Raw genomic sequence first — 128,978 nt, 5'->3', positions numbered from 1 at the left:
TGTTCAACATAAGGTAGTTAAGACGTGTTTTGTTGAGTGTCCATTAGTTTATCAGAGGTCTCATGCATTTCGTCAGTGCTGTCACAAGCCAGGGCCTGCCTGAAGATGATCCCTGCCCCGGGGACCAATGCGGGAGATGCCCAAGAAGACCACACTGCAGTTCACTGGGCTTGCCCTTAGGGAGTTGCTAACCCTGCCCTGGAGATCTGAGGTCATCACAGGCCCTCGGGGCTGGTCCTGGTGTCCTGGGCACCACTGTGGCTGCCCATCCTAAGAGGGAATGGAATTGCCACCAGTATAACTGGAATCCAGTAACTGCTCAGGCAAAAGATTGTGGCCCCAGTCAAGGAAAGCAGGACCATCTCCTGGGCAAAAACATGAGCTCACAGCAAAAAGACAAGCTAGGGAGGAAAAGAATAATTTGGTTGACAGTGACCTCCGCAGTGTCATCAAAGCCTGGCTGAGCCTGTGAGATTAGCACTAAGTACCGCCACTTAAACTATTCTGGGCAACTGTTTCTATTTCTGTGACGGTTTACATCTTTTTTCACAAAATCAAAGAATGTTAAGCAGCTGAGGGAGCCTCAGTGATGATCTGCACCTGAAGTTCTAAAGACCTTGAGCTCATGGGCTGCTGAGAATCTGATGGGCTTATGGACCCACTACCCACAAGAGTGGCTGTGTCTCAGCTTCTGTGCACAATTTCTAGGGTATGACATGCTCCCAGGCCACATTCTTCACTCCCTTTGTCCTTGATGATGGCCTGCACCGTGCCTGTGTCCAGCCTTCTGGCAGCAGTGGGGCACGGGCATGTGCCCCAGCCCCTAGGCAATGAGATGAAAAGAGAGGACTATTGGGAACAATGGAGAAAAGTTTTCCTCCCTGGAAAAGGATGAGGGGGTAACTCTCCTTTCCTGCCTCTGGATGGTGGTGCTAGGTGTCCAATTGCCATCTGGCAACCATGAAAAGAAAAGCCAAGAGAAACAGAGAAGCAAAATTAACCAACCCTGCAAGGGTCAATTAAAAAAAAAATTTTATTAAAAAAAAAATTGAGACAGAGTCTCACTCTGTCACCTCACCCAGGCTGGAGCACAGTGGCTCACTGGAACCTCTGCCTCCTGGGTTCAAGCGATTCTCCCACTTCAGCCTCTTAAGTAGCTGGGACTACAGGTGCGTACCACCATGCCTGGCTAAATTTTTGTATTTTTAGTAGAGGTGGGGTTTCATTATGTTGGCCAGGCTGGTCTCGAACTTCTGACCTCAGGTGATCCTCCCACTTCAGCCTCCTGAAGTGCTGGAATTACAGGCGTGAGCCACCACACCCGGCCTTGTTCGTTTTTTAGAGTCAGGTTTTGCTCTGTCACCCAGACTGGTGCAGCGATGTGATCACAGCTCACTGCAGGCCAGAACTTCTGGGCTCAAGTGATTGCGATCCTCCCACCACAGCCTCCCTAGCAGCTGGGACTACAGGCACACGCCACCATGCCTGGCTAAGTTTTTCAATTTTTGTAGAGACAGGGTTTCATTATGTTGCTGGGCTGGTCTTAAACTCCTGGCCTCTGGCGATCCTCCTGCCTTGGCCTTCCAAAGTGTTAGGATTACAAGTGTGAGCCACAGTGCCTGGCTCCCACTTCTTTTTTTTTTTTTTTTTTTTTTTTTTTGAGACGGAGTCTCACTCTGTTGCCCAGGCTGGAGTGCAGTGGCCGGATCTCAGCTCACTGCAAGCTCCGCCTCCCGGGTTTAGGCCATTCTCCTGCCTCAGCCTCCCGAGTAGCTGGGACTACAGGTGCCCGCCACCTTGCCCGGCTAGTTTTTTTGTATTTTTTAGTAGAGACGGGGTTTCACTGTATTAGCCAGGATGGTCTCGATCTCCTGACCTCGTGATCCGCCCGTCTCGGCCTTCCAAAGTGCTGGGATTACAGGCTTGAGCCACCGTGCCCGGCCGGCTCCCACTTCTTGAAAAGTGAATGACATATCCTTACTGTTTAAACAGTTACTTTGGCTTTCCTTTTATTTTTTTTTAAGCGGAAAGCAGCTCAACTGACAAATAGATTCCCCAAAGACCACCCAAACCATCTTTTAAGACTTCATGGACCCAGTTTAGGAAGCATGACTAGTCTGGTCTCCTCATTCTACTGTCTTCTCTGGCCACTTCTCCAAGCCACTTTGTGTTGTCCCTGAACTCTTTGGGAGAACTGGGATGAAAGGCAGTCTTCACATATGAAGAATAATGAGGAAGAAACCTCACAAGGGAAAAGACATGTTAACCTGGCTGTCTCAGCCTCTGTTGGGACCTCTTACATCTCTGAGCCTGTTTCCACATCTGCCTGCTTCACATTAGGTTCACGAGGGACTGCACATGAAAGTGCCAAAGTAGGTTCTTGCTGGCATCTGGCTGATTTCTTCCCGACCACAGTCGTTCCACAGCATGAAGATGTAGCCTGCCACCCGCGAGTGGTTCAGAGGATGTTCCAGGAGGCTGAGTTGGCTGCTGCCTTCTTTCACTTTGGCCAGGGGAGCAGTGAGAGCACAGTGCACCCAGGATACTGAGACCCTGCCACCCGCCTCTCATCAGGGAGAAGAGGCAGGAGTTGGTGCCACCATCTGCTTCTTACCACCCTCCATCAACACCCTGCTGGCTTGACTGCCTGCTGGCTCCATAGCTGGGGTTCTTGTTGGTTCACAGAAACAAATCCTTTAAAATTGTATTTCTGGAATCTTATAAAGTGCTAGGCAGACACAGAGATCACAACTCCAAACTCTGTCATTGGCTCTAAACCAAAGTTGTACATTGGCTTATTCAAATCTAAAAAGCCCAGCCTGGTCCCTGGGTATCACATGGCTAAAATTAGCCTGGCCATCTGCTGAGACAGCAGCTGGGCTATTCTGAGCCCCAGCAGGCCTGCCTGAAGTGGAGCTGGGCCTGGGAGTAAGTGCTGGAGAGGCTGGACACTTCACAGTTAAGGGGACCACAGGGAGGGCCATGGCGGATGAGGCCACACTGAGAGGGAAGGCCAGTGTCATGGTGATGGTTTCACAGCATAGAAAAAGCACAGGATGGTCTGTGTCTTGTTCTCTAGTTTCTCCTCTTACCTGGAGTTTCGTTTTTGGATTCAGACTTAAGCAAAACCACTCCGGGATTTTAGCAACAATGGCTAAGATTTATGGAGCACTTATTAGAGGTCAGGAACAACACGAAGTCCTTCCGGGGAATCAGCACACACACTCTCAAGACAATTCTAAGAGGGAGGTACAAGATCTGGGGGATTCAGAATGGCCTGTTCCTTTTACAGAGTCCATGAGAAAGAGGTTTGGTTGAAAGCACCAGACAGGCATGAGCCCTGGCTCAGACAACCCCAAGAATATAGGGATTCCCTCCTGTAGGCCCTGACCCCTTACTTCATCTCTGGAAAGGACCAAGAGTATCCCCAGAATCCAGAATCCATTGAACTAAAGGGCAAGACATTTAGCGGTACAAATGTGGCGTACACATTTATAGGTACCCTATAAGAAAGAACTCAATTTGAGTGTACGTAGAGCCATTGTAACTCATCATCAGAAGCCCTACACTCTGGCTAGACTTGTTCTGTGGCTTAAAACTGCAGCGTCTCGGTTGGGGGGAGTGGCTCATGCCTATAATTCCAGCACTTTGAGAGGCCGAGGTGGGCGGATCACTTGAGGCCTGGAGTCTGAGACCAGCCTGGCCAACATGGTGAAATCCCACTTCTACGAAAAATATGAAAATTTGCCGGGCGTGGTGGAGCGTGCCTGTAATCTCAGCTACTAGTGAGGCTGAGGCGGGAGAATTCCCTGAACCGGGGAGACAAAGGTTGCAGTGAGCCGAGATTGCACCACTGTACTCCAATTTGGCCTGGGCAACAGAGTGAAACTCTGTCTCAACCCCAAAAAACCAAAAAACAAAAACCAAAACAAAAACAAAAAAGCAAAATCCAAAACCTGCAATGTTTCTGCCCCTCTAACTGGCTGCTTTGGTCTTTTTTTTTTCTGTAATTGGTCATGAAGCCATAGTTGACATCTGTGACTTTCCTTTTGGTACCCATTCCTTATTTCCTTTGCCCTCAGCCAGAACCTCAGTTGACTAAAGTGACCCAAGCCTTCGTTCCTAAAGGGTCTGAATTTTCCACAGTGCTGTCATTTTTTGGAGTTGCAGTGTTTTTAGTTGCTGTACTTCCCCTTGCCTTTACCAATGGACATGGTGGCACTAAAGACCTCCTGAGAATCTACTGGACTCTAGACATAGTCCTGCTTGTCTCCCTGTGTAGCATCCCACTTTCCCCTTGGTAATGAGGATCAGTCACTCCTGCCAGTAAGGTCACCCCCCTCCTCCGCACATTGCTTCAGTGGTACGAGGAGCCCCAAACAGCCAAGTGGTAGCCTCATCTTCTAAGTCAATGAAACCATAATTGTGTCCCCTAGAAGCATCTCTCCCTTATGGACTAAGACCTCCAAACACAAGCCCTGTGAGTGGGGTATCAGATGTGGTAACAGCAAGAGGAACTACTTCCACTTCACCGACTGGTTCCCAGACCCATGTGCTTTGGCTAGGGGGAGACACCAGGTTGGTCTCTGATTTCAACACTCTACTGCATCCGTAAGATCAAACCCTATCCTTTCAGGATGTTGTCTCACAACTGGCACCATCACAAGCCATTCTACTCTTCATTTAGGCCATTTCTGGGTGACGGGGCATGTGGCAAAACCAGTTAATTCCTAAGTACAAGCCTGACGCTGAACTCTGCTGCAGAATGAGGTCGCTGATCAGAAGCAAAGCTACACAGAATGCCACAGTGGTGGGTGGCATTGAGTGCTGTGAGTCCACATGACCCACAGGACACACACCAGCTGTCTCTATCACCAGCACTGTTCCCTAGTCCAGCGGGCAACGTTTTTCACATACGGGTTCATTTCGCTGAGGAGGAAGATGTTTACAGGCCACATTTTCTTTACTTTTGAAGTCTCTAAAATATATCTTCTTATAACCTAGATGACCTACTCTAGGGAAAAGTAAAGAGAAATCAGAAAACCAACACTGACCTCTTAAACCACACAAATGGGCATATTTGGCACATGCCAAAGGGAAGCTTCCGTCTAACCTTCCACGCCGAGGCTGAATGGCAGAAGTGAGGGGCAGCGGGATGCTGCTAAGCACTGTACCAGACCTCCCTAAACCCCCATGGCCCCAAATTAGACTCAGTTTGGAAGGCCCTGCCTTATGAAATGGTGGAAACACTATGCCTCAAAAAAAAGCAACCACCAATCTCTGAGGAGTCAAAACAGAATTTAAGGGAAAGGCAATGACACCATTGAGAAATGTGAACTCCTAAGGCACCTGGGTGTACTTTATAGAGTGGAATAAAACCAGCCCAACAGGTCAGAGGTGAATGATTCCCAATGTGCAGATCTTAACAGTTAAGATACAAGGTTTCTGAAGGCCAAAGGACAAAGGGCAACTTCCAGGCTTTTGGTGTAAACAGTTAAGCTGAGTACATACTATGCACGCACCAGGGGCAAGGCTACCAATTAGATTTCATTCCTAAAAGCAGTACTTGAGGTTTGCCCTAAGGCAAAGTGCCAGGCAAATCATTCTACAGCAGCTTTGCCTTAGTGCTCTGGGATGCTGAAGGAATGGTTCTCTATCTCTTGTGTAGCAAGAGATAACCACCGATGCAGAATTCATTGGCTAGCACATTGGCTAAAACACTACTGTGTACGTAGTGCATCTTTTATAGATGTATGCATGCACCGCCGTGGAACAGTGTGCTCTGAAATGTCAGCCCAGTAATGCCTTGGGCAACTACTGCTGGCCAAGGGCACTTCCAGGCACAAAGGCAGGTGGAGGGCAGCTCATCAGGAGGGGCAGAGGGCAGTTCCTCTCGCTTCTCTCATGGAGCACCCTGAGTTTCTATGCAAGGTTGGCTTTAATTTTTAAATTAAATTCTCACATTTTAGCTGCTACCCTGAGATAGGACTTGAATTTTTTCTTTTTTTTTTTTGAGTCGGAGTCTTGCTGTCACCACACGTGATCTCAGCTCATTGCAACCTCTGACTCCTGGGTTCAAACGATTCTCCTGTCTCAGCCTCCTGTGTAGCTGGGATTACAGGTGGACACCATGTCCAGCTAATTTTTGTATTTTTAGTGGAGATGGAATTTCATCATGTTGGCCAAGACGGTCTCCATCTCCTGACCTCGTGATCGGCCCACCTTGGCCTCCCAAAGTGTTGGGATTACAGGCATGAGCCACTGCACCTGGCCAGGACTTGAATTTTTTAAAAGCGAACAGAGAAAAGCAGAATGTGTAAACTAAAACATAAAATGCTAATTTCTCTCTTTTGAAAGGAAAATAGATTGAGAAATGTGAAATCTTCCTTAAAAAAAGAAACCAGTTTTGATTACAGGGAACCCATTAAGTAATCACTCCAACCTAAAAATACTTTGTTTAATCAGGTACTGTGAGGGTAATTGCCTTTCTCTGTGCTGATACAAAAAAAAAAAAAAAAAAGGTAGAGTGCAGAATACTCAGAAGCCCAGGAGCCCAAGAGCCTGGATTGCTGGATAATCAGGAGAGAGGGTCTCCAGGTCAAAGGTGCTGGTCTTGAACTCCTGGCCTCAAATGATCCTCCCACCTCAGCCTCCCAAAGCACTGGGATTACAGGTGTGAGCTACTACCTCACTTGTCCCCTTCTGTAAAAGGTCAGAAGTGACATAAGACACTGGCCCTGGCTTTCAGGCAATTGAAATGTAAACCTTTAAGTATGATTCTCAAATGTAGAGTAGTTGTATGAGGCAATGTGGTGTATGAAAGGCAGTCCTCCGGAGAGCAGGATGAGTTGATCACCACAATGCAGCTGATAAGTTGGAAAAAAAAAAAAAAAAAAAGTGTCTTCCTATGCCTGGTGCTTGTTTTTCTGCCCCTTAGGTGGGGCATTCCCATTGAGTAATGCTGTTTGTTGCCTGGCATGTTCTGGGGTTTCACAGATATGGGTAGAAACAATCCCCTCAAAGTCTCTTGGGACCTTGCACTGTGAAGATTAACCATATCTGTAGTCAGAATGAGAGCAGACACGCAATACACAAATAGAGAAGGCATCTGCATTTTTAATCGAGTATTACTATTAGCCCTTGGATAAGTATATTGGCAGTAGAGTTTTAATTTGGAAGACAAAAGTGCCCATAAGAAAGTCAAGAATTTCAAATGCAACTTTTAATACTACATATTTCAAGAGCTCCCATGTTCAAGTATTCCTAGAGAAGGAAAGCTCTTTTTGTTTCTAAGTATGAGCAATTGTTAGCGTTCCTTCCTTTGGTCTTCCCACACCCCTCACAAAGAGGCAAACAACATAAAAAGCGGACAATAAGTGCAAGATAAAAAAGAAAATCTAAATAGTATGAAATTAGTTTTTATTTTTAACTAAAAATAAAATGCTTAACATCTTTCCAAAATCGAAACTAAAGACGAACACTTAGAAAAAAGGGTGGAAACGTATTTTTCCTTCCCTGGGGAAACCAGTAAGGCAGACGTTCTAACGAAGCTTGGTTTTTTCCACAGGACTAGTCTATGCAAACAGAATCTCTCTCCAGCCTTTTCTCTATGTCAGTTTTATCTACCTGGCAAGAAAAAACAAAAACAACCCCCAAACAACCCCTCCCCACAAACACAACACAAAACAAGGGACTTGAAAAGTTGGAGAAAACCTTTAACGCGTTTCTGTAAAATCCTTTCTGAGGTGGTTTAGTACAGGCACTATCCACGCGCAACTTAGTTGGCCAGGTGAGTTGGTGCAGAAGCGCTTCAGGTGAATTCATACCAGAGCCACCGGGTGTGAGTCGGCCACCTCTCCCAATTACCACAGGGAGGTCTTAAAATTGAATTTCAGTTTCAGCAGATACTTCAGATTTACCTGAGCAATATCGTAGACAATGTACCTGAGGGGAAGCTTGTTAAGGAGCCAACGGCCATACAACAGAGGGTACATGTGCCTCATCTCCCCCAGGCTGGCAGGACGCTCAGTGCCAGCCTGAAAGTCACTCTAAGTCTTCTTCAGGCAGACTGAGGAGAGGAGATCATCCTCTGGAAACTGGGGGAAGGCTCATACCTTGTTAGCCAGGCTATGCACAGGGAGGGACCACGGAAGGGAAACAGTCACCATGGGACAGACTACAGGACAGCCTCTAATCCTTGTCTGCCCTGGGTAATCTGACAGCATGTAAGTGACTCTGTAGCTCGAGAACATCCCTTTGTGCTCACACAGCATACTCAAGAAAGGATACTCGTTATATAGTAGACAGGTGTCATTCACACCAGATGAAATCCCGGTCCCAAGAGGAACCTCTACACCATCCAGACTAATACTGGCTGAAGGGTCAGGGGTAGTTTTGCCCAAACCTGAAAAACAGAAGTCACAAGTGACATGAACTGTGAGAGCAGATGTGGCAAAGGTTCCAGGGAGATGAGCTCTATTTGATGTTGAGTCCATGTGGCCTTTTTTTTCCCCTTTTTGAGAGGGAGTCTCACTCTGTCGCCCAGGCTGGAATGCAACAGCATGATCTCAGCTCACTGCAACCTCCGCCTCCCGGATTCAAGCAATTCTCGTGCCTCAGCCTCCTGAGTAGCTGGGATTACAGGCACCTGCCACCATACCCAGCTAATTTTTTTGTATTTTAGTAGAGACAGGGTTTCACTACGTTGGCCAGGATGGTTTCGAACTCCTGACCTCAGGTGATCCACCGCACCCAGTCTCATGTGCTCATTTTAAAGACATGCTCTGCTCTATCTTTCTTCAGATATAAAACTAAGGCAATAAATCAAGGTTTCCAGGGCATCAACCTTCACTGAGTTTCATGAGAACAGTGGCAGTACCCTCCATACAGGGTCACATTTTGGCTTAACAGAATTCCAAAGCAGCCACTTCAACCAGGCAGTGGGAAGTTCTAAATCATACGCTGCAAATTCTAGCAATGCAAGATGCTCCAGGCTACAAGATGCTGTAGCTACAAGTTAGGTTAAAGCCCAAACCCATGCACCTGGTTACTGGTGCCTGCACCAAGATTCTCCTGGGGCATCTGTGATACCAGCTGCAGCCACAGAGAGAGAACTGTTTTTAAAAATGAACCTCCTGCTATAGAGCTTGCCTTTTTTTTTTTTTTTTTTTACAAAAATAAATAAAACGAACCTCCAATCATGGTCAGCTGCAGCATATTAACCACCACTACCACCCCCAAAAAACAACAACCACACACACACCCCAAAAGGATAAAATGAATCTCCAGCTGTTTGACAGCCAGCCACAAGGCAGCCTTCTCAGGACAGCAAGCCCCCCGTTCTGTGCTGTCCAGGGTGCCTTGGGCTGTAGCAGCAGCTTTGGAAACACTTTACCTTTGACACTGTGCTTGCCCTTGGGTAACTTGCTGATATGTGAAGCGTGCTTCAGTTCATACCTATTCAAAAGAGGATGGGCTCAGAAGAGGCTTTCACACTGTGCTCTCAAAACCAACAGTTTGATTAGGAGAATAAGATCAGATATAGAGATGAGATAAAAGCCCACAAAATCCAGACCATCTTAACTGCTCAGGCTTCCTCCCGAGTTTCTGGAACTGCTCCAGAACCTGAAGCTGCGGTTGCGGCTGAACATAGTCTGTGCCCAGCGATCACTGCTATGGGGCCATTTTCAAGGAAAGGCCCTATATGGAGTGGTGAATGGCAGCTCTGGGTTTCCGTCCACATTCCACAGTCCCCAGACCCCTGGCCGTTTACATGACCCTGTGCTTTTGGTTACAGGTCACAGGACTAGGGTGGATGTCCAAATCAAGCTGGACTAATCACATCTTTCTCTGTGGAGAATCTGGAAGTGGGATTAAGATTCCAGTTCTATTTGGGTTGGTCTAAGAGAACTGAAACACTGCTGAGTGGAGGAGGAGGCCATGGGGGATCATCCTTTGTGCAACTCAATCTCTCTGCTTCCCAGTCCGTGGAGAGAAGACACCGCCAGCTCTGGAGGCCTGGCTGCGTTCCTGCCCTTGCATTTCCTGAAGTATCCTTGTATCTCCCTTGTTCCGTTAACTTGAATTGGATTCTGTTATTTACAAGAAAAGAATCCTAATTGGCAGGTCCAGTAACTGTAGTGGGGAATTTCCACTCTCCCAGCCAAAGGGAGTTCTGCCTATAGCCCATTCCATCTGTCCCCATGAAATGCCATCGGTCCCAGAGCCAGGTTTACTCACATGTTTCCAAGGGCAACTTCTCCCAACACGATTAAGCCTATTGGGTCTCCCTGAGACGTATGGCAGTAGTTGGCACTCTTGGAGACCATGTCAGCGAAATAGATCCCTTTACCAAACATGTAGCCTGTCTGGAAGGTTGGAGAAGGGACAGCTGAGAATCTTTTGATGGGAAATTAGGAGCAGCTGTACACTGAGTGCCACCATGAGCAAGCTACCCAGCTAAGTGCTGCAATCCATCACTTCTAATTCTCACAATGCCCATGCTGAGGAAACACCAAAGTTTTAGCTCACAAGCCAGGCTGCTCAGATCCTAGCTCTGCCAGGTGCCAAGGAGCTGCAAGAAGCTACGTAACCTTTCTGGACTCTACTTGCCTCTTTTAAGTGGGGAACATAATCTCATCGAGCTACTGTGAGGATGGAATGAGCTCATCAATGTTACTTAAACTAGTGCCTGTCAACACCCAAGGAACGCAGGCTGGTATTTTTATTCCCTTTTGTAAGTGAAACACAAGGTTCACAAAGGGTAGGCCATTTGCCCGTTATACACTACTGCACAGCACCAGAGAGAATCATTTAAACCACTCTCCTCCTCGTTCTACAACTGTGAAACTAGAGGCTTGGAAGGCCCTGTCCAGCTGGACCCATCTAGAATCCAGAGGTGGCATCACCACCCCTCGTGTCTGGGTAAAGCCTTACTTATTTATCACTACGTTTTCCTGCTGAAGACACTGACACTCAAGAGGTGGCCCGGCTGGGAAGTGGTAGAGGTAGACCTGGACTCAGCTTGGCCTGTAGCCACGTGTCTGTTCTTTGCTCGTCAACACACCCGATTAGCATTTGCAGCAGGCCCTGGCCTGGATGCTCTATCTCCTTTGTTCCAGAAACTGTGTTTGAAACTCCTGACAGGATCAGGGTCAGGAGGATAAAAGGGTGAAGGCCTAAAGAAAGGATGTCTGGCAGAATCCCCCTAAGCCAACTAGGCCTCTTACTCAAAGTTCTTTATGGAGACACCTGCAGAGACAGGTATTGCCCACCCCTCACTAGGCCAGGCACATACCACAGGTGCTTCAGGCGGGGCTATCCGAAGACCCTGGGACAGGATCCCGGCAAAGTTGGTGGTCCTGGACCCGTGCCACAGCAATCTTCGGTTATGAAGCTGCTTAAAGGGCTTGTAGCGCTGGCATTCGCCTTCACGTTCTATCTTAAAGATCTGGTTGTAGTAGTAAACAAAGGGAGGGACAAAAGAAGCCATTTGTTACTCTGGTTGACTGAAAGACAGGACTGGATACAGGAGAAATGACTGGCTGTCCCTAAGGCTAGAAGACTTAAGGTCTGCTGCAATGCAGAAAATGTTTTCCACAAGGCTGGGATGGAAGGTCAAGGTCCGGCCCAGCAGAGCCCAGCCACTGCTAGTTAGTATTACTGTGCAGCAGATGTGCACTTGAGGCACTTTATCTTAGACCTCTGATAATTGTACGTTCTGAGACCAGGTTTGGGGATGGGAAATGTCCTTTAAAACATAATAAAAAGCCATCCCCAAACTACTGTATAAGATGCTAATTTTATAATCTCAGCACTTTGGGAGGCCAAGGCAGGCAGATCACCTGAGGTCAGGAGTTCAAGACCAGCCTGGCCAACATGGTGAATCCCTGCCTCTACTAAAAATACAAAAATTAGCCGGGTGTGGTGGCGCATGCCTGTAATCCCAGCTACTCTGGAGGCTGAGACAGGAGAATCACTTGAACCCGGGAGGCAAAGGCTGCAGTGGGCTGGGATTGCACCACTGCACTCCAGCCTGGGTGACAGAGTGAGACTTCCATGCCAAAAAAAAAAAAAAAGACTACTAATTTTTCTGCTGAACAAATGAGTCACTTCTTTGGATTATTTAAAGTAAGTAAACTGCTCTTTTCTACCCAGGCCCAGGTTGGAGGAGTGGGCAGGGAAAAGCTGGCAGGACACAGAAGAAAGTGGGGGAAGAAGGGATTCTTACATCGATGACTTCCAAGTCATACGCATTGTGTGTGGTTGCATGAGTGTTCTTAACATACTTCCTGATGATCTCGGCTTCTTCAGAATCTCTGCCAACCACCTGGGTAAACAGAATCTTGGGATTAGCACAAAGGAGACCCCAGGAGAGCTACAGAGGAGGGATGCTCAGGCTCAGTCGATGCACAGCTCAACACCACACTCCTCAAAGGAAGCCAGGCATGACCGAGAGCCTGTGTCCCAGGCCCGTGGGCTGGGCAGATCCTGGGCCAGTGGCTCCACTTTCCTGAACCTCCACTTCTTCATCTACTTGGGCTCAGGGTTCCTTTTTGTCTTAAAATTCTATGTTTTGGGATATCAGGGAAGCTAGAATATGGGGCTCACTGTCAGTGAGCAGGGCATTTCCAGAACAAGCAACTGGTTCCTGGAAGAGTCCAGCTCAGCATGAGTTAAAACACAATGGGCCAGAGGAAGTCACAGCTATGATGTGCAATTAAAATTATCCCTGGCTCAGTGCACAAGCCTAACAAGCAGCTGTCACATAGCTGACGTAATCTATGCTAAGTAAACCTGAGTATTATAGATGAGACTAGTTATGTTTTATTTTCATATTTATATTCAAAGTTCAGAAAACCTAGGAATGCTGGTCTACCTCACTGTCTTTTAATTAAAAGTCTTCAGAATTGTAAACAGAGAATAAGAATCCCTTCACAAAGAACCACTCCCACAGTTTTCCCATCAGGAAGGTGCTCCAGGGGCAAAACAAGTGACATGTGGCGTCTTACCTGCTTGGACTCACAGATCTACACTTTGTCCTAGGAAAGGAGCAAAGGCTCTTTCTTTAGTGATGTAAACACCTGGTACCAGACTCAACACACTCTAGCCCACCTGAACCCCTGCAACACTGCAGGGAATGGGCTGAGGACAATGGGGCACACGAGCGTGGAGATAGGCTCAAGGACAGGGCCATCTAGAAGCTGAGGCAAAAATCCCTCCTCTGTTGGTCTAAGAGGGTGTTCAGAGACTGTGTGTGCCAACACAGGCCACTTTAGCTCCAGAGAAAAATGAACCCAAGCACTGTGTTTTTATTAGAGCTGCCATCAAGCATTTCCACTTCTGAAATGGACATCGGTAATAAGCCTTCTAAAAGTTCGCACCACAAGGGTTTAGAAAAACAGAGCTCCTCTCTAGATTAAGGAGGGGGGAAAAAAAAGAACTTTTGGTAAGACCCTCAAAAATCAATTTGTATGCCAAGCTGAGGTGCTGGCTTGGAAGGCTGCCTTGCAAGCAAGGTGCATTATCTACATGTGAAATGCCCAGAGGTTCTCAAAGGACCACCAGCAGCAATGTCCGGGAACTTGTCAGAAAAGTAAATTACTGGGCACCAGCCATCTGTGTTTTAACAAGCTTTCCAGGAGATCCTAACACACATGCAAGTATGGGACCGCTGCTCTCAGGATGAGGTTAAATGTTTGAGGAAGGCCTGACCCTGTTACCTTAATGTCAGTTTTGAGCTTCTCATAGTTGACATCGATGGGGTCCTTGCTGCTATCATCAGACCCTCCCCTGAGCAGACTGTAGGCCACCTCGATGTCCAGCAGGTTGTCAAGCATTTCCACCTTGGCCTGGAGGAGCAAAAGAAAGCCTCTGACTTAGGTATCATGGTGAGTGAGACAGACTCACCCAGGTGGCAGAGAAAACCTACATAAAGAGAACGTTCAACACAGTGAAGGGCAAACCTTCCTGCTGGTCAGGGCCAGCCTGTTACCTGCTGCACAGAGTGAGCTCTCCTAAGGACTTCCTGGAATGCTAACAAGGCCTTGTGGCCTGGGGGAGTTGAGAGGTGGAAGAACTGTCTTTCCTCTCATACAAGCTGACATTTGGGACCTATAATGAAGGTACTTCAGACAAATGTTTCCTGAGCCAGGAGCTCTCTTAAAAGGCAGAGAGGGAAAATGGGGAGGAAGACGCTGTTATGAGGGAGAGGCTCTCCCTCTCCAACAGCTCTTTCCCCAATGGATTTGGTGGTACAGAGGCAGGAAAAATGGCTCTGCCTCCATCAGTGTGGGTAGAAACCCAACTTCAAAACAAGGGCAAGGAGGTGGCCCTCCCAGCATCGGTGCTGCCCTCAGGGATCATGACAGGGAGGGACGGTTGCAAGGGAGTCACACCCTCGCCCAGCAGACCTGTAGTCCCTTCTGAACCCTTGCGTACCTGCACACTGTCTGCACTGTTCAGGAGCGGAGGCTTCTTCATCCCAAAGTCGTGGGGGATCAGGGTGTAAAAGCGATTTGAGAGATCCAGGATCTGAGAGTCGCTGCTGCCCTGAGACACTGCCTGGAGACAAGGGGACAGAAGGAACACAAGACTGACGAAGCAGCTCCGAGCCTCCGGCCAGGCTTTCTATTCTAGCAGGTGGGTGCTGCAGCAGGTCCAGAAGTAGCGTGGTATGTGCACATGCCAGGATGCATGGGAAATGACCAGAAGACCACCTTCCTGTTAAAGCTATGCCACTGAGCAGCACAGGACCCCCATCCTCTAAAAGCACTGCTCAACACGATGGGCTTCTCCCATGAACTTTCATTTGTACAAAGAACTGTGCAGTTACAGACATCTGAAACCCCGCCACAACTATGCAAAATGTTAACTGTAAAATCTAGGTGGTGGGCTCATGACTACTGCTGTAAAACTTCTTCAACTTTTTGTATGTTTGAAACATTTTCATAATAAAATGTTGGGAGGAAGTTGCCCATTGCTATAAAATTCAGTCAGGCTCCTTGTCTCCACTGACCTTCATTGGAATTAGTTTTTACTGTACCTGGAGGTTGAAGTGGCCAGGTACAGAAAGGCTAAGCAACCCTTACACTTACTGCCAGTGTCACTTGGTGCTCTATATGTAAAGGGTGTGCAAAAAATGCACAGAGATGAAGAGTGGGGCCACTGGGATTCCAGGAATTTGGCAGACAGCCTAGGTGACCACAAGAAGGTCAAGGGGCTATCAAGTGGCACCCAGCAGGTCTGAAGCCCCACGCCTGCTTCTTGCTGTAACATGGACTTCACCAAGTCGTACAACTTCCATCTGTGCTGCCCAGGTGGCTCTGAAAATGGGCAAGGATGCTATTCCAGCTCTTCTACCTGAAGACTATGGCATGGGAAGAAGCAGGGGCTGAGGAAAGCCTTGCAAGTTCTCAGTGAGGAATAAGGAGAGACGTTCACTGCTCAGAGCCAGCTGTAACTGGAGTTGACAGATCCGGTTCAGGGCCTTTTCTCCAGCACCAGCCAGAAAGCCCGCTGCCTAGGCCCACTTCTGTTTCCCGTGTGCTTTCCTTCTTTCTATAGGCCAAGACTGTATCCACCCACAAACATAAGCGGAACCCTCCAGCTTCTCCGGGGTGTAGCTGGAAGTTTCCAGGACTGGGAGACCTTGAAAGATGCTCGAAGAATGTTGAAATAACATGAATGAAAGAGGTTTCCATCTGATGACTTCCTAGTAACTACAAAATAAACTCTGCCTAACTCTTAAGGACACATAAAATAAAAACCACAACGCAGGTGACCCTTGAACAATCGATTTGAGGTGTGCAGGTCCACTTATACACAGATGTTTTCAATAAATACAGTTAGCTCTCTACACCTGTGGGCTCTGCAGTTGAGAATTCAACCAAACTCAGATCAAAAATATATTATTCTCAGGCCAGGTGCGGTGGCTCATGCCTGTAATCCCAGCACTTTGGGAGGCTGAGGTGGGCGGATCACTTGAACCCAGGAGTTCGAGACCAGTCTGGCCAACATAGTGAAACCTCACCTCTACTAAAAACACAAAAAATTAGCTGGGCGTGGTGGTGCACGCTTGTAACCTCAGCTACTCGGCATGAGAATCGCTTGAACCTGGGGGCGGAGGTTGCAGTGAGCTGAGATTGTGCCACTGCACTCCAGCCTGGGGGACACAGCGAGACTCTGTCTCAAAAAAGAAAAAGAAAAAGAAAAGAAAAATCCCCCCTCCCACAAAAAAATCTCAAGATGTGCAGGGCCAACTTTCTCCTCCATGGGTTCTGCAGGGTGGACTGTAGGACTTGAGCATGAGTGAATTTTAGTGACCACAAGGGAGTCCTGGAACCAATCCTCGAGGATACAGAGGGATGCCTTTACTTTTAAGAGAGAGGGTAACCAACGTCTTCAAGTTTATAGGCAGTTTACTATGTATCTGACAACTGAAAATGTTGCCATTCATTAGTTTTACGATAAACTTTTGTAAGTGGCAGGCACTTGCCATTTATTGAACTAAAAAAAATCTAAACCCTCGTGATATGCAGTTCAGTACTTCCAGTTTCTTAACCTTGAATAAATGTTACCCCTGGCCACCCCCAGGTCTCGGCCCCTAAGTCAGCCAGGGGAGGTTCCAGGAGGCCCCTGGTGGCCCCGTGCTTACCTGCTGTACCTCACTGAGGATGGAGTACGCGGCCTGGATCTGCCTTTTGCTCAGCTTCCCCAAGGGCATCTTCTGAAGGTCGATCTGAGGAGACAGGGGATTTCGCTCTGAAAGCTGGGGACTGTGCAGTGTGATAGCAGGAGAGCTGGACCGAGCAGCCCACCCTCAGGCCCCCAACAGAAGCAGTCAGGAGCCTGCTGGGATTTCCTGAGGACACCAGTGACCCAAATCCAGAGTTTGTAGCCCCACTCCCCCAATGAGAGATGGTGGTGTGTCTGAAGATTCTTGCTCACTTCCTTGACGGCTGGGCTTAGCCAAGCCATAAGTCATGCTGACCCCCCCCGCCCAGTGGCCTTCCCTGGGGTCCCAGAGCCAAGGCGGTTAAGTGCACCCCTCCCTGGGTTCCCAGCTGGAAAAGAACCAAGAGTTTTCAAGTGTTGAACACTATTTTTAAAAAGGACACACTCCTGAACTTATGGACTTACATTCAAATCAATGCTGTCCCTTTCAGATCAGTCACCTCCAACAAATATTGCTACTGCTCATATCTTGGGAACTGCCTGACATCAAGAGAAGCTGCAGCGGAAGAAGCATGAGATCTGCAGCCTTCGTTTTCCATTTGTGAAGTGGGGCCATTTCCTTAAAAGGCACTCACTCCCTTTTGCGAGCAGCCCTGCCTATTTGGCTCAGCCCCTGCGTGGAGACACCTGTGTACCAATGGGCCCCACACTGTATCCTGAGACATCGTCTCTGGGGCTTTGCCAATAGACCCTTCTGAGATCCCCGGGGGCTGCGACTGCGCCTTTCCATTTCTGCACGTCCAGCACTTCCTGCAGTGCTTGGAACAAAGAACTGAACAAGAATCTTAGAAATGGAACTGCTATGGTGATAAAATTAAATAAAAGGATGTGAAAAGTACTCACAGCTCATCAGGCACTGACCAAAAGCCAGCAGCAACAGCTTCTAATAAAATCCACAAGCCCTGACATGGGCTTCCCTGTACACTCAATACTTCAGACTCCATCCTAAGGGAAGATCTGATTACTGGCAAGAATTAAGTAGCCACAGCCACATCTGGGGAAGAAGGTGGATAATCTATTTCAAGCCAAGAACAAGGTATAATAAAAGAACAGAGTGACTTTGGTATGGACTCTCAATCAGCTCTGAAAGCAATTCTCAAGAAGGATTCCCAAAAGAAGTTCTGATGGCACAGCATGGCCACAGTGAGGGCAGAACTTTGAAGGGCACATTTTCCAAGCTGTATAATTCTGGTGTTTATGTAAAAAAAAGAAAATACCTAGTTTCCCTAATTGTATGCCCCTCAAAACATACGCACAGACTAAAAATAAGAGGTGGGCTCCATCCACACAGGCTGCCCTCGCTACTGGAAAAGAAACTCAGGCACAGCGCTGGATGGTGGGCTGGGAGCAGTGGCTCCACAGCTGCCCAGTTTAGAGAGAAAGAGAAAAGTGGGAGAAATACCTTGGCACTGGGGACCCAGGAGCCCCAGCTGCAGCCAGAAGGGGACTCCTAGGGCTGCAGCCTGGAACCCTGCCCTCTGCTATGTGTCCTGACTACCTGGAGCCCATTCCCTTCTGGACTCAGGATGTGCCCTCCTCACAGGGAGAGTCAGGTTCCCCTGGTGCTAAGGATGAAGCCCTGAGGGCCACTGTGTCTCCTTCTCTACATGGTTACTCCAATTCCACGTGGACCCCGCTGAGGTCAGGAGCGGGCATCCTGCTTTCCACACACTTCCAGCTAGCTGCCTTCTAGCTTGTTTCAGCAAGCAGCGCCCATGTCCCTTTTCTTCCTGGTAAACTAGTTACCTGTCCAGTGAAAAACATTAAAATGTCATTTCAGGCTGTGTGCCATGGCTCATGCCTATAATCCCAGCACTTTGGGAGGCTGAGGCAGGTGGATCACCTGAGATCAGGAGTTCAAGACCAACCTGGCCAAAATGGTGAAACCCCATCTCTACTAAAAATAAAAAAAAATTAGCCAGGCATAGTGGTGCATGCCTGTAGTCCCAGCTACTCGAGAGGCTGAGGCTGGAGAATTGCTTGAACCCAGGAGGTGGAGGTTACAGTGAGCTGAGATCGTGCCATTGCACTCCAGCCTGGGCAAAAAGAGTGAAACTCCATCTCAAACCAAACAAAACACAAAACAACAACAAAAACAACATTTCACAGGAAAGGACTTGGGTTTGAAAATAGCTGAGAACTTCTAAGAATCACATACAGACCAAGGTGTGGGAGACTGGAAATGATGCGCAGGACTTCAAAACGTGAATGAAACGAGCCCCTCTTCTCCCTTACCGTGGCACCTCTCAACCTTTCCCTCCCCCTGTCCCTCATTCTCAGTGAGCCCACCCATAAGCTGTTCACACTAGTAGACCTCATAAACAAGTCAGATGACACAGCGATTTGAACAAGCACAGCGAACAAGCCCTGGCCATTTTTTAAACCCGTTAGAGGATGTAACTCAACACTCCACTCTACAACAGCACAGGCGTGAGCATTCCTGCCAGGCTGAGCTCTTGGCTGGGAGATACTGGGTTGGCCCTGATGTCCATGGGGCTTATACTGCCCAGTTTTGACCCCCTGTCCTCCCAGCTCTAAGGCAGGCCAGGAGGCTCTAGGAGGAAGGACTTGGGAAGACAGCAGAACGTGAGCGTGAAGGGAGCAACCCCATGGAGAAGGGTGGAATGCTTTAAGGCTGATCTGAGACTCTCAACCTCCACTAGTTCCTAGGAGCCCAGGACAAAGGGAATAACCACATGCATCGCAGCTGCTTGTTTTTCAGAGCAGCCTGAAGCTTCTGGGTTCATTGGCTAGGGAAGAGGAGAGGGTGTTTGCTGGCCAGGTGGGACCATCTCTGCTCTGAAGGCCCCCAGGGTCAGTACTTAAGACCTCTGATGCTAGGAGCAGCAAGAACAAGGGGTCGGCCCTTTTGCACTCATCTCCCAGAGGGAGAGCAGAGATGAGAAGGAGAACAGACAGGAAACACAGAGCCTCTGGCTGCAGTTTCTGCCATTCTGCCCTGGACAGAAGCATGACTAATCCAACAACCATCACCCCCACCCCACTGCCAACCTTTTAGAAACTGGTATGAATTTTATCTTATGAATAAGTGTCACAGCAATTTTCTTTTACTCTAAGTGGGCTGTCTTGCACTTCCCATGGTAACTCCAGTTGGTTGGTTTGGTTGGGCCACAAAAGAAGCAAGACTAATACACCCTGCCGCAGCATGAAGAAGGGGAAAAATACAAAGGGTGGGCTGGTCACAGTGGCTCACACTGTATTCCTAGCATTTAGGGAGACCGAGGTGGGTGGATCACTTGAGCTCAGCAGTTGGAGACCAGCTGCTTGGGCAACAACATGGTGAGACTCCATCTCAAAAATAAAAAAAAAAAGTACAAAGGGGACTAGGGACCAGGGAACAGCTCTCTCCAACACATCACATGCTTCACTGCAAATCAAACAACCCTCTGCAAAAGTGCAACCACTCCAGGCCCCAGCACTCACACAATTTAAGATTGAAGGACAGGTACGAGAAGCTGACAGCCAATGTATTCTGTTTTTGAAACAGAAACAAGAACAGGCAGAGCTCTTCACTAGCTCAGCAAATCATCATCCACAGCAAATGCTCACAGATAAAAATGATAAAGCGCAATAACCTCATATTCCACCATGGCTTTCTTCATACTTTCCACATCAAAGATCAGCTTGATGAGGTCCTGAACTGGCTTGGGGAGCTTGGACTTGGTGCCAGGATTTACTGTCAGCTTCTTCACTGCCTCTTCATCCTTCAGGAAAAAAGCACGTTACCAAGAGACCCAAATCAACAACTCAACCAAGGTATCTGTGTCTGTGGGGCCGGGCTGCAGACAAAGGACACAGGCTACAGTGCCACCAGCAAAAAAAGCTGAGTATTAATCAAAAAGGTGTGGAAACAGCAGCCAGGATGAAGGTGCCTGATGCTGTACACGGGTCAGACTCTTCCTGTGCCCGCCCCTGAAGTTTTCTTGGCGGATTCTTATTCTTGTTGCCACTGCAGCATCTGCATGGGCTGACCCACCCTGGGGTTGCTGGTCCCTGCCTGGGAACCTGCCTAGTGCCCACTCATGCCCAACCTGGAAGTGCTGGGCAACTGTAGAGGCAAACCTTGGGGCAATAGGACATGAAACTGAAGGACAAATTATTTCTCTTTTTTTCTTACACTTCCTCACACAAGGGCCAGTTGCAAGACTAAGTTTATATAGCCTTCTCTAAATTCCCAAAGGACCAAGCAACCAGTCCCATGCGCTGCCAGCCAGCCTGACAGTGTTAAAGCACATCGTAGCATTAACTGTCCGTCCTCCTCCTACATTGCCTAATAAACTATTGAGGCTCCACCCCCACTGTCTGAAGAACCCAGGTTATGTCAAGATCACACTGTACTGAAACTGCTTTAACTCTTTAGACTTGAACTGTATGAGGGCATAGACTGTGCTCTGTCCAGCACAGTGTCCCTAGCAACTAAAACGGAGTTTGGTATTTGGAGTGAAAGGAACTGACATTGGGCTCTGAACCTGGAATCAGACTGGCTTACCCAAGCAGCAGAGAGCTAACTTGTGTTGTTAGTGTTCATGGCTACTGCTCTCACCTTCATAGTAGACCTACTCTCAGTGTTGAAACACCATCTTAAACGTACTCTGTTATCTTCTGGGTATAACTTCATTGGAGGGCAAAGTATCTATGTGTGCAAAACCCTTATTTAAGTGCATATACCTTATGACCCAGTAACTACTTGTAATGACAACAATCACAGAGGCACACAAATATTTATATGTATATCAGCATCATTACAGCAAACGCCCAGAATCAATCTAAATGACTAACAGGAGGCAGGAAGTTATTCTGATTAATGATGAATTCTTGCCACACACAGGATGGGATTCAATGCAGTCTTAAATAATGCTCTGGATTGGTGCAGCCAGTGGCCACTATAGTAGCCACTGGCCAAACTGAGGTGTGCTGTAGGCACAAAATACACACCAGATTTCAAACACTTAGTAGAGAAAAAGCCAAAAGGGAAATTTTCTCATTAATAATTGTTGGTGCTGATCAGGTGTTAAAATTAGAATATTTTGGATATATGGGGTTAAATAATACCAAGATTAATTTCATTGGCTTCTTGCGTTTTAAAATGTGGCTACAAAAAATTTTTAATGTATTGAAATGGCTTGAATTATAATTCTATTGGACAGCACTGCTCTAGAAGACATAAGGAAATGTTCCTGGTACATTAGGGCAAAAAGCAGATGGTTGCAACACGGTACATATGGTGGTGGAAAAGGTACATATGCAGTGAAAGCTGACTGAAAGAGATATCTACCATTATTTTAACTGTGGTTAATTCCAGGCAATCTTAATTTTTTGTGCCTTAGTAAATTCTCAAAACATTTTAAAACAAATATTTAACTCAGTAAGGGGCGCTACCGAGTCAGGCCAAATCTGTCCTGAAAGTCTGCTGTCTGAGCCTCATCATTGTATAAGCAAGATGTAAATCCTATTTTTAATATAGCGAGTTCATGAGGCCCTCTGTAAACTAAAAAATTCCCCCTTTCAGACATACTAGGCCTCAAAGATTTGGAATTAAAATCTCTACCCACCTACAGGTCTCTCTTTTTGTAAATAAATGTGTTTTCTTTTCCCTGATTAAAAAAGTGATAAATTCCCATTTTCATAAAGGCAAGCATTTTGCAAAGAAAAAAGACAAAACAGAAAAGTTAAAAATGTCAACCAACAGACAAATGAATGCTGTGTGCTAACAGATATAAGGAGACGCCCAAAACTACAGATAGAGACAGCACTAGGAAATAATTTGGGACTAATAAAGTGTGACCTAGCAGAGCAGGTCAAGTTACTATAATCCTGTTGAGAGACCAGGTCACATGATGGAGGGTCACCATGGGTTCAGATGAAAAGCCTTATCTGGAATCTGTGAATTATGCCCTATTGTTTCAGGAGTAACTGAAAAGACTGTTCCTCCTTGATATCTCAAAGATGCTACCACAGTTCTCATGTAAGCTCTATCTCATACTTAAAGGTGTTGACTGTGTAGAATGGTTTTTCTGCTGTCTACTGAGATGATCATGTGGTTTTTGTCCTTCACTCTATTCATAAATTACATCGATTTTTAAATGTTGAATCAACCTTACATTCCTGGGATAAATCCCACTTGGGAGTGGTGTATAGATCCTCCTATGCTGCTGGATTCGGTTTGTGAGGATTTTGTATCTCTATTCATAGGGTTTCTGCATGTCTATTCACAGGAAATTGCTCTGTAGTTCTCCTGTGCTGCTTTGGCTCTGGTATCAGGGTGGTACTGGCCTTCATGCAGTGAGTCGGGAGGTATTTTCTTCTATTTTTGGGGGAGAATTTGTGAAGGACTAGTATTCTCCTTTCAACATTTGGTAGTATGTTTACTATGATGCCATCTGATCCACAATGTGGATTTTCTAGAATAAGGTGTCCCTTCCTACTCCTAGAAACAGACAGTGTAAGGGCATTACATGGTTACCTGGCCGTAGTCAATTTCCAGGGGGTAGAACTTTTTGGGATACTTTGTGAAATTTTTGGAGTGCCAAGCGTTCCCGGTTTTTTCTTCATATAATTTCATGAAGTGCTCAATGGCATCCTCCTTGGACGGCATCTGTTCCAGTTTGTTGCTACCGATCACCGTCCCCACACGGCCCCAGGACCTGAATATCCAATACCTGTGGTGGGAAGGAGGGTGTCAGACGCACAAGTGTGGGTCAGCTGTCCCATTTCAGGAGAAGTTCCCCTTTCTTGCCATTACATTCAGGTGTGGAAGAATTTTACACACCCCAAAAGGATAGTGATTAACACAGAACAAAAGGAACTGCTATAACAATAAAGGGTCTTTATCTTACCTCTCATTAAACTTTCAAATCATATTGACTATAAAAAAAATGCCACATAATAGTTTAAACTTGGTTCTGGCAGCCAAGCCTGAGGAGTGAATCCTGGAGTCTGTAGACCTTTGCATAAAAACGATTCTACTCCTCTCCCCAAAGAAATACAAAGTACTATCTGGAAGTCACGTGTTCAAGGAGACAACCCTTAAAGCTGTACCCTAAAAATAATTAACTTTCAACTCAGATCCGAGGCTAAGATACGATGAAATGAGGGGCGCAGTGGCAATGGCTCCTCAGGTCCAGTGACCTAGAGATGCAGGCTGTCATGTTCAAATTCCATCTCAATTGAGGGTGCACATCACACATATCCAGCTGCTGTGCTGCTTAGCTTTGGATGAGCTAATTTTTCATTAACTCAAAGCAGAGTTAATTTTTTAAATTAACTTTAAATTAAATTAACGATGTCCACCAGGCCGAGGGTGGCATTGAAGACCTTCCAACTCTGCTTAATTTAAAAGTTTTAAACTCAAAACTTAATTTTCATAAGAAATACAGATGTATCATAAACCCACATACAAGATTTGTGTACATTTTAAAGACAGAACTATAGACTTCAAAGAAAATTTGGGACTCCCTGGCCATTCTCTGGGCTACTGCACAGGGGTATAACAATTCATTCTCTGCTTGGTTTTTCCTGTGAAAATTTTTGGGAAGCACTACTTTGATCTATGTTGAAAATTTTTTCTGACCCTAACAGCCCACACCACCCTTTCACTTAACACCAGCAAATCTAAGCCACCAGAAAAATGTACACATCCAAAATCAACGTTAGAATTTAATAAGAGTTCCTTCCATACGCCTTTCCACTGACACATAAATCCTGTTTTGTGTTGGCTGTACCACAGGGCAATGAACTCACTAGCTAAGGACCACTCTGCCTAGATACATAAGGACAAAAGCCAGCCCACCCTCTCATCACCTCCCAGCTGCTGTACCCCACAATCCAGAATACACCCTTGCCTGTCTCATCATGTTAATTTAAAAAAAGGCAAATCCAAACCTCTTTAGTTACTAGTGAGTTTGAACATTAAAAAGTAAGTTCAATGCTTGCCAACCTTTATTTGCTTCAAAGTTTTAAAACATATGTAAAATTAGAAAATCTTGATTCAAGCAGCTGAAAGAAAAGCCAGCTGGGGCTGGGTGCAGTGGCTCATGCCTGTAATCCCAGCAGTTTGGGAGGCTGAGGCGGGAGGATCACTTGAGTCCAGGAGTTTGAGACCAGCCTGGGCAACACAGTGAGGCCCCTGTCTCCATAAAAAATAAGGCATGGTGGTGTGCACCTATGGTCCCAGTTACTTGGGAGGCTGAGGTGAGAGGATTGCTTGAGCCTGGGAGGTCCAGGCTCCACTGAGCTGTGATTACACCACTGCACTCCAGCCTGGGTAACAGAGTGAGACTGTTTCAAAAAACACAACAAATAGTTGGAAAAACAAACAAACAAAAAAACCCCCACCAAACAAAAAGAAAAGCCAGTGGGAGAATACGTGAAACCATACCTTAGGACAACTGTACAAGGACAGCAATGCTACTGGTTAGTAAGTGGCTTCTTTCTCCCCTTTAAACAAAGGCCTCATGGTTCGTTTTTGATCTCTGTGATTAGATTTCATTCCCTAGGCACTGGGCCTAACGGGTTTCACAAGGCTGATGGCAGAGCATTGACTGATGCAGGACGGGCCCATGTCTCTGCACAACCAGGCTACATCTGCAAACTCACCTGCTTTCCTTGTCGTCCTCCAGAAGCTGCAGCTTGTAATAGGAGTTGGTTCCTTTAACAATGTCCACCAGGCCGAGGGTGGCACTGAAGACCTTCCCACCTTTCTCCAGGACATGCGCAGAGTGTTCCAGTCCTGTCCCAGAGGCAAAGCACCTACAGTTTTCTCTCCCCTTGAGGGGCTAGCGCTCTCAGGGAGAAGGGGTTTGCAGGCCTAAGGTTCATGCCTTTTGGATAGACTAACACCACCTTCAGGAGGTTCCCCTGAAATGTGTGTTCTCAGGACTGGGGGAGCTGGTGAAAGAGGCCTGAGGGGAAAGCCACGACCACACTGCCCCAGGTGTGCTGCGGGCATTCGGATGTGTGCTCCTAGTCAGCTGGTGGGGGGTGGGGCACGTGGCCCACTCAGCTGGCAGTCCTGTTTGCTTACCAGAATCAGGATCCACAGCTGCTCCTCCTTTAAGAGTTAATTTCATTCTCTTTTCAGATTTGTTGATACCTTGGAAGGGAACAGAAAAATGTCAACATGAAGTTAAACGTAACTAAAAAGTAAGGGGAAGGTAGAAGGCAAATGAGTCGTTCTCATTCACATGATCTGTCAACTCGGCATCTATATACACACTCCTCCCACCACCCCAAAGCGCCTTCCATTCTGTTTCCTGCTCTGCAGCACTCAACAGGCCATGTCTGGGACACAAAGGGACAGGTTCTGTGCAGGCCAACCTGGCCACCAATGTCCCCCGGCTTTTGGCCCTGGAGGGAGCAGCTTGGGGCCCTCACCTTCCTCCTTGACCTGGCCCTTGCTTTTTTTGGAGAGTGCAGCCCCTGACTTCCCTTTTGGGGCCACAACTTCGACAGGCTCTGCCTTCACCTCTGCCCCCCAAGGGGACAAGATGTGTGCTAAGAACAACTCCTGAAGGCTCTTGGTGGAGGCGGAGATGTCCTGGAGGAAGTCCTCAGACACAACTCGGATGTTGGCTTCCTTTACTTCCTCCATCTTCTTATTCATCTTTTCCACCTCCTCTGTTCAAATTGAAAGGGAAAAAAAATGAAATATAAGTTTAAAACAAAACTGAAACCTCAAATTACTATAGTTACATTTACTGTGTAATTCCAAACCCTCAACATCCACAGCTCTCCTTTGCTTCCAAGTCTAATACTCCCAAGAGCGTTTTTCATTCAAATGATCATCTTGATCAGCAATATTCCCCCTTTTCTAAGGTATGATGAGCCAGGGCAGCCTTCTCCAAGCCATTCTACAGCATGATGTTAACAGACACTCCAAGGAAAAAACACCCTGATGTCAAATATGTATGGGAAATCCTGTGTTGTATTTCTCTGGTTCCTGAAGACCTACAGTGGTAGTCGGCATAATAAACCCACACAGAAACCTGTTTACCTTTTGTTTCACCCTACCTTTTCCAAACATACTTGAACCACGAACTTCTGTTTTGGCAGAGATCTACGCACATCTTACAGAGCAGTGCGAAGTGATGAGAATACAGGTTGAGCAGTTTCCCTTATCCAAGATGCTTCAGACCAGAAACTTTTCAGACCTTAAAATACTTGCTTCATATTTACTGACTGAGCATCCCTAATCCAAAACTCTGAAATCTGAAATGCTCCAATGAGCATTTCCTTTGAGCATTATGTTACCACTCAAAAAGTGTTGACTTTTGAGGCAATTTGTTTGGATTTCGGGACTAGGGAGACCCAACCTGTAGTAGCTTACCGTCTTTAGTTGGGAACATGCAACACATGTGAATCTATAGTACAAAGCAGCGACATTGAGGGCAAATACTCGTTTCCCTTCATAAAGAACCAGAGCGATGATGATGTTAAGATCCAGTTTTTGAGTGCTGTGATCGACTCTTCCTCACTGACTCGTCATCACAATCATAAGATACAGAAGCATTACCCCTGTTGCACAAATTCAGATTCAACTCACTTTTGGTGCTGATGCACAGGGAAGCCTTATTGGCTGTCCCTGTCAACTTCCCCCCGAGTTTCTCAATCATAGCCTTCACTTCATCCTTGTTCCGGGAGAGCTTCCCAAGAGTCAGGATCTTCATGTTGGATAATGGCTTATCTGGGATGAAAGGAGAGAATCATTCAGCAAGGCCAACTCTGGTGCTGCTCCCCAGTAAGGGGAGGTAGAGGAGCAGGCGAGCCAAGCAGGGAGCTCCTGGGGAAAAGCCTATGAAAATACACTTGCGAGAAAACAGGACGGGACAGCAAGCTGCCACCTGAGCACCTACAGATGTTCCTTAACACAGAAAGGACTGGGCAGGGAGCAAGCCACAAAATGCCACTCCATGGCCAGGCCAGCCTTGCTGGTGTGAGCCGGGCAGTTGGGGGTTACCCCAGGTCCGCTCCATGGTCAGGCTAGGAAGGCTGCATCTGCGGATGAGGGACCAGGATGGGAAGAGGGGTAAGGTCACATGAACCCCCAATTCCTTCTGTTATTCTCCCAAACTGCAATTCTTATTAATTAATCCCATTTTAAAATGAGACATGTCCATGATAGTCCCTCAAAGGAGTGGCCAGCACAATCACACTGAGCTGAGCTAACCAATTCTAGGCGAAAAGCGGCTGCCTGGTGTGCACTGACCCAGGCCAGAAAGGCCTGGACAGGGGTGTGCCTTCTGTTCACAGCAAACACCACAGTGCTGGCGACACGTTTCCAGAACTGGAGATGCTGCAAGGAAAAGTCCTTACTGCCTTCCCTGTGAGGGCAAACAACTAGGAAACACTGACAGTTTAACTGAGACTGGTGAGGTCTCCAGAGAACACAATTATTGATTTATGCTGAACTGCAAGTCAGGGGAAAGCAGAGGAGGGAACCCTCCATGGAGGGGCCAGAATGCCAGCCCCCACCTGGCCCTTCATGTGGGCACCTGGACCCAGGCTGCCAGCAGCACAGTGGACTCGGGATGACCACCCACACACACTGCAGTGACCACTGGTCCCCTCTCAGGATATGAAAAGGAGGTCAATAACAGGTTTATATACAAGGATGGAACCTTCATCCTCCACCCACCAAACTGTGACCTTTGCCATCCGACTATACCACATGTCTCTGAGTAAATAAGCAGCAGGTCACTTCTCCTGCCAAAAAATACATTGCTCTCACTGTCTTGGTTGGCTTGGGGCATTTCTCACTAGTGCTGATCAGTAACTCCCTCTGCATACAACAGAGACTCGAGCATCACACCAGGGTCACGATGACTGGTGGGTGCAGGGCGGCCTGGAGAGTGAGGCCTGGGATGCTGTTCTGCAGTGAGGTCAGGCAGGAGACCCTGCGTGGTACTCCAGGTAAGGCTGTCGACCTAGCCTTTCTTAGGAGCCCCTCTCCTAGCCTCCCAGAATAAGAGTCACTTGTTCTTTTACAATGTTTATTTTATTTTTAGAGAGAGGGTATCACTCTGTCGCCCAGGCTGGAGTGCAATGGTGTGATCATAGCTCAGTGCAGCCTTGACCTCCCAGGCTCAAGGGATCCTCCACCTCAGCCTCCTGAGTATCTAGGGCTAAAGGCACATGCTGCTACACCTGGATAATTTTAAACATTTTTGTAGAGATAGGGGTTTCGCTACATTGCCCAGGCTGGTCTCGAACTCCTGGCCTCAGCAATTCTTTTGCCTCAGCCTCCCAACGTGCTGGGATTACAGATGTGAGTCACTGCTCCCAGCCGATACTATGTTCTTAATACCCTCCCACCTTGCTGTGGTTGGGGGTGTAACAAGCCAAGGGAAGAGGCCTATCCCCTGCAGGACAAGGCTTCCCCATGGTGGGGTCAGCAAAGAGAGGCCCTTGATGGATACTTTCTTCACCAGCTCCACACCACCAGCAAGTAGTAGGCAAACAATTCCTGCAAAGCAGTTCTAAGACTTGGGCCCTAAGAGCTGTACCTGCTGAAGCAGAGGAGTTCCCAGCAGCAGGCGCCGAAGCTGTGGAGGGTGGGGGCGTGGCCACCGCCGGGGCGCTGGTTTCTGGGGGGAATATACGGTCCTGCTTTTTAACCTTCAATTTCTTGAGGTAAGAGATTTCTCGGAATTCCTAAAAAATATTAAGTTTTAGTTAAGAAGCTAGCTCTCCCTTGAAGTAACCACCTCATAGACCAAAAAGGATTTGGCTTGTCCAAATTAAAGAATCTCTTTTTTTCTTCTTATGATAAAGAGTAACAAAAAATAGAAAAATGTGAGGCTTCCAGAATGAAAGAGTATTATTGCTGCTACAGTACTTATTTCTGGTACTTTTACATTTATGATAGGGGTGGTATTGTGGCTGCTTTAAGAGAAAAATCTTTCCCAGAAAAAACAAAAACACAAACCAGCGGCCAATTTGGTCAGGAACTACCGCTGGAACTGCTGTATGACTATAGCCTCCCTAGCCTCATTCTTGAGTTGTTCCCTTTGAGAGTTAATAGGCCTCTGTGGGATCACACGCCTACTCCAGAACTTCAAGATCCCCAATACCATACACACTGTGAGATTATTACCCAAAAGGAAATCACAGTATTTGCTTTCCTTTTTAGAAGAAGGAAAAATGAATGCAGAGAGCCCTACGGTATTCACTATAAATTCTTCCATCAGCACAATTCACTCTTCACTCTGAGTGATTTACAAGCGGCCTTGCTCTAAATGGTCACTCAATAAGTATCAAATACATGAAGCTCAGGGAAAGAGCCTGTGCTCCCAGGTCTTCGTCCAATCAAGAAACTGCTCTTTCCGTCTATGCCTGTGTTCAGGGAGTCAGCTGGATACAAGAAGTCACAGACTGCTTCCAACACACACTGACCACCTAATATGTGCTACCAACCATAGTTTGGTTAAAAAGACAGTTTCTGCCCTTGAGAAAGTATCTCATTTGTGACTGAGCATCAGCTATAGGAAGGTGAACTTTAACACAGGAGCTAAGCTATGCCAGAGGTGTGCTAAGGGGATGTGAGACAGGGAATGCTAGCATGCACCTGGAGGCAGTGATCTGCTAAGCCCACTGGGAGCTGAAAACACAGGGGACTGCCTAAGCACAGCCATCTGAGTAGCACATGTGCCCTATTGCTAGGTACTCCTAAAAAGAATGAGCAAGACTGGCGGTGGGGTGGGGAGAGGGGTATGTGAGAAGGAGGAAAAGGGTGGCAGAAAGAGGCTGCAGATGGCCAGCAGAGCCGCATCACAGAGGGCTCTGAGGACAAGCTACGGAGCTGGCCTTGATTCTGTGGGACAAGTGCCTGGAGGCAACAGTGTCACTGCATGGGCAGCAAGTAGTGCCAGACTGAAAACTTGTCTCACACATGCACATAACCTTTAAAAATGTATAGAGATGCTCAAAAATTGATATATAAAATACAAGGGATAGCACATTGCTTACTGCCATCTTACTATTTCCCCATCGAAGATAGTAAAAGAAATACAAATACCACATAAGGGTCTGGAAGATTTGCATACCCAGAAAAATCGGGGAATCAGTATAAAATTTTAAGGGTGGGGAAGTGCTAAGCTCAGATTTATTTTACAGGAAGCACTCAAGTAAAGGAATAGAGAGAAAATTAGGGAGGATCATGCAATCATGGCAGTGAACAAGTGAGTCAGGGGCTGGTGGAAATGGAGTTCAGTTGTAGGTGTAGAGCAAGTAATGTCGACTGTTACTCGGGTAACGATTCCTGAGGGTGTACTGTGTGCCGCTGTTCCAAGTGCTCCACCCAGGAGCAGGCAACAGCGAGGGAAGCAGCTTGGTGAGTGGCAGAGCTCTGCACCTACCCAGGCTCCTGGGCCTGGATCCTGCTGAGTCTGAGCGGGCACAGGCGAGGTCCTTGGAGCGGCCAGCCCCACAAAGATACTGCCAGAACCCCACCAGCATGGCTCCAAAGGGGGTTCCCCATGGAGGTATTTTGCGTTGAGAATTCCATAAGCAGTTCCATTAAAAAAAGAGAGAACGTGCAATACTAGGAGATATGTGAACTCTGGATCCAATTCTTCTGCTGGCACTAGGCAAGGAGACGTCCTTGAAAAAAACTTGTATCAGAAAGCAAGAATTACTATCCATTTCTTCACCATATGTCCCTCAAGCCTAGAACTGTGCCTGGCACATAGGAGGCATTCAATAAATAAAAATTATTCATGGTCTTTGCAAGGAACATTTTACACCAAATGGACAATTCATACTTAGAGGAGCTTTGGTTCTACATTTGTGTAGTTTGCAAACATATAATTTTATATCTGGTTAACAGGATGACATAGCCGTAAAGAAGTCTGAGGAACAGGGCCCTGCAATCTCAGGGACCTGAAGTATGAACAAGCGCAGAAAGTGGGGCCAGGTTTTTCTCCCAACAGATCCCAGGATCTTCCCCCACCCCTTACCTTTGGGGTTACCCACTCCTTCCGGTTGGGTGTCTGTGTCTTGACCATACACTTGGTCCAGGCAGTGACGTCCCCAGTGCAGTAATAAGCATCACTCTTGAAGACCAGCTGACCCGAGCATTCCTTGCAGGGAAGGAGGGCACCGAACGCCATGCCATCGGCTACTCGGTCCAAGATCTGCAGCCAGTGGAGAAACACATCAGAGGGCAAATGCGGGACTACAGAAAGGGACACTTACTAACGTGGGATGGAGGAACTTGCACAGATTTCACTCTCTACAAAGAGACTTCTTGCTGTGGGCTTGCTGTGGGGCTCTTAACACCCCACCCCACCCTTCGTTTACAAAGGAGCTTGGATTCTTGTAATGTAGGAGACCTTATTTCCAAGTGTTCCTGCAGCTCCCCCATCCCTCAGTGATTGAGAAATGAAGGGAGAGCCCAGAGCATCCACTGGCATTGCACAAAGTACAGTGCCAAGTCAACTCCCAAGAATGACAGCAGAGAAGGGCCAGCTGGGGACACTGATGGGACGCCGTCATGCCATCCCTCAGGAGGGGGCTCTCCACTCCACAGGCCTGGCACTCTAGAACAAGCACTAACATGTGAAAGATGTCTAGTGGGGCATGTGAATGCCGGCCCCATCCATCCCAGAAAAATGGTGACCACGATGGTGGTGATGACCGTGCAACACAACCACGATTTATACTCCTTGCAATTAATACCAGCAGGTGTTCACACGGAGGGCCTCCCACACTCCATTGGGACAGTCACTCCACAACGACGGGGTCAGCCTCACATGCGTGTCCCACTTAACACAAAGGCAGCTCACCGCCGACTCCCCAGAAGGCACTTGCTGCTTGTTGAAGATGAGTAGCTCCTTCAGGTCATTAGTCGAACACACTTTCTTTAGCTCGTCCTTGATGTTCCAAATCAGGTCATTCTGAGCCTATGGACAAGACCCAGTGGCTGAGAGGCCAGCTCTTTCCAAAGGAAGAATTCAACTGGAGGAGGAGCCCCGGTCAAGCTGAGCCTCCAGTTATACCCTGGTGCACCAGCGAGCTGCCACTCCAAACCTAGGTGATCAGTACAGGATTTGACTCCTGGTCATGCTCCTGTGGACACCAAATTAAGCCTGCTGTGTGGTCTCTCAGAGAATACTGTGGAAGGTGAGGAGGAAGCCCTAAGGGTTTGGGGGAGATTGCACCAAGGTTCCTGGAACCAACTCTCAGAAACCAATCCCCAGAGACACAAGGTAAGAGCCTGCAAGTGCTAGGCTGAGCCCAGGGCCCACGTTTATCAGCAACTAGAGGAGGCAGGGTATGGCTGTTCTCCACCAATCTTAGAGTAGGAATGATTCACAAACACTAATTTCCTTGATGGTATATTATATTCAGTATCACAGAGGAATGTATTTAAACTCTTCTGAAAATGGAAGTTTTAATCTTTATTAAAGTGCCTACTCTTGGTTGGATGCTTTTATGTGTCATCTCACTTATTATTTTTCTTTGAGACGGAGTCTCACTCTATCACCCAGGCTGGAGTGCAGTGGTGAGATCTCAGCTCACTGCAACCTCCACCTTCTGGGTTCAAACAATTCTCCTGCCTCCGTGTCCTGAGTAGCTGGGATTACAGGTGTGCAACACCACGCCCAGCTAATTTTTGTATTTTTAATAGAAATGGTGTTTCACCATGTTGGCCAGACTAGTCTCAAACTCCTGGCCTCAAGTGATCCGCCTGCCTCAGCCTCCCAAATTGCTGGGATTACAGGCGCGAGCCACTGCGCCTGGCCTCATCTCATTTATTCTCACAACAATCAAGCTTGCTGAGGAAGCTATCAGCCTCTCCATTTTAAAGTCTGAGGGAGTCTCCTCCTTCCCCAGGAAAATAGGCAAGTTATTAACCATCTCTGCTCAGATTCCACCTCTGTAAAATGGAGACAAAAACGCCAGCCCTATCATATCCTATAGGGTTGCTGTTAGTACCAAAGGAAGATTTTAACTCCCCTGGTGAAGCTGCAGGCACACATGCCTGCTCCATTTCCCAGCTTCATTTTTAAGGGCTCTCTCGACATCTCCTCTCCGTTGCACACAGCATATGCTGGGACACCAGGAATGGAGACGTGGGAGGATGAGGAAAAGGTCTAGTGGTACAGGGTTAAATGGAAGAAGTACAACGTCACCTAGATGACCAAGGGTAGAGAGCCAGCAGACACAGATGTGCCACGGTGGGAACACTGAGGGGCATTTTAATTTTCTGACTCTCTATACATCTCTGACATCGACGGGGAAGAGAGAAGGACACTAACCTCACTGAATGGCCAATGTGAAGTGGCACCACGGTTCTCCTGCAGCCAGTTTTGGTGCATGACAGACGCTTTTTTACCGTAAGACAACTGAACAAAATGTGTGACTCTTACTTAGCAACTAGAACTATATCAGAAATTGCTTTTAGTTTTAGTACTACTAGTAAAAACTGAATACTCATACAAGAGACACAAGCAGACGGTTCATGGAAATCATGCGCTCAAGGAGAGACCAACTGTTCTCCCCCAATTTCCCAAACACCCAGCATTTTCTGATTAATAATTTTTGCTTTGCTTCAACACATACATAATCAACACAGGGATGAATCTTTCTGGTCAAGGACCACTGATTTAATGGATAGTTTTCTCCTGTCATTATCAGTCATCTGTTCCTTTTTAAAAATGAGAGATCTTCATTTAAAAAATGTAGAGACACTTGATCTCTTCAAGCCATTTGTCTATGCTAAGAATCTTTGGCATCCTTTAATTAAGTATTCAGTTTCCAATGTTTGCAAGTGACCACAAAGGTACAGCGTGTACAGTAGTGCATAATTTGGCCAAAGCATGAATCTCTGGCATCCCAGTAAGAGGCTGGCGAGTGGGAACAGAGCACTCAGCCTTTGCTCAAGACTGGCTGTAGGTTGGACACCTACAGCCTAATGTGGGTTCTCTTCCAAATAAAAATGGTTTCCTTGGGAGGAGGGAAAACAATCTGGGGAAAAAGTCATGCTATTTAATGACAGCCATCAATTTGCTAAAGTTCTTAATAAGTGGGACACAAGTCCTTGAATTGTCTTCTCAGAAAGAGAAAGAGAATCCAGACAGCAGCATGTTGAAAGGAGACACAGAGCTGAGAACTCACCTTTAGAGCTTTTTCAAGCTTACTATCTTTGTCTTTTTCTTTTTTAGATTTCTTCTTGGCCACTTCATCTACTCCATCCACCTCATCGCCTTTTCTCTTTCTGAAAGAGACACAGGATATGAGAGAGAGCCAGAGTCATTAAAAATCTGACACCCAATGACTTGCGGTGATACAGTATCTTAATGTCATTCTATGACTACTCACACTTGTCACTCCCTAACCCCTGCCCCACTCAGTGCCCTTAGGCGATCACTGTCTACTCAGGGAGTATTTGCAACCAAGATGGCAGAAGACACCATCCATTTCAGAACATACTCTCCCAGCCAGGGAGAGGCGCTAGGGTTGTTTCAGGGACTCAGAACAACCCATTACAAGAATCCAGGGCTCAGGCCCCATCTGAGGTAAAAACAAAAACAAAAACAAAAACAAAACACCTATGTATCTCCTGGCCTGGAAGGTTCTCGCAGGGACTAGGCTAGAGGTAAGCCCATGGCTAGGGGGCAGGGATTGCAGAAAGACAAAGCACAAGTCCAGGGGCTAGGCCTTTCGAGCTAAAACACAGAGCAAGGGAAAGAGGCTGCTCACAGAGGTGGGGCCGTACTGCCACATAAAGCCCAGACAAGAAGCGACAGTCAAAGCAGTGCTAACCAGCCTGCCCCAGCTTGCTCAGCAAACATGGCTCTGAGGCTATCACCTGCCCCTAAAACACAGGGGCAGGACAGCCACAGTGGTCTCAGTCTCAGCTATCTCACAGACCTGAGCACGAACCCTTGCACTTTCCTCAGCCATAAAATAGGGAAAAGAATACCATCTGCCTCACAGAACTCTGGTGACAGGCAAATCAAACAGTCCAAATACAGGGCTCGATACAGTGTCTGGCATACGAAATGTGCTCAACACATTCTGGCAGTTATCATGGCTTAAGTGGGAGCTGATGGACTCCAACACCTATATCACGTGCTACAATGCCCTGTGGGCTTTTTGACCCATGGCCTGATTTTTCAATTTTCTTGCACATTCTAGAGCCCCATGTGTTGCTGCAATGAACAGGCATTATGAACTGAGATAATGTGTGATGGCTGCTCGATGGTTGCCCAGTCACCATCCAAGGAACAGGGTGCATACCAGGTTCTACCACACCACCCCTGGTGTGCCTGTTAACAAGCAATTCTCCAGACTGAGGCTGAGGGACCAGCAGAGGGTAAACTGGAGAGAGCAAGAGGTGTCCACGTACTCAAGATGGTCACTGATGGTCCTTCCCATTCTAAATTTTAACACCATGCGAAACCCTTATCATCCTGAACTCTAAGCCAGGAAAATTATCCACTGCCCATCCCCTAACTAAAAATGGTCATGATTCTCCAGCATTGTTAAGTGATCAACCCAGGCAAAACAAATACTCACCCAGGGAAGGAGGGTGGTCTTTTAAGTATCTAAAGGGCTGTCGTGGAAAAGTGTAGTTAGCCCGTCCATGGAGATCAGATGTTGGAAGGGGAAGAGACCACTAGGAAGCAGGTCTCACAGGGCAGAGGGCTCTCGGCAGAGGCCATGGGAATCCCTGGCTGTCCTTCCCTACCCTGTCCTTTGCCCCCAGATCTCTGCTGTCATCGTTCCTCAGTTTGCATCTCCGTGGCTTACTGACAGTCAGTGAAGGGAAACAGAGGAGTGATATGGAACCTGTAGAGCCTTCGGGCCTCCCTCAAGCCCCTCACTGAACCCCCAGGGCAACCCCACAGCGCTCCACCCACCCTTCGCTCTTGACTCCTGGGAGCTGCTTCTTCAGGGCTTCTTTATCCTCTGCAGCAAGGAGGCTGAAGCCCTTGAGCTGACTCGCACTGTACTCGGGCCGGAAACCCAGCTCCTCCCTGTTCTTGACAAAGCAGTGTGGGTGGTACCAGCGGTCAATCATGCCTAGCTGTGGCTTCTCCGGGTCCAGCATCTTCTTGGACAGGCGCACCTGGCCCTGCAGGAAAAACAATATATGGTATCAAGGGAGCGACGAGGAAGGATGGTGAACATGATACGGACAGCCTGTGCTCCAACCAGTGAGGGGCTGCAGGTACAAGTCAAGGTCTGCCCGCCAACTTGAGGACTCATGGGCTTTTGAGAGGTTTAGCTCTCTCAGGTCATCAAGGATTGTGTGTTACCCTCAAGACTCAGGGTTCCTTAAATTCCAAATGGCTGGCGACCTACCTACCTGTCTGGACATGTGAAGAATTGCTAACATTCCCCTTAAGATGTTTCTGTTGACCTGGGGCAGGCATAAAAACACATGGTATGGTGTGCTGGGCAGAGCTAGAGCCTTGCACACCTGCGTGGGCTTCCAATGCAGCATTTTTTTTTTTTTTGAGATAGGGTCTTGCTTTGTTGCCCAGGCTGGAGTGCAGTGACTTGCTCTCAACTCACTGCAACTTCTGCCTCCCAGGCTTAAGTGACCCTCCCACCTCAGCCTTGCCTGGCTAATTTTTTTGTAGAGATGAGGTCTCACTATGTTGCCCGGGCTGGTCCAGAATTCCTGGACTCAAGCAATACTCCTGCCTCAGCCTACTGCACCACCGCGCCCAGCCCCCAATGCAGCACTTTTGTATTAGCAGGGATTTTCTGTCCATTCCCACCCAGCTATGGCCTCCTTAGTCTCTTTACAGATGACATCTTCTAAGGACTAATAACCCCACAGGCAAGAATTCGGTCCTGCCAGCCTGAGCAGGTCCCCAGTCCCCAGGCCTGATATTCCCAGGAGAGTTCCAGGCCCGGGAGGCTCAACCCAGAGAATGCAGCAGGAGGGGCTCCTGACAATACATAAAGCCAGCAACCCAGCAGCACACACCACCCGGCATTCCCCTTGAGGCAAAGAGGATCTTAACGTTTGCCTTAAATTTTTGGTGGTTGAAGGTAACTGGAGAAGATATAACAATTCCATGTTTTCGTTTTCTAAATACCCATTGGCTCACCTCAATTTTCTGTACAACACCTCCAGGAGGCAGAAACTTTCAATTAATGCCTCAAATGAATCAATTAATATGTGCATGTCACATTAGAGAAGGGTGAGAAGGCTGTGGGGCACAAGCCTTCCCTTCTACCTGTGTCTCCGTCCATTTTGTCTGACTGGCTGTCAGCCTTCAAGGACTAGAACTGGTGGGAAAGCCTGGTTAACGAAGATCCTCTGATTAAACAGAAAAAGGCTGGAGGCTCATACCAGGGTAAACACACTCCTTACACCTAATTCTACCATAAAACACAGTCTTTCCCCAGCCACTGTTGGATCCAAAAGACACCCCTTTTGTTAATGTTTTCCAAGAGCAGATGCATACATACAAGAGAACTGGACCAGACCTGTCTGGAAGTCACTGTCACATCTGGTCAACACTAAAGTCTTCAGTTTATTTTTAATCACGTGCGTTGAGCTAGCACCCTAAAGCCCCCATTTCTTCTCTTCTCTTGAGACAGACAATGACATCAATGCAAGCAATCCATAAAGTTCAAGGATCTGAGCCCCCAAGACCTTACCTTTTCTATCTTCTCCATACACCCCTTGCATGTGCTTCTGTTGGACTTGGCATACTCTGCTGCAAAGTCACCCAGCGTCTTCTCTGCCTTGCTACCAATTCCATCCTGGCCTTTGCCTGAAGAATCAAACAGACAGTAATGCTCATCTCAACAGCTCCAAAATGCAGCTTAGAGGAGCCCCCTGTCCTCTTCCACCTCCCCAGGATCCTTCCACTAGGATACCTTATGCCTTGGGAGACTACGATTGGTCCATCTCATCTGTCTGTAACAACCGTGGTCAGCTAATAGAGCTTCTTTTCTGGAGATAAATGACCCTTCTCCTTGAAAGAGCAGCACATTAGGGGGTGATCAGCTCTCTGACATTCCGTCTCCTCCCCTTCCTCTGAAGGCCCCTCCCGCACTTTAGAAAGCACTTATTAGGCATTTACCTTAAAAGCCTCGGAAGCATACTGACGTCTCACTAAGCCTCCTAATTTCCATTGTACTTTTATTTACCAAAGTGCAGAATTAAAGGAAATATTTTGATATAAGCCAGACACAAGTATATGTAAGAATTAACTATGTGGTAAAGGCATCATTTCAAATTAGTGGGAAAAGGCTGAATTATTCAATAAAGAGTTGTGGGGATCACTGGCTAGACATTTGGGACAAAAACTAGATTATTTTCTTATTATAAAAATAAATTCTCAGGCTGAATCAGGTAGTAAGATGCCTAAGACCAGGAATAAGATGAAGCTATCTTCCCATCACTTCTATTCCATATTGTATTGGAGGTTGTAGTAAGTGCATTAAGGAAATTAAAAAAAAAAAAAAAAAAAGGTATAAGTTTAGAAAAGAGTAAGTAAAACCATCTCTCCTTGTAGATGATTCTATTTGATATTCCTAAGAGATATCTTGAGAAATCTATTTTAAAATCTACTAAATGAAGTGAATTTAGCAAATATGCAGGGCACACTGTCAATATACAAACATACAAATATGTCTAATACTAGCAATAAACATACTGGAAAAGACAAGTGCATTGTTATTTAAACAGCATTAAAATACATAAAACACTTAGATAAATTTAACAAAAGATGTGCAAGATCTCTACACTAAAAGCTATAAGACTGCTGAAACGAAAGAAGACCTAAATAAATGAAGAAATGTATCATGTTCATGGACTGTTAAGATGTCAATTATCTGCAATTTGATCCACGGATCCAGTGAGATGCCTATCAAATTCCTAGCAGCTGTATTTGTAATAGCCCCAAAATGGCAACAACCCCAAAGTCACCAACAGTAAAATGGATAAACAAATGGATATACCCAAACAAAGGACTACTCCCCAGAAATTAAAAGAACTAATGACACACAAGATGACCTGGATGAATCTCACAGGCAGTGCGCTGAATGAAGAAAGTGTGTAAGAGGGTATACAATTCCTTTTCTTCCTGAAATTCTAAATCAGGCAAAATTAATATATGGGGATAGAAATCAGAACAGTGGTTACCTGAGTCAGGGAAAAATGACTAGCAAAAGTACACGGGAACTTCCCAGGGTGACAGAAATGTCTATAACTCAACGGGGTACATGCCAGATGTGTATAAGTATTTGTCAAAACTCACTAAACTGTATACGTAAGATCTGTGCATGTAACTACTGTAAATCATTTTTAAAATGCCAGATATAATACCAAAGACATATCACAAATGAGAAGACAGACATGACTATACAAACGTTAGTGAAAGATGAAACTTTAATGAGGCAAAAAAAATACAACAGACAGAACTAAAAGAAAATGTCAAACTTGGAAAAATATTTGTAAAATGTTATGACAAAGAATCAGTGTCTTTTACATTTCCTTAAGAAAAAGACAAGGCCAGGCATGGTGCCTCACACCTGTAATCCCAGCACTTTGTGAAGATGAGGCAGGAGGATCACTTGAGCCCAGGAGTTCAAGACCAGCCTGGGCAACATAGAGACTTCCTCCATTTAAGGAAGAAAGAAACAAACAAAACAGCCCCCAAAGCAAACCCCAGCATGGTGGCGCATGGCTGTACTCCTAGCTACTTAGGACGCTAAGGTAAGAAGATTGCTTGAGCCTAGGAGTTCAAGGTTACAGCGAGCTAGGATTGTGCAACTCCACTCTAGCCTTGGGTGACAGAGTGAGACCCTGTCTCCAAAAAAAGGAAACACTTAGGAATGGCATGTTAGTAGAGAAAGGTGTATATTATATACTGCTGGTATAGCATGTGCAACTGAAGCAACCTTTCTGGAAGGCAATTTGGCACATACATAGAAAACCTTAAAATTGTTCATCCCTTTGAACAGTAACTGCACATCTTAGAATTAAAGAAATAACTGTACAGGTGCCTGGGATGTACAAGAAGTTTGCAGCAGCTCTATGTGTAATATAACTAAAAGGTTAAAATTCTAGTCTCAAAAGCAAGACAGGGCTGGGTGCGGCAGCTCACACCTGGAGTCCCAGCTACTCAGCAGGCTGGAGGATTGCTTAAGCCCAGGAGGCCAAGGCTGGAGTGTGGGCTGTGATCATTCCACTGCACTCCAGCCTGGGTGACAGAGCAAGACCGTGTCTCAAAAAAAAAAAAAAAAAAGAGAAAAAGCAAGACAGACTGGATTTGAATCCTGGCTCAGGAATTTTCTACCAGCCCAACCTTGAGTCAGTTACCTAACTTCTCTGTGACTGAACGTCCTCACCTGTAAAACTGACAAAGACCTATTGCAAGGACACAATTAAATTAATATGTCAAGTACTTGGAATACCGCATGAAACTTAGCAAGACCTCACTAAATGACTACTATGCACTTTAATCTGTAACTTTTAACATGAAAAGAGTAAATATCAAGTTGTAAAAGTACTAACAGGTCAACATCACTAGTCGTTAGGGAAATGAAAATCAAAAAACCACAGTGAGATACTACACTTCGCACACATTAGCATGGCTATATTAAAAAAAAAATAAGTGTTCCTAAGAATGAGGACAAACTGGAATCCCCTTGTCTTGCTGGTGGAAATGGAGGAGCTGTTGTAGAAAACAGGATGGAGGGTCCTCAAAAAATTAAACATGGAATTACCATGATTCAGTGATTTCACTTCTGGGTATATACAGCACAGAAGTGAAAGCAAGGTCTCTAACATATATTTGTATACCAATGTTCATTATAGCACTAATATTCATTATCATTATTATGAATATTATGAATACCATTCATAATAGCCAAAATGCAGAAACCTGGCCGGGCACAGTGGCTCACGCCTGTAATCCCAGCCTGGCCCATGTGGTGAAACCTTGTCTCTACCAAAAAATACAAAAAAATTAGGTGGATGTGGTGGTGCATGCCTGTAATCCCAGCTACTCAGGAGGCTGAGGCAGGAGATTTACCTGAACCCGGGAGGTGAAGGCTGCAGTGAGCCGAGATCAGGCCACTGCACTCCAGCCTGGGCAATAGAGTGAGACTCTGTCTCAAAAAAAAAAAAAAAACAAACCAAAAAACCAAAAAACAAAGTGCAGAAACCGCCTAAATGTCCACAGACATACGAATGGGTAAATGAAATATGGTATATTCATGCAATTAATGTTTATTATGTCTTTAAAAAGAAGGAAATTCAGACACATGCTGCAACATGGATGAACCTAGAAGAACTATGCTGAGTGAAGTAAGCCAGACACAAAAGGACAAATAACTGCCTAACTCCACTCACATGAGGTGCTAGAGTTTTAGCTTCACAGAGACAGAAGAAACAGGGGTTACCAGGGACAGGGAGAACAGGCAGTTACTGCTTAATGGATTGGGAGTTTCAGTTTGGGAAGATGAAAAAGTTCTGGAGCTGGATGATGGTAATGTTTGCCTAACAATGTGAATCTACTTTATGCCACTGAACTCTACACTTAAAAATGGTTAAGACAGGTCAGGCACAGTGGCTCATGCCTATGATCCCAGCACTCTGGGAGGCCAAGGCGGGTGGATCACCTGAGGTCAGGAGTTCAAGACCAGTCTGGACAACATAGTGAAACCCTGTCTCTACCAAAAATATAAAAATTAGTCAGACGTGGTGGCGCACACCGGTAATCCCAGTTACTTGGGAGGCTGAGGCAGGAGAATTGCCTGAACCCGGGACGACAGAGGATGTAGTGAGCCATGATTGCACCACTGTACTCCAGCTTGGGCGACAGAGCAAGACCCTGTCTTTAAAAAAAAAAAAAAAAAAAAAAAAAAAAAAAAAGTTAGGATAAATTTTATGTTACGCCTATTTTGCCACCCCCCCCCCAAAAAAAAAATCAACTAAGGAAAGTGATACTTAGAGTAGGATCTCAATTCTGCAGGAAAGAAAATCACACACACTCACAAGCAAATTAGTATTTTCTAAGGAGATATCCTACATGTTAATAAGTCATTTGTGAATTAGAGGATTTGGGATGAATTAAACTTTTCATATATTTAAAAATAGTAAGTTAAGCTCTCTGGATGAAGTGTCCCTGGACAATCAGTAGGTAGTATCCTAACTGTATGGTTATGATAGTTTCACAAAAAGACACATTTTCAGTAAAATTATTATGCCTTCTCATATTATAAAATTATACTTAAGTCAGCCTGGCCAATATGGCGAAACTCCATCTCTACTAAAAATACCCAGCCAGGTGTGGTGGCACACATCTGTAATCCCAGCAACCCAGGAGGCAGAGGTTGCAGTGAGCCGAGATGGTACCACAGCACCCCAGCCTGGGTGACAGAGATTATCTATCTATCTATCTATCTATCTATCTATCTATCTATCTATGTACTTAGGTATATTTAAATTATAACTAGATATAACACATCTATGCCCCTAAACCTACAACTTTCCCTATTCTGAACACAAAAGAGAAAACAGCCACAGAACAAGAAAAACGTCAGCCAGGTGTATTTGCTCATGCCTGTAATCCCTGCGCTTTGGGAGGCAGAGGTGAGATTGTTTGAAGCCAGGAGTTTGAGACCGGCCTAGGGAACATAGCAAGATCCCTTGGGCAACATGGTGAGACTCTGTCTCTATTAAAAAAAAAAAAAAAAAAAAAGGTTAAAAAATTAATTGGGCATCTGTAGTCCTAGCTTCTTCAGAGGCTGAAGTGGGAGGATTGCTTGAGCCCAGGAGTTAGAGACTGCCAGTACATTCCAGCCTAGGCAACAGAATGAGACCTGCCCTCTGCTAAAACTGACATACTCACCCTTTGAACCCTTTCTTACAAATTTATTTACTTTTTAAAACTCTCAATTCTGAGCCGTTACTAATCTATTTGCAGCAAGCAGCTGGTCAGACATACCAACAGCTACAAGGACCAGCTGCAAGAAGGACAGACAGTGATACGGTTTGGATCTGTGCCCCCACCCAAATCTCCTATCAAATTATAATCCCGAATGTTGGAGGTGGGGCCTGGTGGGAGGTGACTGGATTACAGGACAGATTTCTGCCTTGGTGCTGTGTCACGATACTTTTGAGTTCTCCTGAGATCTCGCTGTTTAAAAACGTGTAGCACCTCCCCTCTCACTCTCTTCCTCCTGCTCCGGCCATGTGAACTGCCGGCTTCTCCTTTGCCTTCTGCCATGACAGTAAAGACAATAACAAGGTTGGAGGGCTGACACTACCCAACCTAAAGAGTTACTATGAAGCCCCAGCAGTCAACACAGTGTGGTACTGGCAAAAGGATAAGTAGATCAGTGGGACAGAACAGGGAGCCCAGAAACAAAGCCACACAAGCACAGTCCACTGATCTGTGACAAAAAAATAACGGCAAAAATGGGAGAAAAGATGGCTTTTTCAACAAGCGGAGCTGTAACAACTGGACATCCACATGTGAAAAAAAAAAAAAAGGAATCTAGACACAGACCTTACACCCTTCACAAAACGTAACTCAAAATGGATCACATATCTAAATGTAAGACACAAAACTGTTAAACTTCTAGAAGAAAATCTAGATGACTTCGGGTCTGGTGATGACTTTTTACAAACAACATCAAAAGCCCAATCCACTAAAGAAGTAACTGATTAACTAGACTTCATAAAATTAAAAACTTCTGCTCTGAGGAAGACCAGCCACACACTGAGAAAAAATATTTTCAAAAGACATAAGATAAAGGGCTGTTATCCAAAATATACCAAGAACTCTTAGGAATCAACAGTAAGAAAACAAACAATCTGATTTTAAAAAGAGCAAAACCAGGAGTTTGAGACTAGTCTGGGAAACAAGGTGAGGCCCCCCCACCGTCTCTTCAAAAAACTTTAAAAAATTAGCCAGGCATGGTGGTGCACACCTGAAGTCCCAGCTATTCAAGAGGCTGAGGTGGGAGACAGAGGTCAAAGTTGCAGTGAACTGTGATCACACCACTGCACTCTAGCCTGGGCGACAAAGCAAGACACTCTTAAAGAAAAAAAAGTGGGGGCGGGGGCAGGCAAAAGACATTTCACCAAAGATATACAGACGGTAAATAAACATATGAGAAGATGTTCGAGAGAATTACAGTATTAGGGAAATAAAAATTAAAACAATAATAAAATACTATACATCTATTAGAATGGCCAAAATCCAAAACACTGACAACACCAAATGCTGGCAAAGATGTACGATGATACGAATTCTCATCCATTGTTGGTGGAATGCAAAATGATCCAGCTTTTTGGAAGACAGCTTGGCAGTTTCTTACAAAACTAAATATACTCTCATCACATGATCCAGCAACTGTACTCCTTGATTACCCAAAGGAGTTGAAACTTATGTCGCCAGAAAAACCTGCACATGGATGTTTCTAGCAGCTCTGTTCATAATTGCCAAAACTTGGAAGCAACTAAGACGTCCTTCAGCAGGTCAATGAATAAACAAACTGGTAATCCAGACAGTGGAATATTATTCGGTAATAAAACGACAAGACATGGAGGAATCTTTTTTTCGAGGTAGAGTCCAGCTCTGTTGCCAGGCTGGAGTGCAGTGGCGCCATCTTGGCTCACTGCAACCTCTGCCTCCTGGGTCAAGCAATTCTCCTGTCCTCAGCCTCCCGAGTAGCTGGGACTACAGGCGCACACCACCACGCCTGGCTAATTTTTGTATTTTTAATAGAGACGGGGTTTCACCATATTGGCCAGGCTGGTCTCAAACTCCTGACCTGGTAATCCACCTGCCTCAGCCTTCCAAAGTGCTGGGATTACAGGTATGAGCCACCATGCCTGGCCTGACATAGAGGAATCTTAAGAGCACATTACTAGTGAGAGAAGCCAATCTGAAAAGGCTACCTTCTGTATGATTCCAACTATATTATATTCGGGAAAAGGAAAAACGATGGAGAAAGCAAAAAGATCAGCGGTTACTAGAGGTTAGAGGGGAGGGAGGAATGACTAGGCAAAGCACAGAGGATTTCCCAGGCAGTGAAAGGACTCTGAAGGCTACCATAAAGGTACATGCACGTCAAAGTACATTTGTTAAAACCGACAGGATGTACAACACCAAGAGTGAGCCTCATGTAAAGTACAGACCTCGAGGGATAACGATGTGTCAATGTAGCTCATCAGTTATAACTATGGACCACTCTGGTGGCATTGTTGATTGTGGACAAGTCTGTGTATGTGTGGGGTGGGGAGGACTATATGGAAACTCTGTACTCTGCTCAATTTTGCTGTGGACCTAAAACTGCTGTAAGAAAAAAGTCTATATACAGGAGAATGGTGTGAACTTGGGAGGCAGAGCTTGCAGTGAGCTGAGATCGCGCCACTGCACCCCAGCCTGGGCGACAGAGCAAGACTCCGTCTCCAAAAAAAAAAAAAAAGTCTATATATAAAAAAAGATTAAACAGACAATGGAACAGAAATTTCTAAAAAGACCCCAAAATACAGAAATTTTGTACATGATACAAGATACCTCTGGAATCAATGGGGGAGATGAATAAGTCAATAAACAAAGTAGGGGTCGGGAGCGGTGGCTCATGCCTGTAATCCCAGCACTTTGAGAGGCTGAGGAGGGTGGATCACAAGGTCAGGAGTTCAAGACCAGCCTGGCCAATATGGTGAAATCCCATCTCTACTAAAAATACAAAAAATTAGCCGGGCATGGTGGCAGGCACCATGCTACCCAGGAGGCTGAGGCAGGAGAATTCGCCTGAACCCGGGAGGTGGAAGTTGTAGTGAGACAAGACCATGCCATAGCACTCCAGCCTGGGCAACAGAGACTCCATCTCAAAAACAAACAAAAACAAACAACAACAACAAAAAAACAAAGTAGGGAAACTAGATCATCATTTGGAAAAAAATAAAACTGGAGTCATGCCTCACACCACATCAGCACACACCGGGAAAACTTCCAAATAGAGTAAACATTTAGATGTTAAAAGAAACAAGGAACTATAAAATTACACGTACTGGACGTAGTTCATCTGTATCCCCAGGCTGGGCTACTTGACAGTGGCTGCTGGTGCTATAGCCTTTTCCCTAGCACTGTCACTACCTCAGGGTAAGGGCCACACCCTGGCATACCTACCCTGTAGTGACCACCACAGTAACAAACACAGCACTGTCACCAACAGGCCAACTCAAAACCAGGGACTCTGAGTCCTCCCGCCACTTCCAGATCTAGAGGCAGCTCTGGCTGCAGGGTGTGACTGTGCAGAGGCCAGTAGCACAATCTGGAAGTGCAGAGAACGCACCTCAGGCAAGCAAAAACCAGTAAGAAACAAGAGACAGAACCAATGGATAATGCCACTCCCTTCCTCCTGCTCCGAGGGGCTTTTCTGAAGCTTGGTGGCAAAGGACTTGTGTGAGGGCATCCTGCATGACCAAGCCATTGGCTGTTTCTCATGAAGCTGTGGCCAGCTTGACAACATATGGCAGGCACTGTGCTTGCCCTCCTGCCTCCCCTTCCTTCCTCTCTCTTGCTGCCCTAGGATTACATCTCCTAATAAAGCTTTTAATAGCTTTGCTTTATGCTCCGCTCTCTATGTCACCTAACATGACCTGTACTGAGACATGGGAGAAGACATAAAAGGAGAAAACTGTGGAGACAGTAAAAAGGGCAGTGGTTGCTGGGAATTAGGAGGGATAAACAGGGGATTTTTAGAGCGGTGAAACTGATGCAGGGCAGGCCAGCCCTAAATTGGGGCTTGGCCTGGAAGGGTCCTTGGCTTCGCTCTGGACAGAATTTAAGAGTGAGCTGGTGGTAGAAGCAAGCAGCTTTATTGCAGCAGCAGTGTTATGGCTCTGTGACTACTCCTGCAGAGCAGGGCCAGCCCACAGGCAGTGTGCTGAGGGCAGCAGCTCAAAGGCAGTTCTGTGGTCATATTTACACCCACTTTTAATTATATGCAAATTAAGGGGCAGATTATGCAGACATGTTAAGAAATGGGGTGGTAACTTTTAGGTCATCAGACTGTTGTCACAGAAAGGGGTGGTAACCTCTGGGTATTGCCATGGCAATGGTAAACTGATATGGCACACTGGTGGGTGTTTTATGGAAAGCTGCTTCGTCCCTGTCCCTGCTTTAGTTAGTCCTCGGTTTGGTTTGGTGCCTGAGCCCCGCCTCCTACCTCATTCCCCTCTCAGAGATGAGCTATTCTTCCTTAATCTTAAGGGGGCTGCAGAAGGGTGCAGGTCTGAAATTACTCTGTATGATACTATAACAGCAGATGCATGTCATCACATAACTGTCCAAACCCACAGAATGTACAGCATCAGGAGTTTCTGGACTCTGGGCAATAATGATGTGTCAATGTAGGTTCCTCAATTACAGCAAATGTACTACTCTGGTGGGAGATGTTGACAAGGAAGAGCCTGTGTGGTAGGAGGGGGAGCGGGTATTGGAAACTCTTTGTTCTTTGCTTACTTTTGCCATGAACAAAAATAAAGTCTATTAAAAACAAAACAACTTTAAAGGCTACATTCCAAGCATCTGGAAAAATAAAACACCAAATATCATGCAACAGATGATGCTGAGTCCAGGAGGTGTTGCTGAAATAACATGGGCACCATACGCTTGATCTGCATATGTGGGAGGCAAGCTGGGGGACGTTTGCTTTGCTCTCTGAGAAGAGGACCCCTGGGAGCTTCAGGGTGGGGGCTGAATGCCCATGCTGCCCATTTGTACACACCTGTCACTCCTCCAGCTTCCGCTGTCTTCTTGACTTTCTGCTGGTCATCCCACCGAAGCTCAGAGAACCCATCCACCTCCACGTCAGGGTGCCGGATGGAATGGCCCACCTTCCAGAAGCAGGAGAAGTGGTACCAGTGTGGGACTTTTCCATCAAACATGGGTGACTAGAAGGAGGACAAACAGAGGGAGGTAAGTGAGCAGCTAACTTGTGGCTTAGAACCACTAGATGTTGACCTCAACCCCAGTCCCAGTCCCAGTCCCAGCCGTGACAGCTGGGACAGAAGGACAGCACATGAAACCTTCGTTCTCCTATCTGTGAAAGGAGGACAGCCTCCGCTCTCACATGAAGAGCTGCAGCATCCTTCTCACAATCTTCCCCAAGGCTCAGAGGACTGTAGCCCATTGTTCTTGAGCTCATTCTCTTAGGACACCAAACACAGCCACAAGAAAGGTAGCCTTTTACCACTGAGCTCTGCCCCACGTCCCTTTTCACCACACACCACTACATTTAGTGGTGAGCTGCCTCATGGTCTAGTGAAACACACAGAAGACACCTGTGCAGAGTCACAATCCTGCAGCATCTGCTGGGAATGGCCAGACAACTGCTCCAGGCACGCCTGGACTCAAAGGGCCTGTGTGCCCCAGAAAAGGGCTCTTTAAGTGCCTCTGCAGTTAAGAATAATGAGGAACAAGACCCAGATAATGAGCAAAGCAGAAAAAGTGTGTCAGAAAAAAACTGTCAAGTTCGCAGCAGCCACACAGATGTGAGTGGAATGAATGGAGGTCTGTGAGGCAACCGTGACAGTGGATGGTTCGGTTCGGGGCAGCATGCCTGGAGCTGGAGTCAGCTGCTCACTGGCCTTCTCGGGGGCAGCTTCCCAGGTGCAGGACCTGGGAAGTCTGGCCACAGGGAACACAGTTCTCCTCTGCAGGTGGTTTGCTTCCCACTAGGCCTTTCATTGTGACAGGGCCAGGTTCTGCTCCCAGGCCTCCAGCACGGTCTGGCTTTTTTTTTTTTGAGACTGAGTCTTGCTCTGTCACCCAGGCTGGAGTGCAGTGGTGGGATCTGGGCTCACTGAAAGCTCCGCCTCCTGGGTTCATGCCATTCTCCTGCCTCGGCCTCCTGAGTAGCTGGGACTACAGGCACACGCCACCTACGCCTGGCTAATTTTTGTATTGTTAGTAGCAATGGGGTTTCACCACGTTGGCCAGGCTGGTCTCGAACTTCTGACCTCGTGACCCACCCACCCTGGCTTCCCGAAGTGCTGGGATTACAGGCATAAGCCACTGCACCCAGTCCTGGCTTTACAGAGTGGACGGTGACAGCAACTGGGAAGAAGGGGAAGACACAGCCTGTAGTGTGGGTCCCTGAGCCTTTCATAAACCATCCTGTGTAATCCCACAATCTGCCTCTGGGTGGGAACCCGCACTTTCATTCACAGATGGAGACAGCGGGGCTGGAAATCCTTGCCTGGGGGGTTGGGAGTCACAGAGGCAGCAAATGAATGATTTGACACCATGGTTCCTCCCACCACACTCCACTGCCCGGCAGGAAGAGCTACTTAAAAATATACCAACTGTGATCTGACTACAGCAAGGGAAGTCCCAAACATCTGCTTTTATAGAACATAAAGCTAAATGTCACACAGATGCAATAAGAGTATTAAAACAGCATTAAAAGTAAATATGCTGAATTTTTAGGATGCAGTTGTGGGGACAGGGAAAATACTCTGGAAAAGCAATGATAAAGTGCCCCACTCCCTCTCTCCACTGTGAGTGGCCTCTTTCTGGATGTGATGTATTAAAATGCACAGCTAAGACTATGGCAGCGCAAGGACTCCTCAACATCAGCTTTCCCCTGGGTCTGGAATGCTCCCCGCCCTGTTCAGAGCATTCCCTCAGGTCCCCCAGGGCCCCTTCCACAGCTCCCCTTGCTCACTAAGAACTATGCATTTGGTGATTGTTTCATAAGGGGCAAGATGCCTATCTTGTTATTCTCCAGCAACATCTGTCACAGAGGGCTCGCAGTGTTTGCTTAGGGCTTCAAGTCCGATGGAAAAAAAAAAAAAGGAAGGATGGGGTAATTCCTGCTGCAGAAGAGACAGCAAATGGCATTTCTGAGAGCAGACTCATGTTCCAGCTCTCAAACATTCCACCAGATCTCAACTAGGCTGCTGATACAGATCCTAAGCATCTGGCTATCATGGAACATTTGCAGTGGCATCGTCCTGGCTCTGCCTGCTTGTCTACCCCTTGTCTACTCTTCCTGTACAATGTTCTGGTTACCCTTGTATAAAAGGGCACAGGTAATGGCTATGCACTTCTTCCTGGCTGTGCCAGGGGCCCCAGACCTGCTGCCCTTTGGTCTGGGTGCTGTCTCCCCCAACCACTGGCACAGTGTTGGATAACCTAGAGGTGCTGCCCAATGGTGCAATCACAGCACAAGCTTAGAGGACAAAGGGCCTCGGCAGAAGAACCCTTGACCAAAGCAACGCTTTGCCCTAAAACTTAGGACTGAGAATGATGTGGCAGAAAGACACCAGACCAAGGTCACGAGACTATCGACTCCATTTGTTAGCTGCACAGCTCAGGCAAGGCACAGAATCTTTCTGAGCACCTAACATACCAGGGTCTTCACCCAACCAGCAGCTGGTGAACTGGGTTCCCTTCTGTGCAGAACAGGCCATGCTACCTGTCCACCTACGCCACAGAGAGAATGAACTGACCTCGCTGCATGCCTCCGGGTGCTCAAACCCTCCCAGGACAGAGCAACTCAAAGGTCTATCACCACCCTCCTCCCACCAAAAAGCTGGAGGGCCCAGCTCATCCCTCCCAAGATGCCCCAGGCATGAGGGCTAAAGTATCAGGTATCAGATACTCAGAGATGCAAAAGAAGGTATTTAAATTCAAGCAAGTGAAAAGGCTTCTTTCCTTTTGGTCTTCACCAGCTCAGCCTACCAGACCAACTTTAAATTCTGAATTAAAACTCTGAATCCACCCTCAACCACAATTACAGAAAAATCAGTTACTTTTAATAATAAAGAGTTTCGGCCGGGCGTGGTGGCTCAAGCCTGTAATCCCAGCACTTTGGGAGGCCAAGACGGGCGGATCACGAGGTCAGGAGATCGAGACCATCCTGGCTAACACGGTGAAACCCCATCTCTACTAAAAAATACAAAAAACTAGCTGGGTGAGGTGGCGGGCGCCTGTAGTCCCAGCTACTCGGGGGGCTGAGGCAGGAGAATGGCGTAAACCCAGGAGGCGGAGCTTGCAGTGAGCTGAGATCGGGCCACTGCACTCCAGCCAGGGCGACAGAGCGAGACTCCGTCTCAAAAGAAAGAAAGAAAAAAATAATAATAAAGAGTTTCTTTCACTATCAAGTATGCCAAAGGAAAGCCCAGAATGTTGTTATTACTATTTATTTTTTTTCAGACAGGGTCTGGGTCTGTCGCCCAGGCTGGAGTGCAGTGGCATTACCTCGGTTCGTTGCAACCTCCACCTCCCAGGCTCAAGCAATCTTCCAGCTTCAGCCTCCAGAGTAGCTGGGACTTAAAGGCATGAACCACCACGCCCCGCTAATCATTGCATTTTTTTGTAGAGACGAGGTTTCAGCATGTTGGCCAGGCTGGTCTTGAACCGCTGAGCTTAAGTGATCTGCCCACCCAAGCATCCCAAAGTGCTGACATTACAAGCGTGTGCCACCCAGCCTGGCCCCAGAATGTTAAACTTGATCAGGTTCAGCTTCCTCCATCCTGCCTCCCCCACAGCTAAGCCTCCTCTAACTTCCTCCACAGCGGTGTTGTTCTAGCCTCAACACACTGTCTGAACTTGGGTTTTCTGTCTTTCCACTAGAACACGGTACTCTGCCCGTTACGGCCCGTGGATGTCCCTTTCTCGGAATAACATTTAAAAATGCATAATAAAAACGCTCGCAAATGGTCAGTCATGGTGGCTCACGCCTGTAATCCTAGCACTTTACAGGGCTAAGGTGGGTGGATCACTTGAGCTCAAGAGTTTGAGACTAGCCTGGGCAACATAGTGAGACCCCATCTCAAAAAACAAAACAAACAAAAAAGTTCGAAAAGGAAACATATTCAAATAATTATCAAAACATTTGAAAGGTAATTTGCATACAGTAACCTGTGAGCTTCAAAGTTTTAAATAACAAGATCTAGTACTGCCTCTAACAACTGTGATTTTTGTAGCAATGAGAGTAAATTATATTTTGAGAAACTCCCAACTGTAAAGTGAAAATATCTGTAATTACCACTGGTGAAAAAAATCATAGGGACTGCTAATATGCCTTTGCTTTGCGGCTTACATTTATGATTAGAGGAAATAATGAATTTTATCTACAGGTTAGTGCAGATGGAGATATCAATTTTTTCTTATCTAAACCCATGGACCTCTTGCGTTCTATCTACCATCCTACAGACCCTGGGCTCCTGCACCAGGAGTGAGAACTTCATAAGAACAGGCTGCCTTATATATTTAAGGTAAGTTCTAGGTTCCTTAGTGGGAAACACAGCTCTTCAAATTGTAAACCCTGTCTACTTCCTTATCCTCATCTTTCTGCTCCACTTCTGTGAATTAACGACTCCTAATTAACCTTCCACCCTAAGGTGGGTCATCGTGGACTCCTAGGCACACAATGCCTGGAGCACAGTTCCATCAGGTGGCATCCATCCCCTCTGTACGGCAATGTTTGTTTACCAGTCAATTCCCGTTTAATCAAACTGGAAATTCCTAAAGGTGGATTCTGTGTCCTTAAAACCTAACAGAGTGCTTAGAACTTAACAAATACCTACCAAATAAGCACTGTGTGCCACGTACTGACTTAGGTATGCCCCGAGGACACCGAGATGACAGACATATTGTGAAATAAAATAACGGAAGTACACCTGGCACTTGGGTATCCACTCGGTAAATGTTGCCCTCCCTTGTACTCTTTCAGCCTGAAAATCCACTGAGGGCTATCTGGTCATTCCTAAAACACATTACAGCTCATGGTAGGGAGGAAAATCAAGCTACCTTGACCATGAGCACTAAGCTTGGGTAATGTGTTGGAAGCGAGGAGGAACAGGGCAGGTGAGAACCAGAATTATTCATACAAAGGCAGACATCAGCAAACTGGAAGCTGGAGGCAGGAGCCCCTGGGAAATGACAGGGGCCTTCAAGCCCACCACTTCACAGAAGCCTCAGGAAACCTCAAAAGGGGATCGATCCTCAATCTATCAAAAAGCCCACATGAGAAACCCCCCTGGAGCCACTCTTACTCAAACCAGACAGCTGCAAGTGCACCGAGAACGCGTCTGTGAACCTGGAAAATTTGGGGAAAATGTTATTTTAAAGCACAGATTAGGCTCAAAGTGAATGCACTGTACAGAAATGACACCTCTCTGCATAGTTTTGCCTAATTAAAATGAAAAATGAGGGTGAGCGTTAAAATGACGTGTTGAAATGACGGCCAAAAATAGGTTTAAAAAAAAAAATCCCCACAGGCCAGTCGCCACCATCCACGTAGGACAAAAATCTTCCAGAACAAGATAGGTCAAAATCAGATTAGCTTAAAGACACCACGTACAATTCCCCCCCACCCCCAATCCCTGAGGCGAACGGCAATAATAAAACACCACCACCAAGAAAGGAAGAGAGAAGCGGCTTCTCGTTTACACAAAGCGAAAGGCAGCACCAGCTGCAGACTGTATTTCCCGGGCTTTTCCTGCAACATCAGCAAAACCTTCCGGAAGGGTCGGCCGGGCAGCTCGGCGGAGGAGGGGCGGCCACGGCCCCACAGGCCCCAAGTGCCGCTCCGAGGGCCCAGGTCCGCTTGCTCCCCGGGCCCGCACTCCCCGAGCCTTCCCGGACACAGTTAACCCGGGGCGCCGCCTACCCGCCCCGCCGCCCGCACAGCGGCCCGCACCTGCACCATGATGGCCATCCGGAGCGAGTCCTTGGGGATGCTCTCGCTGCATTTCTTGCAAGAGGCGCGCCCGCTCTTGGCGTACTCGACTCGGTAGAGCTTATCCGAAGACTCCGCCATCTCCCCTAGCTGCAGCCAAAGCTCCGGGAGCCCGACGCCACGACCTGGAAACACACCGCCGCCTCGCCGCCTAGCCGCCCCGCGTGCGCTCACCCAGCCGCAGGCGCCTGAGCGTCCAGAGCCGCCACCGAGCACGCAGCACCGGCCACCGCGGTTCCCCGATAGATTGCTGATGCCTGGCAGCGGGAACGCCCACGGAGCCCACGTCCACGGGGCGGGGCCTGCGGCGCTCGCGCCCCCTGCCGGCCGGGGGGCGGAGTTTCCCGGGCTCCTGCGGGTGGAGCTCTGCGGCCCGCTACCCTGGGGGCCGAGGCGGGGCTTGGACTGAGCTAGTAGCTCTTTGGAGGACCCGGCGCCACCCGTCTGATCGTTCTGTCCCAGGAAGTCTTACCTGTTTTCATAACTAATTATACCCCCAACCCCTCCACCTTTTATTTTTGAGACTGAGTCTCACTGCGCTGGAGTGCAGCGGCGCGATCATGGCTCACTGCAGTCTGGAACTCCTGAGCCCAGCGATCCTCCCACCTCAGCCTCCCAAGTAGCTGGGACTACAGGCGTGCACCACCACAACTGGCTAATTAAAAAAAAAATTTTGTTTTTTTAGGGATAGAGTCTCGCCAAGTTGGCTAGACTGGTCTCAAACTCCTGGCTATAAGTGATCTTCGAGCCTCAGCCTCCTAAAGTGCTGGGGTCACAGGCTTGAACTACCAAGCCGGCCCCAAACTCTTTTTATAAGTGTGTCCTCTCTCCCCTGAGGGCAGCTGGGTCCGGGAATAGCAGGCCCCCCTAGGGAATATAGTTGATCGGCCCTAGGTGGACCCTGCAGTGTTAGGTCAATCCCCCTGGCTTGGACGGGCATTCCAACCTGCCATCCATATACCGTCGGGACAAAATACCAACTGAAACCTAGCATTTCCTTTATTATGAATTTGACTACAAATCCCAGGAGTATTAGAAGTACCTGTGACTTTGTGGGCAATAGTCATCACAGATGTTTTCATGTTACTTTACAGTTATTTTGGTGATAACTCAAAATATTATTAAGCTCATCACTACTCAAAATTGTGGTAATGACTAGACCTGTTGCTACCAGATATTTTCTGTGTGTGTGTGTGTGTGTGTGTGTGTGTGTGTGTATAAAGAAAGAGATGGGGCATCTCTCCATGTTGCCCAGGCTGGTCTTGAACCCCTGGCCTCAAGCAATCCTCCTACCTTGGCCTCCCAAAGTGCTGGGATTACAGGGATGAGCCACTGCAGCTGGCCTAGATCATGTTGTTTAATATGGAACTATACTTTAAAATACAGTTTATTAAAATTGGTTTCTTTTCTAATCCTATGCTTTTTTTTTTTTTTTTTTTTTTTTTCCATTTCAAAGATTGTAACATGAGTGTGCTGCATTTGAAAATATTCAATTCTGGTGTAGAGGATAGGAAAAATAAGCAGATGAATAAAACTCATAAAAAGTGTTAACCATAGAGAAGAAGCTAGTAGCTTAAGAGATAAGGATGTTGAGTAAGCAAGAAGGTTGTGAGACATAGGCTGAATCCTAAAAGTTAGTAATCAGTAAGATACATTGAAGGTAGGCTGGGCACAGTGGCTCATACCTATAATCCTAGCACTTTGGGAGGCTTAGGTGGGTGGATCCCTTGAGCCCAGGAATTCAAGACCATCCTGGGCAACATTACAAAACCTCATCTCTACAAAAATTAGCTGGGGGTGGTGGCAGGTGCCTATAGTCCCAGCTACTTGGGAGGCTGAGGTGGGAGGATTACCTGAGCCCTGAAGGTTGAGGCTGTGGTGAGCCGTGATAGTGCCACTGCACTCCAGCCTTGGTGACAGTGTGACCCTGTCTCAAAAAAAAAAAAAAAAAAAGATATTTTGAAGGTAAACAGAATAAGTGGAAAATATGGTGGAACAAATAAGAGTTTTACTTAGAGAATGACCAAGTCAAAAGGCATGATCATGCCATCTCTGGGTTGATAACTATATCATCCCTAAATGGCCACTCATTGTTGATAAGATTTTGGTCCCATCCTGGCACCCATATGCTCTGCCCCAAAAATGCAGCTAAAATTCAGGTCTGTTCAGCAGGCTGATTGGTGAGCTGCAGCTGTGGCTGAGTGTGCTTGCACCCGTGTCTAACAGCGCAATGTGAGTTGCTCCAGTACCCTTTGTTGAGCCACCTTGAACATCCTCAACTCTGTCAGTGGGACTGATGTCCAACTTTGTCAGTGCTGCTGATGCGGCAGAGAGTGGGAAAACATATCAATATTAGCCAGGCGCAGTGGCTCACACCTGTCATCCCAGCGCTTTGGGAGGCTGAGGCGGGTGGATCACCTAAGGTCAGGAGTTCAAGACCAGCCTGGTCAACATGGTGAAACCCCATCTCTACTAAGAATACAAGTATTAGCTGGGCGTCGTGGTGCACGCCTGTAATCCCAGCTACTTGGGAGGCTGAGGCATGAGAATCACTTGAACTCGGGAGGCGAAGGTTGCAGTGAGCCGAGATCATGCCATTGCACTCCAGCCTGGGCAGCATAGTGAGACTCTGTCTCAAAAACAGAAGAGAAGAGGAGAGCGAGGAGAGGAGAGGAGAGGAGAGGAGAGGAGAGGAGAGGAGAGAATTGCCTAATTCTAGGTTCTGGTGGTGTGGTCCATCTGCCTTGCCTATACCCTATCCTGTGTATGTTATCTACCCCATCGAGTTCTTGCTGTAAGCGGTTTTAAACTGATTCCATAAACCCTGCAATTCAAGCATTATAATTTGGTCTGTGAGGCTTTCTGTTTTGTAACTTCTGGGATAGTTTGCCTGATAATGTACCTAGAAGCTATTATTGCATTAAGATAGGTTCCTCCACAATATTTATTCTGGAAAGGGCTTCATGGACCACCAAAAAAGTCCTAGGTACACTCACAAAAGGTTAAGAATTCCTGCCCTAGAACCTAAGGAAAGCCAGCTATCACCTACTGCCTTCTCAACATTTCAGTTTGAATGGCTCATATGCATCTCCATTTATGTCCAAAACTGCCTTAGTGCTTCCCATCTCAAGAAATGGCCCACCATTCTCTGCATTACTTAGGCCAAATTCTTTGTAGTCCACTTGACTCTTCTCTTTTGTCCCATGTTCAATCCATCCCCAAATTCTAACTTCCTGACTTTAATCCTTTCTCATGGTCCGCTGCCATTCTTTTTGGTGGCTCTGTATCCCTCACCAGAATGTAAGCTCCATGAGGGCAGGAGCTTGTGTCTGTTTTGCTGCAATATCCTCAGTGCCTGGAACAGTGCCAAGCACTCATCAATATTTATTGAATGAGTGACTGAATCCCACAGTTGGCCCTCCTTCACACAGCCCAACAGTTTAATTAATAATGTTACTTCGCATTTGTATATAACTAACTTATACTGTGTACCAACAAGAACCTTAAATTTGAAATTCCCATGCTGATTTATAACCCCTATAGTATACCAGGCAAAGTTGGTGGCTGTTGAAAATACCACCATGACAGGGTTATCTAAAGAATTACTTGATAATTCTTATTAATAATACAACAACAAAAAAAGAACACCATCATGCAGTTTTCAAATAAATCTTATATGGCTTTACATTTCAATTTTTTTCTTTAAAAGGAGTGAGCTGTGTCCAGGTAGGTTAAATGATTTATAGACAAGAGAAAAAAAAAGCTGCGGTAGAACCACCTTATTTGTCATTATCATCGACTTCATTTTTTATTTTCCTTACCTTCTTTGTCTTTCTCCGCTTTTTTTTTTTCTTCTTGCTTTCTTCGGCCTTGACAACATCATTTTTGCCGCATCAGCTTTCCTTTCGCCGGATATGCAGCATTCTGCTCTTGGTACTTTTCCTTCAGTCAGGAAGCCTTCTTTTCGGGCTGCTTGCCATCTGCAGCATGGTCACTCATGTCCCTCCCAGGTTCTTGGCATCACTGCCAGTGGACAGACCAGGATCTCCTTTGATTTGAGGGCAGTACTCAGAACACAAAGTGAAAGGCCAAAGGAGGCCTTTCGGGTGCATTAGAATCTCTGAATTTCTGTTTTACTTCTCTTTTAGGAGGGATATAAGTTTTCATTTCTTTTTCATAAAGGGCCTTGAATACTCTTGGCCATACCTCTAATTTCCTTCTCTTTAGCAAGTAAGGTTTTCCATCTTTCTGAACATGTTAATGAACATTCTGAGAAGATGAATGACGCGTCTGGTTGCTTCTGTATCCTGGCAAGTGTGCGCAGAATGCCTGTGATGACATTTTGCCCCTGGGATCATTGGGCTCTTCTTTGCCCATGTTTAGTTATTTTTGCTCAGTGAGGCACAAAATCACTCAGTGTCCATTCGGCCCTCACTAACCTTGGCAGTGTCTTTAGGTAGGCATTCCTTCCCCCTTTCTTTTCACAGATATTGAGGTAGGTATTTTTTAACCTGGTTTTCAGATAACAACATGAACCTGGAAAGATTTAGTGTGGCCAGGTGCAGTGGCTCACACCTGTAATCCCAGCACTTTGGGAGGCTGAGACAGGAGGATAGCTTCAAGCCAGCAGTTGTAGACCTGTCTGGGGTCTGGGTTTGAGATGACCATGTAGTGAGACTGAGACCCTATCTCTTTTTTTTTTTTTTTTTTTTTTTTTGAGAAGGAATCTCGCTCTGTCCCCCTGGCTGGAGTGCAATGGTGCGATCTCGGCTCACTGCAAGCTCCGCCTCCCGGGTTCACGCCATGACCCTATCTCCTTTTTTTTGAGATGGGGTCTCACTCTGTCACCTACACTGGAGTGCCGTGGCTTGATCATGACTCACTGCAGCCTCTGCCTCCCTGGGCTCAGGTGATCCTCTAGAGTAGCTGAGAGACTACAAGTGCCCACCACCACCTCAGGCTGATTTTTTATATTTTTTGTGGAGACAGGGTTTCACCATGTTGCCCAGGCTGGTCTTGAACTCCTGGGCTCAAGTGATCTGCCCGCCTCAGCCTCCCCAAGTGCTGGGACTACAGGCATGAGCCACCATGCCTGGCCAAAGATTCCATCTCTATTTAAGAATAATAACTTTTTAAAAGAAAGTTCTGGTGAATTGCTTATACTTTGGTCATTAGACCTCGTCTGCTGCCTTGGCACCTGACCATTCCCCTTACTGTCATGGCCCTTACCATCTCATCGGTCATCTAACCATCATCCTTCTTTCCCTCTTCCAACCTATCCATTGCTAAAGTTCTATTTCTGTTCTGTCTTTTTTTTTTTTTCTGGACGGAGTCTCACTCTGTCACCCAGGCTGGAATGCTGTGGTACAATCTTGGCTTAGTGCAACCTCTGCTGCCTGGGTTCAAGTGATTCTCTTGCCTCAGCCTTCCGAGTAGCTGGGATTACAGGCATGCACCACCACACCCAGCTAATTTTTGTATTTTTAGTAGAGACGGGTTTTCACCATGTTGTTCAGGCTGGTCTTGAACTCCTGTCCTCGGGTGATCCACCTGCCTCAACCTCCCAAAATTGTAGGATTACAGGCATGGGCCACCACACCTAAAGTTCTATTTCTTAAAAATAAATTTGATCATGACTTCTACTCTATTTAAAACCCTCTATTGAACTCCTGTAATAAACTTAATGGTTATATATGATAGAAACTTAGCTGAAAGAAGATAAACCAAAAGGGAAATGCATTGGAAGTATACCAGGGTATCTCTCATAGAATGGAAAGAAGAGACAAAAAAATTATGGGAATAGCTAAACTAAAACACAGATGGACTATAGAGACAATGGGGCCTGGGACTCAGATACCTCTAGGACTCTCTGTTCTTCTTGTCTCTGCTTCTTTCTGGAGCTTCTTTCTCTCTCATAGGAGACTAACTTCCGTCAAACAGGACAGAGATCGAGGCCACCAATGTTTCCTGACTACTAGATGGGGTCTTTTTCCCTCCCTCAGTTTTACTTAAGACATTCCAGGTTAGAATTCTGATGAAATCAATATGGATGAGATGCTCATGCCTGGTCCAATCAACAGGGGCCAAGTGGTACAGCCATATGAGAACATGGGGCTTCATGAAAGACAACCATGTAGATGGGGATGTGGGTGCTGGAAGAAAGAAGGGGCTAGACAGACAATAGCCACTCTGCTTTGCATAATCAGAGACAGACAACTGGTGGACTGAAGGCCAAATTCGCCCCATAGCATTGTCTAGAACAGGTTTTAATTTTTTTTGAATTATTTGTCAGTGTTCTAAAATCAGAATTTTTCTCATAAAAGTCTAGATTTCTGTTTTTACTTGAAAAATCTTCAAATGTGGGAACAATGGGCTTCTGCATTCTCACCAACAATTGGTTGGAGCTAAATGGGATGCTTATTTAAAGGGTGGTAGTCAGTGGTTACTGTCCTCCAACTTCTTGCTACTTCCCTGCTGTAGTTATCTATTGCTGCATAATAAACCTCTCAAAATGAAGTCGTGTTTCTGTGGGTTGACCAGGCTCAGTGAAGTGGATCTTACTCAGGGTCTCAGGTGGCTGCAGTCACAGGTGGCTGGGATTGGAGTAATCTCAAAGGCTTCCTTTGGTGGTTGAAACTGGCAAGGACCTCAGCTGAGGCTGTCACTGAAACACCTGCCTGTGGCCTCTCCATGTGGTCTGTGCTGTCTCAGAGCATGGCAGCTATCTTCTCCTTCCTCTCCACTCAGTGATGCAGGGCAGGCGAGGCCAAAATTGGGGCTTAGCTTGGGAGGGTTTTTGGCTTTGCCCAGGAAAGAAATCAATGGCAAGCTGATGCTGTGAAACAGCAACTTTTATTGAAGCAGCAGTGTACAGCAACAGCAGAGGGACTGCTCCTTGTGTGAGGGAGGGCTACTCATTAGGCAGTGTGCCCATAGTAGCAATTCAGAGGTAGTTCTGCAGTCATATTTATATCCACTTTTAATTACATGCAAATTAAGGAGCAGATTATGTAGAAATTTCTAGGAAAATGGTGGTAACTTCTGGGTGGTCAGGTCATTGCTATGGAAAGGGGCAGTAATTTCCTGGTGTTGCCATGGTGATGGTAAATGGACATGGCACCCTAGTGGATGTGTCCTATGGAAAGCCGCTTCCACCCACTCCCTGTTTTAGCTAGTTCTCAACTTGGTCTAGTGTCCGAGCCCCACCTCTGGAGTAGAGTCCTTCCTCTTACCTCACTAGGACAGAATCAGTCTCTGTGCTCTGTGCCTTCACTTTTCAAGTTACTTTGCTGGGAGCCCAGGAGTTTGAGACCAGCCTGGGCAACTTTTCTGGGAGCTGTTTTCATTTTCAGTTAAGAAAATGGAGACAGGAAGAGATACACTGATATGCACAAAGCCGTCCAGCAGTGAAGTCAGGGTGACAGCTGAGCTTCTGCCTTTCCCTGTTTGCAGAGCCTCCCTCTAAGTCGATCTGTTGCCCTGCTCCTCATTCTCTGGGCTGAAAGCCTGGCTGCCTCCTTGGCAACTTCCTTGCACTGCAGTCAGCTGCATCCAGAGCTGGCCCCTCTTCCTTGGCAGAAACTATGTTTACTCAATTTTTTTTTTTTTTTTTTGAGATGGAGTTTTGCTCTTGTTGCCCAGGCTGGAGTATAATGGTATGATCTCAGCTCAACCCAACCTCTGCCTCCTGGGTTCAAGTGAGTCTCCTGCCTCAGCCTCCTGAATAGCTGAGATTACAGGCATGCGCCACCATGCCTGGCTAATTTTTGTATTTTTAGTAGAGACGGGATTTCTCCATGTTGGTCAGGCTGGTCTTGAACTCCCGACCTTAGGTGGTCTGCCTGCCTCAGCCTCCCAAAGTGCTGGGATTACAGGTATGAGCCACCGTGCCTGGCCTGTTTACTCATTTTTTTTTTCTCTTGATGCCTGACATTTCCTTGACCCTCAAAAAAAGTGTATTTAATTAAATCTCTGTTTTTCAAGCATCCTCAATTTTCTCTGAATTTTGTAGTTGTCTATGGCTCCCAGTGTCTATTGCCCCAAAAGAAACCTCAGTTCCTGGTATGGTGGGTGGAAGAGGGGCTGAGCAGGAGCAAGGAAATATGACCTCACAGGCTCGCTGTCTCTTGGGACCACCCTGCCCAGAGGGCCCTCATGGAACTCCTGAGCTCAAATACTGCTATCTGGGATGCTCATGTGTGAGAGAGACAGAGACAGAGACAGAGAGACTGAATTTTCTTGTGGGTTCCCTTGGATAAAAGTAAACAAACAAACAAAAATTTAAAGAACACAGGCATAAGTGAAAACCTTCCTTCCCCTCAATCCCTCCCCATTCCCATACCCTGGAGGTCATCACTTTTCCCTGTTTATAGTTTGGCTTCTCTTCTGCTGGATTCCTTCTCTCTCTCTCCACACACACATGCACATGTACAAAATTTGAGATCACACTGTGTACATATTGTACCTTGAGTTTTTTTCTTTAGCATCTCAGAGATATCTATCTATTCCTGTCAGCATACAGGATACTTTATTCCTTTTAACAACTACACGCCAATTCATGATATAGACGAACCATACTTGTATTGGTTTGATGGTTTGTTTGGAGGGATGATAACATTACTTCTATTTGTTTCATCTAGACTGAGTTTTCATATTTCACAAGTGATATACAAATACATCCTTTTTGTGCATTTCGATCTATGTTGTCTGATACAGTAGCCACTAGCCACATGTGACTATTGAGCACTGGAAATGTGTCTAGTTTGAATGGAGATGTGCTGTAAGTCAAATGCACATTGGATTTTGAAAACTTAGTATGAAAAGAAGAAATAAAAATCTCGTTAGTAATTTGTTTATATTGATTGCATGTTGAAATGATAATATTTTGGAAATACTGGATTAAAATATATTATTAAACTTATTTTTACCTCTTTCTTTCTTTCCTTCCTTCCTTCCTTCCTTATTTCCTTCCTTCCTTCCTCCTTTTGAGACAGAGTCTCACTCTGTTGCCCAGGCTGAAGTGCAGTGGCACGATCTTGGCTCACTGCAACCCGTGGCTCCTGGGTTTAAGTGATTCTCTTGCCTCAGCCTCCTGAGTAGCTGGGTCTACAGGCATGTGCCACCACACCTGGCTAATTATTATATTTTTAGTAGAGACTGGGTTTCACCGTATTGGCCAAGCTGGTCTCGAACTCCTGATCTCAAGTGATCTGCCTGCCTAGGCCTCCCAAAGTGCTGGGATTACAAGCATGAGCCACTGCACCCAGCCAATTTTACCTATTTCTTTTTACTTTTTAAATGTGGCTAATAGAAAATTATAAATTACATGTGTGTTTTGTATTATATTTCTTTGGGATGAGCTGATTTACATAATACAAAAGTATACAGAATAAAAGATGAAAGTTCTACTTCATTATCCACCTATGCCTCCATTTCTGAGTTGTCACTTATTTTTATTTTTTTTTTCTAATATGTGTATTTAAGGCTATATTCTCTATCCTGACTTCTGCTTTGGTTGCATTCTTCAGATTTTATATGCATATGGTGCTTTTGTTTGTTTTTGACAAAGGTTATTGTTTTCCATCAGTACTTTAATTACAAATAAAGTTACTTGTACTTAAGTAATGCATGACTAACTTTTGGTTATTAAAATAAAGACAGTGAACTCTTCCTGTTTCTCCATAACCACAATCATTTTCCAGTACTCATTATTTTGGATATTGGCATTGTTACCTACCCACTTGAGGACAGAAATAAAAATACTAACATCTGAATAATAGGAACACTAGAAAGAGAAAAATATTAATGGAGAGAAGGAAATACTTCAATAAATAATTAAGATACATTTCTCAAAAATTTTTTTTAAAAAAGAGGAAGACCTTCGGTTGAAAGGACCATAAAAATTCAGACAGAAAAGAAGAGGAAAAACCCACCCACAGACTCATTATACAGTATTACAAGAATTTCAAAGATAAAGAGAAAATTGCCGGACGAGGTGGGTCATGCCTGTAATCCAGCACTTTGGGAGGCTGAGGTGGGCGTATCTTGAGGTCAGGAGATGAAGACCATCCTGGCCAACATGGTGAAACCCTGTTTCTGCTAAAAATACAAAAATTAGCCAGGTGTTATGGCATGTGCCTGTAGTCCCAGCTACTCAGGAGGCTGAGGCAGGAGAATTGCTTGAACCCAGAGGGTGGAGGCTGCAGTGAGCCAAGATCGCGCCACTGCGTTCCAGCCTGGTGACAGAGCAAAAAAAAAAAAAAAAAAAAAAGTGAATATTACAAAAACTTACAGAGAGAAAGTACAGATTGCAATGAGGAACAAGAACCAATTTGACATCAAATTTTTCAACAGCGAAATTGTGTTGTATTGATGAGAAGGAATTCAGAGATATATTCCAAAATATACCTTTTAATAGGAGAAGAAAAAGATATCAACTGGCTGGGTGCCGTGGCTCACGCCTGTAATCCCGGCACTTTGGGAGGCCGAGGCAGGTGAATCACTTGAGGTCAGGAGTTCGAGACCAGCCTGGTAACATGGTAAAAACCCATCTCTACTAGAAATACAAAAATTAGCTGGGCATGGTGGCAGGCATCTGTAGTCCCAGCTACTTGGGAGGCTGAGGCATGAGAATCCCTTGAACCTGCGAGGCAGAGGTTGCAGTGAGCTGAGATCACGTCACTGCATTCCAGTCTGGGTAATGGAGTGAGACTCTGTTTCAAAAAAAAAAAAAAGAAAGAAAGAAAAAGACATCAAGATTGACTAGCAAATTAACACATTGAGGAGAAACGGCACAGGTCAGTCAGATCTTAATGGGAGAAAGAAACAAAATATGAAGAAAACAGGCAGGCCTTGGAATGGCTTAGGTATATTAGCCACAAAAAAGGAGGGGTTCAAGAACGCAGTGGGAGATAAATGAGGTTTAGTAGGGTGGAAATGACACATATTTACTCTCTTGGTTGCCTTGGTAATGTTATAATTAGACCAAACACTAATGAAGCAAGCACCAATTTTGGGGAGCCACAAGTCATTCAGAGCGCTTCAACTTAGAGAAATGTCTGAGGAGGCGTTTGGAAGGGTTTGAACAACAAACGTGTGAGGACACATGAGAAAGAATGTGAACTGTGTTTAAAATGGAATATAAGTCTATTTAATCAAAAGAGTTTCCATAAAAGGAAACATTTATAAATTGTATTTCATCAAAATTAAATACTTGTGTTCTTCAAAAGACACTGTTAAGAAACTTAAGAGGCAAGCTACAGACTGGGAGAATATATTTGCAACAGGTATATCTGATAAAGAACTTGAATCCAGCCTATATAAAAAACTTCTACAAATCAATAATAAACAATCTAATAAAAAATGGGCAAAACACTTGAATGGACACCTCATGAAAGAAAATATACAAGTAACCCATAAGTACATGAAAAGAGCTTAACACCATAAATCAGCAGACAAATGCAAATTAAAACCATGTTAAGATACTATTTCATAACCACTAGAATGGCTAAAAAGACTGACAATACCAAGTGTTGGTGAGGTCGTGGAGGAATCAAAGCTCTCTTCTACATTGTGGGATTATGAAATGGTACAACTACTTTGAAGAACAGTTTGGCTGCTTTTTTTTTTTTTTTTGAAACAGAGTTGTGCTCTGTTGCCCAGGCTGAAGTGTTGTAGTGCAATCTCTCCTCACTGCAACCTCTACCTCCTGGGCTCAAGCCTTCCTCCCACCCAGCCTCCAGAGTAACTAGGACTAAAGGTGTGTGCCACCATGTCTAAGTTTTGTATTTTTTGTAGACATGGAGTTTTGCCATGTTGCCCAGGCTGGTCTCAATCTCCTGGGTTCAAGCGACCTGCCCTCTGCAGCCTCCCAAAGTGTTGGGTTTATAGGAGTAAACAACCACGCCAGGCTTGACAGCTTATAAAGTTATATATATATATCTATTCCATCATCCAGGAATTCCATTCCGAGGTACTCAAGAGAAATGAAAATATATTCCATGAAAAGACTGTAAAGAGTGGCTGGGTGAGGTGGCTCATGTAATCGCAGCACTTTGGGAAGCCAAGGAGGGTGGATCACTTGAGGCCAGGAGTTTGACACCAGCCTGGCCTACATGGTGAAACCCTGTCTCTACTAAGAATACAAAAATTACCTGAGTGTGGTGGCAGGTGCCTGTAATCCCAGCTACTTGGGAAGCTAAGACAGGAAAATAACTTGAACCCAGGAGACAGAGGTTGCAGTGAACCAAGATCACGGCACTCCACTCCAACCTGGGTGACAGAGTGAGACTCTGTCTCAAAAAAAAAACAACAACAAAAACAGAAACGAAAACAACAACAACAACAACAAAAATACTGTAACAAATCATAGCAACTTCATTTATGGTAGCCAAACACTTGAAACAACCCAAATATTCATCAAAAGGATAATGGATTAGCACACTGCAGTGAGGTCTCACAATGGACTACACCTCAACAATAGAAAGGAATGAACTACTTATATGCTGCAACATGGACAGATATTGCAAACATTATATTGAGTAAAAGTAGCCAAATATAAAACATTAATACTGTACAACTCTAGTGATAGAATCCAGACAGTATTTGGGGGTGGAAGGAAAGACTTTCTATAGGAAAGTGCATGTGGTAACTTTTTGGGGCAATGCAAATGTTCTATATCTTGTTTTGGGTTGTGATAACTTGGGTTTTACAGTTTTTAAGAGTCACCAAACTGAACACTTAAGATCTGTGTATTTTATTATAGTAAATTTTACTCTGATGTCTTTAAAAATGATGCTTCATTTAAATAAAGAGCTAATTTAAAAAACTTAAGTGCCCAGAACTGAACAACAACAAAACAAACATTTTGTTTCAAACTTGTGGGACGCAGCAAAATTGGTCCTTTAAGGGCAATTTGCAGTCTTAAATACTTACATTAGAAAAGAAGAAAGCCTCAAAATGAGTGAGCTAATGTCCATAGCTAAGAAGTTATAAGAAACAGGCTGGGCGAGGTGGCTCACGCGTGTAATCCCAGCACATTGAAAGCTGAGGCAGGTGGATCACCTGAGGTCAGGAGTTCAAGACCAGCCTAGCCAGCATGGCAAACTCCCATCTCTACTAAAAATAATAATAATAAAAATTAGCTGGGCATGGTGGCGCATGCCTGTAATTCCAGCTACTGGGGAGGCTGAGGCAAGAGAATCACTTGAACCTGGGAGGTGGAGGCTGCAGTGAGCGGAGATCACAACACCACACTCCAGCCTGGGTGACAGAGCAAGGCTCCATCTCAAAGATAAAATGAAGTTATAAGAAACAATAGCATTAACCCAAAGAAAGTATAAGAACAGAAATAATATAAATAAGAGCAGATATCACTGAAATTAAGAAATGAAGATAAAATATAAAAGATTAAAAGTTGCTTCTAAAAATGTAGTTTAATTTTGCACATAACATATAATTCACCATCCCTTACATTTAAAACTTTGATCCATTTTGAGTTAATTTTTTTCTTTTTCTTATTCCTTTTTGTTTATTTTTATTTTTTTAGAGAGACGTGGTCTCTCTATGTTTCCCAGGCTGGAGTGCAGTGGTTATCCACAGGTGCGATCATAGTTCTCTGTAGACTCAAACTCCTAGGCTCAAGCAATCCTCGCGCTTCAGCCTCCTGAGTATCTGGGACCACAGACACATGCCCTTGCATTCATTACTTTTTAGTTAATTTTTGTATTAAGAAAACATTTGGAGCCAGGTGTGGTGGCTCATGCCTATAATCCCAGCACTTTGGGAGGCTGAGGTAGGAGATTGTTTGAGTAAGCTATGATGGAGCCACTGTACTTCAGCCTGGGCAACAGTACAAGTGCTTGTCTTTCTCCAAAGAAAGAAAGAAAGAAAGAAAGAAAGAGAGAGAGAGAGAGAGAGAGAGAGAGAAAGAAAGAGAAAGAAAGAAAGAAAAGGAAAGAAAGAAAGAAAGAAAGAAAGAAAGAAAGAGAGAGAGAGAGAAAGAAAGAGAAAGAAAGAAAGAAAAGGAAAGAAAGAAAGAAAGAAAGAAAGAAAGAAAGAAAGAGAGAGAGAGAGAGAGAGAGAGAAGAAAGAAAGAAAGAAAGAAAGAAAGAAAGAAAGAAAGAAAGAAAGAAAGAAAGAAAGAAAGAAAGTTAATCTTTAGGTTGGGCGGAGTGGCTCATGTCTAATCCCAACAGTTTGGGAGGAGGAAGCAGGAGGATCACTTGGGCCCAGGAATTCTAGATCAGCCTGGGCAACATAGCATGTCCCTGTCTCCACACACACACACACACACACAAAGTAAATAAATGTACAACAAACATTTGGTGTAAGGTAAGGGTCCAACTTCATTCTTTTGCATGTGGAGATCCACCATCTGTGGAAAAGACTGTCCTTTTCCCACTGAATGATCTTGGCACCCTTGTTGAAATCATTTAACTGTATATGTCGAGGGTTTATTTTTGGGCTCTCTATTCTGTTTCATTGGTCTATATGTTTGTCTTTATTCCAACACCACATCATAGTAAGTTTTGAAATCAGAAAGTGTGAGACCTCCAACTTTATTTTTCTTTTACAAAGTTGATTTGTTTCGGTTTGGTTTTGTATTTTGTCAAGATTGATCAGGAGTAGAAAGAAGAGGCGGTGGCTTGCGCCTATAATCCCAGCACTTTGGGAGGCTGAGGAGGGCGGATCCCAAGGTCAGGAGTTCGAGACCAGCCTGACCAACATGGTGAAACCCTGTCTCTACTAAAAATACAAAAAAATTAGCTGGACATGGTGGTGCATGCCTATAATCCTAGCTACTCAGGAAGCTGAGGCAGGAGAATGCCTTGATCCTGGGAGGTGGAGGTTGCAGTGAGCCGAGATTGCGCCACTGCGCTCCAGCCTAGTCAACAGACCGAGACTCTGTCTCAAAAAGGAAAATAAAAAAAAGAAAGAAGAGAAACACACAATTCTGACTGCTGGTGTATGTGTGTGTGTGTGTGTGTGGTGGTGGTGGTGGGGGATGTCTAAAGCCCCACTCCAGGGATTTCCTATTAAAAAGGTGAGGCAGAAGTTGCACAAAGGAGCTGGGCTCCTATTTCACACCTAGAGACAAGGAAGATGGGAGTGCAGGTTAGCCTATGTCTGGGAAGAAGGCAGGGACAGATTTCCATGGACAGCTAGCAGTGTCTGCCACAGTTGTATCTTACATTATTATTCTTCCTCAGGACTAAATGGCGCTTGCAATCCAAAAAATCAGATCTTCAGATGTGTGGACACTTTTTTTTTTTCTATCATTGATTTGACCATTTGCTTTGCTCCAGTTTTAGAAATACTCTCCCAATTTCATAGCATTCTGTTTATCTCTAACTTTTTGCAAGTTAGTGAGAAACTACCTCAGCTCAATTTCTCAGGTCACTGACGAAAGCTTCTACTGTGTCCATCTTTCGTTAGATTAACAAATTTTAGCCATTACATGTTTTACTTTCCAGTATCTTGAGCTGATATTTAATGAATGCAACATAGTCTAGAAGTTATTGCTCTCTTAATGATGTGTCTTTAATCTTCAGGTTTGTCAGTTCTGCTGAGTTTGGCATAGTAAGACCCTTCCATAATGTGGTGTTCCAAAACACAAATGGTAAGATGTGGGGCTGTGTAATTGTGAGGTTAGTGAGAGGATTGCTCTGAGCCTCCAACTATAGCTGGTTCTCAGGATGTGGCTGTGGGTCCAAATTCATCTTGGTCATAGCTGTGGTTTGATACTCCCTGGTAGCAATTGTCCACCCTGGTTTACATATTGATGGGTTCAGTTTGGGGTCTTGTGGCTTCCTGGGACTTACAGAGAGCAGCAGTGTTTTCAGGAATCTCTTCTGTTTGTGGCCTGTTCCAGGGAGAGTCGATCTGGAGAATCTTTGGGACAAGGCCCGTACCACTTCCTCCCACTTCTGAAGAGGGTCATGTGCTATTTCCCTACCTGGATGTGCTCTCCTCCATGCTCTCCTCCCTTATCCGCTTATCGCAAGATATGATTTATCTTGCTCCTATTTGGAAATGAGGTGTGGGGGAGGAAGGACGCCATCATCAGTCACCATAACACTGAATCCAAGCTCACTACGTTTATTGTAGGTGTCTTTCACAGTGTTGATGGTTTTCAACCATTCAGTTCTTGCTTATCTGCTCATTTGTGTATTTGAGACAATCTTGATACCCATCTCCTGCTTTCTTTCCACAGCTATGTCTGGTGACTTTGTGTGTGGGGAGGTGAGGGTAGGTGTGTGCCCCTGTGGTGGGGGTGCCAGTGGGTTGTCTCTGGCTGTGGGAGTTCCATCTTCCCCAGGGATCAGTAGCAACCTGGAGCCACAGAGCCTCCCTCATCCCCACACTGGCTGTGCCCACAGCACCTTGACATATGCCAGGACGCCCTCCTCCTTGCCTGGGTTTGCAGTTTCCTTACTCACTCCTGGCTCTGCAGCAAGCCCCTCCTTGGCTGCTATCTGGGAGTCTCCCACATACACCTAATCCTGTGTGCTGTCCATCCTGCAGGGCTTCCTGATATATGGGTCCACTTCTGATTGTGAGGCCTGTGATTCCATCCTTGGGCCTCACAGGGCCTAATGTGAGTTCCCAGGCACTAACTAGATATTTCCCCACCCAGCAGGAAAGGCTCCCCACCAGCTAGTTCCCTAATCAACTGGATCCGCTGCACCCTACCCACCTAGACCCCAACTTAATGGATTTCACCTTTTGCCAGCTGGGCAAAAGATTCAAACAAGCCAATCACATCCTCATGTGGGATCCAAAGGTCACCCCACCGTCTCGTCACTACAGAGCCTGCCTCCCACAGTCCCTGCTGGCTCACTCTGCTCCCCATGGCAGCCCCTATGTAGCCCTTCAGGGTTCTACTCCTGATCAATCTTGACAACTCCTCCAGACTCTGAGCAATAAGCTGCTGCCAGCCTCTTCTGTCCAGTGTCAGGTACCATGTCTTCGGCCATCACATCCTATTGAGGGCGGGAGATCCCTCCTCCATCAATGGGACAAATAGGAAGTGATCCAAAAGCACTGATGGCACACTTTGCTGTACGCTTTTCCTGTACTATTATGGATACATTAGTTTATTTTAAGATATTTCTTCTCTGACTTCATGGGATTTGGGACAGGAGGGGTGTTAATGACATGTGCTCAGTCTATCTTCCCATAAGTTACTTGGCTTTAAAAAAAATTAGGTTGTTTAGGTTTTCTTTTTTTTCTCTTAAAAAATGTGAAACATAGGCCAGGCACAGTGACTCACACCTGTAATCCCAGCACTTTGGGAATCTGAGGTGGGCAGATCACCTGAGATCAAGAGTTCGAGAGCAGCCTGGCCAATATGGTGAAGCCCTGTCTCTACTAAAAACACAAAAATTAACCAGGCATAGTGGCCCACCCCTGTAGTCCCAACTACTCTAGAGGCTGAGGCAGAAGAATTGCTTGAACCTGGGAGGTGGAGGTTGCAATGAGCTGAGATCATGCCATACACTCCAGCCTGGGTGACAGAGTGAGACTCTGTCTCACACACACACACACACAAAGTGAAAAATAATGCTCTCATTTTCACCCTTCTACATTTCTCTTTGTACACCGTTGCTATGATTTCTTTGAGATGGATTCCTAGAAGCTGGGTTGCCGATGAGGTGTGTACATTTAAAATCTTTAAAGATTCTGGCAAATTGCCCTTTGGAAAGGCTGTACCCATTTATACATCCACTAGCAACACATCTGGGATTATAGGTGTGAGACAAACAATATCCACAGCTGTGAACATACGGGGAAATGCGCAATCCTTTGAATTTTGAGAAGTAAATGATTTTCTGCTTTTATTTTACTTTATTTTATTTCATTTTGTTTAGACAGAATCTCACTCTGTCACCCAGGCTGGAGTGCATTGGTGTGATCTGGGCTCACCGCAACCTCCATCTCCCACATTCAAGCAATTCTTCTGCCTCAGCCTCCTGAGCAGCTGGAATTACAGGTGCATGCCACTACGCCCGGCCTACTTTATTTTTTGGAGACAGGTTCTCACTTTGTCGCTCAGCCTGGAGTGCAGTAGCGCCATCGTGGCTCACTGCAGCCTTGACCTCGAGGACTCAAGCGATCCTCCCGCCTCAGCTCCCCAAGTAGCTGGGACTAATTTTTGTATTTTGTATAGAGATGGGGTTTCGCCATGTTGCCCAGCTGGTCTCGAACTCCTTGGCTGAAGTGATCCACCCACCTTGGCCTCTCAAACTGCTGATATTACAGGCATGAGCCACCGTGTCCGACCGATTTTCTAATTTTATTTGTAATGATGTTTTTGAAGAGTAACATACAGTGACATGTGTGTACCTGGAGTGTACAGTCTGATGAAATTTTTACTGATGGATTCACCTGTATGACCACAAGCCAGGTCAGGGTGTAGAACACTTCCAGCTCTTCCCCACGACTACCTCCCACCAGCCACAGTTCTGACTTCTATTGTTATAGTTTTGCTTTTGAGCTTTTTATAAGTGGAATTATACACTATGTGATCTTGTGTACTTGACTGCTTTTGCTCAACATTATGAATGTGAGGGTCACCCACATGGTTTCGTGTGGGTGCAGTTTGTTCATTCTCATCGCTGTGTACTATTTCATTGGGTGACCAGATATCAGTTTACTTTCCATCCTTTTGTTGATGGAGGTTTGGGCTGTTTTTATTTTTTTTGGGCGGTTTCAAGTTTTTTTGCTATCCACTTGAAGGTATATACCTTTTGGTTCTCCTTCATGTGAGTTTCAGTTAGATGTTTACTTGGGAGTGGGATTACCAAGTCATAGAGTTTGCATATGTTAAGCTTTGGTAGATTCTGCCAGAGTTTTCCAAGATAGTTGTATCAAGTCACATTTTCAAGAGCAACATATGAGAGCTAGTTGTTCCACAACTGATACTTAATATTGTCGTATTATCAATTATGTATGTATGTATGTATTTATTTTTTAGAGACAAGGTCTCCGTCTGTCACCTAGGCTGAATGCAGTGGTGCAGTCATAGCTCACTGCAGCCTCAAATTCCTGGGCTCAAGTGATTCTCCGGCCCCAGGTTCCTGAGTAACTGGGACTACAGGCGCACACTATCATGACCAGCTAATTTTTTTCTTTTACTCTAGAGATGAGGTCTTACTCTGTTGCCTGGGTTGTTCTCAATCTCCTGGCCTCAGGCAATCCTCCCACCTTGGCCTCCCAAAGTGGTGGGATTACAGGTGTGAGCCACCGTGCCTGGGCTGTATTATCAGTTTTAGTGTGTGTGTTTTCTTTTTTAAGATTTTTTTAGACAAACATCCTCAGGGTGTGGTTTTTGGATGGGGGGCATTTGCAGCGTCTCCTTCCCTCAAATCTTTTTTTTTTTTTTTGGACGGGGAGGGACAGTGTCTTGCTCTGCCCCCCAGGCTAGAGTGCAGTGGCATGATCTCAGCTCACTGCAACCTCAGCCTCTTGGGCCCAAGTGATCCTCCCACCTTGGCCTCCAGAGTAGCTGGGACTACAGGCTCGTGCCACCACGCTTGGCTAATTTTTTTGCCATGTTGGCCAAGTATACCTTCTGGACTCAGGCAATCCACCCTCCTTGGCCTCCCAAAGTGCTGGAATTACAGGCGTGAGCCACCATGTTATTTTTATTTATGTAGACTTTGGTTGGCAATAAGGTTGAATATCTTTTTATGTTTCATTGGCTGTTGCAATTTCTTCTGCTGTGAATTTCCTGTATCACCTTGTGCCTATTAAAAATAATTCCCAATGTTGTTTACTTTAAGCTTCACAGTCTTTTTAAAAAAGTGATATAAACATGTCTTACTTCATTTCCCTTGTTTGCTCTTAACTTCCAAATGCTCTTCAACATGCATTATGTTGCCTGGTTTATTAAAACAGTGAGACTAGAGAAAAAAGATGTTCTCACATGATGAAGGAAGAAAGAAATGCTTAAGGGAGCCTGTGGTGGGTGGATTGAAGCCAGAGTCCTGTGAGGTGTGAGAGGCAGAGGGGGCTTGGTTTCCATGGCTGCCTCTACCACATTCCGCCTCCCCTTCTTTTCTTTTTTTCCTTTTTTAAAAAATCCACAATGTAAACAGCCTTCTTGTCTCTTTTTCTGATTATATAAATAATGCACAAAGTCTGTGAAAACAAGACAAAACCACACTCTATTGAAGTATAAAGAAGAACGTACAACACCTGCAATCTGACCCCCTTAATGCTTTGGTGACTACCCCAGAAGGCAGGCATCCTGTGAGCAGGAGCCCTGGGTCTCATTCCCGTTCTTTGCTGTAACCCTCAAGCTAGGAGCAGAGCTTGGCATAAACATGACCGCATGGAAGACCCCAAGACTCCCCTTGCTTTGATGATTGCTTCCCAAGCCTCTGCAAGGGAGAGATATATGGTTTGCACTAAAGGGGCACCTTGGGCACAAAGCCCTCCTGGGACTCAGGGTGGAGGAAAGGGTATAGCCATGAGATTCTTTTTTTGATATGGAGTTTTGCTCTTGTCACCTAGGCTGGAGTGCAATGGTGTGATCTCAGCTCACTGCAACCTCTGCCTCCTGGTTCAAGCGATTCTCTTGCCTCAGCATCCAGAGCGGCTGGCACTATAGGCGCCCGCCACCACGCCCAGCGAATTTTTGCATTTTTAGTGGAGAGATGAAGTTTCACCATGTTGGCCAGGCTGGTCTCAAACTCCTGACCTCAGGTGATCAGCCCACCTTGGCCTCCCAAAGTGCTGGGATTACAGGTGTGAACCACAGTGCCTGGCTCTTTTTAAGTGATTGACAACAGTTGAATACAGATCTACTTCAAAGGGACAGCTGGTACAGGCATCTTAGAAAAAACAGCCTCTCCAGAGAAGAAATAAAAAATACATTAATTAAAGGCAGCTCTCTGTAACAGTCCTTACCATGACAATTACATTTCCTTATTCCATTAGAAATTCTTTGAGGACTGACACTTTCTGCTCGAGAACCTTACTCATTTTATACCCCCACTGCCTGCTGAATGAATGTATAAATGAGAAAATGAATGAACAGCACAGCCCTCCTACTTGGCAATATAGGTTAAGTTTTAACATGTGAAGTCTTTTGTATTCTTAACACTTAGCCTAGTACCTGGTACAGGTACTAGGTTGGTACTTAGTAAACATTTGTTGAGTAAATGAATGAATGATTGAATACGTTTATAAATATGTCAAATGAATTTTTTGGACTTGCCTTTAAAAAAGTCAGGGTAAGTCCATCAGGGCATGATGAAGAGCAGAGCCCATTGGGTGGCATTGAGTTAATTCAGTTCAGCTGATGCTGGTTGAATTTGCCACGTGCAGAACGCTCTGCCTGGCACCACTGCAGCAACTCTGCCCACGTAGACCAGTTCTACTGAGCACATTTCTCACGGAGCAAATAAGCCCAGTTATTTTAAAACACGAGGCCAGCATACAGAAACTCGCAACTGCCTCCAAAAATTATGTTCCCTTCCAAGCCCACGCAATTGTCCTGGATGCCGATTTTCTGTCAAGAATGGGGCTTTGTTGTGAAGGAATGAGACAGCCTGGAAATAAATGCCAGGAGACCACTGCTTGATCTGCAGGACTGGGGCTGATGCAGGAGCCTCGGCGGCCACAGCCAGCTGACTTCTCAAATGACAGCAAAGCCATGAGAAATGTAGATTTTTTCATTTCCTTGATTATAGTTTGAGAACCTTTGTCCTTGTTTTCTTAGTGACTGAGTGGATCTTATTTTACTACTTTCTTCTTTTAAACACACGATAAAGGAGGAAAGGAAAGAAAATAAAGCTACAGATAGTTTACCAATCCAAGGGGGAAATAGCTTCAACAAACCACATTTACATTATGACCCAGCTGGGCATCTTTGCTTTTATGAAACAGAGCTGCTTTGGAAATTGTTACATAATTCTAATCAGAGTGCAGATTTCCTAAACATATTTACACAGAAACTTTTTTCAATTTTTATGATTTATTTTCCAATAACTCTTCTTTAAGAAAAATAGCATCAAAATTCCGTGATTCTTCTTTCTTTACAATTTCAGGGGGCAGAAAATTCAGCTAGAAATAAACACAAATAATTTAATGTTTTGAGATTTGATTTTTTTGAATTACAGCAGAACCTTATTGTGGTAGGATTTGTTATTTGACATAGTGAAAAATAATTGAGTTGAATTTAATTCTCTAGTATACAATTACATGTGCCAAAATCCTCAGACTTTTTTTTTTTTGAGACAGGGTATTGCCCTGTTGCCCATGCTGAAGTGCAGTGGCATGGTCAATAGCTCACTGCAGCCTCTAACTCCTGGGCTCAGGTGACACTCCTTCCTTGGGCTCCCAAGGTGCTGGGATTACAGGCATGAGCCACTGCTCCTGGCCCAAAACCCCCAGACTTTTGAAACAAGGAGGGTTTGTGGAGACATGCCTGGTCTGCTAGATTTACAGCTGAGGCCAGAGGTAATTGCTTTTCCAAAGGTCACCCAAGGCCTATGCCTTCCTCATGCTGGCCCAGCAGAGACAATTAATTTGAGTTGAGGGCTAGTGATCCGGAAAGAGGCATTGCATAATTGTGAGATGGGTAAGTGGGCAGGGATCTAAGGAGGTAGCCATGAGCAAGCCTGTAATGATTCCGGCTCAGGAAGCAGGGTTGACCCAAGACAGGGTTGGTCACCTTGATGATACCACAGACAGGCACAGAGCACAAGGTCCCTATTCAGATTCAGCAATGGGACTGTGTCCAGTGGACATGACCCAAGAGGCCCTTCTCTCAAAGTTAACCACCAGCTATAGTTAAGAACCCAAGATAGTGGATTGGCATTTGTGCAGAGTCACCTAATCTAAACTCACAGATTTTCCCCTGCTATGTGCGGAATCCCTTTTTTTTTTTTTTTTTTTTTTTTTACAATAATCTGCTCACATATCTGGCTTTCCCATCTGTCTTAGTCTGTTGGGGCTGTAATAACACAATGCCGTAGACCAGGTGGTTTACAAACAACAAAAATCTGGAGTCTGGGAAATCCAAGATCAAGGTGCTAGCACATTCAGTATCTGGTGAGGGTCACTTCCTCATAGATGGTGCCTTCTCAGTGTAACCTCACATGATGAAAGGGAAAAAAACTTTTGTATTTTTCTTGTAGAGACGGGGTTTTTCCATGTTGCCCAGGCTGGTCTGGAACTCCCAGGCTGAAGCAATCTGCCTATCTCGGCCTCCCAAAGTGCTGGGGTCGGCCTCCCAAAGTGCTAGGATTAATATATGGGCATTAATCCTATTCACAAAGGCTGTGTCCTCACGGCCTAATCACCTCCCGAAAGCCCACCTCCAAATACTGTCTCCTGGGGAGTTAGGATTTCAACATATGAATTTGGGGGTGACATAAACATTCAGTCCATTGTACCATCTAACCTGTGAATTCCTTTAGGACAAAGGCAGTATCTTGCTCATCTTTCAAACCCTAGTACCTAACACAGTGATCGGCACAAAAATAACTCACTAAATGTTTGCCAAATAAATAAGCAGTGGCAACTGCCCCATGTAGAGCCAACATCAGGGGAGCATAAAATAATAGCCAGCCATTGCTTAATAAATGTGAACTTGATCGTCCTCTCAGACCCATAATTCCAGTTCTAGGTTTATCCCAGGAAAACTTTTCCAGGGGCACCAGGAAGACAGGGAGATTGCCAAAATGTTTATAGTAGGATTGTCTATAATAGCCCCAAATGGAAACAACCCAAATATCTACAAACAGTAGAATAGATAAGTATATTGTAGTATAGTCATTCAATAGAATACCGTATCACAGTGTAAATGAATGAATTACAGCCCACCTGTCAATAATGTGAATCTCAAAACACAAGCCTAAGTGAAATGAGTAATTCCGAAAATAATTCATTTAGTGTGGATCCACTTATACAAAATTCAAAGTCAGGAAGAATGAAGCAATACTTTGTTTAAAGTTGCATACATATATTGTAATACATTAAAGAAAAGCAAGGAAATGCTCAACATACATTTTCAAATAGTGGTTATTTCTGGGGTGATGGAGGGAAATACAACTGGAGAAGAAAACTCAGGGAGCTCCAAAGTTATTGGTATTATTCTGTTTCTTAAACTTGATAATGGGTACATGACTACATTATTACTAATCTTTAAAAGGCTTATATATAATATTCAAGTTCATGTATTTCATAATAAAAGGGTTTTTTTGTTTGTTTGTTTGTTTGAGACAGGGCCTCACTCTGTTTCCGAGGCTGGAGTGCAGTGGCGGGATCTCAGCTCATTGCAGCCTCAACTTCCTGGGCTCAACAGATCCTCCCACTGCAGCCTCCTGAGTAGCTGGGACTACAGGCACCCACCAACACACTGGGCTAATTTTTGTATTTTTTTTTGTAGAGATGGGGTTACACCACGTTGCCCAGGCTGGTCTCGAACCCCTGGGCTGAAGCAATCCACCCATCTCGGCCTCCCAAAGTGCTGGTATTACAGGCATAAGCCACCGTGCTTGGCCCAATTTCACAATAAAAAGTTTCAAACAGCAAATCAAAACCAGACAAACCCGATGGACGCTCTCCCCAGCACTTCTGCCCTGGGTCTGCCCTGGGGGTGGGAAGCAACATGTTGTGGAAGGCAGGGCTCTCAGGCAGTCTGATTGTCCTTGTAATGAGTGAGTCTGCTGGAGTTTGAAGCTGGATCCATCGCACTGTGCCCATCTCCTTGAGGGGTCTGCCTATAGTGTAAGCGAGGACCATGGAAGGGCAGGTGTCTTTGGTCCAGGGAACTGTCTCTCCATAGGATCACTTCTTTCTGGATATCCTTAAAGGGGAAATAAATTAACAGTCCTACCCTGTAACCACAAACTATGGTTTACCAAGGGTCTGTGCCCAGTGGGTGCTGGTGCCTGTTAACAGACAGGTTCTTTGGGGCCCCTCATCAATAGGACGTTGTTAAAAGTAAGGACTGAGCTGATCCCTTTGGGAGGTTACAGAGCTAGCCATTCAACAAGTCCAGTATATAGTTTTCTCAGAAAGTAAGGGAGAAAGAAAGCTTTTGACTAGGTCCATGACAGATAATCTAGGTCCTCATTCCAGAGTCACACAAGGCATGGTAGTTAAATTGCCCAGGTTGTAAAGTCCCAGGAGGACCTGCCTCTTGCTAGCTCTGTGTCTATAAGCAAAGTTATTCACCTCTCTAGGCCCATCTGCTCACCTGTAAAATGGAGATAAATGCTCACCTGTAAAATGGAGTATGTACCTAAGAGGCCAATGTGAAGATTAAGAAAGATAATGCATGTTAAGCCTCTAGTGAGGCCCACAGAGGAAGCTCCATAAATATTTGATATTAAATGAATGCCTTCTGGTCAAGACTTGTCAGCCTGAGAAGAGGCCATGCTCTGAGCACTCACATTCTTGGGATGTAAATGTGGTAGTGACAAGATGGCCATTCCACAGGGAGGTCATTTGACTGGTGCTCAAGGAATGACCAGGTGGCCTGACTTTGATGGGCTCACCATGTTCTAGGGTCTGACACTGAGCTTTCTTAGTCTTGTAACTCAATTTTGTCCACGTATCCGGAAGGAATCCATTGGGAACCAATTGGGAGATTGATACGAAAATCGGACACCAATTTATTAATTTACCATGGGAAACAGCAGTGCTTGGAGGCCGAGTGTGGTGGCTCACATATGTCATCCCAACACTTTGGGAGGCTGAGGCAGGGGGATTGCTTGAGGCCAGGCATTGGAGACCAGCATGGGAAACACAGAGAGACCCCATCTTGACAAAAACAATTTTTTTTTTTTTGGACTCAGAGTCTCGCTCTGTTGCCCAGGTTGGAGTGCAGTGGTGTGATCTTGGCTGACTGCAGCCTCCTCCTCTTAGGCTCAAGTGATCCTCCCACCTCAGCCTCCCAAGTAGTTGAGGCTACAAGCACGCACAACCACGCCAGGATAATTTTTGAATTTTTTGTAGAGATGGGGTTTCGCCATGTTGCCCAGGCTGGTCTTGAACTCCTGGGGTCAAGCGATCTCCTTGGCTTGCCCTCCCAAAGTGCTGAGATTACAGGTGTGGGCTACAAAACCCAACCATTCTACAAAACATTTTAAAAAGTTAGGTGGCATGGGCCTGTAGTCCCAGACGTTGAGGTGGGAGGACAGCTTAAGCCCAGGAGCTCAGGGCTGCAATGAGTTGCGATTGTGCCACTGCACTCCAGCATGGTGACAGAGTGAGACTCTGTCTCTTAAAAATTAAGACAGGAGAGAGAGAGAGAGAGAGAGAGAGAGAGAGAGAGAGAGAGAGAGAGAGAAATAGCAGTGCTTGGTAGACTGAAATTTGAAATCTGCTAGGCAGGGCTGTTATCCTTTTAGGAAAAGTGATGAGAAACCAGCTGAGAATCTGAAGCTACAGGGAGAGCAAGGAACCAGCATCCAGGGTGTGGACAAAAGGATCTTAAGGGCCAAAGTTACCTCTATTTGGCACCACCCCACTCCTTCTTTCCCCCTGGCCTGTTGGCAGAGTGGAGCTTCTGAAGCAGGCTGCAAGTTGCCTCTGCCTCTGATCTTGTTATGGGGTCAAGAACAATATTTGCTTTTAAAATCTGGCTCCTTATTAAATCTTTGAAGTTAGAAAGATTGACTAGGGCTTGGGGGGTTCATTCCATAGCCTGGAAATAAATTGCCTTATTGTCCACTAGATGGTGTTCAAAATACACACACACCCAGCACATGCATCTCTGGAAACACACAAATCAACCTAATGAGGTGTGATGTTGATGAAAGAAACCCGCAAGATCTACTCCAGCCTGGGTTGGTTGTCGTGTTTAATTTGCCGGGAGCACACTTGGAGAAGAGATTTGGAAACTGGCAGGAGAGGAGGAAGATGTGCCTTTTAGACAATCCCTCTGGTTGCATTGTGAGGAGAGCTGCAAGGCTGCAGGCAGGGAAAACTGGGAGCTGTTGGAGCCATCCTGGTGAGAGGTGATGGCAGCCTGGACCAGGACTGTGGCAGTGGGAGGCGAGAAAAGGACAGACCTAGGAGGCAGAAAAGGCAGGCTTTGAGGGCAGACTGGATATAGCACTCTTTGAATTTGCTTAGTTTTAATGTTTTTTTCCCCCCACCGTCTGCAAGTTGTAAGCTCTGAAAGAGCAGAGATGTGGGCTTGTCAGTGTTAGCATTTCCGGTGCTACACAGAGTAGATAATAGACTTTTTGGGTAATAATGAATAACAGAGCTAACATTTTTTGCATGCTAATGTGAGCCCTTCTAAGCACTAATTTAATTTCATGTATTATCCCCCAAATACACAGTTGGGCTGCCCAGATCAAAATCTCTGGGACAGCTAAACTTAGGCCAGTGTATTCTGAAAACCCTCCACAGGAAATCTTTTTCTGTTTAAATTTTTAATTATTATTATTTTTAGAGATGGGATCTCACTGTGTTGCCCATTCTGGAGTGTGGTGATTATTCACAGGTGCGATTCCACTACTGATCAGAACGGGAGTTTTGAACTGCTCTGATTTTGACCTGAGTCAGTTCACCCCTCCTTAAGCAACCTAGTGGCCCCTTGCTCCCAGGAGGTCACCGTATTGATGCCAGACTTAGTGCGGGCACCCCACTGGCATAGCACACTACAGTCCAGAACTCCTGGGCTCATTCTACCCTCCGGGGTCAAGCAATCCTCCTGCCACAGCCTCTCGAATAGCTGGGACTACAGGCACACGCTTCTGTGCCTGGCTCCACAGGCAGCCCTGAAATCCTTCAGACTGCTGCTCGTGTTCTCTTGTCTCCTTTCTCCCTTTCTTCATGGAACACTGCAAGCCCCACACAAGTCTCTCTCCTCATTCCTATCCCTCCTGGGAATTGTGTGCATTGTGGAGTCAGCCCTGGTCCCACATGCACAGAAGCCCTGCCTACTAGGTGGCCTCCAGGGAGGCTGTCCTTGGCACCCTGGCTCCTGGCTCTCCTTGCAGGGTGGGTGCCTGGCCTCTGACCTTACCCCTACATTTAGTCCTTAGGCCCACTGTTGCACATCCTGGCCTTCCTTGTACCCTCTTGCAGTTCACCTTCTTCAGCATCCACAGTGGCCCCAGCTTCAGTCACTTTGGGCCTCATTTCAGCGACCATGTCTCTCCTACCAGTGCTTGGAGCACTCAAAGTCCAGACAGCAGAGAGTTGTGGGGACCTGGGCCCACAGGGGCCCACATATAGAGCCATTGGCAAGACCCTAGCTCTTGCCGTTCCCTCCCCAACAAAAGTGTAAATCGTAATTGCATTTAGTTCAGTTAAACAGTCATTCATCGAGTACCTACAGTGCACCAGACATAGTACTAGGCCTATCACCTATTACCAAAGTGAATAAGATGCCTGGTTTGCACCCAAGCACCTCACCTCTGCAGATGCAGTCACATAAGCATCTAACTGTTACAAGGCACCTGGTAGAGAAAAGGTGCAGCATGTACAGGGAGAAGGAAGATATTGATTAATCTGGGGAATTCCATGGTCCCTTAAAACTCAGCTCAGGCTGGACACGGTGTAACCCCAGCACATTGGGAGGCCGAGACGGGTGGATCAACTGAGGTCAGGTGTTTGAGACCAGCCTGGCCAACATGGTGAAACCCCGCCTCTAGTAAAAATACAAAAATTAGCCAGGCGTGATGGAACACACCTGTAATCCCAGTTACTGGGGAGGCTGAGGCAGGAGAATTGTTCGAGCCCGGGAGGCGGAGGCTGCAATGAGCCAGGATCGCACCAATGCACTCCAGCCTGGCCGACACAGCGAGACTCTGTCTCAGAAAAAACCGAAAACACAAAAAACTCAGCTCAAATGTCATCTCCTCCCAGAAAACCTTAAAGTCCCATAGGCAGAGCCCAGGGTTGATGAAGAGCCCCATCACTGGACGCCCAGGCCCTGACAGCACTTACTGCACTGTAAGGACTGCGTGGTTCCCGGGGGTCACTTTCTGTCCGTGAGCAGCTTCAGGTAGGCCCCAGATGTCTCCATCTTTCCCTTACCAGAAACCAGGGCCTGACGCATAGTTCGTACTCTGTCTTTGCTTGTGGAATGAAAAGGAGGTGCCATTTAAGGGGAGTCTTTGTGAACAGGGAGGATTTGGAAGGTGAAGAGAGTGGTGGAGGTGCAGGGAGCGGGGTGAGATGAAGAAGGACAGAGGCAAAGGCATGAGGCCTGGGCTGTTTTGGTGTCCCCTCCCGCCTTACTCTCTGGGGCACCTGAGCAGGAGGGACCCCCACTCTGCCTCCAGAATGCTGAGCTTTTCAGGGACACCCTTCTAACTTAGAGCCAGGTGCACATGCCCATGGTTTATGCCACTGTGCCCTGGCTCTCTGCTGCATGGCCTTGAAGGGGAGGTGTGTGGTCAGCCTAACATTCCTTTGCCTAAGTGTGTTCCCATCCCTTCTCTCCCTCCCCAGCAGCTGCGGCTGAGCCTGTTACACTCATCCCTGGGTCAACTTTAGAATCACCAGGGGAGCTTTTTGAAAATATGGATGCTTTATTTAATTGGTCTGGGGTGGGGCTCAGGCATCATTAATTTTTAAAGCTCCCCAGGTGACTCCAATGTGCAGCCAGTGTGGAGAAGCACTAGGCTAGCCCCTGGCTGGGGCAGGATTCTTCCTACCCACACCTCTCCGCCAGCCTGCTTTGATCTCTCCAAGCCTCCTTTCCAGTAGTTTCGTCTCAAGCAGTGTCTCCCTGGGCTCCTTTGTGTCCGCACATCCCAGAGCCCTCTCGGCACTGAATTATACACGTCCCAGCAGACGACTGCCTTGTGAATTACTGAGGGCAGAGCTGTAAAGACATCTCCTGGCAAATAAATTAAAGCGTTCAATCATTCAGCCAAGAGCCAAGGCAGACAGACGCTGAGCCCCTAGAGAGAAGGGAGCTGGGGAGAGAGTGTGGGGAAGAGGAGAGGCAGTGAGAGGTTGTCTCACTGAGAGAAGCCACAGGGGTTGGAGGAGGGAGGAGCGAAGGAAGTGTGCTGGGGCCACATGTCATAGCGAGCCAAAAGGGTCCTCCCTCCCTTGAGTCACCTCTTTGGAAGGCTGGGATGGATGATACATGTCTGGGACAGGGAGGGAGGCCCAGGCAGGCAGCCGCCAGTGTGCCCACTGCTTGGGGGATGGATTAACTGGGCACAGTCACCTCTCCAGGTGGACAATGTGCTGTTAGCCAATTAAGAGTAGGGTATCTGGGCTGAGTATGGTGGCTCTCAGCACTTTGGGAGGCTGAGGCAGAGGGATTGCTTGAGCCCTGGAGTTCAAGACCAGCCCAGGCAACATATGAGACCCCATCTCTATGAAAAATACAAAAATTGGCCAGGCCTGGTGGTGCTCACCTGTAGTCCCCGCTACATGGGGGGCTGAGGTAGGGGGATCACTTGAGTCCAGGAGTTCTAGACCATCCTGGGCCATAGAGCGAGACCCATCTCAAAAAAAAAGTGGATGTCTGGAATGCCGCCCTTCTTGCCAGGCAGCCTGTCTATTCTCTGCAGTCATTCGGGGCCTGAGCTAAAAGTTTCTTTCCTGAGGAACAAGGATCCTGCCTCCCCAGCCCTAGGACACAGGCCAATAGGACTTCCAGAGGCAGGGGCTCCTGGGAACTCACAAACTACTCTTGTTTAATGCACTGCTGAGCAACTCCCCTAACAGAAGCCCTGGCTTTGAGCAGAGGACTGGGACACGGTCAGATGGGATCGGCTTCTTAGCCTGACACCCATGCACCAGAAACTGGCGGCTCAGTGCTGATGTCTTGACCTTGAAGAATCATGTTCTCATGATAGAGGCCTGGGGATCCCCACAGGGCACAGGGAGAGCAGAAGGTGGCGGTGGCACATTTGCACTCACTGGGACACGTCATTACAGCATGCCTGTCTTTCTCTGTCAGCAAGTATCTGGGGCCTTTATCCAGGAATTGTCATCGGGGAGTTAGCTACTGGCCATAGATCTGTTCCACATGGCTGTCCTGTCTGCAGACTCTGCCAGGCAGTGTGGTAAGAGAGCTGGCGAGACATGGTGACCTTGGGATGGGTGCCCTGGGGCAGTGCTGGCTCTGTTCCTTGACCATAGATGATGCCTTGGCTGGCAGTTCATCATCTATGCCCTTGGTGGTCACGGCAAGGTGCTGAGCCAAGCCTTTTCCACTCACCAGACAATCAGATGCCCAAACACACCGTTGCAGTCCAGGAGCTTCATTGTAACACCCTAAGGGCAGCTTGGTTCTGGTTCTGGAAGGTCCTCAGAAGGCAGTGGTAACCCCAGCACGAACAAGAATTGCATCCTGGTGGGAGAGAGTTCTGTGAAGTCACTGATAGACCAGCTGCTCAGTTAGGTGGCCGGTGCATGGCACTCTTAAAGTTTCATGGTTACAAAAATTAGACAATCACGGTAGTGGGCGCCTATAATCCCAGCTACTTGGGAGGCTGGGGCAGGAAGAATTGCTTGAACCCAGGAGGCAGAGGTTGCAGTGAGCTGAGATTGCACCACTGCACTCCAGCCTGGGCAACAGAGCAACACTCCGTCTCAAAAAAGAAAAAAAAGTTTCATGGAGTATTTGAGAGCTAAACAATGGGTACATGTGGGCATACAAAATGGAATAATAAACACTGGAGACTCCAAAAGGTGGGAGGGTAGGAAGGGGATAAGGGCTGAAAAATTACCTATTAGGTACAATGTTCACCATTGTGATGGGTTCACTAAAACCCTAGACTTTACCACTATGCCATATATGCAAGTAAGAAACCTGCACTTTTTCTCCCCAAATATATATGTTAATATTCTACAATATACTTTAAACATATGTGGCTTTTATTTGCTAATTCTACCTCAATAAAACTTTTTATTTTTTATTTTTTTGAGACAGTGTCTGGCTCTGTCACCCAGGCTGGAGGGCAGTGGCACAATCACAGCTTACAGCAGCCTTGATCTCCCAGGCTTAAGCAATCCTCCCATCTCAGTCTCCCAAGTAGCTGGGACTACAGACCATGTGCCACTAGGCCTGGCTGATTTTTTTTTTTTTTTAAGTAGAAGTGAGGTCTTGCTGGCTGGTCTTAAACTCCTGAGCTCAAGTGATCCTCCCACCTTGGCCTTGAAAAGTACTGGGATTATAGGAATGAGCCACTGCACCCGGCCAAAAAAATATTAAAAAAAAAAACCAAGCAAACAAAGAATTTCATGGCACATATGCCTAAGTTTGGATTGGCTAATTGTTAAATTAAGTCACTACTTTGATTGGACCATATTTAAGAGCTATATATATATATATATATATATATATGAGAAAGTAAAACATTTAAATCCAACTATGAAGGGAAGTAAGTGGGCTGTCCATACCTCCTGGTTAAGAATGTTATGCTGCCCTGCATAAGCTGGAATTGCACAGGGATCATGGTGGGGGACTACAAGGTAAGTTTAGTGTTGTTCCCGGTTTGGGCAACTGGACACACAGCCCTGCTTGAGGATCCAAATCCCACAAGCTTCCAGCAGAGCCTCATGCAGAGGTCGTCATCAATTTCCAATTAGCTGGAAGCTTGGCGGGCAGCTTCAGGCTCCAGACTCCACCACACTCACGAAGGCGAGGCCCCTGCTGGAGACAGCACTGTTCGAGGATGGAGGTCAAATTAGGTTATTCCTATGGAGGGACATCCAGTCTTTGTTTTGGGGCTGCTGGCTTACCTCTGGAGGGAGGGGAATTTCTCTGGGCTCATAGGGTGAACTTGGCCCAACATCTTCCTCTGGGCTGGGGTGCTGGGAGTGAGAGGTGAGTGAGCCTCAAGGCTCTGTGTCTTCCTTCCGGAGGGGACAGGCAGAGCTGAGGACAGAGCTGTGGCATTGTCTGTTGCATTGGACTTGTAGCAAGGAGAAACCTGGGTCCCTGAGCCTGGGGGAAACCCCTAGAGGGGGTTGCATCATTTGTCCACAGGCAGATGAGGCGAGGGGAACTGGAAATGACTTCTCCTTCGGAGTGACAGGGGTAGCCCAGACTCCATCATGGGGAGCTGACCAAACCTCAGGCCCTAGGTGCACCGACAGGACGGAGCCTGTTTGCAGTGGCAGGAAAGGAGAGGCCAGAGACCTTCATTCTTTAGTTGGGAGGCTGAAGGGTGGCACCAGGCTTCAGAGCTGTTGCTGGAGAGTCTGTAGGAGCAGCCGTACTCCCTTCTTCATAGGCAGTGCCCCGGGAATACCAGCTTTCCTTATTGATTTGCCCTAGTCTGTTAGATGCAAACAGGCTTTCGTAGAATCCAAGGAAACATCCACTGAGAAGAATTACAGTGGGCAGTGAAGCATTTCTCTGGGGAGCTTCTGTGCTCATTCTTTCCTCCCCCTTCTCCTCTGGCTTCTGAGGGGTCTGAGATATGGAGAAAGACTATTCTGAGTACCCTCATGGTGGACGGAGGGTCAGGACCAGCCCTTTGCCTTCTTGCCATGGGTTCTTAGGAAGGCGGAAACAACCAGGTGCCTTGATGGGCTGAGACCTAGCAGAGGGGCCAGGCACGCCACTCATCCTGACCCCATGCTCAGCGTCTGGGTCTCCACCTGGGATCCCCATCAGCCCTCCTGTGTGCTGCTGAGCATGTCCAGCACTACACAAGGAGATTATGGGAGGAGGGGGAAATGAAGGATAGAGCTGAAATAATACTTCTTCAGTGAAGACTTGGGGATAAAGAACCAAGGCCTGGGACCTGCATTCACAGCATGCGAGATGGGTCGAGGGGCCACGTCATGCTGGCTCCGGCATGGAGGCTCCTGAGTGGAGCCGTGTGTGTCCACAGACATGGGGTCAGTGCCTCCACGTACGTGATCGCCTGTGCCCTTCACAGAACCCCTGCTAGCCAAGCTGGTCAGGCGTCACCTCCATGAAGCAGAAGGGTGGCTGCCAATGAAGTCATGGCAGAATGGGGACAGGAAAGGGGGAGTTCATCCTGAAACCCCATGCTTTCTACACGTGTTGCCTGATTCTAGTGGTTCTCAATCTTATTCTTATTTATTATTGTTTAAAGAGACGGGGGTCTCTAGGAGTTCCAGTTTATAGTGAGCTATGATCACACACTGCACTCCAGCCTGGGTGACAGGTTGAGATCCTGTCTCTAAATAAATAAATTCATTAATTTAAAAAAAAAAAGAAAGAAAAAAAAGAGACAGGGTCTCATGTCTAACTCTGTTGCCCAGGTTGGAGTGCAGTGGCGTAATTATGGCTCATTGCAGCCTTGACCTCCCGGGCTCAAGCAATCTTCCCACCTCAGCTTCCTGAAGACCTGGGATTACAGGCGTGAGCCACCATGCTTTGCTTGTTCTCAATCTTTAAAGCCTAGAAGGATCATGAGGTGTACAAATGAAATTCACAGCCCTCACTCCCATAGATTCTGATTAAGAAGGTCTGGGGTAGGCTGCAGGGATCTGCCTTTTAACAGAAGGGGGCAGATGAAACCATACTTGGAGAAGCACTATCCCAGTCCAGTAAAACTAACAGATGTCCATAAAGATCTCCAGTTGCTTTAAATTCACCAAGAAGCTTAGATTAATTAACAAGCATTTTCTGAGAGGCTATAATTATATCCCCAGATTATTAGGGCCTGCTTCATGGGTGAGCGCATTGCACAAGGCCCCACACTTGAGGTTTAATGCTCTGTGATTGCTGTCCTTGAAATTCTCCATGATTGAAACTTTGAATCTGTGCTTTTTGAGACAGAGTCTCACTCTGTTGCCCAGGCTGGAGTGCAGTGGCGAGATCATGACTAGCAGCCTTGAATTCCTGGGCCCAAGCAATCCTCCCACCTTCCCTCCCGAGTAACTGGGACTATCAGCCTGCCTGGCTAATTTCCAAACTTTTGTTGAGACATGGTCTTGCCATGTTGCTCAGGCTGGTCTCAATGATCCTCCTGCTTCAGCCTCCCAAAGTGCTGCGATTATAGGCATGAGCCACGGTGACTGACTGGATCTGTGCTTTTGTAAGTGAAGTCTAATGGGACAGTGGAGCATGTGGGGGTTCTTGGCACCTGGGCCTCACAGCCCTTGCCTCTGGCCTGTGGGCTCTCAGCCTCACTGTTCTCAGCCCATCCCAAGATCGCAGCCACCAGCCTTTCCAGCAGAAGTCTGGGCCCAGGCAGGAAGAGCCAGGGCCTGGCATGGGCACCCCATGGTGTCTTAGAGCGGGCCATGGTGGCAGCTGGCCAGCCTACCACCCCTGGTCCCAGGTACTGATGTGTTCTGGTGTGCAGGTCTACACATCCTAGGGGTCCTCCCTCTGCCAGTTTGGGGCAATGGGTCAGCAGGAGAGGCATATGCCTGCCTGGACTTCCCCAGACCTGGCTTCCTGACCTCTAGGAGGTTACAACTGACATAAATGGAGAGGAAGGAAGCTGGCATTGATTGAACGCACACTCCCTTCTAAGACTCATTTGATTTTCACTGATATATCCTAGTGCCTAGGACACTGGCATGTGGGCAGTGCTCAAAAACACTCAGGGAGGAATGAATGCATGGAGAAACTCTTTGAGGTCAATTTATTTCTTCCATTTTACAGATTAGAAATTGAGGGTTAAGGAGGCTAAACAAGCTGCTGGAGGTCTAAAATCAGTAAATGACAGAAATAAGATTTAAATGCAGGTCAGAACTCCAAAGCCTTTGCCCTTTCTATGTCACAAGTCTAAAGTCATGGCTTAAGCACATTGGCTGCTGGGCCGCCAGGGTTTGGCTATGATGCCAGTACTGACCCACCAAGTGTCCAATTGCCTGTGAGTTGGAGCTACTCCCAGGAATGGTTTCCTGGTTGTCCCTGGATGTCCAAGGAGGAGAGGGATTCTGAGCCCAGTATGAGGTTTGTGATTTGGATTTTCACTGGTTCTGCTCTTCATGGACCATGTCTCAGTCCAAGGAAAAGAGAGGACTAAAGAGACATATTCATGAAAATCCTCTAATTCAACTGACTTAATTAGGATTTTCCAATTGCTCAAAATGAAAATCTCAACCCAAAATGACTTAAAAATATTTGATCTTATTTCATGTAACGGAAAAGTCCAAGCCTGGGTAACAGAACTTGACCCCATCTCTACTTAAAAAAAACAAAACAAAATTATCTGGGCATGGCAGCATGCGCCTGTAGTCCCAGCTACTCAGGAGGCTGAGGCATGAGGATCGCTGGAGCCCAGGAGGTTGATGTTGCAGTGAACCATGATTGTGCCCCACCTTACTCCATGATTATGCCTGGGTGACGGAACAAGATCCTGTCTCAAAAAAAAAAAAAAAAAAAAAAAAAAAGAAAAAAAAAAAAGAGGAAATTCTAGAGCTAATCAGACTCTAGGTGAGTTGATTCCAGGGCTCAGTGCAAAAAAAATCCTCATATTCTTGAAAAGTTGACCTTTGTGAAACGGCATGATAATACCACAATTAAAAAAAATTGTCTCCTGTTAATGGGCCTTGAGTTTGTTTTCAAATTTTTGCTAATCCAAATGATGTTGCACTAAAAAAACTTGTGCATACGTTATTTTGCATATGTGTAAGTATTTCTGTAGGATAAACTCCCAAAAGTGTAATTGCTAAGTCAAAGGACGTACGTGGTTGTAATATTGACTGATTTGGCAAATTGCCCTCTATAACTGTTGCACTAATTTATACCACCACGGGGAGTATTTAAGAGTGCCTTTTCCCCACAGCTTTGCTGACAGAGCATGTTATCAAATTTTTGGAATTTTGTCAATCTGATAGGTGAAAGTTATCTCAGTGTGGTTTTAACATCATCCTTATTGGGCTATGATTTTAATACAATAGAATGGACTCATTTTAGTTGTACAGTTCAAAGAGTTTTGAATCAATCAAGGTATAGAACATTTCCATCACCCCAAAAGATTAACTTGTGCCCCTGCCCAATCAACACCCTCCATGTCCTGTCCAAAGAAACCACTACTGTGATTTTTATCACTATAAATTAGTTTTGCTTTTGGCTCTCTGAGCCCTTTTGGCTCTCTGAGCAGCACCATGGCCGTTGGCAAGAACAAACGCCTTAAGAAAGGTGGCAAACGGGGGGCCAGGAAGAAAGTGGTTGACCCATTTTCTAAGAAAGATTGGTATGATGTGAAAGCACCTGCTATGTTCACTATAAGAAATCTTGGAGAGATGCTAGTCACCAGGACTGAAGGAACCCAAATGTATCAGATGGCCTCAAGGGTCATATGTTTGAAGTGAGTCTTGCTGATTTGCAGAATGATGATGTTGTATTTAGAAAATTCAAGCTGATTACTGAAGATGTTCAAGGCAAAAACTGCCTGACAAACTTCCGTGGCATGGATCTGACCCGTGACAAAATGTGCTCCATGGTCAAAAAATGGCAGACAATGATTGAAGCTCATGTCGATGTCAAGACTACCAACAGTTACTTGCTTCATCTGTTCTGAGTTGGTTTTACTAAGAAACACAACAATCAGACATGGAAGAACTCTTATGCTCAGCATCAACAGGTTCGCCAAATCCAGAAGAAGATGATAGAAATCATGACCTGAGAGGTGCAGACAAATGACCTCAAAGAAGTGGTCAGAAAATTGATTCTAGACAGCACTGGAAAAGACAAAGAAAAGGCTTGCCAATCTATTTATCCTCTCCATGATGTCTTCCTTAGCGAAGTAAAAGTACTGAAGAAGCCCAAGTTTGAACTGGGAAAACTCATGGAGCTTCATGGTGAAGGTAGCAGTTCTGGAAAAGCCACTGGGGATGAGACAGGTGCTAAAGTTGAACGAGCTGATGGATATGAACCACCCAGTCCTTGAATCTGTTTAAAGTTAGGACTCACAATAGTGGCAAATAAAAAAGTCTTATTTGTGAAAAAAAATTAGTTTTGCCTGTTTCAGAATTCACAGAAATGGAATCAGATAATGTGTACTCTTTTCTGACCAGCTTCTTTTGTTCAGCATGTTTTTGAGATTCACCCATTTTATTGCAGAATAGTATTCCATTGAATATTCAAATATGCTACACCTTTTGGGTTTGTTTTTCATTCATATGTTGATGTTCATTTTTTTCATATAAACTTTATAATCAGCTTGTCTGGTTAAAAAAATGGTGTTGGTAAATGACTGCATCACCTTTATCAAGTAAGTTATGGAGAACTGAAGTTTTTATTATGTTGAGTCTTCCTCTTCAAAAACATGGTATATTTATTACCTTTGTGCCTTCCTTTGTGTTCCTCAGTGTGTTTTAAAGCTTTACCCAATTCTTGTTATAGTCATTACTAGTTGTTAGCAGGTGGCAGGTTTGGCTTTTCCCCCAATTTTCCTTGCTTAAATTTAGAAAAAATATTGAATATGTATACTTTTATTTTTTATTTATTTTATTTTATTTTATTTTTTGAGATGGAGTCTTGCTGTCTTTCAGGCTGGAGTGCAGTGACGTGATCTCAGCTCACTGCAACCTCTGCCTCCTGGATTCAGGTGACTCTCCTGCCTCAGCCTCCCGAGTAACTGGGACTACAGGAGCACACCACCCTGCCCAGATAATTTTTATATTTTTTAAAAAATACAAATTTGATGGATATATAATTTCCAGCTTGGGACTATTATGGATAAAGCAGTTATGAATAATCATGTACAAATATTTTTGTGTTTATATGCTTTCATGTGTCTTCAGTAATTTCCAAGAAGTGAAATTTCTGAGTAATACAATATAATATATGTTTAACTTGATACAAAACTAGCCATCTGCTTTCCAAAGTGGTTGTATCATTTTATCCTCCCATCAGCAAAGTACAAAAGTTCAATAGTCACATATCCTTATCAATACTTGATATTGTTATTATTTTATATTTTGCTCATTGTAGAAGATATGTGGTGGTACCTAATCATATATTTAATTTGCATTTCCCTGATAATTCATGATGTTGAACATATTTTCAAGTACTTATTGGCTATTCCTAATCTTTTGCTTGCTTGTTTGTTTTCTTTATGAGACAAGGTTTCTCTTACAGGCTGGAGTGCAGAGACTGGTGCAATCATAGCTCACTGTAGCCTCGAATTTCTGGGCTCAAATGATCCTCCCACCTCAGCCTCCTAAGTAGCTAGAACTACAGGTGAAAGCCACCATGCCTGGCTAATTTTTTAATTTTTCGTAGAGACAGAGTCTTGCTACATTGCCCAGACTGGTCTCGGACTCCTGGCCTCAAGTGATTCTCCCATCTTAACCTCCCAAAGTGCTGGGATGACAGACGTGAGCCACTGCACCCAGCTCTGTTCCTAATCTTCTGTGGAGTGTCTTTTCAAATCTCTTCCCCATTTTGTATTAAGTTATTTGTCTTTGTAATACTGGGTTATGGGAGTTCCTTATAGAACTGTCAGTGAAGTTTTAATTTGCCTTCTTTTGTGATGTATGAAGTTGAGCATCTTTTCACATGCTTAGGAGCTGTTTCTATTTTCCTTTCTGTGAACTGTCTATTCATATCCTTTGCCTCTATTTCTGTTGAGTTGTTAGTCTTTGTCTTACTGATTTCTAGGAAGCCTTTAGACATTAGAAAGGTTAACCCTTTGTCTAAGATAGGAATTGCAATTATTTTCCCCAGTTGCTTGCTCACCTTTGACTTAGCTTATTGATGTTTTTTGCCATGCAGAGGTTTTAATTTTTATGTATTTGAACTTATCAATCTTCTGTGGCTCCTGAATTTTTGAGTTATAGTTCCGAGGGTCTTCCTTACTCCAAGATTCAAAGAAATTCTATCAGGCTTTATTCTATCATGTCTTCTCTTATGTCTTAGCCCAGATTACCTAGAGAACAGATTTTTTTTTTTTTTTTTTTTGACACAGAGTCTTACTCTGTCACCTAGGCTGGAGTGCAGTGGTGTGATCTCAGCTCACTGCAACCTCCACCTCCCGGGTTCAAGTGATTCTCCTGCCTCAGTCTCCCAAGTAGCTGGGATTACAGGCGCACGACACCACGCCAGGCTAGTTTTTGTATTTTTGGTAGAGATGGGGTTTCACATGTTGGCCAGGCTGGTCTCTTAACTCCTGAGCTCAGGTTATCCACCCACCTCAGCCTCCCAAAGTGCTGGGATTACACGCGTGAGCCACCATGCCCAGCCAGAGAACAGATCTTAAAGCAAAGCAATAGAGAGATGCAATTACAGTGAAGCAAGAGAGAGTACAAGGGGATAAAGAAGGGGAGGCAGGAAGGCACATGCAAGGCAGCTGGCCAGGCTTCACAAGAAATGGCAGGAGGCTTCCAAACAGTTCTTTGGCCACACGGGGAGGAAAGGAGGGGGAGTTATCCATTTCTTCCTTCTATCTCTTTTCTATCATTGGTCCGAGCTTGTCCTGTGGCTGTTACTGCTCTACCCTTCAGGCGTGGGTGTGTTTCCCAGTTCCGTTTACTGACAAATTCCTCTTCTCCATTGATTTGAAAGGTCTCTTTTATTATACACAAAATTTCTCTATTGGAGTGTCCATTTAAAATTTTCTTTTCTATTCCATTGGTCTTTTTCTTCAAGCTGTTTTATGCATGCATGTATGCATTTATTTATTTACTGAAACGGAGTCTTGCACTGTTGCCCAGGCTGGAGTGCAGTGGCATGATCTCGGCTCACTGCAACCTCCACCTCCTGGATTCAAATGATTCTCCTGCCTCAGCCTCCTGAGTAGCTGGGACTACAGGTTTCTGCTACCACGCCTGGCTAATTTTGGGTATTTTGGGTAGAGACGGGGTTTCACTATGTTGGCCAGGCTGGTCTTGAACTCCTGACCTCAAGTGATCTGCCTGTCTTGGCCTCCCAAAGTGCTGGGATTACAGGCATGAGACACTGTGCCAGACTCCAAGCTGTTTTAATTATTGAAATTTTGGAATATGTTTTAGTATCTGGTAGGCCTCATTCCTCATCTTCTTTATCAGTATTTTCCTAGGTATTCATGTTCATTTTTTCATAAACTTTATAATCAGTTTTTCTGGTTAAAAAAATGGTGTTTTTAATAGACTGCATCACTTTAAAAAATTAAATTATGGAGAACTGAAGTTTTTATTATGTTGAGTCTTCCTCTTCAAAAACATGGTATATTTATTCCCTTTGTTCCAGCCTTCCTTTGTGTTCCTCAGTTGTTGTAAGGCGTTTTAAGTCTTTACCCGATTCTTGTTATAGTCATTCCTTGTTGTTAGCAGGTGGTAGGATTGACTTTTTCCCCCAATTTTCTTTGCTTTGAATTTAGAAAAAAAATGGAATCTGTATACTTTTAAGTTAAAACAATAAATAATTAATTTTTAAAAGGTAAAATAAACGGGAAAAAGGATAGTTTTAAAAATTTTATGCAGCACTTTATGCAGCACTTTTCACTTTTCACAATAGCCTTTATGTGGGACTATTCACAATAGCAAAGACTTGGAACCAACACAAATGTCCATCAGTGACAGACTGGATTAAGAAAATGTGGCACATATACACCATGGAATACTATGCAGCCATAAAAAAAGGGATGAGTTCACATCCTTTGTAGGGACATAGATGAAGCTGGAAACCATCATTCTGAGCAAACTATCACAAGGACAGAAAACCAAACACCGCGTGTTCTCACTCATAGGTGAGAATTGAACAATGAGAACACTTGGACACAGGGTGGGGAACATCACACACTGGGACCTGTCGTGGGGTTGAGGGGGGGAGGGATAGCATTAGGAGATATACCTAATGTAAATGATAAGTTAACGGGTGCAGCACACCAACATGGCACATGGATACATATGTAACAAACCTGCACGTTGTGCACATTTACCCTAGAACTTAAAGTATAATAAAAAAAATATAAAAATAAAAAATAAAAGACAAGAACATACTATGTACCTCATAAATAAGTACAATCATTATGTGTCAATTAAAAAATAAGTTAAAATAAATTTAGAAATAAATAAATAAAAATTATAAAACAAGAACAAACACCAAAACCAAAAGTTTTGTAGGGTTTTGTTTGTTCGTTTGTTTTAGAGATGGGGGTCTTACTAAGTTGCTCAGGCTGGTCTCATACTCCTGGACTTGGGTGATCCGTCCTGTCTCGGCCTCCCAAAGTGCTGAGATTATAGGCATGAGTTACCATGCCCTGCCCAAAACCAACATTGTACTTTCTTTGGTCTGGCGAGGCTGAGTTCTGGTAGCCTGAAAATGCTGATGCACTCATTGCCTGGGTTTGGCCCAGGAGCTCTGAGGGGCCCTGAGAGCTCACAATCTGGCAGGGGAGGGTGGAACAGATGAGAGGTTGTTGCTTCTGCTCAGCTAATTTGGGAGTCCACACTAGCCTAAGGCTATTCCCAGGGCTACAGAATCTACTTTACCCACTGCCCCCATCTTTGGTAAAATGCCTCTCCCCACTGAAGAATAAACACACTTGCTTTCTCTCTTACTCTTTATTTTTAATTAATTTATTTTTTTTTTAAGAGAAGGGGGTCTCATTATGCTGCCCAGGTTGGTCTCAAACTCCTGACCTCGACTTCCCAAACTGTTGGGATTACAGGCTTGAGTCACTGCACTCGGTCACTCTCTCACTCTAAGAACCTCCTTGCTCAACTAAATTTCTTTCTTTTGATGCCAGGAAGTCATAGGCCGGGAGCTGGCATCAGACTTGCTCTGGAATCTATTTTTATTACCTGTGTATCACTATGTGAGTCAATAACTTTGTCTGCTGAGCATCAATCACAAAGAAACCGCTTTTCCCAGCCAGAGTGCTGGGTGGTGATCTGGGAGATGGAGGCAAGGAGAGGAAAACTTGGGAGGTTTCCTAGGTGTTAGTTCTGCCCTGGGGTCACACAGCAAGTTGCCTTCCTTTCCATGTGTCCTCTGTCTGTGTCTTCTCTTCTCTAGCCTTTCTGCTTCTTTAGCAGAAGACATCTGGCCAAATGTCACTTTCTTACATAATCTTCATGGCTATCATATTGTCTGAAAATGGCATGTTAAACATACCCTTTTAAATTGGAAAAGAAATGAAAACAAGATGTAGGGAAAAGAAAACAGACTGTAACTAATTAAATTGTTGTAATTCATAAACCAGCCTTGAATAGAAAATGTAATCCTGTTAAATTTATTTGTTTTCTGCCTATGTAAGCAACCATGTAACTTTTAAATTTGGAACAGTGACTCCATTTCTCTGGAGTCTGTGTCTCCTGAAGAACCATTTCCAGTTTTCCCCCTGAATAAACTCTTTAAAATTGGAGTCTAAGGCCAGATGGGGTGGCTCATGCCTGTATTCCCAACATTTTCAAAGGCTGAGGTGGGAGGATCATTTGAGGCCAGGAGTTCATGACCAGCCTGGGCAACATAGTGAGATCCTGTCCCTAAAAAAAATTAAAAATTAGCCACATGTGGTGGTGCATGCTTGTAGTCCTAGCTACTTGGGAGGCCTAGCCCAGGAGGTCAAGGCTGCAAGCAGCTATGATTTCACCACTGCACTTCAGCATGGGTGACAGAATGAAAAAAAAAGGATTCTGATCCTTTTGATTATTTCAGGTTGACACCTTCTTCTGCATCTTTTGTTAAAATCAGCCTTGAATGATGGCGGCAACTTGAATACACAGAGAAGGAGGTAGAGAAGGGACGTGTTGTGTGAATATGCAAGAATTTCTTAAAAAGTCTGTAGCCCTGTTGGAGAGGGTGCTCTGACTTGCAGAAATGGCTATCTGACCACTAGACAAGCATGATTCATCTCATTTTTCCAGCTTGATGAAAATAAGCAACATGATTATCCAAGATCATTCATCTTGTTTCATATTTACCCAATGGTCTTCTTAATTAAATTTCTACAGTAGATTTTCTTACTGTGGAGACAATATTCAGACTGGCCAAAGTCAATTCTCTAACCCTCTGGTCAATTAGATATGAAATGTCATATTTCTCATTCTAAGTTAACAACTAGTCCTTTTAGTTCCTTAAGCAATTTCTTTGGAATTTTGGTTAAATCAGTTTGTGGCCGGATCGCCCCTGGTGAATTGAGGACATGTGAATCTCCTGAACTAAATAACTAGACAGAGGAAGTAACATGCCTTAGCATATCTGAAGAAGTATAAATGCATGCTATTACCATGATTGCGGCTGTTGGCATGAGGTTCTCTGTGACTGTAACAGAGTGACAACAAGCTGGGTGGGCTCATTCTAAAAACTGTTTCCTCTTTTTCTTTTCTTTTTCTTTTTTTTTTTGGAGTGGAGGGACAGGGTCTTGCTCTGTTGTCCAGGCTGGAGTGCAGTGATCTCTGCTCACCGCAGCCTCAACCTCCTGGGCTCAAGTGATCCTCCCACCTCAGCCTCCCAAGTAACTGGGCCTATAGGTGCGTGCCACCACACCCAGCTAATTTTTGTGTTTTTTGTAGAGACAAGGTTTCACCATGTTGCCTAGGCTGGTTTCAAACTCCTGGGCTCAAGCAATTCACCTGCCTTGTTTCTCAAAGTGTTGGCATGAGCCACGGCACTGGGCCTGTTTCCTTTGTTTTAATCTATACCAACCTGGTTGGCCAAGGTGGCAATTAATAAATTAACAGGTAAGAAGACTGTGCAAGAGACATGTGGACATTTTCTAGGGGCATGTTGCAAAGTGGGGAGGTGGTGTGGAAGCTGGTATAAACTACAGTCTTTGGAACTCTGTCCTATGGCCTGGACCCATTTGAATTAGCTTAGCTACCTTGTGAGGGCAACTGTGGGTATAGAAAAATGTGAGCTACTGTGTACCACTTTTGCTTAGTAAGTAAATGAGCATTTATTATTAATTGCCTGTGTGAACATGAGAAAACATGGAAATAGCATGAATATACAACCATCACATTATCAGAACTTCTGGGTTCGACAGAAAAACCACACTAATTCCTTTAGAAATATAATTTCCATTTGCTTATTTAACAGGGCTGTTGTTACTTTAGGCACAGCTAGATTCAGTTGCTCAGATAAGGTTCTCAAGGTGTCCTTTCCCTCTTTCCATCTGGCCTATCCCACCCCTGCTTGTATGCAGGCACTATGGCTGCTACCTGGACTCACATTCTCCTGGCTTGACAACTCCAGTTGAAAGAGAACAAGTCTTAGTTTTACCCAACGTTATAAATTAATTCCAGAGAAGCCTATGATTGGCTATAATTAGGTCACATGTCTTTTTCCAAACCAATCACTATAGCAGGAGGATGAGGTACAATGATTGGTCCATTTTGGGCCAGCCTTACCCAGACCATATAGGATTCTGCTAGAGGACATGGTCCGCCATTATCATCCAGATCATTTGAGTCCCTGTGCAGTTGCCTGTGCAAGATCTCATGCTAGTGATGTAGGAGGCCAGACATGGTCCCTGCACTCCACATGTTTATAAGCTCTGTGTTTGGCTGGGGGACTATCTGATTAGGGTCTGGTTTATTCCCCACTCGTGAAGGGGCTTGTTGAAAAGGGGGAGTTTGAAAAGCACCGAGAGACATGGCATTGCTCTCAGAGGTTTGGTTTTGTTCTAAGGAACACTAAAGTATATTTGTGTAGAGGAAAAATAAGAACTATGACACAAAGCTGAGAAATAAAATCCTAAGCCCCTCAACTGACTGAAGGGACCTCCTCTTGGCCAAGGAACCCCAGAGTTTTCACTGAGTTCTCAGCCATGATGGAATGGGGGACTCAACACCTTGTTATACTCCTTCCCTTGTTAATCGCCATTAGGCTTTCTCCTGAGGGCTGAAAAGAAACCAGCCCTTTCGAAAGATTCCATACTGATATCAACCAACCACCTGATGTTGCCCCTCTTTTTTTGCCTGATAAGAGACTACCAACCACAGAGTGGTCCTGGCCAGTCTACAGAGAATGCTCAGTGAGGGTCTTCATGTCCTCTGCTTCACCTTTTGATGTCAGAGGGTAGAATACTCCACCCCCAGATCATGCTAACACAGCCATTTTTTGGTACATTGGTCCTATGAAAGCTTCACCTTTTGATGTCAGAGGGTAGAATACTCCACCCCCAGATCATGCTAACACAGCCATTTTTTGGTACATTGGTCCTATGAAAGGGTATGAAGCTCAACTGTGCAAGAGCACGTTTTTTCCTTTCATAAATATTCATAACTCCTCCTCTAGCTTACTGAATATGTATAACCAGCCACCCTGCTCAGCATAAATTCCTGACCCCTCTGCCCCTCCCTTGGAGTATCTGTTTCTGGCTTCTGACTGGAGGCTATCCTTCCCAATCTGTCAAAATGACTACCCTGCAGGCTGCAGCCCCTTATGAGAAATAAGGCTCTCCTTTCTAAACGTATGAACCTCAACATTCTTCAGTTGACAATACCAACACTTGAGAGCTATCTGCATCCTAAGGAAGGGCAGCTCATCTTAGCCACATCAATATATTAGGGTGGCCTAATTTGCATGTCTGCAAAACCCACCACCAGATGTGTGGGGGTGACAGAGCCAGCATGCACAATGATCAAATCTAGGATCATTGTAATTAACTTTGCTACTTCAACTACAACCCATCATAGCAAGCGCGTGAACAGCAGGACCCCTAGAGACACCAATCTCAGAGAGGGAGTCCCACCACAGGGTATAAGAATGTGCAACTCTCATAGCTTGGTGGCACTCGCTGTCACTGCAAGATGCATGCCATCCTTCTGCTAAATTAGCTAAATTAACACCTGAAGGTTCTGGACACTCTCTGAAGAAAGTCTTCATACCGGATCCGACGCACAGGTTAGCCTACATAGCTGTGGGGTAGGGAGAACAGCTGCGTTACGAGTGACGAAAAGGAACCCTTGCAGACACCCACCTGGAAGTTAAGGTTCTGAGTGACCTTTCACTTTCATTCCTCAAAGGAATGGTCAGGAGATCGAGACCATCCTGGCTAACCCGGTGAAACCCCGTCTCTACTAAAAAAATACAAAAAACTAGCCGGGCGAGGTGGCGGGCGCCTGTAGTCCCAGCTACTCGGGAGGCTGAGGCAGGAGAATGGCGTGAACCCGGGAGGCAGAGCTTGCAGTGAGCAGAGATCCGGCCACTGCACTCCAGCCTGGGCGACAGAGCGAGACTCCGTCTCAAAAAAAAAAAAAAAAAAAAAAAAAAAAAAGGAATGTGTGTGCATTTTAAATAAAAAGAGTTCATTTCGATAATTTTATACTGGACATCTTTGTTATGTTGAACAATCCTGTAACAAATATAAGTACAGTCATTTGAAAAGCCTGCCTTTTGCTGGCCTCCACTAATTACTCTGTCAAAGCCAGTGACTGTAGCCAGGGCTCCTGAAGGTTCACCTGTATCAGGCCCCTCTGCTTTGACAACTCCCAATTGGGTCCCCATGCTACATCCACTTGGCCAAGTGAGGGAGTAAAGAGGAGGATCTTTGAACTTCATCAGCACTCCCTGGGGAGAACAAAGGCTGTTAGGTAGGGGCCAGCTCGTTCACCCTCAGCACTACCCTAGAGTCCACATGCTCCTTGCGCAGGATGCCCAACAACGCCAAGTTCAAGGTCATTTATTTCCCCCAGTGTTCCTGGGGGCTGAGGGCAAAGCTCGACTTCCCCACCTGCTTTCACACACCTGGATAATGAAGGTCTGTACCTCCTACAGTTTTTTGTTTGTTTGTTTGTTTTTATTGTACAGGCAGGGTCTTGCTGTGTCACACAGACTAGAGTGTAGTACTGCATGATCATAACTCACAGCAGCCTCCAACTCTCAGGCTTAAGCAGTCTTCCTGCCTCGGCCTCTCAAGTAGCTGGAATTATAGGAATGCTACAGTGTCTGACTAATTTAAAAAGCATTTTGTTGAGATGAAGACTTGTTACGTTGGCCGAGCTGGTCTTGAACTTTTGGCCTCAGTCCTCCCACCTTGGCCTCCCGAAGTGCTGGGATTACTGGCATGAACCACGACACACCAGCCTCACAGTTTTTATTACTCTTCGCAGATGTTGCTCAGAAGAGACGGAGGCATTTAGGATATCTGTCCCATTTGGCTTTCTCTCCAGGCCTGAGAGCCGGGTAAAGGGGCCATCATTTCAGATCTGAGGGCACTGAGGCACTGACGGGCAGGAGCTGGGCCATGGTTGCGGTCAGGTGGTGGTGATGGCTCAACCAAATCACTGAGCCATCTAAACCTCATCACCCAACCCTCAACAAAGAGAGAGGGAGAACTCCCATTTCCAGTGGGCAGTCTTTTACAGAAAGCTCTTTGTTGCTGAAGGAAGTTTCTGAATAGCAGAAAATAGCCTTCCGGACTTGGTCAAGCCCTGTTCTCAGACAGGGGCTCAGGGTGGACTGGCTTGGGGGAATCTCCCTGGGTGCTTTAGCAGCACTTCCCTGCACTGTACCCCATTAGCTCACACTCTTACCTAGAGCAAATTATAGACAGCACACTGTGGAAGGAAAGAGGTTTATAGATTCTGGCACTGTAGAACCCCTTTTCTGTTTTTAATAGTATTAGGACTTAGAAAAGAGGATAGCATACTTCAGGGCTTGTTGGATTGGCTATTTTTACTTCCCCCTTGTTAGCTTTTAAGCTTGCGGAACATTTTGCTTTCATAATAGTCATAATAATCCTAATGCCAGCAGTTTGCCTGTGCGGGGTGCCTTTTCTTTTACAGCAGCCTCACACCCATCGTCTCATTTGAACAATCCTGGTGATCCTCTCTGAAGCCTCTCCAGGGGATCTAGAGCCAGCACTTCTGGGGCTCTTTGAGGCCCAGGAAGCAGGGCCTGGGCCGGGGTGGGGGGATATGTAATTTATAATTTGACAAGAGTAGATTGTTCCCTAGAGCTCTCCGCTCCAGCCCAGCACAGGGCCTCTGGCTGAGTGTTGGCAGCTTAACAAGCCAAGACATATCTTTCTTCTTATGTCCTTACATCATTCAGGGTAAGGGTTGTGAGGCTCCTGCCTCATGTTTTGCTAAATGATGTATCTATTCTGGGGGCTGAATGCCTATTACCATGTGAGACTAGCTGTGCAGGGCCCACCAGAACAATGACGACGTCAGCCAAGACCTTGGGCTTCAGGGGAAGAGAGGACAAGGGGCTGGGTCAGGACTGCCCACCTGCCCACCCCTGCATACTCACTGCTGACAGTGGGCACAGGAGCACCCGATTGGAATGCTGATGAGACAGGCCTGGGCCAGGCCCTGACTCTGGGCCCTGTCAGGCTCCTAAGGGAAAGCCAAATGAGCAAGTTCAAGTAGAAGGTATTGAAGAAACCGATGAAGAAAGCAAAGCATTATTTAAGGGCATTTTTGAAAGTTTTTTTTTTTTTCTGTTCTTTTCATTTTTGAAAGTAGGTGGCTAGGGAGGCAAGTGCACTGGGAGACAGACAGTGACAGGTTCAGATGAGGCTGTACTTGCTGGGTGAGGGCTGGGATTCATGCACAGGGATCACAAAAGAGGCTGTCAGGCACATGGGGACAAAAGCAGGCGTTTCCTGGTCCAGGAGGAAGGGCAGGATTCGAGGATGGGTGGGGAAGAGAGAGAAGTGACTGTCTCAAAGCCTGTGCAGAAATATGCTAGTCATATGCAAATCAGGTACAAATGAACTCAAGACCTCATTTCACACATGTCTTTGACCCTGGGGAAAAGTCTTAAATGAGATCAAGAGTTTCTCAGGAGCAGAGGCTGGCAGGGAGGGGAGACGGTGATTAAGAGTGGGTACCTCTGTGGTCTGCCCAAGGGGCTGTAGTGGTTTCTGTCACTGGTCAGCTACAACTGGGCCATCGGCTGGGCTGGGATGTTTTCTCCTAAAATTTCAGTGTTGGGTTAGTAAAGGCCTATCCGTGTTCTGTTCTGCTTCCCCATTTGGCAGAGCAGCCCTGGCAGGGGAGGCCCCAGGCCAAATGGACAATAAGGCTCGTGTGTGTGTGTGAGTGTGTGAGAGTGTGTGTGTGTGAGTGTGTGTGTGTGTGAGTGTGTGTGTGAGAGAGTGTGTGTGTGAGTACATGTGCATGCGTGTGGCTATGGTTACAGCCTGATCTGTACAGCTCTGGTGCCCTGCTTGTTAGGCTGTGCTGAATGGTGAAAAAAGCTCTTACTTAGGAGTCCAAATATGTGGGCTGAAGCCCCAGTACCATCGCTTGTTTGCCAGAATGGGGCTGGCCTTTCTGTTATGAGCCTGAGTGTTTCAGGTAGAAGTAGACACAATGAGTCATTCCTTTCTTTGACAGCATCTTTAAGGGATAAAGACTAAAACTGCCTCCCTTTCCTCTCCAACCCTTTTCCCCAGATGTTAGAGAGCTTTGGGTAATGCATAAGAATACTTGAAGTTCTTGGACAAGCTGTTATTACATTTCCTTTGTCAACTTCACGTCTGCAAAGCACTTTAAGATAATAGTGAAGACAGCAATAACAATTTGTATGTACAGAGGGCTTCTACTTTTAGGGAACCTCTACCCTATTATCTCATTTTAAATAGTCACAGGATTCCACTAGATGACAAGTTTTGGGAGTTTTTTAAACCCACAGTTGATCCATTCAGCAATTTAAGGACATTTGAGTTGTTTTCAATTTTTTTTTCTTTTATTATAATTTTAGTGGATACATAATAATTGTACATATTGATGAGGTACAGTGTGATATTTTGATACATGCATACAATGTGTAATGATCAGATCAGGGTACTTAGCACATACATCACCTCAAGCCTTTATCATTTGTTTGTGCTGGGAACAATGGCAAGTTGTTTTGGGGAAGGGCTAACAATTCTGGAGGTTTACTGGGTCCCAGGCGCTGTGCTGGTGCTTCGCACGTGTTCTTATGTAATTTCCACAGCCTCACACCTGGTTACCATGACACCTGGACACCTCTCATCTGGTATCAGGAGCCCAATTTGTCAGAGGAAGAAAAAGATTCAGAGAGATTAAATGTTCTTGCCTCACCTCAAGTCACTTTTTTGCAAAGTGGCAGATATAAACTAATCAATACAAATAAAAGCCACTCACCCAAGGCAACCCTGTAGAATTCTCGACCCCTACAGTTCTGACTTGGAGCTGGGTCACATCTGAAGACACACTTACAGAAACAGAGTAAATAATTGAAGAATAATTTTCAGCTTTGAATCTTCTGAAGAACATGTAGGAGGATCCAATTTCTAATTCCCAGCTGTTTCTCTAGTCACTCCCGTTTCACTTTCTAATTCCAGTCGCCTGATACTCTCTGGAACTCCATGTTCACCCCAAAACTGCTACCCTCCTCTGGCCCAGCCACATCTTACTCCCCCTTTTTTCTTTTCTCTTTTGTGTTCTTCTTTTTTAAATATTTATTTATTTATTTATTTTAGACAGAGTCTCATTCTGTTGCCCAGGCTGGAGTTTAGTGGTGCAATCTTGGCTCACTGCAACCTCTGCCTCCTGGGTTCAAGTGATTCTCCTGCCTCAGTCTTCCAAGTACCTGGGACTACAGGCATGTGCCACCATGCCCGGCCAATTTTTGGCCACGTTGACCAGGCTGGTCTTGAATTCCTGACCTCAGGTGATCCACCTGCCTTGGCCTCCCAAAGTGCTGGGATTACATGGGTGAACCACCGCACCCAGCCAGCTGCAGTGCCTTCATGGAGGTGTTGAACGTACCAACTGTGCACCTGCTATGGATAGAGTAAGAGGGCCACATGTATCCTCCACTGACCTGCTGCTGAGACACATCCCTCATTCCTTACCCCCAACAGCTGCCCTCCAGGGCACACACATGCGCGTGCCCTCCAGGGCACACACATGCGCTACCCCCGGCCACACACATGCGCGTGCACCACACACAGCCTCCACCCCAAGAACCAAGCCTACCTTTGGAGGTCACCTTTTCCTTCTCTTTCTGCAGATTGACTTGGCCTCTCTCTTACCCTCTGTCCCCATCTCCCAGGGCTTGTCTAGACTTTCTGGGTACCTCCTCAGATTCCTTCTGCAGTAGAGGAAACCTCATGGTTAGTCTCAGGGCCTGTCACAGAGAATGGCAGATTCCACTGGCAATTACAGGCTCTCTGGGGCTTAGAGGAGGGGGCCTCTGTGAGGATTTCCCTCATCCATTTCAGTCGAGAGATTCATTCAAATCCAGATGTCCTGAGTTAACACTGAGAGTCTCCTCATTGTCCTCAGGACCCCTGTATTTATGGAGCAGCTGTGGTATGTTCAGTGCAGGCCTGAGAAGGAAGAAAAGGGAGAAAGCAAGCCCCAAGAAGGACATTGTTTCTTTTCTTTTTTTTCCTTTTTTTTTTTTTTTTTTTGAGACAAGGTCTTGCTCTGTCACCCAGGCTGGAGTGCAGTGGCATAATCATGGCTTCACAGCTCACTGCAGCCTCGATCTCCTGGGTTCACGGGACCACAGGTGCACGCCATCACAACCGGCTAATTAAGATTGGTTTTTATTTTTTATTTTTTATTTAGAGATGGGGTCTCATTGTGTTGTCCAGGTTAGTCTCAAACTCCTAGGCTCAAGTGAACCTCCTACCTCGGTCTCCCAAAATGCTGGGATTACAGGCATGAGCCAACCACACCCGACCAAGACATTGTTTCTGTTCTCAAGAATTTCCCATCTAGCTGGGAACCCAAGGTTAACACAATCATGCGAATATAAATAAAAATAATCTCCTCTATTTGTCTAGCACTGCACAGCCTACAAAGCATTTTAACATAATTCTGTTTTTTCAGCCATTCCCCAGGAGCAGTCCCTAGTAGCCCAGGCACAGGATGGCAGAGGATGGTGATTTTGCTCTCCGGTGGTATTGCCCAGTGTGACTTGTGTGCAGGTTTCAAATCTCTCTAAAGTCTGCTGTTGTCTGAAATACTCATAGGGATTTCAACCTGTGTTGGCATAAGTATAATAATAATGTACTAAATTGTTTTCCTTGGAGTAAAACTGAAGTTCCTGCTGATCCTTTAATTTGAGACAGGAAGATACCCCAGCTAACCTCAGCCCAGGGCAGATGCTTACTACTGTTGAGATGCATGTGATCACCCAAAGACTCCCTGGGTGAAGGATAACTCCTCCCATGTAAACAAGACAGCTAGTTCGCAGAGAGAAGGGACCAACTCAGTGCCCCTGGCTCAGAGGGGATGGGGCTGGCAGTTCAGTCCAGGTCTTCTGGTAGAAGGCTCTTTGCATGTGCAACCCAGCCTGATGGGCAGGGAGCCACAGCTCTGGGCTCAGTGGGTTTAACTAACCAAGAAAAGCTTTAATGTAAGGTCTGTAGGGGGCCCTGCCAGGGCTGCCATGGAAGAGGGCTCTTTTTTCCTCCGTCTAACACAGTGAGTTGAGCAGGGCAGATTCTTTTGCCGAGTGATGGGGAGTCAGTGACTTTTTCTTCCGTGGTTAAGGTACGTTTGCAAAGATAAAAGACAAGCCCTCAGCCATTTGGTTTTGATCATCTCAGGAGCTGCCAATGGGCTTCCAGATGCTTGAGTGGCAGCCTTAGAATGGAACCTGTCTCACTTTCCCCCAGTGGCTCTGGCCGCCTGACCTCATCCTCTGCAGTCAGCAACCCTCAGCCACATAAACACAGTCCCAGGCGCTGCTTCACCAGCTGCTGGCTGGGCCCAATAACTGCTTCAGGTGTGCTTTTGTCAAAAGGCAACATCACAGCAAAGTTTAAAGATCTCAACTGGCTTTATTTGCGATTGTAGAATCCATAAATAGAATAAATGCCCCAATGAGTTGAGCAGAGGGGGTTGGTTTTTATGGACAGAAGAAGGACTGAAGGAAGCAGAAACAGAGAACAAAAAGTGGATTGGCCGTTTCAAGTTATTTTCGTTGTAAGAGAGGCAGAGCCAGACAGAACAATAGAGAAAGAACTGTCTGGTTAATACCAGGTTACTTCAGGTTAAGGACTAGCGCAGAGGGAACTTTGTTTTGCCCACTGAAGATTGAAACTGGCCTGTTTGGGAAATTGGCTGTTCTCTCTCTCTCCTCACTTGTTGAAAGGTTAGATGACAACTTAGTTTAGGATTGGTGACATGGAACTTTAGCATAGGTGACTCTATTTTGATTTTTAGTCTGATCTGTTGGGGCAAAGTGCAGGAGCTTAGTAAAAAATGATGTCTTCTGTAGGAGTTTTTTAATTTTTAATTTTTAAATTTACTCCTAGAGACAGCGTCTCGCTCTGTCTTCTGGGCCGGAGTGCGGTGGTATAATCATAGCTCACTGCAGCCTCTAACTGCTGGCTTAAGCGATTCTCCCATCTCAGCCTCCAGAGCAGCTGGGACTATAGGCCGTGCCACCACGGCTGGCTTACAGGAGTTTTTGTTTAACATGTTCAAGGCAAATGTTTGGTAGAGGCCCTTTCACTCAACCTCTGCTTAGCACAGTCACCTAACTGACCTTCACTCCCAGACCCTCTGTAAAGGATAACTGCCCACAGCCTACTAGACCTGGCATGCTTTTGCTTCCATAGTTGATATGAATTATTTTTTACCAAGAATTCATTGTTCCCAAACCTGATTATGCCAGTTGGACTTGTTACTACACTTACATAATTTAATTTAATTAATATGTATAACCTGAGTGCAAACATTTTTCTTGGAAAACTAACCTAAAAGCTTTCAGAGGATTTAATAAAGGCAAGTCAAATCACACACACAGACAAATTAGATGTGGATGAGAGAATTGAAAATATTGAGGAAAAGATATTGAAAAACTAGGCTTCTGAACTGGGATTGCCTCACAAGTGTCTTCACCATTGATAGCGAACAGGGCTTATTTTGCTCGTTGCTCAGTGTGCCAATCACCAAGACTGTGAGTTTTGCAGCAGAGAAAGGGTTTATTCACAAGTCATCTGTGATGGTTAATATTAAAGTGTCAACTTACTGGATTGAAGGATGCAAAGTATTGTTTCTGGGTATATCTGGGTGTTTCTGAGTGTTACCAGAGGAGATTAACATTTGAGTTCGTGGACTGGGAGAAAAAGATCCATCTTCAATGTGGGTGGGCACCATCCAATTGGCTGCCAGCACAGCTAGAAAAAGCAGGGAGAAGGTGAAATGAGCTGGCTTGCTGAGTCTCCTGGGCTTCATCTTTCTCCTGGACTGGATGCTTCCTGCTCTTGAACATCAGATTCCAGGTTCTTTGGCCTTTGGACTCTTGGACTTACACCAGTGGTTTTCCAGGGGCTCTTGGGCCTTCAGCTACAGATTGAAGGCTTCCCTACTTTTGAGGCTTTGGAACTTGGGCTGGGCCACTGCTGCTTTCTTGCTCCTCAGCTTGCAGATTGCTTGCTATGGGACTTCACTTTGTGATTGTGTGAGTCAATCTCCTTAATAAACTCCTCTTCATATATACATCTATCCTGTTAACTCTGTCCCTCTGGAGAACCCTGACTAATACAGCATCCAAGCAAGGAGGTGGGAGAACATGTCTCAAATCCATCTCCCCAAAGATGGGTTTTTAGGGATATTTATGGGATGGAGCACCTAGGCCCTCTTAGGTATCAGAAATGGTGATGGGGGTAAGGAAAACAGAGGTAATTGGTGACCTCCGTAAGCTCAGTCAGGCTTTGTGGCTCTTCATAGGTTGCATGTTCACAAATGGCATGATGAGCATGGTCTGAGGGTGGGGTTTTGGTCTTCTGGTGTTAAAAGGTCACCCACCGGGCACTCACATAGGCCCAGCTGAAGGGTCAGTGGTCTTAGCTGGTTTGAACTGGACAAGAGCTGACCCCAAGTTTCAGAGAAACAACTTAATTACTGTGGTGACATATATGTCAGAGATGTTATCTATAAGGAAGCTAGTGGGGGTTTAGATATATATTGTTTAGCTACATGACTTTTAATTATATGGGTTTTAAAATAAACTAAAAGCAAGTGACTAAAATCAAAGGAGGCAAGTTTTAAGTTCTGCAGACCCAATCAAGTTAGCCCTTGGTTTCACCATCTCCCTTTACTTTAAAGAAGCAGAGACTGGAAATCCTCAGGGATAAATAGTAGGTCTGCTTCCCATGAGAAAGAGGACTCTTAACTTCACACTGCCGATCTATGAGCAAGGAAGGTACCCTAACTCCACACTGAAAGATTGGAGGAATATTTACACACACACACTATATATATATATATTTTAGATGGAGTCTTGCTGTCACCCAGGCTGGAGTGCAGGGGTGCAAATCTCAGTTCACTGCAACCTCAACCTCCCGGGTTCAAGCGATTCTCCTGCCTCAGCCTCTCGAGTAGCTGGGATTACAGGCACACACTACCATGCCTGACTACTTTTTGTATTTTTAGTAGAGACAAGGTTTCATCATATTGGCCAGCTGGTCTGGAACTCCTGACCTCACATGATCCTCCTGCCTTGGCCTCCCAAAGTGCTGGGAGTACAGGGGTGGGCCAGTACACCCAGCAAAAAATAAAATGTTTTAACAGATATATATATATGTGTGTGTGTGTGTGTGTGTGTATATGTGTATGTATATGTGTGTGTACATATGTATATTTGTATATATATGACACACACATATAATTTTTAGTGAATTCACTCTTCGACTGTTTTGATTAACATACCAACTTCTGTATATGATTGTGATGGATATGAGAGCTCCACTCACTACAGTTATGGGATGACAGGGTGCCGATCTACTGAATCACTGGACTTCAGAGAGGGAGGTGAATGGGAGCCTGAGAAATCAATGGTATGTAGACTTCATCTTAAAGGAGGTCAGATCTGGGATTGTAATGTTGATATTACACAACCATAGGCGCCACTATTTTCATGTGTTTGTTCCCCATTGCATCTCCATAGTGCCTGGCACATAGGAGGTTCTCAACTACTGTTGGCCCAGTGAATGAATAAATGAAAGAGTCTTGTGAACATTAGAGAAGTTCTTGGGTTACCTGTGTTTTAATAAGTCCAGATCTACATTCCCTGAAGGTAGAAGATGGAACAAGAAGAAATGTTCTAAGAATTCTCCCTTGGAGCTGTCTGGGAACTGCATGATAGTGGAATAGCTACTGATGTTTCACGTATCACATCTGGCAAATGGAGATGAAAAAAGAAAGTCACTTCCCCTTCCCCGATTTAGCATGTAGAGCATAGGAACTCACGCTGACCGAAGCCCTTTGGTCAATATGAAGTGTTATACAAAAAGGTGGAACAAATATAAAGTATTGATATATTAAGTTATGGTGCAGTCCCTGACTTAAGAAAGCTCATATTTTAAAAAAAAAAATCAGAGTTAAGATAGACGAGGGAACAATTGTTTGTATTACAAGAATGTCTTCACTTTGCAAATAAAGTCAACAGAGGTGATTTAAAATTAATTTTGAGCGCTTTAAAATGCAATGCAATTAAAAATAATACAATGAAAAATATTTTCCAAATTTAGAAATGGTTGTAAGGCCAAATCTAGTCAGGTCAATTGATAGTTGTGTGTGTGTGTGTGTGTGTGGTAGGTGTTCCTGCAAAGGCTTTTGCCTCACCTGACGAAGTAAGCTTCTAGAGGTCATAGACTCAGTCTTACCCATCTAGAGTGTGGATCATCTCCCACACAGCCTAGTATATCTGTAAAATGTGCATAATAGAATTATCTTGCCATGTTCTTGGGAAGGTATATGTGTAGTATGCTGAATAATGGCCTCCAAAATATACAGGTTCCAAGGATTAGGATCTGATATCAGATCTGATCTAATACCTGCAACTTGTAAGCTTTACTTTATTTGGAAAAAAGACCTTTGCAAATGTGATTAAGTTAAAGATGTCAAAATGGTGTGATTATCCTGGATTATCTGGGTAAGCCTTCACACAATCACATGAATCCTCATAAGAGGGAGGCAGAGGGAGATTTGGCCATACACAGAGAAGAAGGTGATGTGAAGATGGAGCAGAAAAGATTTGAAGACTCTGGTCTTGAAGATGGGAGTGATGTAGCCACAAGCCAAGGAATACTGGCTTGTGAATTCTTTCCTAGAAGCTCTGGAGGGAGGGTGGCCCTGCTGACACCTTTATTTTGGCCCAGGGATACTGATTTCAGGTGTCTGGCCTCCAGAAGTATGAGAGAATACATTCATGTTGTTTTGCTTTATTTTTAAAAAGAGAATGTTGTTGTTGTTGTTGCTTTTGTTTTGAGACAGAGTCTCTCTCTGTTGCCCAGGCTGGATTACAAACCTCTGCCACCCAGGTTCAAGCATTTCTTGTGCTTCAGCTTCCCGCATAGCTGGGATCACAGGTGTGCACCACCATGCCTGGCTAATTTTTGTATTTTTAGTAGAGATGGGGTTTTGCCATATTGGCCAGGCTGGTCTCGAATTCCTGGCCTCAAATGATCTTCCCTACTCAGCCTCCCAAAGTGCTGGGATTACAGGTGTGAGCCACTGTGCCTGGCCTACATTTCTGTTGTTTTAAACAATCAAATTTGGGGTAATTTGTTGCAGCAGCCATAGGGAACTCTATATGATATGCAAATTAACAGGCACAGTTCCTGGACCCAAAAAGGTTTTAGGAGTCTGACAGATCTTGGTTTGAATTACCACTTCATCTGTGGCTCTGTGCTTCAGGTAAATTACTTAATCTCAGTCTAAGCATTAGGTTTTTCACTGTAAAAGAGTAACAACAACTGTTTCATAGGATCGTTGTGAGGATTAAATGAGAAAATGTAAAGTGCCTAGGATAGAGCAGAATTTGCCAACCTTGGCACTATTGACATTTTGGGCTGGATGATTCTTTGTTGTAGAGGGCTATGCTGGGCATCGTAGGCTGCTCAATAGTATCCTTAGCCTTTACATATTCAATGCCAGTAGGGTTCCTCACTACAGTACTGATGGTAGGAAAATGTTTTCAGACATTGCCACCTGCTCCCTGGGGGCAACATCACTTCGATTGAGAAGCACTGGTACAGAGTTTGGCTCGTAGAAAGTGCTCAGCAGATAGTAACAGTTATTATTTACTGAATGAATGGGAGGCAGTAGAGTATGGTGCTTAGAAGCTTGTGCTTGGGCCTCTGACTGCCTGGATTCTAATCCAATCTCTACCACTTACCAACCCTGTGACCTCAGTTGTGTTATTTAACAACTCTGTGCCTCAATTACTGGTATGTAAAAAAGGAAATATAATAAGATGTACTTCATAGAGTTATTGTAAGGATTAGATAAGATGATCCAGATAAAGCATTTAGAATAGAATCTGCCATATTGGCTGGGTGCAGTGGCTCACACCTGTAATCCCAAAGCTTTGGGAGGCTGAGGCGGGTGCATCATTTGGGGTCAGGAGTTGAAAACCAGCCTGGCCAATATGGTGAAACCTCCTCTCTACTAAAAATACAAAAATTAGCTGGGCGTGGTGGTGCATGCTTGTAATCCCAGCTACTCGGGAGGCTGAGGCACAAGAATCACTTGAACCTGGGAGGCAGAGGTTGTAGTGAACCAAGATCATGCCTCTGCACTCCAGCCTGGGTGACAGAGTGAGACTCAGTCTCAAAAAAAAAAAAAAATTCTGGATTATGTTACTGAGAAGAAGGTGAGCATGGGTGCTGGGAAAGGCAATCAGCAGATCTTGTCCTAGAGGGTTGAGTAAGTTTTCCAAGACAGGGGCAGTTTCTACTACTAAATACTGTGATTTTACAGAAGAATTTTGAAGTCCAAACTTGTGAACCAGAGGAGGTACATCTAGGAGATGACTGGGGAGCAGATGGTAGAAGGAGAGTAAGTGAGGCTGTCAAGCTGTCCATATACTCTCCAGCTAGCCATTAGAAATCGACATTTCCCCCGTCTAACCTCAGACCAATATCAGATTCATACCCTATCCAAGCATCCCTTCCTTAACACTAACCCTAATCGCAATCTCACACCAACCCTAATTTTCTTTCTTTCTTTCTTTTTTTTTTTTTAAGACGGAGTTTTGCTCCTGTTGCCCAGGCTGGAGTGCAATGGCATGAACTTGGCTCACCACAACTTCTGCCTCCCGGGTTCAAGTGATTCTCCTGCCTCCGCCTCCTGAATAGCTGGGATTATAGGCATGTGCCACCATGCCTGGCTAATTTTGTATTTTTAGTGGAGATGGGGTATCTCCATGTTGGTCAGGCTGGTCTCGAACTCCCGATCTCATGTGATCCACCTGCCTTGGTCTCCCAAAGTGTTGGGATTACAGGTGTGAGCCACCATGCCCAGCACACCAACCCTAATCTTAATCTGATATCCATGCTGCCCCTGGGCCTGTGAAGATAACATCCCTAATGTGGTTTTGTACTCTCCTCCCCATTGTACCAAGGCAAGGATCCTTCAATCCAATTGGTATCCTAACCTTAACCCTAACCATAGTCCTAACCCCAACACTAACCCTAACATTAACCGTAACTGACTCCAATCCTAATCCTCACCCAGACTCTAACCCAAATCCTGACCTTAACCTTGATACCAACCCTAACCTCTAACTCCCCTTCAATAATAACCCCATCTCTTACCTCAATTTTAATCTTTTTATCCTATTTCTAATCTTAACTGTAATTCCAATGCTAACTGTAACCCCTTCCTTAACCCTAAATTTAACCCTAAATGCAATCACAACTCCAAATTCAGCCCAAATTCCAACACTGATCCTAATCTCCAAAAAGAACCCATTCTCCCTACCAAGGCAACTTTACCTCCACAGATGGGGTGTCTAAAAGGGCCCAGTTGGGTGGTGGAGAGAGTCTAGACCTTGGGCCTCATCCAGCCACCCTGCCTTGGCTCACTGGGGTTAACAACATTGGACATGCAGGAATCATATTGGAATGTTATCATCTCAGACCCAAGACTGAAGCGTGAACACTGGTGGGAATTGCTCTATAAGATGGCAAAAACCTGGAATGCCATTTCACCAATTTGGTCTTCCCATTGAGTTTAAATATAATTGCAGCAAATTGTGCTGATTTGTATTTCACAGGCTTGGATTTACTGGCTTTTGAATTCATCATCTAAATGTGTGTAAATTATCCGCTCTGGCCCAGAATCCAACAATTTTTATAAGAGGACTGTAATTTTTGTAGGAGGGCTTTAAGCCACCTCCTACTAGCACTGACTAGCTGGGCATGAGGCCAACTGAAGATTAAAATGAAGCATGAAAGAGCATTACTGAAATTCATAGGAACAAGGACCGCTTTTTAGAGAGCAGAAGAAAAGCAGTAGATGTTCTTGATTCTATACAATGCAACAAATGTTGCAGTGCAAGGCACTGGGATTGGCACTGCAGGAAATCAAACACAGGAAAAGATTGTTATTAGGCATCCGGCATGGGAAAAGTGGGGAGGGGAAGCAAGACCCAGGCAAACCATGTCTCACTCCATCAGCTCTCTGGCTTAATGTTACAGTACAAGAAAGGCCATCTTGTGCACCTCATAAAAAATGACCACCGTGCTGCCTGAGTCACGGTCCCACAGGAAACAGAAGGTACGTTCCATAGGGATTTTGAAGAGCATTCACGAAGAGGTGGGAGAAGGAAAGACAACTAACTAGGGACACGGAGGCTCCCAGGAACCAGCATCATTGAGAAGTCATTCCCAATCCTGGGCCGGAAAGGTAGGAGAAGGGCATGGTGTTTGTGCATCTAGTTGCAACTGAATGACAGAAGAGGCTCTTCTGGATAGAGCTGTAATCCTAGAGGGATGCAGCCCTGCCTGAACTGAGGGTGGGAGTAAGTAGGGAAGACGCTCCTGGATCTCCCTCTCCTCTCACCAGTGGTGTATTGGAACTGACCCATACTGGTTTATGAGGACTGATTGTATGCAGCGCATTCTAACTCCAGTGTCAAGTTGGCAGTTTGGAGTCTCTCATAGTGGGAGTATTTGCACCACAGAAATGGGCAAATACTACAAATCAGGACATTTTTTTCCCTGGAGAGCTGGCTGATAAGCATTGACTAGTGCACCACTGTGTCCAATTCACTCATCTCCTCTTCCTGCCTCTCACTGGCTGAATCCAACAGGAAGTTAGAGGGCAGGGGAGCTTCAGCTAAAGTCATTATGGGTCAGCACCTGCGGTCACAGAGCTCAGAGGCAGGAGGATGGATGGGAAGGAGGGGCAGCAGATGGAGAATAACCAACACGCCCCATTGGCACTTTTTAATTTTCTTGCTCTGCTTTAATTTTTTTAGGAACTTATCACCTTCTGCCATATTGCAGAGTTAATTGTTTACCATCTCTCTTCCTCACTAGAGTGGAAGCTCCATGAGAGAAGGGATTTGTTTTCTTCTCTAAGGTGTCCCTGGCACTTGGAGCAGTGTCTAACAGCTAGCAGATGCTCGGTAACCTGTTGAATGAAAGACTACAAGGCAGAATTTGTTGAATGGCTTAAGCAAAATTGGAAGTGCTGGGTTATGTGGGGGAGATTCCCTGCAGTGTGGAATGTGAGGTTCCCGTGGAACACCCAGAGAGAAATGTCTAGCAGACAGTTGGAAATGCAGAGATTGGGGCTGAAGATACAAGCTTGCGCAGCTGATTGTAGAGGACACCAGTCTGCTAGATGAAGGGACTGTTGGAAGAGGAGACAAATGACAAGGATAGAGACTTCAAGAATTCCTATACCTAGGAGGGAGCAGGAGAAGAAGACCCAAGGCAGCACACAGAGAAAAAGGAGAATGAGGATGAGGTGCGGAAGTTAAGGAAGGAACATCTCAGGGAGAGGAGGTGAGTAATGCCAATGGGAATTGGCATTCAGTCAACACTCGGCTGTTTGTGCTGAATGAGGTTGAAATGAAGCTTGAAAAATGGCCACTAGACTGTACGATGACTTGTGGCCAACACCAGGGTCATTTCAGATGGCTTAGGTGTGTTCAGGGTGGTATGGCTGTAGATAGGGTCATTTCAATCCAGTGGTGGGTTCAGAAGCATGATTCCAGTGAGCTGAGGAGTGAATGGACTACTTGAAAAAACATGATGCTGAGTGTCAGCAGCAGACGAGAAAGATCACATATTGTATGATTTATTTACATGAAATTTCCAGAATAGGCGAATCTAAAGAGATAGGGAGTAGGGGAGTGGTTGCCCAGAGCTGGGAGCATGGGGTGAGAAGAAATGGGGAGTGACTGCTAATGGGCAAAGGGTTTCTTGTTGGGGTGATGAAAATGGTCTAAAATTGATTGTGGGATGGTTGTACAACTCTGTGAATATACTAAAAACCATCAAATTTTTAGTATATTCACACTTTAAATGGGTGAATTGCATGGTATGTTAACCTCAATAAAGCTTTTATTTAAAAATTAATTATGAAGTACTTTGTATATATAAATGTATACCCTGTATGTAGTCTTCTCTAAGCTACCATTGACTGAGTCTCAGAAGTATCATTATTTTACGTACCACAAAAAGAGATAACACTCTACCAAATAAACTAAGGCTATTTTTTTTTTTCTTATCACGTTGATGTGAGATGCATCCCAATTTCAGAGAGGTTAAATTTAAAAAATGTGTACCTTAGAACAGATGAAATAAGGTGCATAGCATATATGTGTGGTTATGGAGGAGAAGGTGGGGCTGGATATAGGCAGTGAACTAAACAAATATCAAAGAATGAGCACCCAGGATACCAATAGAATGTGCAGCAGTATAGCTGTAGCCCTTCGTGTGTCCTTCCCAGTTCTATCCCTCCCCTGTGGTGGCCACCATTCTTGATTTTGTTTCCTTAAATGTGGCATAAGTATACATAACAGAAAATTCATGATTTTAACCATTTTTGTGTAGTTCAGTGGCATTAAGTCTATTAATATTGCTGTACAAGCATCACTCTCATCCATTTCCAGAACTTTTTTAGCTTCCCAAATCAAAACTCTGCACCCGTTAAATAGTAACTTCCCCTTCCTCCAGCCCCTGGCAACCATCATTCTACTTTCTTTCTCTGATGTGGTTTGAATGTTTTGTCCCCTCCAAATCTCATTTTGAAATGTGACCTCCAATGTTGGAGGTGGGGCCTGGTGGGGAGTGTTTTGGTCACGGAGGCAGATCCCTCATGAATAGCTTGGTGCTGTCCTATGAGTTCATGCGAGATCCAGTTGTTTAAAGAGGCTGGCACCTCCTTGCCCTCTGTCTTGCTCCTTCTCTGTTGCTGGCTCTCACTGTGTCATATGCAGGCTCCTCTTTTGCCTTCTACCGTGATTGTAAGTTTCCTGGGGTCTCACCAGAAGCAGATGCCAGCATCATACTGCTTGTACAGCCTGCAGAACTGTGAGCCAAATAAACCTCTTTTCTTTATAAATTACCACGTTTCAGATTTTTTTTGTATAGCAACACAAAGTAATAGTTTCTATGAATTTGACTATTCTAGGAACCTCAGATAAGCGGAATCATATAACAACTGTATTTGTCCTTCTATGTCTGCCTTACTTCACTTAGCATAATGTCTTCACCACAGTTTATCCATGTTGCATTATGTGACAGAATCTCCTCCCTTTTTAAGGCAAAATAATATTCCATTGTATGTAGAGACCACATTTTGTTCATCCATTCGTATGGTGATGGACGTCTGGGTTGCTTCCACCTTTTGCCTGCTGTGACATTGGGTAAGGCTGGGCACAGTGGCTCATGCCTGTAATCCCAGCACTTTGGGAGGCTGAGGTGAGTGGATCATTTGAGGTCAGGAGTTCGAGACCAGCCTGGCCAACATGGTGAAATCCCATGTCTACTAAAAACACAAAAATTAGCCGGGTGTGGTAATCCCAGCAGGTGCCTGTAATCCCTGCTACTCAGGAGGCTGAGGCAGGAGAATTGCTTGAACCTGGGAGGTGGAGGTTGCAGTGAGCTGAGATCATGCCACTGCACTCTAGCTTGGGTGACAGAGCGAGACTCCACCTAAAAAAAAAACCAAACAACAATGACAAACAAACAAAAAAAGACGTTGGTGTACAAATAACTGTTTAAGTTACTGCTTTCAATTTTTTAAAATTATTATTTTTTATAGAGACAGGGTCTTGCCATGTTGACTAGGCTGGTCTCAAACTCCTGGTCTCAAGTGACCCTCCCACCTCAGCTTCCCAGAGTTCTAGGACTACAGGTTTACACCACCATGCTGGCTTCAATTTTTTGTGTGTATATACCCAGAAGTGGAATTGTTGGAGCAAATGTAATTCTACATTTAATATTTTAAGGAACTGCCATTCAGTTTTCCATATGGCTGCACTATCTTGCATTCCCACCAGAAATGCACGAGGGTTCCAATTCCTCCACATTCTCTCCAACACTTTTATTTTCAATGAGTGTTCTTTAAAATACTAGTCATCCTAATGGGTGTGACTGCCATTTTGAACACACAGTTCCTTTGTTCTTCTTCATGATTTTACTAAATATATGTACCTCTAAATAATACATTGTTTAATTTCACAAGTTTTTGAACTTTATTCCAAGAACTCAATTCAACAAATATTCACAGAGCATTTGCTGGATGAAGGCAATGGCAGTGAATAGGATGGGTGGGCGAGTCCCTGCCCTACGGGGCTGGTGGCCTGGTGAGGACAGTGCTGTTCCTATAGGGAATTACGAGAAGGATGCAGTTCCAAAGGAGGTTTGCAGGAAAGAGTTGCTGGGGGTTTAACTTAGTTCACAGGGTCAGAGAGGGCTTTGGAAGAGTCACATTAAGTTTGATGATAAAGAATAGGAACCGAATAGAGAACAGCTGTGTGGAGGGGAGGCTGGATCAAGAGGTCTTTGTTTTTGGAAGAGGAAATCTGCCCAAAAGAACAAGAGAGGGGGAGTGTGAACACACCCTTGTGTTGCCCAGGTCCAGAGGAGACAGGCAGGTGGAATGTAAGTCACTGACCACATGGCTGCCTGCCACCTTTCTGCAGGGCTCTTAGAGGAGTTGGAGAGGTCGCCTCCCAGAGACACTGATTCTAAGGCCTGAAGGGACAAGCTCACCCCATAGCCTCACTCCCAGAGGCCTTTGCAGGATCTCTGGGAACATGGAAAAGCCCAATTCTGAATGAAGCAACTCTGTTCAAGTGGGCTGAGGGGTTGGGAGGAGGGAAGGGGAAGTGGGGTGCCGACAGCAGCAGAGTCTCTCACAACCACCCAAAGCACGATTGAGAGCCGCTCCACCACCCCCTGCAATCTGCCGCGGCGGTCACCTTCTGCCTGGTTCTATTGATAGGCCCAGGGCACGTGTTCCCCTTCAGGATAAAAACAAATTGGAGATCATTAAAAGATCCTCTGTGTGCTGTGAATGGGGAGCTGTGGGGTAGGAAGGGCTCATGCCTTGGGGTTCCTGCCCTTTTCCTTTAACCTTTTCTCTTCCATGACCAATGTGCTGGGAGTCTCACAGAGAGTCCAAGGTTCAGGCCCTTTTCCACTGTGCTTCAGAGCCTGTGGGGTGGAGCTGGAAGGGAAGGGAAGGGAAGGTCAAAGATGTCTTGGTGTTGAGGAACCCGGGACACCTCTGGAATGACCAGGACCTCTAAGGGAAAGCCGCACATTGCAGCATCAATTGGTTGAACTGATTTTGCAGCCAGACTTAAGTTCGAATCCTAGCTCTTCCACCTCTCAACTGTGTGACCTCTGGAAAGTTACTTAACTTCTCTGAGTCTTGCTTGCCTCAACTATAAAGTGGAGATCACAGTTCTTCTCTGCAGATCAATTTGAAAATGAAAAGAGATAAGATATGTAAACTAATTGGTATAGTGCCTGGCATGTAGGTAGCACTTAATAAAAAATAGTTATGTTCATATAATAGGATACCACTCAATAATAAGAAGGACTGAATTGCTGATATATGCAGCAATGTCGATGAATCTCAAAATAATTACGATGAGTGAAAGAAGCCAGACCAAGAAAGAATACAAACTGCCTGATTCCATTCATATGAAACTCTAGAAAACGCAAACAGCTCTAGTGACAGAAGGCAGATCAGTGGTTGCCTGAGGATGGGAATATAGGCCTGGGGAGGATTACAAAGGGTCCTTGGGAAGCTCTTGGGGGTGACGGCTATGTTCATTATCTCGATTGTGTTGATGTTTTCATGGTGCGTACATGTGTCAAAACTTACAAAACAGAAGACCTTAAATACGTGTGGTTTATTGTATGCAAATTATATCTCAATAAACATTTTAAAATCAACTCAAATGTAATGCTGACGGTGATGATCTTGTTGAATTATCCTTCCCCCACCACCCTCTCCACCCTCCATACCTAGAGGATCACCATTCTCAAAAACCACAGAACTTCTCCTGAGAGGAGGGGCTGACATAGAAACGTCAGCAGAACTCCTCCAGATTCCTAGCAGGGAAGAGATTTGGAGAGAAAGAGCCCCAGGGGAAATTCTATGGGTTTCTGGGATGTGATCCCTTTTCACTGAGAACTATGGGCAGGAGGAGCCATGAGTAGGGGCTCCTGTACCTCTTGGGAGCTCACCCATCAGTTTATGGGCAAGAGGCTGTTGGGGGGGATGCAAGGGGGGCACTTCTACCCTTTAACTTGGGGGCTGTGGACCCACAGATGACAGCTCTGGAAGTACCCTGGGCCCCTTTAGAACTGTGCTTCTCTTCTGTTGTTTGTGCTCTACATATTTGTTAGACAATAGTGGCCCACTATGGCCATGATTGTAAGTCTGGAGCTGAACCTCGAGTGAAGGATCATTGGTTCTCACCAGAGAAGGTGTGAAGTGGAAGGACCAGATCCAATTCAAGTGCCGCACCCCCCACCTTTTTTTGAGACAGGGTCTCACTCTGTTGCCCAGGCTGCCGTGCAGTGGCACGATCATAGCTCACTGTATCCTCTCTCTCCCCGACTCACATGATCCTCCCCGCTCAGCCTCCAGAGTAGCTGGGACTACAGGTGTGCACCACCATGCCTGGCTAATTTTTTTGATTTTTAGTAGAGATGGGGGTCTCCCTATGTTGCCCAGGCTGATCTTGAACTGAGCTCAAGCAATCCTCTTACCTCAGCCTCCCAAAGTGCTGGGATTATAGGCATGAGCCACCATGCCCAACCAAGCCCATTTTTGCTCAGGGGAGACAGAGCCCCAAGGAAGCCAGGAGATTCTAATTCTCATGATCAGCTCCTCCTGCTCCTCCCTTGTGTAGAGGCTGAGCTGCCCAGTGTCAGGCGCTGTGCTTGGACACAGGCTTCTCCCTGGCAGCCATCTGCGTGGAGCTCCTCGCTCCCAGCTGCCTAGCTCATGTTTGCCACTCTCCTTGCCAGGCTGGAAGGGCAGCCAGCCCATTGTCAGGTTCAAGGACTCAGTCAGGGACGCAATATCCCTGGGGTGCTTCTTGAGCTTGTGTGTGTTAATAAGGGGTGGTGGGACACAAGGAGACCTGGAAGACTCTGCCATGGCCAAGTTCCTAATCCCTGAAGGTGGCGGGATCCTGGTCTCAGAGCTATGCCAGGCCCTAGGCAGAGGGTGCAGACTGGTGAGAGGCCCACAGGCTGATACAGACTGATTGGGTCTGGTCCACACATGTGTTTGTTTTTGTTCTAATTACTTTAGCTGTGGCATTAATCAGGGTTTGCCAGAGAAACAGAAGCACTGGAATAGGTAGATGGATGGATGAGAGAGGATTTGCTAAGGGAACTGACTCCTGCAATGATGGAGGCTGAGTACCGCACACCATAGGCCATCTGCAAGCTGGAGAATCAGAGAAGCTGAGAGTGTGGCTCAATCCAAGTCAGAAGGCCCCATAACCAAGGAAGCCAATGGTGTCACTCTCAGCCCAAGGCTGAAGGCCTAAGAGTCCCTGGGAAGCTGCTGGGGTAAGTCCCAGAGTTCAGAGGCCAATGACTGGGAGTTCTGATGTCCAAAGGCAGGAGGAAAAGGGCATGTCACTCTGGAAGAGGGAGAAAGCATTCATCCTTCTTCTGCCTTTTTGTTTCTTCCAGGTCCCCGGCTGATTGGGTGATGGCCACCTAAGTTGAGGGAGGATCTTCCCTCTCAGTCCACCCACTCACACTCCAGTCTCCTTTGGAAGCACCCTCGCAGACACAGCCAGAAACAGTGCTTCACCAGCCATCCGGGCATCCCTCAGTCCAGCCAAGTTAACACCTAAAATTAACCATCACAGTTACTAATATGGGAAAATTGGGGGACTACTAATAAAACTCAGATTCTCAGCTTCTTTGGATGATTGGAAGATCTGACATCACTGTGCCCAGCCAGCTGAATGACAATAGTTGTCTGGGACTGAGTAACAGCTGCCTTGCTAATAGTAAGAATAATAAGGATGGCAAGAGCTAACACAGAGCTCTGACGATGTGCCAGCACGCTTCCCATGCAATTCACTTACCATGGCTTCCTAGGGCCCACTTCTCTACTTAGGTCTCAGTCCCAGCATGTAGGAGGCTCCAGGTGTTAACCTCGGCTCCAGAGGAGGAAGGAAACCCTGGAGGGAGGAGCCCTGGGCCCCAGTTGGCCTCCAGGTTGCTGCCCTGGGCTGAAAGAACAGATCTTCTTACCACTGTGCCAGTCACTTTTCAGATCCATTTTAATCTTCTCAGTCCTGCCACTTGGCAGCTGCCGTCATACTTTACTCTCTGCCTGCTGCCTGCTACCACTGCTCCTTGTCACTTCCAAACACCATCAGCCTTTTGATCTGGCTTTCAGGAGGGCAGGGGAGCTCCTTGATTGGGGCCAGACCCGTTCACCACATGTGACGGTTTAGGCAGAACTTGGGAGTGAGCTTGCTGGACTCATGTTGGTTTATTACTTAGGGAGCTTGGGAGGAAAATCCTTGATGAAATCTCATGCGGGGATGTAGCCTTGATTTTAGCAAGGCATTTGATGAAATGTCTCAAGTCCTGCAGCCAAGCTGAAGAAATGTGAGCCAGCTGGTAGCAGGATTTAAGTGGATTTTTAACTAGTAGAAAAACTGCACCCAGACAGATGAAATGATTGGATGCATGTCAATGTGGCTCACTGGAAAGAAAACAGAAAATATGTTTGCCACATGTTTAGAGAACAAGCCTTGACACACCGAGGTGGAGAGTCTCCATCCAGAGACAGCAAAACCCCCCTGAAATACCAGCTCTGCCACACACTGGCGGTGTGGTTATGGGCAGACTTCCTCTACCTCCTGGGGGCTGGTTTCCTCATCTATACAATAAGGATAATAGCAATACTATCTCCAAGGAGTGCTGTGAGGATTAAATGGTTTAATGCCCAGGGGACGCTCAGAAAGTGTCACTATGGTAGTGATCACGTTTGCAATGACAGGTTGCTATGGAGAAACTGAGACAGAGAACTAGGCTCTGAGTCCTAATTTTTCTCCTAGTTAAGTTAAGTAGGTATGTGTCTACCCCACTGCTGCAAATGCTAAACTCTGTTGTCCACCTGGGACAAAGGTAAGTGGGAAGGATACTCACAGGTCTCAGACCCTGTTGGGCACACAGCGACGTGACTGAAGCCCAGATAATCACTGGGTGAGAGGGAGAAAACAAATTGTAACTAAGAATAAAATGGAAGCTAAGAGAAAGGGGACAGAGAAAGATGAGTGACAGCAAGGGAGGGAGACACAGAGGGGCTCCCTAACTTTGTCTGTTCATGGGGGAAGGTCTGACGGTTTGACAAACAATGACCTTGAGAGGGCTTGGCAGTGTCTCAGAAGGTATTGATGAGGTTCTATTTATTTATTTTTTTTTACTTTTTAATTTTAGTATTAATATTTTTTTGAGATAGTCTTCTTTGTCACCCAGGCTGGAGTGCAGTGGCACGAACATGGCCCACTGCAGCCTGGAACTCCCACTTTCAAGCAGTTCTCCCGCCTCAGCCTTCTGAGTAGCTGGGACCACAGGCGTGTGCTGCCACGCTCGGCTGTTTTTTTGTTTTTTGTTTTTTTGAGACAGAGCCTCACTGTCACCCAGGCTGGAGTGCAATGGTGAGATCTTGACTTACTGCAACCTCCACCTTCCAGGCTCAAGCAGTCTCTTGCCTCAGCCTCCTGAGTAGCTGGGACCACAGACACGCACCACCGCTAATTTTTTGTATTTTTAGTAGAGACAGAATTTCACTGTGTTGTCCAGGCTGGTCTCAAACTCCTGGCCTCAAGCGATCCAGCTACCTCAGCCTCCCAAAGTGCTGGGATTACAGGCATGAGTCACTATACCGGGCCCTGATGAGGTTCTAGAAGGGGTGGGTGACTGTGATAAGGTGGGTGCACAGCTGCCAAGGCTGCCCCTCACTTAGATCCACTGGAAGGTAGGACTTGAATACCGGATAATTTTCCAAATCCCCAAACTTGGAGGACGCCACTGCTGCTGAGCTGCCTGTTCTCTGAGGGGGTCAGCAGCCCATTTCTCTGCTGAGTGTCTGGGAGGACTGTGCTCATGTTTGAACTCATACATGAAGAAGGACAGGTGGACTATTTTGCCTGAAAAGAGAAGTGCTCCTTTTCTCAAAAGCCCCAACCTTCAAGCACCTGGCACATAGTAGATGCTGGTTAAACATTGAGAAAAGGAAACAATGAAGCCTAGAATGGAAGTAGGGGTGGCAACTCAAAAGGGACTTGAAAGTCTGTTCTGATGGTGGTGAGGACAAGCGGGGTTCTCAGGTAGCCAGCATCAACCCCTGCAGAGATCACAAAGCCCTTTTTTATAGCTATCAAACTATGATGTACCATTTTTTTTTTTTTCTAAATCACAGGGTCCTAAAAGACTTAAAACAAAAGCAGTAGATCCTTGCACTTTCCTGTCCCACTCCATAGAGACGACACTATTATGACTCCCCTCAAAGATACTTATTCCTGCATTGTTTGTAACAGAAGAGGTTTGAAATGAACTAGATGTCCACAAAAAGGTCAATGAATGCTATGCAGCAGCAGAAAAACAATAAAGAATCTATGCACCGATGGAAAATGATCTTGCTATATATTACCTGCAAAAAGCAAGATGCAGACGAGTTTGCAAAGTGTACTACCAGTCATGGGAAAAAGGGGGAGAAAGATACGTGTGTTGCTACTTGTGCGGAGCACTCACAGGAGGCCCAGGCAGCAACGTCACACTTGAGCAACGAGCTGAGAGAGTGCAGAGTGATTCATGTGTATGGGCGTAGGCATTATATACATTAAATCATTTTGTTAGATTATGAAAGAAACCCATCATATCTGTTGCCTCCCAGGCGAGAGAACAGGCTAGGAAACAGGGTAGGAGGGACTCATTATACTCTTCTATGTATTTCGGATTACTTAATTATAAAAAATAAAAGGTTAATAATCTCATTGTGGCCAATAGGCTTTAGGGTGGTCCCAAAGATCCCTCTATCCTGGTGTTTATTCTCCTTGAGTGAGGACAGGATTTACATGGTAAAGGTGATGGGATAGTACTTCCCTGATTATGTTATATTTTACACAACTCCATCTTAGCAGAAGCAGACTGGAGGCTCTCTTGGGTGAGGGCAGGAGGGGGCATGATAAAGTCAGTAGCCATGTTGGAGAAGCAAGGAACTGGGGGTGGCCTTCAGGGACTTTGGGTGGCCCATAGACCTGAGGGAGGCCTCCAGCCCACCGCCAGGAAAAAGCAGGCACCCTCAGTCAAGCAACTACTAAAAAATGAATTCTCGGCTGGACATGGTGGCACACACCCATAGTCCCAGCTACTGGGGAGGCTGAGACAGGAGGATTGCTTGAGCCCAGGAGTTTGAATTCAGCTTGTGCATCACTGTGACACCATCTCTAAAAAACATTAGGTTAGTACTAAAGTAATTGCATTTTTTTGCTATTATTATTTAATATTTAAAAAAAGAATTCTGCCAACAATCTGCTGAGCTTGGAATAGGATTCTTCCTCATTTGAGCTCCAGATTAGAAAGTGGCCAGGCTGACGCTCTGATTTCAGCTGGGGGAGGAACTGTGGAGGACCTCACTTGAGCTGTGCCCAGACTCCTGACCCACAGAAACTGCGAGACACTAACTACGTGCTGTAAGTTGCTAAGTTTGTGATAGAAAACAGATACCCTCTTTGAGCTGTTTCTTCTGGTATTTACCTCTGTATTTCAAAATAATGTGTTTATATTGCTTTTCTTGATTTATCAAGTTTAAAAATTATCTACTGATGTCCTATTATGGCAAAGAAGGGTGTGTTCTCTTCCCATCCCACTCCCTCTGCTACTGAGCAAAAGAGGCTAGCTGCCTAATGTGCTAGAAGCCAATGCTAAGACACCGGGTTTTTAAGAAAAGCTTTTTATAGCAAGTTGACTAACAAGGAAACAGGAGCCCTGCTCTAATCTGTCTCCCTATGCTGGCTCTAAGGCAGTGATTTTATTCAAAAAGGTTTATGTGTGGGTTTTGGGATTAGCAGTGATTGGATGGAAGGAAAGGGGAGGTCTAGAAAGGCATGCATGCTTTAGATAAGCGATCTCCCCTTTCCTCCATTCCACCAATCCCTACCAGTACAAGGAAAGGGGAGGTCCTCGGATGTGCACAGTTATCTCTTCCTGCTACTTCGTGGATTGCATGTGTGAATTTGGGGAGCGTTACTCTGAAACATAGTGAATATTCAGGCTGTGACATCAACAAGTTCATTCTGTGCAAACTCCAGTTGGCCATATTGGTGCCCATCAATTTCAGCCAGTGTTTTTTTTTTTTTTTTTTTTGAGATGGAGTCTCGCTCTGTCACCCAGGCTGGAGTGCAGTGGTGTGATCTCGGCTCACTGCAAGCTCCGCCTCCCGGGTTCACGCCATTCTCCTGTCTCAGCCTCCTGAGTAGCTGGGACTACACGCGCCCGCCACCACGCCTGGGTAATTTTTTGTATTTTAGAAGAGACAGGGTTTCACCGTGTTAGCCAGGATGGTCTCCATCTCCTGACCTCATGATTCGCCCGCCTCGGCCTCCCAAAGTGCTGGGATTACAGGCATGAGCCACCTCATCCAGCCAATTTCAGCCAGTTTTAAAATCTCACAAGTAGAGGGAGTTTCAGCGTGTCAGCAAGTTATTTCTTTTTCTTACCTGCCATTCTGCAAACTCAAGAATTTCTGCTGGTCATTGGTTTCCTTAACTCTTTGGGCCTGGTTTCACCTCCTCCTACCCTCCCAGGATAGTGACTTTAATATCTTAATTAAATCAGTGGTCAGTGTTTAACTATTACAACAGTGTACATATTGTTTATGACAGACCAAGTCATGTGCAGTGATTGTAATTCCTTTCTTCCTTTGTTTGTCCTAGGATTAAGAATGGCCTCATCTAAAAGTTTATTTAGTGTTCTCTGTACTTTGCCTTATCTTTTCCCCAGTTGCTCCTGTAGCTTGGGCAGATGCCTGATGATCTTGTTTCTGAATGGCAAGACCTATCACTTCATGTACTGATCCCATATTCCCCCCGTGATCTTCCTCCTGCTCCAAACTGAGCAGCTTGCTTTTGAGGCCTGAGCACAGCTGTCATCCAAGGACTTGAATTCAATGCTCTGCTGACTCCCACCTGTTTCCTGAGACCCACCTCTTCTTTCTTGGTCTGCAGCCTAGTTTTAGTGGTGTACAGTCTCCAGCAGTTTCTTAAGACAGAGTGCATGGGAGGTTGGTCGATTTGTTGTGAGTCCCTGCACATCTGAAAAACATCTTTATTCTACCCTTGCACTTGCTGACAGTGGCTGAATGTAGAATCTCAGGTTGAGCAAAACGTTCCCTCCCTTTAGAATGTTGAAGACGTTGTTCCCTAGACTCCTGGCTTCCAGAAAAGCCAATGCCATTCTGATTCCTGGTTTTCTTCCTGTGCCCTATTTCAGCTCCCCAGAAGCTTTTTGGATGTTTTCTTTATCCTC

The 128,978-nt window shown here is 45.7% G+C and overlaps 1 protein-coding gene and 1 pseudogene across 1 annotated transcript; one reads left to right on the top strand and one right to left on the bottom strand.

The window, feature by feature from the left end:
• Window positions 1-7,402: 7,402 nt before the first annotated feature.
• On the bottom strand, window positions 7,403-54,723 carry PARP1 (poly(ADP-ribose) polymerase 1). Its single transcript, XM_007988265.3, has 23 exons — window positions 54,406-54,723; window positions 48,481-48,646; window positions 38,377-38,492; window positions 36,618-36,832; window positions 34,870-34,969; window positions 32,535-32,651; window positions 31,707-31,883; window positions 29,256-29,403; window positions 27,296-27,436; window positions 26,128-26,370; window positions 25,778-25,846; window positions 25,351-25,483; window positions 23,219-23,414; window positions 20,331-20,459; window positions 16,655-16,738; window positions 14,440-14,562; window positions 13,722-13,850; window positions 12,230-12,328; window positions 11,297-11,449; window positions 10,240-10,367; window positions 9,395-9,456; window positions 8,290-8,404; window positions 7,403-7,944 (listed from the first exon to the last, which is right to left on the bottom strand). Exons 1-23 carry the CDS (start codon window positions 54,523-54,525, stop codon window positions 7,863-7,865), a joined length of 3,045 nt encoding a protein of 1,014 aa, XP_007986456.2. The 5' UTR covers window positions 54,526-54,723; the 3' UTR covers window positions 7,403-7,862.
• A 36,711-nt stretch (window positions 54,724-91,434) lies between these two features.
• Window positions 91,435-92,219, top strand: LOC140710319 (small ribosomal subunit protein eS1-like; annotated as a pseudogene).
• The last annotated feature ends 36,759 nt before the right edge of the window (window positions 92,220-128,978 follow it).

Source organism: Chlorocebus sabaeus, chromosome 25, assembly GCF_047675955.1.
Source record: "Chlorocebus sabaeus isolate Y175 chromosome 25, mChlSab1.0.hap1, whole genome shotgun sequence".
Lineage (NCBI taxonomy): Eukaryota > Metazoa > Chordata > Mammalia > Primates > Cercopithecidae > Chlorocebus > Chlorocebus sabaeus.
Note: the sequence above shows the minus strand (reverse complement) of the source record. Positions and strands in the feature narration are given on the sequence as shown.

What these genes read in the sequence shown, in the direction of transcription:
- PARP1 (XM_007988265.3), bottom strand. Translation starts at nt 54,525, where the DNA reads ATGGCGGAGTCTTCGGATAAGCTCTACCGAGTCGAGTACGCCAAGAGC. An exon ending in GTATGGAGAAGATAGAAAAG is followed by an intron (nt 36,833 to 38,376) that starts GTAAGGTCTTGG and finishes TTTTTCCTGCAG; the next exon opens with GGCCAGGTGCGCCTGTCCAA. An exon ending in TGGAAATTGACTACGGCCAG is followed by an intron (nt 20,460 to 23,218) that starts GTAACCATGTAA and finishes TTTTTCCTGAAG; the next exon opens with GATGAAGAGGCAGTGAAGAA.